The following is a 144,179-nucleotide window of genomic DNA, read 5'->3' as shown; positions in this document are numbered from 1 at the left end:
TGGCAGCAATATCATTGACTCAACAAGTACATACTGCTCAATATGTTGATTCTATGTCCAAAAATGTTTCTTTAACATTGGCAACACAGGAAGCTATAGAGAGAAAATTAGAAATGAGGGTAGACGCCCTAGAGGAAGCAGTAATACATATTGGGACTGAATTGCAGGCTTTAAAGGTGAAAATGGCATTGTCTTGTCATGCTGACTATCGGTGGATATGTGTAACACCCCTGAAAGTAAATGAGACAGATTTTGAATGGGAAAAGATTAAAAACCATATTTCAGGTATCTGGAACAGCTCTGACATTGGTTGAGACGTAGGGAAACTTCACTATCAAATAGCAACCATGGAGCACTCCCGATTAGATTTTACTGCTGCTGGAACAGCAAATGATTTCTTCCATACTTTCCCTAACTACATCTCAGGAAAGAATATTCTGTCTAATGTCTTTAGCTATGCTGCGGTGGCTGCTTTAATTCTGCTTCTCATAATCATTCTTCCTTGTATTGTCAGGATTCTTCGGCAGAGTATTCAGAGGCTCGCGACTGAGCTACATCTGGCTGTTTTAAGAAATAAAAAACGGGGAGATGCCGGGAGCCGGCGAGAGACATTCCACTCGTGACAAAGGTCATGAGGAAGGAGGCTCGGCATACGCAAAGGCGGGATCGAGCCTCGGGAGTGCCCCCGGATATTCTCGAGCATCTACCCCCCAAAAACCAGAGTCTGCCTACTTTATTGCTTTGTGCTCTCACCTCTGACTTTACTGGGGGCTGTCCCCCACCACCATCTCCCTCTCTCTGTCAAAGAGTTAACTTACAGCTCCAATTAATAAAGTTCCTGGGCAATTAGGAGTGTTTAAATCCAAACCCCTCAGATGGCTCTCTAACTCGCCTGACAAGTTTACCCGGACACCTACAGCTATGCATACGATTGTTTACAGTCTCCTAGCCTCGAGAGGCACGGGAAGCTTAAGATATTCAAATAGCTTAGAGCCTCTCAGAGAATTAGAAACTGTCAGAATAAAACTAGTAAAAGATTTCATTGATGAGCCAATGTTTGTTGCCAAGTTTTCACATCCCCTGAATTGTATCCTTGAATGTGCATTAATTAATATAGTTGGTATGTAGAAAAAATAAGTAGTGGCCTTGGTGTTAGTAACTTTAGACCCTTAAGGTAATAAATTCTTTCCTTTGTAAACCCATTACACATCCACCCTATAGGAACGTAATCTTATCTTCGGAAGATGGCGCCAAACCTTAAAATAATTACTCTTAGAGAAAATAAGTCTTTGTTGATAAGTGCTTGTCAAGAGTCATAAAATGTTAATAGGCCTCTGGCCAGAAGATGATGTAAATCACCTAAACCATTTGTATACGATAAATTTGCAGGAAAGAAACCCTGGTTTTTGATAAGCATCAAAGACTGCTGACTTTGCATCCCCTATTATCCTCTATGTGTAACTTAGGGTATAAAAGCCCCTGTTGAAAATAAAGCTATGGGCCTTGCTCACCAACGCTTGGTCTCCCCATGTCATTCTTCCCTTTAACTTCCAGCTGAGTGTCCATCTGGAGCGCGGATATCCTCTGCGACCATTTATTTGCCTGGGCTTCTAAGACCCACTCGAGAAGGTGTCTAAAGTGGGGCACCTTCCACTATTTGAGAGGGCGCCTGCGGCCTCCGTGGTCAGAGCTAACCTGGTGTCACGGGTTATATTGAATTTCCGCGTAAACCAAGCCACTCAGCTTCTTTTCTCCACTGAATTTTCCTACTGAGCTATCCTCATTCTATTACTCTTTATTATCTCTAATTAACATTTGAATAGGTCGCCTAGCCGTCTCTCCTTCGAATACCCTGGATCAGCCGGGGCTGGACCTCGGCAATAATCAATTGTTGTTGTTCAGTCACTAAGTCTGTCCAACTCTGAGACTCATGGACTGGAGGACACCAGGCTCCTCTGTCCTCCACTATCTCCTGAAGTTTGCTCAAATTCATGTCCAGTGAGTCAGCGCTGCTGTCTAACCATCTTATCCTCTGCCACCCACTTCACCTTTGGCCTTCAATCTTTCCCAGCATCAGGGTCTTTTCCAGTGAGCCGCTCTTTGCAGCAAGTGGCCAAAGTATTGGAGCTTCAACTTCAGCATCAGTCCTTCCAAAGAATATTCAGAGCTGATTTCCTTTGGGATTGACTGGTTTGATCTCCTTGCAGTCCAAAGGACTCTCAAAAGTCTTCTCCAGCACCACAAATTGAAAGAATAAACTCTTTGGTGCTTAAAATTCTTTTTGGTTCAAATCTCACATGCCTAAATGACTACTGGAAAAACCATACCTTTGACTATACAGACATTTGTCAGCAAAATGATGTTTCTGATTTTTAATACACTGTGTAGATTTGTCATAGCTTTCCAAGGAGCAAGCATCTTTTAATTTCATGGCTACAGTCACCATCTGCAGTGATTTTGGAGCCCAAGAAAATAATCAATAGATGGATATGAAAGCAGGGGATAGAGAATGAGTTTGATGGGTATGTTGAACAGCAGAATGGTTCAACCCCCCTTGGATTGTTTATTAGTTTCAAGGAGGAAGTTAGTAAGGATATAGTGGAGAAACCAGACAACAAATTGACCAGTGATTGAAATTAACATCACCAAGGGGGGTTTGTGGACATCCTGTGATTCTAGATATGACATTCTAAAAAGAACACAACATCACTTTCTTAGCATTCTGGCCAGGAAGGTGTTACCTGAATATAGGCAAATAAATATTCAGGAATATTCTATGAAATAACTTTGCTATAGCCTTCAAAATATCAATCTCATAGACTAGTGAAATATTTCAGATGATAGAATACAAAGATGTGACAACCTCCTGAAATGTATGAGCCTAGACTAGTCTTGGTCTTGTACTGAAAGCAAAAAGACTATATGAACATTATGAGAAAATTGTCCAAAGTGTAATATAAATTGTTGATTTGATAAAACTGTTATATCAATGCTAAATTTACTGAGTGTGATATTGTAGCAATATAAGCTATTCAAATTTTTCTTATAACTTTTCTATAATTTGGAACTATTTTAAAATAAAAGATTAGAAAAAAGAAAACTATAAGAAATATATTATATTACTCTATTCCAATAGCTCATAGTACTTCATAATAGATTACTTCATGTAGATACATACATGCTATGCTATGCTAAGTCACTTCAGTCGTGTCTGACTCTGTGTGACCCCATAGACGGCAGCCCACCAGGGTCCCCCATCCCTGGGATTCTCCAGGCAAGAATACTGGAGTGGGTTGCCATTTCCTTCTCCAATGCATGAAGCTGAAAAGTGAAAGTGAAGTTGTTCAGTCGTGTCCGACTCTTAGCGACCCCATGGACTGCAGCCTACCAGGCTCCTTCGTCCATGGGATTTTCCAGGCAAGAGTACTGGAGTGGGGTGCCATTGCCTTCTCCGAGATACATACATAGAAGAACACATATTTACACCACATTTACACCAAATTAGAAAACCAAGTTGGTAATATAAATCAGTTAACTTTTTAATATAATTAATAGATTCATTTCCCCCACCGTGATCTAATTTATTTTAGTACGTGCATTGCAACTTTGTTCTGACCCTATCCATCTGCATCCATTCTAATTTCAATTGTTTTAATAACTAGCATTTTAAGTTATGGGCTTCCCGGGTGGTGCAGTGGTAAAGAATCCGCCTGCCAAACTGGAGACCCAGGTTCAGTTCCTAGGTTGAGGGGGCGTCCTAAGATGGCAGAGGAATAGGACGGGGAGACCACTTTCTCCACCACAAATTCATCAAAAGAACGTTTGAACGCTGAGTAAATCCCACAAAACAACTTCTGAATGCCAGCAGAGGACATCAGGCACCCAGAAAAGCAGCCCATTGTCTTTGAAAGATGTTTTATCAATGGTGCTGTATAGATGGAGAAGTCTTGAGGCTACTGTAAAAATAAGACTGAAAACCAGAAGCAGGAGGCTTAAGTCCAAATCCTGAGAACACCAGAGAACTCCTGACTCCAGGGAACATTTATCGACAGGAGCTCATCAAACACCTCCATACCTACACTGAAACCAAGCACCACCCAAGGGCCAACAAGCTCCAGAGCAAGACATACCACGCAAAATCTCCAGCAACACAGGAACATAGCCCTGAGTTTCAATATACAGGCTGCCCAAAGTCACTCCAAACCCATTGACATCTCATAACTCATTACTGGACACTTCATTGCACTCCAGAGAGAAGAAATCCAGCTCCACCCACCAGAACACTGACACAAGCTTCCCTAACCAGTAAACCTTGACAAGCCACCTGTACAACCCCACCCACAGTGAGGAAACTCCACAATAAAGAGAACTCCACAAACTGCCAGAATACAGAAAGGCCACCCCAAATACAGTGATATAAACAAGAGGAAGAGACAGAGGAATACCCAGCAGGTAAAGGATAATGTCCATCAAACCAAACAAAAGAGGAAGAGATATCTACCTGATAAAGAATTCCAAATAATTATAGTGAAAATGATCCAAAATCTTGAAAACAAAATGGAATCACAGATAAATAGCCTGGAGACAAGGATTGAGAAGATGCAATAAAGGTTTAACAAAGACCTAGAAGAAATTAAAAAAAAATTCAATATATAATGAATAATGCAATAAATGAGATAAAAAACACTCTGGAGGGAACAAATAGTAGAATAATGGAGGCAGAAGATAGGATTAGTGAGGTAGAAGATAGAATGGTAGAAATAAATGAATCAGAGAGGAAAAAAGAAAAATGAATGAAAAGAAATGAGGACAATCTCAGAGACCTCAGGGACAATGTTAAACGCCCAAACATTTGAATCATAAGAGTCCCAGAAGAAGAAGACAAAAAGAAAGACCATGAGAAAATACTTGAGGAGATAATAGTTGAAAACTTCCTTAAAATGGGAAAGGAAATAATCACCCAAGTCCAAGAAACTCAGAGAGTGCCAAACAGGATAAACCCAAGGCGAAACACCCCAAGACACATATTAATCAAATTAACAAAGATCAAACACAAAGAACAAATATTAAAAGCAGGAAGGGAAAAACAACAAATAACACACAAGGGGATTCCCATAAGGATAACAGCTGATCTTTCAATAGAAACTCTTCAGGCCAGGGAATGGCAGGACATACTTAAAGTGATGAAAGAAAATAACCTACAGCCCAGATTACTGTACCCAGCAAGGATCTCATTCAAGTATGAAGGAGAAATCAAAAGTTTTACAGACAAGCAAAAGCTGAGAGAATTCAGCACCACCAAACCAGCTCTCCAACAAATGCTAAAGGATCTTCTCTAGACAGGAAACACAAAAAGGGTATATAAACTTGAACCCAAAACAATAAAGTAAATGTCATTGGGATCATACTTATCAATAACTACCTTAAATGTAAATGGGTTGAATGCCCCAACCAAAAGACAAAGACTGGCTGAATGGATACAAAAACAAGACCCCTATATATGTTGTCTACAGGAGACCCACGTCAAAATAAGGGACACATACAGACTGAAAGTGAAGGGCTGGAAAAAAATATTCCATGCAAATAGAGACCAAAAGAAAGCAGGATTAGCAATACTCATATCAGATAAAATAGACCTTAGAACAAAGACTGTGAAACGAGACAAAGAAAGACACTACATAATGATCAAAGGATCAACCCAAGAAGAAGATATAACAATTATAAATATATATGCACCCAACATAGGAGCATCGCAATATGTAAGACAAATGCTAACAAGTATGAAAGGGGAAATTAACGATAACACAATAATAGCCCACTCACACCTATGGATAGATCAACTAAACAGAAAATTAACAAGGAAACACAAACTTTAAACGATACAATAGACCAGTTAGACCTAATTGATATCTATAGGACATTTCACCCCAAAACAATGAATTTCACCTTTTTCTCAAGTGCACACGGAACCTTTTCCAGGATAGATCACATCCTGGGCCATAAATCTAGCCTTGGTAAATTCAAAAAAGTTGAAAGCATTCCAAGCATCTTTTCTGACCACAATGCAGTAAGATTAGATCTCAATTACAGGAGAAAAACTATTAAAAAATCCAACATATGGAGGCTGAACAACATGCTGCTGAATAACCAACAAATCACAGAAGAAATCAAAAAAGAAATCAAAATTTGCATAGAAACGAATGAAAATGAAAACACAACAACCCAAAACCTGTGGGACACGGTAAAAGCAGTCCTAAGGGGAAAGTTCATAGCAATACAGGCACACCTCAAGAAACAAGAAAAAAGTCAAATAAGTAACCTAACTCTACACCTAAAGCAACTAGAAAAGGAAGAAATGAAGAACCCCAGGGTTAGTAGAAGGAAAGAAATCTTAAAAATTAGAGCAGAAATAAATGCAAAAGAAACAAAAGAGACCATAGCAAAAATCAACAAAACCAAAAGCTGGTTCTTTGAAAGGATAAATAAAATTGACAAACCATTAGCCAGACTCATCAAGAAACAAAGGGAGAAAAATCAAATCAATAAAATTAGAAATGAAAATGGAGAGATCACAACAGACAACACAGAAATACAAAGGATCATAAGAGACTACTATCAACAATTATATGCCAATAAAATGGACAACGAGGAAGAAATGGACAAGTTCTTAGAAAAGTACAACTTTCCAAAACTCGATCAGGAAGAAATAGAAAATCTTAACAGACCCATCACAAGCACAGAAATTGAAACTGTAATCAGAAATCTTCCAGCAAACAAAAGCCCAGGTCCAGACGGCTTCACAGCTGAATTCTACCAAAAATTTAGAGAAGAGCTAATACCTATCCTACTCAAACTCTTCCAGAAAATTGCAGAGGAAGGTAAACTTCCAAATTCATTCTATGAGGCTATCATCACCCTAATACCAAAACCTGACAAAGATGCCAAAAAAAAAGAAAACTACAGGCCAATATCACTGATGAACATAGATGCAAAAATGCTTAACAAAATTCTAGCAATCAGAATCCAACAACACATTAAAAAGATCATACAGTATGACCAAGTGGGCTTTATCCCAGGGATGCAAGGATTCTTCAATATCCACAAATCAATCACACCACATTAACAAATTGAAAAATAAAAGCCATATGATTATCTCAACAGATGCAGAGAAAGCCTTTGACAAAATTCAATATCCATTTATGATAAAAACTCTCCAGAAAGCAGGAATAGAAGGAACATACCTCAACATAATAAAAGCTATATATGACAAACCCACAGCAAACATTATCCTGAATGGTGAAAAATTGAAAGCATTTCCCCTAAAGTCAGGAACAAGACAAGGGTGTTCACTTTCACCACTACTATTCAACATAGTTCTGGAAGTTTGGGCCACAGCAATCAGCGCAGAAAAAGAAATAAAAGGAATCCAAATTGGAAAAGAAGAAGTAAAACTCTCACTGTTTGCAGATGACATGATCCTCTACACAGAAAACCCTAAAGACTCCACCAGAAAATTACTAGAGCTAATCAATGAATATAGTAAAGTTGCACGCTATAAAAACAACACACAGAAATCCTTTGCGTTCCTATACACTTATAATAAGAAAAAAAGAGAGAAATTAAGGAAACAATTCTATTCACCATTGCAAAGAAAAGAATAAAATACTTAGGAATATATCTACCTAAAGAAAAAAAAAAGACCTATATATAGAAAACTATAAAACACTGGTGAAAGAAATCAAAGAGGACACTAATAGATGGAGAAATATACCATGTTCATGGATTGGAAGAATCAATATAGTGAAAATGAGTATACTATCCAAAGCAATCTATAGATTCAATGCAATCCCTATGAAGCTACCAACGGTATTTTTCACAGAGCTAGAACAAATAATTTCACAATTTGTATGGAAATACAAAAAACCTCAAATAGACAAAGCAATCTTGAGAAAGAAGAATGGAACTGGAGGAATCAACCTGCCTGACTTCAGGCTCTACTACAAAGCCACAGTCATCAAGACAGTATGGTACTGGCACAAAGACAGAAATATAGATCAATGGAACAAAATAGAAAGCCCAGAGATAAATCCACTCACCTTGGACACCTTATCTTTGACAAAGGAGGCAAGAATATACAATGGAGAAAAGACAATCTCTTTAACAAGTGGTGCTGGGAAAACTGGTCAACCACTTGTAAAAGAATGAAACTAGAACACTTTCTAACACCTTACAGAAAAATAAACTCAAAATGGATTAAAGACCTAAACGTAAAACCATAAACTATAAAACTCCTAGAGGAGAACATAGGTAAAACACTCTCTGACATATATCACAGCAGGATCCTCTATGACCCACCTCCCAGAATATTGGAAATAAAAGCAAAAATAAACAAATGGGACCTAATTAAAATTAAAAGCTTCTGCACAACAAAGGAAACTATAAGTAAGGTGAAAAGACAGCCTTCAGAATGGGAGAAAATAATAGCAAATGAAGCAACTGATGAAGAACTAATCTCAAAAATATACAAGCAACTCCTGCAGCTCAATTCCAGAAAAATAAATGACCCAATCAAAAAACGGGCCAAAGAACTAAACAGACATTTCTCCAAAGAAGACATACAGATGGCTAACAAACACATGAAAAGATGCTCAACACCACTCATTATCAGAGAAATGCAAATCAAAACCACAATGAGGTACCATTTCACTCCAGTCAGAATGGCTACGATCCAAAAGTCTACAAGTAATAAATGCTGGAGAGGATGTGGAGAAAAGGGAACCCACTTACACTGTTGGTGGGAATGCAAACTAGTTCAGCCACTATGGAGAACAGTATGGAGATTCCTAAAAAAACTGGAAATAGAACTGCCATACGACCCAGCAATCCCACTGCTGGGCATACACACCAAGGAAACCAGAATAGAAAGAGACACATGTACCCCAATGTTCATCACAGCACTGTTTATAATAGCCAGGACATGGAAGCAACCTAGATGTCCATCAGCAGATGAATGGATAAGAAAGCTGTGGTACTTATACACAATGGAGTATTACTCAGCCACTAAAAAGAATACATTTGAATCAGTTCCAATGAGGTGGATGAAACTGGAGCCTATTATACAGAGTGAAGTAAGCCAGAAAGAAAAACACCAATACAGTATGCTGCTGCTGCTATGTTGCTTCAGTCATGTCCGACTCTGTGCGACCCCGTAGACGGCAGCCCACCAGGCTCCCCCATCCCTGGGATTTTCCAGGCAAGAATACTGGAGTGGGGTGCCATTCCTTCTCCATTGCATGAAAGTGAAAAGTGAAAGTGAAGTCACTCAGTCGTGTCTGACTCTGGGCAACCCCATGGACTGCACCCTACCAGGGTCCTCCAACCATGGGATTTTCCAGGCAAGAGTACTGGAGTGGGGTGCCATTGCCTTCTCCGACCAATACAGTATACTAACGCATATATATGGAATTTAGAAAGATGGTAACAATAACCCTGTATGCAAGACAGCACAAGAGACACAGATGTATAGAACAGTCTTTTGGACTCTGTGGGAGAGGGCGAGGGTGGGATGATTTGGGAGAATGGCATTGAAACATGTATAATATCATATGTGAAATGAATCGCCAGTCCAGATTTGATGCATGATACAGGATGCTCGGGGCTGGTGCACTGGGATGACCCAGAGGGATGGTATGGGGAGGGAGCTGGGAGAGGGGTTCAGGATGGGGAACACGTGTACACCCGTGGCAGATTCATGTTGATGTATGGCACAACCAATACAATATTGTAATTAGCCTATAATTAAAATAAATTTATATTAAAAAAGTTCCTAGGTTGGGAAGATCACCAGGTCAGGATGATCCCCTGGAGTAGGAAATGATAACCCACCCCTGTATTCTTGCCTGGGATAACACCATGAACAGAGGAGCCTGGCAGGCTATACAGTCTCTGTAGTCGCAAAGAGTTGGACACGATACCACTTAGCAACTAAACAACAACAGAATTCCAAGTTATTTGTGTAACTGCTTCAACTAATTTAAAAATGGATAATACTGGGAAGCTGGACCACACTACTCTTTAAGCCCTCTGGGTTAATTAAACAAGTGTGGTAGAAATACGGTCCTGATTTCCAGTATTATTATCTACAGTGTCTAGTGTATACTCTCACTCTGCTGTGTCCAATTCTTTGCAACCTCATGGGCTTTCCAGGCAAGAATACTGGAATGGGTTGTCATTTCCTCCTCCAGGGGATTTTCCCCACTCAGGGATCAAACCCACGCTCATGGGTCTCCTGAATTGCAGGTAGATTCTTTACTGCTTTGCCGTATGGAAAGCTCTATTATTATCAATAGCAGGAAATAAAGTCTTTTTTTTAAAGCTAATGGCTGCCACTGTATTTTCCTATTCTTTTATTTCCTGACTATTTAGAACAAAGCAAGACCATCTATATTGGTGGAAACTTCTTTTAACTACTTGAAAAGCAGAATAAGAATTGTTCTACAAATGATCTCAGGGTTTTATACATTCTTAGATGTTCCAAACTGAACTCTATGCTATATTTTTAGACTTGTTTAAACATATATATATATATATATATATTTACTATATGCTATATTTATTCTATTTCCTGAGCTAGAAAACCTGGAGTTTCTTTTTCCAATGTTCATCCAGTTAAACCTCTTGATTACGTCTGAGGTTGATTACATCTTTATTCTGCCCACATGAAACTGTTCATCATTTCCCAAATACTTTAGAACTTTGTGCTTTTGTACATGATGTTACTTAGAAGGAAGGATTGTTCTTTCTGTCTGGCCAACTTCTCTCATCCTTTGTGCTCTGTCTCAAATGTCCACAAGCATACTATGCAACACCCTCCCATGTACTCCAACAGCAATTCTATCATTTTTGTGGTATTCTGGTATTTTAATTTATCTATTTCTAGGCATGTCTGACACAGGAGATTGTGAAATTATTCAGAATAGGGAACGTCTCTTAAACATCTTTATATCTCACCCATGGTGTGGAATGTGCTTCATATAAGGCAAGTGTTCAATAACTGTGGAATGAATGAATGCAAGAATGAATAAAAATAAACAGATGGATGAACAACACTAAAATTAAATTAAAAAGCTAACATCTCTGGGGGAATCAGGGATGATGTAAGACTTTAGGAAATAAAGAGCTATAGAAATGTTCAGTTATTTGAAATTTACAGAATATCAATATATGTATGTGTCTGGTCATATGTACATTGCATTTTTTTTTTAATGGAAATTCTCCGGGGTCCAGAAGAAGAGATTGTAGATCACACTTGAGAATGACTCAAGTTATTGGCAGAAAGAAGGCCTGAGAGTTTAGCTATGATGAGGTGAAATGTGTCACTCAGGTCCTGGAAGGAAAGACTTTCTTCTCAACAATGACTCCCTTCTTGCACAGCAGCTCGCTGTGAGCTGTCTTTCAGCCTGTGACTATTCTTACCCTCTGGGATTTTCCTGGTGGCTCAGATGGTAAAGAATCTGCCTGCAATGCAGGAGACCTGGGTTCGATCTCTGGGTCAGGAAGATCCCCTGGAGAAGGGAATGGCTACCCACTCCACTATTCTTGCCTGGAGAATTCCATGGACAGAGGAGCCTGGCGGGCTACAGTCTATGAGATCACAAAGAGTCAGACACGACTGAACAACTGACACTTTCACACTTTACATGTTTCTATGGTGTAGATGATCTTTCTGTCATCATCCTTCTTTGTCCACCACGTTGAGTCCTGTAGCTAAGAATTACATGGCCTTGTTCTGTATAAAACTCTATGATTTCACTTTAGTTCATGGGATAGACTTGTATCACCACCACTGGCCTGGACTCAACTTCCTCCTATCTAAAATAAGAGAGAGGAACTCTAATAGTCCAAATTGTGTGACTCTAATGATAATCATGATATTATCAGGCTATACTTGTTACAGGTTATCTGGTGGGTTGCCATTTGAAAATTACTAGTCTGTCCCATGGATGAAAACTCTGAGGCTGGTAGTGACATCATAGCTCAAGGGGACTTTTTCAGTGGTTGAGCTGAGAGAAATCACCCTTCCAGTGAGCCTCCAGGGCTAGGTAGACAGCCATGTCACTGACAGTGTGCTGAGCTTTACTACAGAAGACTAACCTCTCAGATGTCCTTCAGTCCACGTGGCCAACAGAGCTAAAAATCCTAAATAGCTCCTAGGTCTCCTAGGCTCTGTTTTCACAGGTGTAAAAATAGAAGAACATTGTGGATGAGTTCTTTTATAAACCACAAAAATCAGAAAGACCAAGCACAAGTTTCCACTGGAAAGAAAGGGTAGGAGTTTGTCATCTGCCTGGCCTGAGGGAGGCCACAGGATAATTGATACTCCCGTTGTTTATAGCCAGGTGATGATATCAAGCTGGCCATTTGAGCTGTTTAAGAAAAGAATGTTTTTAATTCCTGAGTAAGTCCTGAATTGTATTTAAACAATATCAAGCATCCAAATGAGAAAAGAAATCTTTGTGTGGTAAATGAATGGAACTATAAAGGAATGCCTATCAGCTTGATGTTATGCAGGCAAAATAGCTTATAATTTAATGGAATGTTACACATCCACACAGATCATGCTTGACATTACACAGATGTAGCCTCAGGCTTTGTCAGAGGTGACCCACTCAGAGAATTAGGAGCTTTGGGAGACAGGGTGGTGAATGAGTTGCCTGTGAACTGGTTGCATTGTTCATACATATGCTATTTCTATGAAGTTTTCATTTAGCAGACCAGCCAGCAGCCAGAAGACTGCAGAGCTTCGTGCCCTTGTCCTGCCAATTAGTCTGTCTGTACATAAGGAGTTCCTGGCTGCATGATGACTCCAAGACACTGGACTCTTAGTCATGGAAATAGCTACAGAATTGCAAAAAATGGGTGATACTCTCTACCTCACATTATAGTTAGTGCTTTATCTGTTTTTATTCAGTCACATTAAAGTGTCCAGAGATTTCCTGGCCCTATAAAATGTGTGTTCTCATCCAAACACAATTTCTGGCTTGTCTCTGTCCTCTTTTCACAAAAGGTATTCTGTGTTCATTTATGGTATTAGTTCTAGTAGAGAAGAGAATATCAAAATCTGTCTAGTCTGCTGAATTAAATTCTAAGGGGAGTGCTATTAGTACATTTAAAAAATAATTTTATTTATTTTTGGCTGTGCTGGATCTTTGCTGCTACACGGGCTTCTGTCTAGTTGCAGCGAGTGGGGGCTATTTCCTAGTTGTGGTGCGTGGGCTTCTCGTTGCAATGGCTTACCTTGTCCTGGAGCACAGGTTCTAGGGCACATAGGCTTCAGTAGTTGCAGCACGTGGGCTCAGGAGTTGTAGCTCCTGGACTCTAGAGCACAGGCTTAATAGTTGTGGTGCACAAGCTTAGTTGCTTCACGGCATGTGAGCTCTTCCTTGACCAAGTATGGAACCCTTATCTCCGTATTGGCAAGTGGATTCTTACCCATTGAACCATCAGGGAAGCCAAGTACATTTTTCTATAATGGAAGTATTAAATAAATTAAGATGTCATATATCTCCTCTTCAACATCTTTAAAAAACTAGCATGTTGAAGTTTGCTTCTTCATTTTTGCTAATTTATGTCACCAATGATATCAAAATGCAACTCTTAAAAATACTGCTTTATAAATTTGCATTTACCTCTTACAGAGAATTACCAGTGAATTGGTAACCTATGAAGCTTGGAGATTCCTTCTTTTTAAAAAAATGCATTGTCCGTTTTTATTTTGCTTTGTGGAAACATACATTCACCAGGGGCTGTGTGATGATGGTAAAATGGAGAATATATCTTCTTGAAGGCTATTTATAATTCAACTCTGCTGCTGCTGCTAAGTCGCTTCAGTCGTGTCCAACTCTGTGCAACCTCATAGATGGCAGCCCAATAGGCTCCCCCGTCCCTGGGGTTCTCCAGGCAAGAATAGTGGAGTGGGTTGCCATTTCCTTCTCCAATGCATGAAAGTGAAAAGTGAAAGTGAAGTCGCTCAGTCGTGTCCGACTCTTAGCGACCCCATGGACTGCAGCCTACCAGGTTCCTCCATCCATGGGATTTTCCAGGCAAGAGTACTGGAGTGGGGTGCCATTGCCTTCTCCGATAACTCAATGCTAAATAGTTTAATTACAGTGGAAATTCTGTACAGTTAAAAGTGTGGCTCTGAACTAGACTGTAAATATGGACCAGATTTGGAAATAAAACACTTTTTTCAAGTAAAAAAAGAAAAATTAATTTAAAAAAAATAAAAGGAAGGAGAAATGAAGAAAGAAAATAAAAGCAAATGAAGGTCAACAAGTTTTCCTGGAGTGAAGTTTCATCATTGCGGTAAACTAACAAAAATACAGGTGAAACCTGGAGATTCCTTTTAACTGAGTTTTTTTAGGTTTTGAAAGAAGCTAAAACCAAAACTAAGATGAAATCTTTTAAGAAAAGCACATGGTTGAAAGAGTATGATTTTAAAACCTAACATCTGTAGTTTGAATTCTAAGTGTGCTTCTTACTAGCTTTGTGCAGTGGGAAGAATTGAATGTCTGTTCCCTCACCTTTGATATAGGAAAACACTTTGCATGGGAAATATCTTTTGAAAATTGAATGTGATAACTTGTCCAGCTCCTAGCACAGAGAGTTACAGACTAGCCACCAGTAAATATTAGTTCCTTGTCTAGTTCCTTGTCTATTCCTCCTTCCTTCTTCATAACCTTAGATTATATATTTACATACATATATGTATATATTATCCCTTTTGTTTTCTACAACCAGTAGAATATTAACTGTTTCTAGACTTCACCCATTATTTTATTCAGTTCCAAAATGCTTCACAGAAGCATTTTATTTTTTTTCTACATTGCTTTTATTTTCTACATCAGTAGAACATTAACTCTTTTTAGACTTTACCCATTATTTTATTCACTTCCAAAATGCTTCACAGAACAAATTGGTTTGAAGCAGATACCAAGCAAGTAAGCCTAGAGAACACTGAGTCACCATTCCGTGGAGAACTTGCTCTGTGTTAGGGATTCTTATACTTGCCCAGTCTTGAAGTGCAGCTGCACAATAAGAAGAATGAGAATGAATTACAGTCTCTCCACTGAGAAAATTCTCAGAGGCATTTCCTTAAATGGTATTGTTATGGTTTCTGGCCCAACAGCTCTGTGAAGCCAGTTTCTTATGATTGAATTGCATAATTGAGAATCTCTTTCAAAAGACATTCATTCAGCCTCCCGTACAATGCATTCTTTATAAAGTTTTGCTGTCAACTTAGCTCTGACCTGGGGAAACTAGACTAGGAAGGGTGTTATTTTACCACACAGATATACTCAGTTCCACAGGGAAAGACCAGTTAGTGACCATTTTGCCAGAGTGTGGAGGTTAACGGTAAGAAGAGAGACTATTACAGCTTCTTCTACTGGTACTACTATTCTTGATGCAAGTCAGAGAGCAAAATAGGCCCAGCTGATGTGCCAATTCATTAAGTCAATTTGGAAGCAGGAGATCTCTTTGGACTTCACCATTAAACACCCAAACTTTCTGATTGTCTCCTGAACAATAGAGGGGAGCTCTAAATCAGCTCAACTAAATTCTCTTTAAAATATATTTCTACCCATTGAATGAGGATAGAAAATAAAATTTTGTAAATCCAAAAATATTGCATATGTGATATAAAATATATATGGAAATATGGCAATTTCAGTTTTCTATCAAATTGTAACTAAGCTGCACCTAAGGAATAGGGCACACTAACAAATCAAGTTAATTATTTATATTTAATTTAATAAGGGTAAAAGGTTGAAAAGATTTCTTGCCTTTGAGTGATGTATCTTGAGATGCTTTTTAACATGTGAGCATTATATGTAAGATGATACTTACTTACTCTCAGGTAAGGAGACTGATGCTGAGTTATACTGACTGGTAGGACAGGATTATAAAGTCTATCTATATAACACTATACATTATTCTGAGAGGAACAGAGAGCCTTTGAAGACCCAACTAAATGACACAGTATGGATATCTGACATGACAGATCTGGTATCTGACTATTTCAGGAAGAAATAATCAGTACTTTAGCCATTCCTAAATTTCTGTCATTTTATATATAATATATAAAATCTGATTAGTCCAAACTAGTTCTTATCTCTGTACTGTAGATGCAAAGAAGTTTGTGGGTGTGAATTTTCTGACATCTACCTTTGGAAAGCAGGAACTCATAGTGTGAGGAATTACAAAAATAAATAGAGGTATTCAAAGGAGTTGGCCAACCACAGATGAATGTCCACTCAATAGCAGATTGGGGGAATAGGTGAAGTGGATTTTCAAGGCAAGATGAAATTTCATCTGGAAATACTACATTTAAATGTTAGGTTGAATAGATAGGAAGACATACTTAATAGACCCTTTGGAACCAAGGTGTGATGTCCAAACTACAGGTATTATTGTCATTGTTTACTCTCTAAGTAAATGGACTCTTTGAGACCCCATGGACTGTAGCCTGCCAGGCCTTTTTTGTCCACGGGATTCCATTTCCTTCTCCAGGGGATCTTTCCAAACCAGGGATTGAACCTATATCTTTTGCCTGGCAGGAGGATTCTTCACTGCTGAGCCACTAGGGAAGCCCTGAAGTACAGATATAGAGTGAGAATATTTGTATATAATCTACAAATGTTGAAGATAAAACGTTGCAGGTAAAGCTGCCTAGAAAATGATGGGAAAAAAAAAAAGGCAGGGGGCAGGGGAAGAGTGGGGTGAAGGTGTGGGGAGCTAATAATGGAGCCTTGTAGAAGAGTTGCTCCCAAAAGAAATTTAGCAATTAGTAAGAACATTTTCACAATGGAGAGAACAGAACTCAACTTCCTTTGGAAGGAATATTAAGAGATAAGGAGTTCTGCAAGGAAGAAGAGAAAAAGTTTTACATTACCCCTGATTGTCTGAGGAGTTTTTCTGGCCCTACACACGATTCAGAGGAAAGGATGTGGGCATTAGCTGAATGGCCACTAGCAGGCCCACTGCGCTATTTAGAATGACAGCACAGGCAAAGATCTTAACAGCAGATTTAAAGAATTCACACCCCAGGTCCACATGGTTTAATACTGTTAACAGACATGAATTGTGTTTTACACAAGGGTTTTGTCTCTATAATTTCTTCTCTTCAAGTGTGTGTGTTGTTGTTGTTGTTGTTTAATGTGAATTACACTCACCTGCAAAAAAGAAAAAATGATTGAATGTATTGAGTTGGTCTAAAGAACACAACTGCTATTGAGGAGGAGACACAATAAACTCTAAAAGCTTGTTCTGCTTCTTCATTAAGAAACAAATGGCATCAGAAATTACAGCCTCAGTTACAAAGCCCTTGAACATGGCTAATTAACAGATCCTTCTTGGGGGCCTAGGAATGAGAGTGCTAGTCATGGAGCCCTTTACATGTATTCAGGCTGCTTCAACTCCTGCTAGTTTACCGGTTTATCTGGCTCTTTGTTGCACGCATTTCTAGTAGTTTTGGAATTTCTGTCACTTTCCCAGCTGGTGCTAGTGTTGAAGAACCCGCCTGTCATTTCAGGAGACATAAGAGACATGGGTTCAGTCCCTGGGTTGGGAAGATCCCCTGGAAGAGGGCATGGCAACCCACTCCAGTATTCTAGCCAGGAGAATCCCATGGACAGAGGAGCCTGGCGGGCTACAGTCCATAGGGTGTCAGAGTCAGAGACGACTGAAGTGACTTAGCACTCAGTCACATGCTTATTACCAGACCCACCTTTCTCTGGGACCAACCCTAACACCAGGAAGTATGGGTTCCTAAGGGCCCTTATCTACTGAAAATGTCATTGGCAACATGCATACATGCATGCTCAGTCACTTTAGTCATGTCTGACTCTTTGCACCCCTGTGGATTGTAGTCTGCCAGGCTTTTCTGTCCATGGAATTCTCCAGGCAAGAATACTGGAGTGAGCTACCATTTCCTCCTTCAGGGAATCTTCCCAACCCAGGGATCGAACCTGAGTCTCTTATGAATCCTGCATTGGCAGGCGGGTTCTTTACCACTAGCGTCACTGGGAAGCCCCTATTGTCAACATAGCCATAGCTATTTGATCCAAGGATGGATTCCACAAACTGGGGTATACTATAAAACCTTATATTTCCTGCCTCCCCTGTTTTTAATGCAAGTGCCTGACTTAAGCTTTGGTTCCTGAGGTATCCACTTCAAAGACACTTTCTAGAATAAACACATTGGCAGCCATAGGACTAGATAAAGAGCCAGGCCACCTCCTCCTCCTAAGATCCCTTTGTTTTAAAGATCTTTGTTGATTTCAATAAATGACTAATTGGACCACTTGTTTTTTTCTCTTCTCAAACTTTAAATTCCAACTCCTATATTTTAAATATTCTGCAATAAAGTGTATATCCCTGAAACCCTAGGCCCCCATCCTTGACCCCAATAAGAGCAGTTCTCCAGGTCCATTCTCTCTCTTTCTCTTCCTCTATCCCACAAAGGACTTCACCATGAGGCCCAGGGGTGCCATGTGCTCTCCAGGAACCATGGATAATAAACCTCCCCCACCCCCCAAACTTTCCTGATGGTTATTGCTGAAGGGCCTCTTACAGTAGTAAGAAGAACCACAGGGCTGGTCCAGCCACATTGGTTATTGGTTTTTGATAGGCTGGGTTCCATACAAAACACCTGGTCAATCAGGAGGAAGACTAGAGAGCCTGAGAGTTTGTTGAGCTGAGTTCATTAAATGGCACAAAATGTGTATAATCTCCTGCTCCTGGGTTTCTGGATCTGCCTCCTTCCTTTTTTTGCATCCTCATTTTTCTTTTGATTTTGTAAGAGATGTCCATCATCTTCCAACAAATTCCCCACTTTTGCTTATGCTAGTCAGAATTGGATCCAGTTGCTCCCAACCAAAAGAATTTAAAGAATGCTCTTAAAATTGAGATGACTTGACGTTAAAGACAGGCACATTTCTTGGAGACTGCATGGTAGCATTTGCAGTCTCTGGTTTTCCTAGGAAGCTTCTGGCAGTGCTTGTGTGCTGCCCCATCAGAGCACCTAACCATACCCTATACTTTGTGTGTTTCACTGTCAGCTTCTCCAAGAGACTGTGAGCCTCACGGAGGTAGTGATTTGCACATCAGTGAATCCCACACAATCAGCTCAGAGCCTGACATTTCATAGTTGTGCAGATATTGAGTGAAAGAGTTAGTAGGTACCTAGGTATCTAGGTACCTCATCATCCTTACCATGGTCCATTTAGCAAAAGTGGGTAATTCATTTTGTATTACCACCAGATAACTGGTAATATTATTCTCTTTTGATATATTGTAGGGCTTCCCATTTATACTGACATACAATTTTCTTCTACTAAATCTTAAACCAACGGCAATTCCATCGTTTTGTCGGGGGAGTTTGCAATTTCCTCAGTTCTGTCTCATCACAACAAAAATTTGAAGCGACAGATGGACCGATGTTACAGCCCCATGTAATTTCCTAGGATGGACCAGTGTTATAGCTCCATGTAACAGCTCAGTTTTATTTAGAAAGCAAAGGAAAATACACCCTCAAGGCGTGAGGGTGGGCTGACCCAAAAGACGCAAAGAGAAGAGAAGCCCCTGGTTCAATTTTGGCTCCTCTTTTTATGTGTTTTTTTTTTTCTCCTCCCCCTGAGCCTGCCCTATATAAACTGTGCTAGCCAGGAGGGCTGTTTGTTTTACTTGAGGTCCTCACTCCGGTCTTCAGATCTTTCTTTGTTCTGTTTTCACGGGCTTTTCCCTTCTTTGTCTTTTAGCCACCACCATTTTGGACTCCTTTTTCCTATTCTAACTACCTAACAGCTTTATAGGGCTAAATTCATCCTGAACTCATGAGCATAAGATCATGACTTCACTTGGAAACTGAGTTTCAAACATGAAAAATGAAGAAACTGAAGTGCTGATTGACAAAAAAATAACAAAAATGTAACTTGCAAGGAACTACTAACCGCTGACCCAACAGATTATTCATTCATGTGAGAAAGAGAAGAGATCCCTTTCCAGCTGAGCCTCTCATTCAGTACAAAGCCAGTAGTCATCTGTTGGTGGACATCTAGTGAAGCAAGTATAATAATCTAATGTTAGTCTTTCAGTTGTGTCTTACTCTTTGTGATCCCAGGGATTGTAGCCCACCAGGCTCCTCTGTCCATGGGATTTTCCAGGCAAGAATACTGGAGTGGGTGGTTGCTAATTTCTTCTCTAGGGGATCTTCCTGACCCAGGGATTGAACCTCGGTCTCCTGCATTGCTGACAGATTCTTTATGTCTGAGCCAGCAGGGAATGCCCAAGTGAAGTGAGAGCAGTTTGCAAAGCATTAGAAGCAGAAACCTCACATCCTGGGCTTAACTCAAAGGACAGAGGGAGGTTAATGTCTGGTGAGTGATCCAAGTCTAGTTTAAAACAGCTACAAGTCGAGTTTTAAACTAGTTTTCAGATCAGATCAGATCAGTCACTCAGTCGTGTCCAACTCTTTGCAACCCCATGAATCGCAGCATGCCAGGCCTTCTTGTCCATCACCAACTCCCGGAGTTCACTGAGACTCACGTCCATCGAGTCAGTGATGCCATCCAGCCATCTCATCCTCTGTCATCCCCTTCTCCTCCTGCCCCCAATCCCTCCCAGCATCAGAGTCTTTCCAATGAGTCAACTCTTCGCATGAGGTGGCCAAAGTACTGGAGTTTCAGCTTTAGCATCATTCCTTCCAAAGAAATCCCAGGGCTGATCTCCTTCAGAATGGACTGGTTGGATCTCCTTGCAGTCCCAGGGACTCTCAAGAGTCTTCTCCAACATCACAGTTCAAAAGCATCAATTCTTCGGCGCTCAGCCTTCTTCACAGTCCAACTGTCACATCCATACATGACCACAGGAAAAACCACAGCCTTGACTAGATGGACCTTTGTTGGCAAAGTAATGTCTCTGCTTTTGAATATGCTATCTAGGTTGGTCATAAGTTTCCTTCCAAGGAGTAAGTGTCTTTTAATTTCATGGCTGCAGTCACCATCTGCAGTGATTTTGGAGCCCCCAAAAATAAAGTCTGACACTGTTTCCACTGTTTCCCCATCTATTTTCCATGAAGTGATGGGACCGGATGCCATGATCTTCGTTTTCTGAATGTTGAACTTTAAGCCAACTTTTTGACTCTCCACTTTCACTTTCATCAAGAGGCTTTTTAGTTCCTCTTCACTTTCTGCCATAAGGGTGGTGTCATCTGCAAAACTAGTTTTAGCCTAGTTTTAAACAGGATCCTGCCTTGCCTGTTCACAAAATTTCCCTTCCTTCCAGGGTGTAGCATGTATTGAAGGGAATATGCTATGCACAGGCCTGTATTATAATTAACGGGGATTCTTTGAAAAATAAGAATGACTTTCTCATCACCCCCAGGTGAAGGGCTGGGAGCAGTAAAAAGTACATCTTGGAAAGACATCTTGAAAACAAGATGTTGGAGTACTGATGTGACTGATGGAAAACCATTAGGGACTGTTAACATAACCAGAGCCTTGAAGGAGCTGCTGAGAAAGGGCATCACTAGCCAAAGGCTAAACAGTCATGAAAGGCTTGAAGGTTTGACATTGAGGACTGTGCATTGTATATCTTTATCCCGATCTGAGATAGTAAAGAACAGATACCTCTAGAGTACGAATAAGGAAGTAGAAGTTAACAATAAAAGGCATGCAAGGATTAGGATCTGGGCTTTTGCCTGTGAATGGCATCAGCCCCCTGATCCCCACTTTATTTCTGGGTCTTCTTTTTCTTTATTCTTCTGTGGCACCGCTCCCTCGGGTTGGTTCGTTGTTGGGCTGGTCCTGATATGTATAAACATCTGACCCAAGAATTGGGGTTCTGAATGTGGGTGCTGGTAATTGCTTTACAACTGGTTTTCTGGGGAAAAGGAACCCATAAAAAACAAACAAACAAATACCCTGGTTGTTGCATTTGCTGATTTCCATGGTGTACATTGTTTCTAACATGCCCAATTTCCAGATACCAGTATGACATCAAGTAGCTCACACAATTCCTGAAAATTTATCAGTTGATAAATTTATCAGCTCTCAGGAGCTGGTACAGGTGAACTCCAACACACCACTGATTCTCTTCCTTGGAGGGTGTATATCACATACCCCTGTCCATTTACTGACACAGGCATACTTATATACATTTACTAAACTAACACCTAAGAAGTAAGTGTCTTGGACTTCTCTGGTAGCCCAGCTGATAAAGAATCTGCCTGCAATGCAAGATGCCCCAGTTCAATTCCTGGGTCGGGAAGTTCCCCTGGAGAAGGGATAGGCTCCCCACTCCAGTATTCTTGGGCTTCCCTGGTGACTCAGATGGTAAAGAATCCGCTTGTAATGTGGGAGACCTGAGTTCGGCCCCTAGGGTTGGGAAGATCCCCTGGAGGTGGGCACGGCAACCCACTCCAGTGTTCTTGCCTGGAGAATCCCCATTGACAGAGAAGCCTGGCGGGCTACAGTCCAGGGGCTCACTCAGAGTCGGACATGACTGAATTACTAAACCAAGCATGTGAAGTGTCTTATGACAGAAATGGGAGGTAAAAAGACTAACTCTACCCTCTAAGGGTGAATAGTCTAACAGAGACAATTTTTAAAAAAAACAAGTACAGGTACTATTAGAGGTACAGTCTAAATGGGCCACAAACAGGAAAGTACTTAAATCTGTATGAGGAGGCAAAGGAATATAATATTAACTATTTAGCCATTTAATGAGTATGCTTTCAGCAATGAATATGTACCAGGAACTGCTAAACATTTGATCACACAGAGGAAATTAGTTACTTCTAGAGAGACCTTCACACGATAACAGGAAAGATAAGGAAGCAAATGATCAGACTCTGGTATAATTACAATAAGTACAATTACAGAAGTGGATACTAGAAAGAAGGATGGCGTATAAAAAGCATAAAATCTACACTACTTAGTGTAGGCCACAAGAACCCAGTCACAAGGCCCATTTATGTTCGTCTATACTCATTTCTGACATATCATGTAATCTATGCTCTAATCTAAGCGTCTTGAAGATGCTCAGATGCCTCTAAAATGCTCATTTCCTGCCATTGAAACTTAGGCTTTCCTCTTCTGGATTCAAATGGTCCTGAGTATTTCCATATAACTTTTTTGAAGGGAAATATACTAGAGCACGGGGGTTTTCCTGGTGTCTCAGGCAGTAAAGAATCCACCTGCAATGAAGGAGACCCAGATTCAAACCCTGGGTCAGGAAGATATCCTGGAGAAAGAAATGGCAACCCAATCCAGTATTCTTGCCTGGAGAATTCCATGGATAGCGAAGCCTGGTGGGTTGCAGTCCATGGGGTCGCAAAGAGTCGGACATAACTAAATGACTAATACACACACACAAACACACACACTTACTAGAACACTGTTTATTGTTTTGTTAGACACCACAGGGAGCAAGGAACCTTCTTTTCACCACCTACCATCCCCACCTATATTTCTACTTGTATCCATCTTTGGAAAATTAGACCCTAAGGGTATGCCTTACCATCTTTTATTTAGTCTTTCTTGAAAAAATATTCTCAAAGATTTCCAAAAGCCGAGGAAAAATTATGCTTTTGTTGTTGTCATTATTATTCCATTTGTAATCTTTTATCTTTCACCATTCCAAAATGTACATATTTTAGAATAAACTAAAATTATTTCTAGATAAAAAGAATTTGTCCAGGGTCTATGATATCCAGATTTGTACAGGGTATCATGAAATTTAATAAAGCAATTAATAAAGTTCAATAAAGATGAAAAGTATACAAAAATAAGCAACCCAAATATAATTCTAGAGGTGAAGATATGTGATATAAGCAAGATAAAGAGGTATGTCTCTGGGCATGAAGTAAAATGTTGATGGGTGAGTTGGCATTAGTCAGATAGTGTAGCATTTTGATTGATAGTGGAAAGGTAGGAGGCTTCTCTCATTGGGAGAATAGGATGAACAGAGAACATGCAGGGGAGAGAGAAGGAGGGTGATCTCTCTGAGAAGTCTGTCAGGGAACAAGGAATCATAGGCCACTGTCAGGTAAGGGGAATGGACAGGGCCACAGCATAGCGGTTAAGAAGTTCGGCTCTAAAGCCACGTAGCTTGAGATAGAGTCTCCAAGGCGTATGAACAGAGGACTTAAACTTCAGGCTGGCACTTCTCAAAGATCATAAAGGATAATATTTCACTTAATTAAATTTCAAAGCAGGTGGTGGTTATATTTTCTGTTCGTCTCTCCGTCTTTTAAAATATAAGTTGCTACATTCACCTAAACAAAAACAGTTGGTGATCAATTTAAAGACATACGGCACAGACATTTTACCCTCCAAGTGTGACTTTTTTCCAATTGTGGTATTTTCTTTCCTGAAATTCAATGTTTAAAGCTCTCAGTGGAAGCATTTCTAAAATATAAATGATGACGGCAGTGGAGAAAAATAAACATACTGATTACTGAGCTTAACTATAAGAGCAAATGAGTTCTGGTGGGGTATGGATTGTGTGACGGCATGCAACCTAGTCGTGAGGTCAAGGGGCCATGATGTCAAAGCCACCCTTACTTGTCTGAAGAGTCACTGGCTGCCTAGGCAATGTTCCTGTAGGGACAACAGAAAAGGTGCCTGTCACTCAAAACAACTCCCCTGTCTATAGACTGACTTCCGATGTCTTTAAAATTTCTCTACAAAGAGGACTTTTAAGTGGAGATACTCTGTGTGATATGGGCTTCCCAGGTGGCACTAGTGGTAAAGAACCTGCCTGCCAATGCAGGAGATATTAAGAGAGGTGGTTTGATCCCTGGGCCAGGAAGATCCCCTGAAGAAGGGCATGGCAACCCACTCCAGTATTCTTGCCTGGAGAATCCCATGGACAGAGGAGCCTGGGAGGCTACAGTCCATGGGATCACAAAGAGTCGGATACAACGGAAGTGACTTAGCACACACATGTGCACTCTGCACAGTATAAGGAGTTGGTTTACATTTACTTGAAGATACAAATGAATGAGGTTGTTTCAGTCATGCCAGTCTCATGAGTGTTCATTTTTTAATTTAATGAGATCATCTGACCACATATCACAGCACTCTTTTTCCAGCGTGAGTTTGCATAGTATGTTTATATACTCTGTATGGTGTGGAATAGCAGGATTCACTCTGGATCACTTATTTACTTATGTAAATAACTTACTGAAGTACATTAGCAAATGCAGCTTCGGTTTTTCCTACCACTCTTCATGATAGAATTTGTGTTTTGAGTAACATTTAAATTGCAACCCCTTCCATGCCTTCTGATAAAAAAATTTTTTTTTAAATTTACAATTCTAAAGAGTATAGTCTGATATTTAATAAGTGCCATTTCTTACATATCAAGGGCTTCGTGCTATTTTAGGAAGAGAAAACATCATACGAGAAAGCATTTAAAATGGAATTACTTTTAGATTCTATATCTATTGCTGTAAAAGATAGTTACAGTTATTATCTAAAAACCACACAGCTTTCAAACAGATTCCATCTGGAACTGTGAGCAATTTCCTCCAGGCAAAAGAAATGAGGGGACAATTTAACAGAAGCAGCAGAAGGAAAACAAGGAAAGTTATTATAACAATAACACATGCATGTCCGTCAATTTGGGCTTTCCAGGTAGCACCAGCAGTAAAGAGCCCATTCGCCAATACAGAAGACTTAAGAGCCACATGTTCGATCTCTGGGTCAGGAGGATGCCTTGGAGGAGGGCATGCAACCCACTTCAGTATTCTCACCTGGAGAATCCCAAGGACAGAGGAGCCTGGAGGGCTCCAGTGCATAGGGTCACAAAGAATTGGACACGACTGAATTGACTTAGCCCACACGCATGTTCATCAGTTTGGCAACTACCTTAGTATCTTGTTACAATGCAAATCTAGTATACATTTTATGAGCAATACCTGTACTTTGAGTATTGCAGGTTGCAAACACAAGTTTCTTTTTTAAAACTGAAGTAAACACACTCAGAAATTACAGAAGTGAGACAAAAATGATCATGTACTGCTGGTGGAAGAGTAAATTGGTCTGAACTTTCTAGAAAACAAACTGGAGTCAAATATCAAATGCCTTTAAAACTTGTTCATGGGACTTCCCTGGCAGTCCAGGGAAGAATCTGCCTTGCAATGTAGGGGATACAGGTTCAATCCCTGGTCAAGGAACTAAGATCCCACATGCCACAGAGCAACTAAGCCCACATTCCAGGACCAGAGAGTCCTTGCACCACAACAAAAGATCCAGATATGATACAATGAAGTTCCTGCATGCCACAACTAAGACCCGAGGCAGCCAAATAACTAAACAAATATGGGGGGGAAAACCACCTTATTCGTAATATTTTAACACTTTCAGCAATCTATCTAAGGAACTTGTCAGTGATCTTTAAGAAAGAGAATATGGATGTTTTGCCCAGTACTCTGCTGAAGAGCAAAATTTAACTCTACAACAGGGAATGGTTAAATAGATTGTTCCATTTCCACATGTAATATTGTGGAGCCCATAACTATGGTTTGAAAACCTAGTCTTATTTTTAAAGGCTTATGAGTTAATGTTAATTTTTTGCAATATGAGTAAAATTTTACATATGTGACCATTAAAGTTTATAAAATAAATAAATAAAATGATGATATTTCAGTTCTTCATATTTTCCACTAGCAGACAACAACAGCTGTAATAATCATTGATGGATCAGTCTTAGTTCCGCTTATTTATGTCACGTAGAACAAATCTATTTCAACTTCTTCACCTTTCAAATATTCGAAACTAGGTAAAGAGAACTGTCAGATAATGTCTACTCATTTCCAGTTCTAATAAAATGTCACAATTTCTCCAAGTTAAACATTCCTGATACCATCAGCCATTCCCTACATGACATTTTCTATTTATTTACTTGATTGTATTTATATGAAATGCTTTCTATCTGCTGCTCACTCTTTTGTGTGCTTTACAAAGGCAAGTTAAAGTACCCTTTATGGTATTTGCTGATGTAGGTTACTAGAGATTTGTGTTTCAAGTTCAGGAATGTAAAGAGAAATGAGACCTTGGGACCATTCTAGGTGGAGAGTTAAACTGAGTCCTGCCCTCCCACCCCTGCATGAAGTTGTGATCTTTGAAGGTCTATGCCTTCTGAAAAATGATAAATGAAGCAAAATCTGTGCAGCAAGAAAATGTGTCTGTCTTAAGATGAGCTATGAGTGAGGAAAGAAATCTCCCTTGAGAACTGGTGAACACAGGCATAAGTCAGGCCATCTTAGGGCTTTACCTTAAACAACTGGGATGGTTAAGTGCCAAATTGAGAAATATACTTGCACTAGCCCTCTTTCAGAGCCCAGGCAACATGCCCTGACAGTATGTCTTGCAAAACATACTCCATAAGGATATAAATTTAATCCAAATTTGTGGATTAAGTCTTGGAGTATCAGAAGCCCAAAAGTTAAGCAGATAAAGTCAGAGTCAGCATGACCTCAAATCTCATAATTACAAAACTCTCAAAGTTAAAAGTGCTTCAAATGCTTGAAGAAATAGTAAGAAACGAAAACTGAGTAATTAACCAGGTATTATGCATATACAAGTCTATATATGCAAAAAAGACAATTTTAAGGATAGCATTCACAATAGCAACAAAACATAAAAAATAGCAAGGAGGAGTAGACCTAATAATATGAATGTATAACTTCAGTGGAGAAAATACGAACACTTTGCTGGAAGATATTGAAGAGATAAATCAAGTACCTGCAGGAAAGATTCCTGCTGAACAGGAATAAACAAAGCTGATTAACAAAGCTGTTCATTATCATAGCTTAATTTTTAAATCTAATGTGAACTCCTTTGAAAATTCCACACAAGTTTGTTATGCAACTTGACAAACTGGTTTGAAAATGCAGATGTATCAGCTAATGGCCATGCACAGCCCAGACAATTCTGAAAATAAAGAACTAGAGGAGGATTTGCCCAGTTATATACCAATGTGATCACTGACCTAGAGCCAGATATCCTGGAATATGAAGTCAAGTGGGCCTTAGAAAGCATCACTACGAACAAAGCTAGTGGAGGTGATGGAATTCCAGTTGAGCTATTCCAAATCCTGAAAGATGATGCTGTGAAAGTGCTGCACTCAATATGCCAGCAAATTTGGAAAACTCAGCAGCGGCCACAAGACTGGAAAAGGTCAGTTTTCATTCCAATCCCAAAGAAAGGCAATGCCAAAGAATGCTCAAACTACCACACAATTGCACTCATCTCACACGCTAGTAAAGTAATGCTCAAAATTCTCCAAGCCAGGCTTCAGCAATATGTGAACCGTGAACTTCCTGATGTTCAAGCTGGTTTTAGAAAAGGCAGAGGAACCAGAGATCAAATTGCCAACATCTGCTGGATCATAGAAAAAGCAAGAGAGTTCCAGAAAAACATCTATTTCTGCTTTCTTGACTATGCCAAACCCTTTGACTGTGTGGATCACAATAAACCGTGGAAAATTCTGAAAGAGATGGGAATACCAGACTACCTGATCTGCCTCTTGAGAAATTTGTATGCAGGTCAGGAAGAACAGTTAGAACTGGACATGGAACAACAGACTGGTTCCAAACAGGAAAAGGAGTTCGTCAAGGCTGTATATTGTCACCCTGTTTATTTAACTTCTATGCAGAGTACATCATGAGAAATGCTGGACTGGAAGAAACACAAGCCAGAATCAAGATTGCCGGGAGAAATCTCAATAACCTCAGATATGCAGATGACACCACCCTTATGGCATAAAGTGAAGAGGAACTCAAAAGCCTCTTGATGAAAGTGAAAGTGGAGAGTGGAAAAGTTGGCTTAAAGCTCAACATTCAGAAAACGAAGATCATGGCATCCGGTCCCATCACTTCATGGAAAATAGATGGGGAAACAGTGGAAACAGTGTCAGACTTTATTTTTCGGGGCTCCAAAATCACTACAGATGGTGACTGCAGCCATGAAATTAAAAGACGCTTACTCCTTGGAAGGAAAATTATGACCAACCTAGATAGCATATTCAAAAGCAGAGACATTACTTTGCCAACAAAGGTTCGTCTAGTCAAGGCTATGGTTTTTCCTGTGGTCATGTATGGATGTGAGAATTGGACTGTGAAGAAGGCTGAGTGCCAAAGAATTGATGCTTTTGAACTGTGGTGTTGGAAAAGACTCTTGAGAGTCCCTGGACTGCAAGGAGATGCAACCAGTCCATTCTAAAGGAGATCAGCCCTGGGATTTCTTTGGAAGGAATGATGCTAAAGCTGAAACTCCAGTGCTTTGGCCACCTGATGCAAAGAGTTGACTCACTGGAAAAGACTCTGATGCTGGGAGGGATTGGGGGCAGGAGGAGAAGGGGATGACAGAGGATGAGATGGCTGGATAGCATCACCAACTGGATGGACGTGAGTCTGAGTGAACTCCTGGAGTTGGTGATGGACAGGGAGGCCTGGCATGCTGCGATTCATGGGGTCGCAAAGAGTTGGACACGACTGAGCGACTGATCTGTCTGATCTGATTACAAAGCAATAATAATTGAGACAATGTTGTGTTGGCTCAGAAGCAAACCCAAAATCAACGGAACAGAATAGTAAGCCTAGAAACTGAACCACACATAAACAAACTTCACACATGACAAGTGGCATTGCTAATCCATAGTGAAAGTAGGGACAATTCAATAAATGGTGCTAAATAATTGGTTACAAACATGGAAGATAAATTATATCTGTATGTCGCACCACACCCAAAACTCAATATCAAATTCTAGTCTTAAATACAAATAAGGAAAAGCATAAGACTTTTGAATGACAAGGGAGTATTGTATGATTTCAGGACAGACAAGAATAAATAAAGAAGTTTAAGACACTTAAGGAGCTAAAAATAAACCGAACAGAGGAGGAAGACATTTGCAGCATAGAGGAGTCTGGCTCCTGGTTGAAACACTGTGTGTGATTTTTCAGGCCTGACCACAGGCTGCATGGAGCTACCTACAGTCCCTCACCAGAGCTGGTGCAAAGCCCTTTCTCTGCAGCTTCTGAAGGGGATTGCGGCCAGTGACTCAGGCTCCCTGGCAGGTGTGCTCTCTACACTTGTGCCTTCATTCCCAAGCCTCTTCAGTCAAGGCTTTGGGTGGGGGTCTTCTTTGGGCACCTCTATTGGGACCTCCTTATCAGGGTGAGGAGGTTTAATTGTCAGTCATTTTATGTTGATAAAATTCACAATGAACTCTGTGTGTGTGTATGTGTTTGTGTGTGTTTATGGAGAAAGCTGTACATACTAAAATATTACCTCAAAATATAAGAAAGCAAAACTATCTTAACTGAAAGGAAAAAATTTTCCCCAAACGTAGTAGTAATAGAAAATATAAACATAGTTTTCAGTCTGTGATAAGGTAGGCAAAAATTATAATGAAGGTAATCTGATAATGTAATTAATAAAATATATTAATTAAATTTTCTAAACCTGTGCCCTACAAACAAGACAACTTATTTCTAAGTGACCATGAAACTTTACAAAAATTAACTATTTATTGGGCCACAAAGGAAAGCTCAAATTACAAAACACATGAATGGCATAGGATACTTTCTCTGAAAAACAATGCAATAAAACCAGTGAAATAGTAAAAGTATAAACAACAACAAAAACCAATCACTTGAAAATTTAAAACTTAAAGGTCACATCACATTTTCATCCAAGAAGAAATCAAACCTGTATTTCATTTAAACTGTAATTTTCTTTAAAATTATAGCAGAAATTTCTTTACAAACATACATTTTTAAACCCCTAAATAAAAATTAAGAAAGTGAATTGTCATGTGCTAAAAGTAATAGATTCCAGTCAAGAAGTACTAAAATGGTTTAGTATTAGAAACTTTATTCATATAATTAATTCAATCAATAAAAGTCAAAAATTTTAAATTAAGAAGTCAAAGCAAAATTTGATAAAATTCAGTGTATATGTCTCCTGAAAGAATAAAATAAAGATATTTTCTGCACGTGTTCATTAATATCTATATGGTGTTCCTGTTTCTGGTATTAGCAAAGTGCTTTATTGTAGACTAGCTCTCTTACTAAGAACAACAAGAAAAGCTGGATAAAAATATAAAATGTTCAGATATGCACTGCAATGATACTGCCAAGTGAGTTGGCTCTGGGGTGCATGGAAAACTGATTGAGTATGCTTCTGAACACTACCTGGATGGATGCTCAGTTCGATGGTCTCAGGGTTTCCTACTCAGACGGGTGGAAATAGAAGGCTTGTACTTCATTGAAATACAGCAAAGCATAGCTCCATTCATGGTTCTTGAGAGAGGGGCAAGAAAAATGTTTCTCCCATTATCCTAGGCCAGTTAAGGATACCAGAATAAACCCAAGCCTGCCACACACACCAGTGGTCAAATCACAAGTCTCAGACAAGGGAAATTAATATTTACCACTGTCAGGAGTTTGTTTCCAAAAAACTGTCACAATATTTCAGATAAAAAGTTGCAAAAGTGTCCTGTGAAGTTTACACTATTTCCAATTTTTTCTTCCTTTTGCACCTTCAGGCTTGGCTACATAAACCTGCCAGTGTTATTAATGCAAGTCACTCTGTTATTCTTCGCTTTACTAAATATGGGAAGATCAGAGAAGCAGGTCCTTAAGAGAAGCAAATGTTATTCCTGTTGTGGAATGAATGAATGGTTCTGCCTTTCCTTTCCCAAATGTTTAGGGTGCTGCAGGCCTCCCACAGTGTGTGAAAAAGAAAATGTAAAAAGACAGAAAGCAAGATCCACTGAATGCTCAAAAATGAGTTATAGAACAAAATTTACTTTTCCCAAATCTTAGAAAATATTTCACCCCAATAAAGAGCCTTCAGAGTATGCATGGACAGTAGGCTGAAATTTTCATACTGTTTAACTAGGAAAATTGTTTTGTCTTCCTAAACCATTTTGTTTACTTCTTCAACAAAGATCTGTCTAGTCAAGGTTATGGTTTTTCCAGTAGTCATGTATGGATGTGAGAGTTGGACTATAAAGAAAGCTGAGTGTTGAAGAATTGATGCTTTTGAACTGTGGTGTTGGAGAAGACTCTTGAGAGTGCCTTGGACTGCAAGAGATCCAACCAGTCCATCCTAAAGGAGATCAGCCCTGAGTGTTCATTGGAAAGACTGATGCTAAAGCAATACTTTGGCCATCTGATGTGAAGAACTGACTCATTGGAAAAGTCCCTGATGCTGGGAAAGATTGAAGGCAGGAGGAGAAGGGGATGACAGAGGATGAGATGTTTGGATGGCATCACCGACTCAACTGACATGAGTCTGGGTAGGCTTCGGGAGTTGGTGATGGACAGGGAGGCCTGGCGTGCTGCAGTCCATGGGGTCGAAAAGATTTGGACATGACTGAGTGACTGAACTGAACTGAACTGAACCCATTTTTTGATACACAGCTTTTAAGTTATTTAGATTTTTCTTCACACCATTTTCTTTCACATCCAAAAGCTACATAAGCTGGAAATGACAAGTGTAGATGGATCCAGAAGCTTTAAAACTATCATCCTCAAGCAGACTCTCTGTCCAGTGGGTGCATCCAAATGCCCAGTGTGCCCCCACTCCATCACACTGTGGGCTGCCTTTACCTCTGCTCAGGTTTCACAGGGCTCTAAGCAAATGGGACCTGTTGCCTCTTTGTTCTCTTATAACAGATAGGCTTTGTTCACTCCTGTGTTTCTATCACCCTGTCAAGAAGCAGCTCCTGAATTTCTTCTCTCTAAAGCAGAGTATCCTTTCCAGATCCTTTACTCTGGCCAATGGGATGTGAGTAAATGTAAGACAGGAACCTTAAATGTGTTTGAGGAGGAAGATTTACCTTCTTGCATTTCCTGGATGGCGCAGTGGTAAAGAATCCACCTGCAATGCAGGAGATGTGGGTTCAATCCCTGTGTAGGGTAGATCTTCTGAAGAAGGAAATGGCAAGCCAATCCAGTATTCTGGCCTGGAGAATCCCCATGGACAGAGCAGCCTGGTGGGCTACACAGTCCATAGGGTTGTAAAGAGCTGGACATGACTGAGTAAACTCTTATTATGGGGAGAGTCTCTCTTGGTCAGCTGCTGCCTCCTTTGCCTGGAACCCAGGATATGGACACAGGAAATGACACTACAGCATTTGATCCATGGATCCAGGAGTAAAGTAAATGTTTGTTGCTTCATGCTATTGAGACACTGCAGTTCATTTTTCTATAGTGTTGTAGCAAAGATTGGCTGACACTAGGGGAACCAACCCATAACACCTCTTTTTTCACCCTAATTTCAGAATCAATGGAAACAGAGAAAGAGGTAAATAGAGATAGAAAAGGAGGCTGAGACAGAAAGAGAGAGTATTACCAGGGTCCAGCCCCGGTTGGATCCAGGGATATCCTCAGGAGGACGGCATTGGCAAAAGGATAGTTAAAAGGAGAAAGAGACAGAGGCTTGATCTGACTGGTTTACATGGGAAACCGATAAAGTTCGTGATACCGAACTTGCTCTGACCATGGAGGCTGCAGGCGTCCTCTCGAATAGCTGAAGGTGCCCCACCTTAGGCACCTTCTCTAGTGGGTCTTAGAAGCCCAGGCAGGTAAGTGGTCTCAGAGAGCCCCCACGCTCCAAATCAGTCATCCTGAAGGAAGAACAGAGAAGAAAAGGAGAGAAAAGGAAGCAAGAACGACACGGGGAGACCAAGCCTGATGAGCAAGGCCTGTAGCTTTATTTTCAAAGGGAGCTTATATACCCTAAGTTGTGCATAGAGGATAATAGGGGGTGTAAAGTCATGCAAAGTCAGCAGTCTTTGATCCTTATCGAGATCAGGCTTTCTTTTCTGCAAACTTATCGTATACAAATGCTTTAGGTGATTTACATCATCTTCTGGCCAGAAGGCCTATTAACATTTTATGACTCTTAGTTCCGATAAAGGTTAGTTAACCAGAAAACTTGTTTTTTCTAAGAGTAATTATTTTAAAGTTTGGTGCCATCCTTCGAAAGTGTTAGATAAAGTTGCATTCCTATAGGGCAAAGGTGCAGTGGGCTTACAACAAGGAAAGAATTTATTACCTTAAGGGTCTAAACTTGTTAGCACCAAGGCCACTATTTATTTTTTCTATATACCAACTATATTAATTAATATACTCCCAAGGACACAATACAGGGGATGTGGAAACTTGGCAGCAAGCATTGGCTCAACAATGAAATCTTCTACTAGTTCTATTCTAACAATTTCTAACTCCCCAAGAGGCTCTATACTATTTGAATATCTTAAGCTTCCCGTGCCTCTCGTGGTTGGGAGGCTGTAAACAATCGTATGCGTAGCTGTAGGAGTCCGGATAAACCTGTCAGGCAAGTTAGAGAGCCATCTGAGGGGTTTGGATTGAAACACTCCTATTATGCCAAGGAGGCTAATTAACTAGAGCTCTAAGTTGATTTTCTTCAAAGAAAAGGTGGTTGAGGATAGCCCCCCGTTAATGTCAGAGGAGTTGGTGAAAGTCGTAAAATAGTAAAACAGACAGATTCTGGTTTTGGGGTAGATGCTTGAGCAGTTCCAGGGGGTCCCTTGAGTCCTGACTCGCCTTTGCATATCAGGCCTCTCCGCATGACCTTTGTCATGGGTGGGAACTCCCATGCTGGCTCCCAGCAGAGTATGAAAATCAGTCAGACGGACTCACTTTGGAGGATGGGGCTTAGAAGTGCTTGAATCCTGGCTTCATAATACCAACCACTGAATCACACAGTGCTCCAGAACCAGCTAAGGCAGATTTGGTACATAGAGCTGTCTTTTCATTGAAACTCTGAAAGAAGGAGGAGGGCAGAAGGGCTGTGTTTGGAGGCAGATCCCTATAGCAGAAGGATAGGAAGGGGTAAGAGATGCAAATTTAGCTTCCACTTATGGGAAATAGCAAGGGGTTGAATACAGAGATGAAGAATAGGGTCAATAATTCAACCCACCACTAAAATTCTCAACAATTGTAATCCAGAAAATAGAGAAATGCAGACAGCTAAGTAGGCCTTGAAATGTATGTTATTATCCCCACTTTGACTACAGAGCCTTACTTCCAGCTCGCTGCATGAACCATACAGTTGCATACTTCCATATCTTTGCACATGCTGTTTACTTCCTGTTCAAAATTCCTTTCTCTCCAACCTTTGAAATCCCTTTCTCTCCAAGCCTAGTAAAATATTACAAAATCTCTCAAGACTTGGGTCACATGACACCCCCAATTTTTAGTTTTCCATGATTTCCTACCTTGGAGTAATTTGTCATTAAAAATCAATTTTCTTTACTACATTTGTAGCTCATAACACTTGGAAAGAAACTCCAATTCACAGGGTATTTTTACAGACTGTATTTCACTGTATCCCTACAAGCACTTTGTGAGAAAGTCCTAAGGTTAAAAGGGTCACGGAAATCTCAGCAACTTTGATTGTGTTGTCATTTAGCTTCATGAACCCACCAGTGTGAATTTATCCTGTAACTTATCCACTTGCATTTATCTGTAAGATACTCACCTTGTAAGTGTGTATACACACACATATGCACACATGCCCACTCTTAAATATACATTCTAACTAAAAAGAACCTGAATTGCCATCATCTATCATGTTCTGGGTATTCAAAAGTTTTTTGATGACTTTATAAGTCAAAACAGTGAAAGTGAAGTCGCTCAGTCATGTCTGACTCTTTACAACCTCGTGGACTGTAGCCAACCAGGCTCCTCCATCCATGGGATTTTCCAGGTATGAATACTGGAGTGGGTTGCCATTTCCTTCTCCAGAGGATTCTTCCTGACCCAGGGATCGAACCTGGGTCTCCTGCATTGTAGGTAGAGGCTTTACAGTCTGAGCCACCAGAGAAGTCCAAAACAGAGCCAGGAGTTATTACATTACTTCAACACTAAATCTGTTCATATTTGTCTGGTTGTTATATTATGGTAAATATGTAGTGGACACTCTCTTTAAAAGACAACTTAAATAACACTGCTGCTGCTACTGCTGCCACTGCTAAGTCGCTTCAGTCGTGTCCGACTCTGTGCGACCCCATAGACGGCAGCCCACCAGGCTCCCCCGTCCCTGGGATTCTCCAGGCAAGAACACTGGAGTGGGTTGCCATTTCCTTCTTCAGTGCATGAAAGTGAAAAGTGAAGTTGCTCAGTCGTGTCCGACTCTTGGAGACCCCATGGATTGCAGCCTACCAGGCTCATCCGTCCATGGGATTTTCCAGGCAAGAGTACTGGAGTGGGGTGCCATTGCAAATAACACTACATAATATTAAATACTTTTTTTGACAGTCCTTCAACTGCCTCATCCCTCCTGTTCTAAAAGGAGCCACATGAGGGCTTTTTGCATGTGCTATGCTATGTGTCTGCTATTCTCTGGGCTATATACAGCTCACCTATTTCAATTTTGTGTGCATATAGGCATACCTTGGAAATACTATAGGGTTGTTTTTGGCCCCCGCAATAAAGTAAATGTCTCAATAAAGTGAGTTACATGAATTTGTGGTTTCCCAGCACATATAAAAGTTATGTTTACACTGTACTTGCAGTCTATTAAGTGTGTAAAAGCATTTCCTGAAAAAAAGTACATACTTTAATTTAAAAATACTTCATTTTCTAAAAATGCTTTTAATGAATTATTTTACAGTGATTACATTAAAAATTTCTTATCATAGAACCCCATAACAAATATAATAATAATAATAATCAATAAGTTGGAAATATTGTGAGAATTAACAAAATGTGATACAGGGACACCAAGTGAGCAAAGGCTATTTGGAAATGGTGCCTATAGACTTGCTTCACACAGGGATGCCACCAACTTTCAATTTGTATAAACACACAGTATTTTCTATGTGTAACAGAGGTGAAGCACAGTAAAAGAAGATGTGTCTGTATTTTAAATTTAGACAACAGCTGGAAGTTTTTTTCCCCCTTACCCTAAATTGAGCATAAGAACATCCCAGAGTAGCATTTTAGATATATTCCTGACATAAGAGAATTTGGATTCCAGAAGGATATTTAATGTTGTGCAGTTTCTTTACACAAAGAGATCATTTTCAGCTCATTGTTTGTTGATGCTCACCAAATGATTTTGGCTTACTCTGTATTGCTTCACTTTCTCCCACTTAATTTTTGTAGGAACGGGCTGCCTTTTTCACAATCGTGGCCAGCAGAAGATTGAGTCCTATCTCCTTTCCTTCTCACACCGTGAGGCCCTCCTGCTCCCCCTGTAACAGTGGAAAAGGGAGGAGAGAGGATCCTCCAAAAATGCTAGGAGCATACGCAGTGAGCTCTGCTGTGATGAAAACAGACTTGAAGAACCCAGAAGCACTGCTCAAATTGTACTTCTGGAGAGACCACACATGACTTTGAACTCTTACAAAGCAACATATCTTTTAAGATTTATGAAATTTCGAAAGAAATTCTTCCTCTCTTTCCTACTAAATTTGGTAAAGGCAATGGCACCCCACTATAGTACTCTTGCCTGGAAAATCCCGTGGATGGAGGAGCCTGGTAGGCTGCAGTCCATGGGGTCGCTAAGAGTCGGACACGACTGAGCGACTTCCCTTTCACTTTTCATTTTCATGCATTGAAGAGGGAGATGGCAACCCACTCCAGTGTTCTTGCCTGGAGAATCTCAGGGATGGGGGATCCTGGTGGGCTTCCGTCTATGGGGTCGCACAGAGTCGGTCACGACTGAAGCGACTTAGCAGCAGCAGCAGCAATATCATTTCCAACTGTTTGAATCACTGGTGTGACTCAATCAAATTCAAATCATTTGACAGGTAAAAATGACAGAAAGAGATAAGTTCCATGGTAAAATAAAACTAGTTCAGTGCTCACTTGGTTTTCCTCAGGTCCTATAAAGCTATATCAGGTTAAGCTTTCTCTCGATCAGCTTCTTGAGTGAGTTTCATAAACTTTTTCTTTTTCCCTTTGATACATTCAAGTAATCCACTCTCATTTTAATTATTTGGGCAGATGTTATTTGATTTTTGAACAAACTGACTTTTCTAGGTGCTGGAAAGATATGAGGACATGCCATCAAGTATAGCTTTGCTTTGTCTGTTAGCAGTTTATCTTATTCTTCCAAGGCAAGAATAAGAAATGAAGAGGTGACTGAGAAACTTTCAGGAGCGAAAAACTACTGCACATCTTATCTATCTGTTCATTCAACAAATAATTATCAAGCACCTCTCATCTGGTGATCACAGCAATGCAGAGCTAAAGGAGACAGCCATGATCTCTGCCCTCAGAGTTTGGCTAAGAAGACATTTATTAAATATAGAATCACAAGCACACTGAACTTTGTCATGGAGTACAAAGTATATTGGGTATGTGTAAAGAGCTAATCAGGAAAACAAAAACCACTTGAGTATTTAAAACAGTGGGAATTTATTGCAGAGGAATGGTGATAAACGTGATGACAAACTGAGAAGCCCAACAGAGAACCATGAGGCTCTCAAGTCAGAGGCTGGAACAATAGGAACCCATTCTTCTCCCACTTCAATCTGAAGGGACATAAAGGCAGAGGTGGCATTATGAGAACACAGGGGCCAAGGCCAAGGCCTCCTGGAAGCTGGAGTCTCATTAGGAAGCACAACTGCCACCGATTATGAAACCATGGGCCAGGAGATGGGGAAACGCCATTGCTCCTACCTTCTTCCCACCCTTTAGTTTGTCTACAGTAATCGTCACTGGCAGTGAACCGTCTCCTGTCATTATGTTTGTGTGTTTGAGTGCTCAGTCGTGTCCGACTCTTTGTGACCCCATGGACTGTAGCCCGCCAGGCTCCTCTGTCCATGAGATTTCCCAGGAAAGAATACTGGAGTGGGTTGCCATTTCCTTCTCAGGCCTGCCATTATATACATCTCTAAATGATGCGTCAGAAAATCTTGCAACTGAGTCTTACAATTTCTCAGTCTCCACAGTTGCGAAACCTGTTTCCACTTCACCTCTGTCACAGTCTTACAGATCTAAATTGCTCCACATTGAAGAGTAAATCCCAAGGCTCCACTTCTATCTAATCTTTCCTTCTTCTCATATTTGTTGCCACTACTCTTCAAGACCTCTGGTTTTCTTTCCCCTTCTGTATTCTTTTAGTACATTAGAGCCCCTTTGACTTCTCTTACTTTTATATTTAGCCTAATTTCATGCAAGCACATTTCAACTCTGCCCTTTTTTCATGCATGCAGATTTTAACTCTGACCTGTTTTTCCCAGTGCTTTTAAATCCTTAAACTCTAACCTTCCATCAACATACAAAATCAGGTCAAAAATCTTGATAACTGCCAGGCTCATACTCTTCTTTCCCTTAGAATGCTTGATGCTCCTGTATGTCAAAGATGATTCTGAATCATATGGATTCTTGCAATTTTCATCTCAGTTCCAGGAGCCTTTTAATTCATTTCTTGTAGACTCAGAATCATATTTCCCAAGGTGACCTTAAAGACCATTTCTTGTCTATGATTTTCTAGCAACCCTCTGTGTGTGTGCGCTAAGTTGCTTTAATTGTGTCCGACGCTTTGCGACCCTATGGACTGTAGCCCACGAGGCTCCTCTGCCCATGGGATTCTGCAGGCAAGGATACTGGAGTGGGTTGCTGTGCCCTTCTCCAGGGGATCTTTGCAACCCAGGGATCGAACCGGTATCTTCTGCATTGGCAGGTGACTCTTTACCACTAGCGCCACCTGGGAAGCCCTATAGCTACTCTGCTGCTGCTGCTGTTGCTAAGTCACTTCACTCTACCTGCACCAAAACATCTAAAAGAGTAGTTTCTAGCCTTTGCTTTCATTTCATTATCATCCTTTGAGTTTTTAATCAGTTGCACTGTTTCTTCCAACCTTTATGAAAACTGGTCTCTCAAAGGTAACCAATTTCAGGACTCCCACTTCTAGGATGGCAGCATGAGTTCTATGGACCCATTCCTCAACCAAATAAGCATAATTAGTAAAAAACTGTTTTTAAAAGACAACCATTTAATGTGTATGGAAATTGGCATAAGGACATGCAACAAATAAAGAAACATTTATTCAAGAAAACTACTAAGTGCAATAAGAACATTGAGAATCTGGGCCATTTGAATCACAACCTATTCCTCTGCCCCTTCCTCTGTTCCAGCTCAGCATGAAAGAAACTTCATTCCAGACAAATGCAGCCAAGAATATATAGTTCCCTCTCATCTTTAGTGCTATGCAAGGGACAGGCTGCCAGTGTTTATCAAACACCCCAGCTACCCTTTGTAGAAGTTAAATTCCCGGTGACTGCAATAGAGGTCACAGGCTGTCTTCTTTCACCTAGCCTCAACTCATAGGTCAGAGGCTCTACTACAAGTGTGGTAGGCTGAAAAGATTAGGACCTTGATTTCTCCCATGCTAGCTCCTGTGGAGGTGAGGGTTCTACTATAGGTGAGGCAAGTCAAGGGGACCAGAGGCTTCTGCATACAACTTGCACCCTCCTCCTAAAGGGGGAGAAGTACATAGAGAAGTCCCCACCCTTTGTTCCATGGCTCAGAGATTTATTTTCTCTTCGGGAGGACAAGTAGGACTTTAGAACAGAAAGTTCTGAAGCTCTACCAAATGAACTAACTTTATATGAATCAGAGTGCAGGCAAAGGTTGAACCTAAGTGTGCACTTAGAAATAGTGGAGCTGTTTGTTGGGAGTGAGAAAGACAAGCTAAAAGATTGACCAACAAGTTTGTTAGAGGGAAACAGGGGAAAAGTTACCTAAGGAAATCAGTCTTGGGGTCAGAGCAATCTTCATACACTGGCTTCATACATTACCCCTGTAATGAGGCCTGGATTTAACTGCTTCTAACTGTGGCGCAACTTATGCCCAAGGGGCATTATAGAAAAATACCGCAGATCAGCCAGAAATTAAAGGAGTCTGACATCTGAGTGTGATCAGGGAAAGAGACAATCAAAGAGAGCCCTGCTAAAACCACTATTATCCCAGGAACTGTTTGCAGTACCGTCTCCAGACAATATTAGAGTCTCCAAACTAAAATAGTAGTACCAGTAGCTAAAGAAATAAACAGGCAAACAATGAAAAGCACCAAATGGGTGGGGGCGAATCATATGCAGAGTTGCTACAGTATATTGTCTAAATGTAAAGTTAGGGACTTCCCTGGCAGTCCAGTGGTTAAGACACTATGCTTCCAATGCAGGGGCACAGGTTTGATCCCTGGTCAGGGAACTAAAGTCCCACATGCCACACCATGCCGCCAAAAATAAATAAATAGAATTTAAGACTAAAATGTAAATTTTAAAATAATGAGACATGCAAAGAAACTGTAAAGTGTGATACATACTTTTTTTTTTAAAGCAGACAATAGAAACTTTATTTGAGGGGGCCCAAATGTTGATCACTGCAAAGACTTCAAAGCGACTATCACAAATACCTTCAAAGAATCAAAGGGCATCATCATGCCTAAGGAATTAAAGGAAGGTACAGTATTATGATACCTCATCAAAGAGAGAATATCTAAAAGGAGAAAGAAATTACAAAAAAGAAAGAGAAATTCTAAAATTGAAAATACAATAACCAAAAGAAAGAAAAATCACTACAGGGCTCAAATGCAGAATTGAACTGGCTGAAGGAAAAAGCAGCAAATAAAAATAAAGGTTGACAGAGATTATGCAATCTGAAAAAACAGAGGGGACAAGAAGAGAAATGCATAACACCACTGAGCTCACCAGCATACATGTAATAGGATTGCCAGAGCATGGAAAGGAGGGAAAGAAGCAAGCAAACAAAACTACAAAAATGTATTCAAAGAGATCATAACAATTTATTATATTTCATTAAAAAATTATTCAAGAGCCTCAACAAACTGCAAGTTGGAAAAACGCAAAGAGAGATTACCCAGAAACATGGCAGTTAAATGTTCAAATATTTTTGTCTAAAGGGAAAAATTTGAAAGCAGCACAATGGAGCTCTAATGAACACAATGTCAGATTAACAAAAACTGAAAAAGATTCATTGGAAGTCCATCCAACTAACACGAAATACTAGAAGAACTTCTTCAGCCTGAAAACAAGTGACCTCAGACAGTAGTTAGAAATCATATAAAAAATAAAAGAAAAGCAAAAGATACTGGTAAGGATAATTAGGTAATGAAAAAAACATTGAATCTGTATTGCTTCTCCTTTCTTCTCCTAGTTGACTTAAAAAGCAATTATGTAAAACAACATGTGTATCAGTTCAGTTCAGTTCAGTTGCTCAGTCGTGTCCGGCTCTTTGTGACCCCATGAATCGCAGAAGGCCAGGCCTCCCTGTCCATCACCAACTCCTGGAGTTCACTCAAACTCATGTCCATCGAGTCGGTGATGCCATCCAGCCATCTCATCCTCTGCCGTCCCCTTCTCCTCTTGCCCCCAATCCCTCCCAGCATCAGAGTCTTTTCCAAGGAGTCAACTCTTCGCATGAGGTGGCCAAAGTACTGGAGTTTCAGCTTTAGCATCATTCCTTCCAAAGAAATCCCAGGGCTGATCTCCTTCAGAATGGACTGGTTGGATCTCCGTGCAGTCCAAGGGACTCTCAAGAGTCTTCTCCAACACCACAGTTCAAAAGCATCAATTCTTCGGTGCTCAGCCTTCTTCACAGTCCAACTTTCACATCCATACATGACTACTGGAAAAACCATAGCCTTGACTAGACGGACCTTTGTTGGCAAAGTAATGTCTCTGCTTTTGAATATGCTATCTAGGTTGGTCATAAGTTTCCTTCCAAGGAGTAAACATCTTTTAATTTCATGGCTGCAATCACCATCTGCAGAGATTTTGGATCCCCCCAAAAATAAAGTCTGACACTTTCCACTGTTTCCCCATCTATTTTCCATGAAATGATGGGACCAGATGCCATGATCTTAGTTTTCTGAATGTTGAGGTTTAAGCCAACTTTTTCACTCTCCTCTTTCACTTTCATCAAGAGGCTTTTTAGTTCCTCTTCACTTTCTGCCATAAGGGTGGTGTCATCTGCATATCTGAGGTTATTGATATTTCTCCTGGCAATCTTGATTCCAGCGTGTGCTTCTTCCAGTCCAGCATTTCTCATGATGTACTCTGCATATAAGTTAAATAAGCAGGGTGACAATATACAGCCTTGACGAACTCCTTTTCCTATTTGGAAGCAGTCTATTGTTCCATGTCCAGTTCTAACTGTTGCTTCCTGACCTGCATATAGGTTTTTCAAGAGGCAGGTCAGGTGGTCTGGTATTCCCATCTCTTTCAGAATTTTCCACAGTTTATTGTAATCCACACAGTCATAAGTAGGTCTATAGCATATAGAAATGTAACATTTGCCAATGACAGCACAGAGGAGATAGGTGGGAGCAAAGCCACACTGGGATAAAGCTCAAATTTTGAAGACAGCCATAAATGATAAACATGGTTTATATAATAAGTGCTATAAGTATATATTTGTTCTTCTCTTGGCTTCTTTAAAAGATATATAACTATGTGAATTAACATTTATAACAACGTACTAGGGGTGTGTAACATTTGTAGATGAAATATGTAATAATTATGGAACCAAAAGGCAGAAAAAGAACTACATAGGAATAGCATTTCTATACATTACTGGAATGAAGTTACTATAAATCTGAAGAAGACTCTGATAAGGTAAGATGCATATGGCAAATCCTAGAACGACCATTAAGAAAATAATCCCCAAATAATGAAAAAATTATAAACGGGAAAAAAATGTGACAAGAGAAAAACATTCATGAATGTAAAACTAAGAAGCGAAGGAAAAATAAAGAAAAAAAAAAGACATGAGACAGAAAACAAAAGGTAAAATGACAAATGTAAATCAAATAAATCAATAATAGCATTAAATGTGAGTAAATGAAACAATCCAATAAAAGGCAGAGATTGTGACACTGATTAAAAAGATCAGATCAGATCAGTCGCTCAGTCGTGTCTGACTCTTTGTGACCCCATGAATCGCAGCACGCCAGGCCTCCCTGTCCATCATCAATTCCCGGAGTTCACTGAGACTCACGTCCATTGAGTTAGTGATGCCATCCAGCCATCTCATCCTCTGTCGTCCCCTTCTCCTCTTGCCCCCAATCCCTCCCAGCATCAGAGTCTTTTCCAATGAGTCAACTCTTCGCATGAGGTGGCCAAAGTACTGGAGTTTCAAGACTAGGAAAGACTAGGGATCTCTTCAAGAAAACCAGAGATACCAAAGGAACATTTCATGCAAAGATGGGCTCGACAAAGGACAGAAATGGTATGGACCTAACAGAAGCAGAAGATATTAAGAAGAGATGGCAAGAATACACAGAAGAACTGTACAAAAAAGATCTTCATGACCCAGATAACCATGATGGTGTGATCACTGACCTAGAGCCAGACATCCTGGAATGTGAAGTCAAGTGGGCCTTAGAAGGCATCACTACGAACAAAGCTAGTGGAGGTGATGGAATTCCAGTTGAGCTATTCCAAATCCTGAAAGATGATGCTGTGAAAGTGCTGCACTCAGTATGCCAGCAAATTTGGAAAACTCAGCAGTGGCCACAGGACTGGAAAAGTCAGTTTTCATTCCAATCCCAAAGAAAGGCAATGCCAAAGAATGCTCAAACTACTGCACAATTGCAGTCATCTCACACGCTAGTAAAGTAATGCTCAAAATTCTCCAAGCCAGGCTTCAGCAATCTGTGAACCGTGAACTTCCAGATGTTTAAGCTGGTTTTAGAAAAGGCAGAGGAACCAGAGATCAAATTGCCAACATCCACTGGATCATGGAAAAAGCAAGAGAGTTCCAGAAAAACATCTATTTCTGCTTTATTGACTATGCCAAAGCCTTTGACTGTGTGGATCACAATAAACCGTGGAAAATTCTGAAAGAGTTGGGAATGCCAGACCACCTGATCTGCCTCTTGAGAAATCTGTATGCAGGTCAGGAAGCAACAGTTAGAACTGGACATGGAACAACAGACTGGTTCCAAATAGGAAAAGGAGTTCGTCAAGGCTGTATATTGTCACCCTGCTTATTTAACTTCTATGCAGAGTACATCATGAGAAACGCTGGACTGGAAGAAACACAAGCTGGAATCAAGATTGCCGGGAGAAATCTCAATAACCTCAGATATGCAGATGACACCACCCTTATGGCAGAAAGTGAAGAGGAACTAAAAAGCCTCTTGATGAAAGTGAAAGTGGAGAGTCAAAAAGTTGGCTTAAAGCTCAACAGTCAGAAAACGAAGATCGTGGCATCCGGTCTCACCACTTCATGGGAAATAGATGGGGAAATAGTGGAAACAGTGTCAGACTTTATTTTTCTGGGCTCCAAAATCACTGCAGATGGTGACTGCAGCCATGAAATTAAAAGACGCTTACTCCTTGGAAGGAAACTTATGACCAACCTAGATAGTATATTCAAAAGCAGAGACATTACTTTGCCAAGAAAGGTCTGTCTAGTCAAGGCTATGGTTTTTCCTGTGGTCATGTATGGATGTGAGAGTTGGACTGTGAAGAAGGCTGAGTGCCGAAGAATTGATGCTTTTGAACTGTGGTGTTGGAGAAGACTCTTAAGAGTCCCTTGGGTTGCATGGAGATCCAACCAGTCCATTCTGAAGGAGATCAGCCCTGGGATTTCTTTGGAAGGAATGATGCTAAAGCTGAAACTCCAGTACTTTGGCCGCTGATTAAAAAAGCAACAACCATATATATGCTGTTAAAACAGACAAATTTAGACTTCCAGGTACAAATAAGTTGAAGGTAAAAAGATGGAAAATATGTATCATGTAAACAATAACAAGAAACCTGGACTGCTTATTCTAATATAAGGCAAATTGGACTTTCAGAAAGAATATTACAAGAGACAAAGACGGATTTTTAAAAATGATAACAGTGTCATTGTTAGATAAAACATTTGTAACCATGTTTATCTAAAATTAGAGCCAAAATTGCAGAAAAAATTCACAAAACTGAAGGGTGAAATAGACTTAGAAAAACAAATTCAACAGTAATAATTCAGTATTACCCCACTTCCTTCTATCTCTCCAGATTTGTGGAAGTATATTGACAAATAAAATTCTATATACTTAAAGTACATAATGTGATGTTTTGATATATGTATACATTGTGATATGATTACCACAGTCAAGCTAATTAACTTGTCTATCACTTCATTCAGGTATGACTTAAATCAAATCCTTTATGATTATACAATGGAAGTGACAAAGAGATTCAAGGGATTAGATCTGATAGAGTGCCTGAAGAACTATGGAAGGAGGTTTGTGACCTTGTACAGGAGGCAGGGATCAAGACCATCTCCAAGAAAAAGAAATGCGAAAAGCGAAAATGGTTGTCTAAAGGCCTTACAAATAGCTGAGAAAAAAAGAGAAGCAAAAGGCAAAGGAGAAAAGGAAAGATATACCCATTTGAATGCAGAGTTCCAAAGAATAGCACGGACAGAGAAAAACGCCTTCCTCAATGATCAGTGCAAAGAAATAGAGGAAAACAATAGAATGGGAAAGACTAGAGATCGCTTCAAGAAAATTAGAGATAGCAAGAAAACAAAACATTCATGCAAAGATGGGCTCGATAAAGGACAGAAATGGTATGGACCTAACAGAAGCAGAAGATATTAAGAAGAGGTGGCAAGAATACACAGAAGAACTATACAAAAAAGATCTTAATGATCCAGATAACCATGATGGTGTGATTACTCACCTAGAGGCAGACATCCTGGAATGTGAAGTCAAATGAGCCTTAGGAAGCATCACTACAAAAAAGCTAGCGGAGGTGATAGAATTCCAGTTGAGCTATTTTAAATCCTTAAAGATGATGCTGTGAAAGTGCTGCACCCAATAAGCCAGCAAATTTGGAAAACTCAGCAGTGGCCACGGGACTGAAAAAGGTCAGTTTTCATTCCAATCCCAAAGAAAGGCAATGCCAAAGAATGCTCAAACTGCCGCACAATTGCACTTAACTCACATGCTAGTAAAGTAATGCTCAAAATTCTCCAAGCCAGGCTTCAACAGTATGTGAACTGTGTACTTCCAGATGTTCAAGCTGGATTTAGAAAAGGCAGAGGAACCAGAGATCAGATTGCCAACATCCTTTGGATCATCAGAAAAGCAAAAGAGTTCCAGAAAAACAAAAATCTACTTCTGCTTTATTGACTATGCCAAAGCCTTTGACTGTGTGGATCACAACAAACTGTGGAAAATTCTGAAAGATATGGGAATACCAGACCACCTGACCTCCCTCCTGAGAAATCTGTAAGCAGGTCAAGAAGTAACAGTTAGGACTGGACATGGAACAAACAATAGACTGTTTCCAAATTGGGAAAGGAGTTGTCAAAGTTGCATATTGTAACCCTGCTTATTTAACTTATATGCAGAGTATATCATGAGAAATGCTGGGCTGGATGAAGCACAAGCTGGAATCAAGATTGCCAGGAGGAATATCAATAACCTCAGGTATGCAGATGACACCACACTTACGGCAGAAAGTGAAGAAGAACTAAAGAGCCTCTTGATGAAAGTAAAAGAAGAGAGTGAAAAAGTTGGCTTAAAACTCAACATTCAGAAAATGAAGATCATGGCATCCAGTCCCATCACTTCATGGGAAATAGATGGGGAAACAATGGAAACAGTGATGGACTTAATTTTGGGGGGCTCCAAAATCACTGCAGTTGGTGACTGCAGCCATGAAATTAAAAGACACTTGCTCCTTGGAAGAAAAGCTATGATTAACCTAGACAGCATATTTAAAAACACAGACATTACTTTGCCAGCAAAGGTCTGTCAAAGCTATGTTTTTCCCAGTAGTCATGAATGGATGTGAAGAGTTGGACCATAAAGAAAGCTGAGCACTGAAGAATTGATGCTTTTGAACTGTGGTGTTGGAGAAGACTCTTGAGAGTTCCTGGAACTGCAAGGAGATCCAACCAGTCCATCCTAAAGGAGATCAGTCCTGAATATTCATTGGAAGGACTGATCCTGAAGCTGAAACTCCACTTTGGCCATTTGATGCAAAGAACTGACTCACTGATGCTGAGAAAGATTGAAGGCAGGAGGAAAAGGGGATGACAGAGGATGAGATGGTTAGATGGCATCACTGACTGGAGGAACATGAGTTTGAGCAAGCCTAGGGAGTTGGTGATGGACAGGGACAACTGGTGTGCTACAGTCCATGGGGTCTCAGAGAGTCAGACACAACTGAACGACTGAACAGAACAGTTCTATATCACTTCAGTTACCTTGTGTGTGTGTGTGTTTGTGTGTGTGGTGAGAACACATAATATCTACTCTTTTAGCAAGTTTCAATTATGCAGCACAGTCATCATGCTATATGTTAGATCTCCAGGATTTAGTCATCCTATGTTATTTAAATTTTGTGTCTTTTGACCAATACCTTCTCATTTTCCCCATCCCCCAACCCCTGGTAACCACCTTTCTAGTATCAGTTTCCATGAGTTTGACTTTTTTATATTTTACAAATAAGTGATTTTATGCAGTATTTATCTTTTTTGTATAACATTTCACTTACTGTATCCTTCAAGATCCATCCATATTGTAGCAAATTGAATGACTCCTTTCATTCCTATGGCTGAAAAATATTCTTTTATACATCTGTATGTGTGTGTGTGTGTGTATATATATATATATATATATATATATATATATATATCCATCAGGTATAGATGTTGCTATCTATAGAATATATTAATTTATATTTTTAGAATATGCTCATACATTAGCAATTTTCACTGTGTGATGTGACTAGGGAATGTTTTTGTTGCTTTTTAAAATTTGTCCTATGTGCACAGTAACATTTTATTTTATTTTTTTGTGTAATGAAGTTTTATTAAAGTATAAAGGAGATAGAGAAAGCTTCTGACATAGGCATCAGAAGGGGGCAGAAAGAGTACCCGCTTGCTAGTGTTAACAATGAAGTTATATAATCCAAAGAATATCTTGAAGTTGTAAAGACCTCATCAGACCTACTCCCATAATTTACATCTTAAGATAATACTGTCCTCAGGCAAAATACATCCTTGTAAAGACCAGGTCTACTCCCATAATTAACATTTTAAGATAACAGAAGGTTGAATCCAAAGATTGTCCTTAGGCAGGATACATTATTGTTATATAATCCTAAGGAATGTGGAGAAAGAAAAAAGTTTGTCCTTTCTTCCTCCTTGAGAATTCCAGACCCCTCTCTCCTTGGGGACCCCTAGACTCCTTATCAACCTGCCTAGGAAATGACTCTCTCATTCCCCTCTTTTCTTTCAGGAGAATTATGTTGCCTAGGGAAAAGGGGCGTAAATGTTGTTGAATCACACGAATACACCGGGATTCTTGGCCCCCAGAGGAGAAGAATTCAATCCGGGGTCAGACACAACGCTTGATCGCTCAGAGCTTTTGTGTAATAAAGTTTTATTAAAGTATAAAGGAGATAGAGAAAGCTTCTGACATAGGCATCAGAAGGGGGCAAAAAGAGTATCCCAACATTTTATTTCTAAGCAGAAAAAATAGTTACTATTTTTTTTTCTAAAGCCAGCAGAGAATTACACTGTTAAAAATAGATGGGAGGATACAAGGGAATATCTCTTGCTATCTTGGGAGTGATGAAGTGTCCGAATGAGAGAGAGGGAGAGGGAAAAGCATGGACAAGAAAGAGGAGAGCAGAAAATGGCAAAGTAACAGAAGTTATAACCAATTGATACCCCTCATATTTGATAAAAATATCTACATTTATTTCTCAATTGGGCTTCTCTTGGACATTCAGACTCGTTAGAAAGTGATGAATGGTGACTATTAAGATATAAAATTGGGTCAAAATGCTTTTTAAGGTTTCAAAAAGTCTTCTGGGATTGTTGTAAACACACACACAGAAAGTAATTAAGCGTGACATAGAAAAGACAATTTTATGTGCCTCAAGAGTGAAAGCTATTTTGAGCGAATCTCTCAGAAGAGTAGACACTCAAAAGTCTTGACTGCGGAACATGAGATGGAGTAAAAGGAAGAAAGGCAGTTTAACAGCAAGTCAAGTGAAGAGGGATAAGAATAACTGGATAGGTATTTTATGAAAACTCAAACGACGGGGATCCTGATGGGCTGCTGTCTATGGGGTCGCAGAGTCGGACACGACTGAAGTGACTTAGCAGCAGCAGCAGCAGCAGGAAACAATTAAAGAAATAACAAACTAATATTTGCAGATTGAGCCAGCAGTTAAACGTGGACTAGGCACTGACTTTGGCCACCTGATGTGAAGAACTGACTCATTGGAAAAGACCCTGATTCTGGGAAAGATTGAAGGCAGGAGGAGAAGGGGAAGGCAGGAAGAGAAGGGGATGACAGGATGAGATGGTTGAATGGCATCACTGACTCGATGGACACAAGTTTGAGCAAGCTCAAGGAGTCGGTGATGGACAGGGAAGCCTGGCGTGCTGCAGTCCATGAGGTCACAAAGAGTTGGACACGGCTGAGCAACTGAACTGAACTGAGGCACTGACATGGTAATATTACAGAGCATTAGTTTTTCAGTCTGTGGTTTGGAACAAAGGTTATTGTTATAAAAGGTATATTTACAACTAAGTTGTATGTAAAGATACACTGAAACGGTATACATACAGATGAGCAAACAGAACACTACTGGAAAACAAAAGAATGAGAAAGACTAGGTCTTGGAATAGAAAGCTTTATCCTACAGGATATGAGAAGCAAGTATCAGATATCCTGGTGTCAGCCTTCCCAGCTCCCACCTTCCTGTCCTTTCAGGACACTTAAATTCTTTTCTGTGGTTTAGACTCAAAGTAGATCCTAATTTATCAAGGCTAATTAACTGGTGGCTTAGTTGGTAACAAATCTCCCTGCAATACAGAACACCCAGGTTCAATCCCTGAGTGTCACTGCATCACACCACTGACATGTCACTGCAGATTCTCATCTTTTCCAATTACATGCTTATATCTGTGGGTGAAGAGGAACTTCTGTGTGTGAAGCATAATAAGAGAAAAGAAATGCTGGTTAATCTCTTAGCATATTAGTTACAGAACTGAAATGCTTGTGTCATCTGTGCTACTTCCCATGATCTTGTTGCCAGCACAACTGGCCAAACTCCTAAGTGCTTTGGACCCCTTTTGATTATGTGTATAATTTTATAACCATATATATTAATACGTGTATGAAACTTTACATATTTTATCTCCTCAATTTGACGCTAAATTCTTTGAGAACTGGCAAGTAACCAAATACTCACAGAAAAGATAAGACATCGGATAGACTCATCCTTAAATGAGATGCTTTAAGAAAGAAAGATGCTATCAGGGATCTACACAAGCTGCTGAAGCTGCCAACCTTGGAAAAATGCAATATCCTGTATCAATACACAAAGCTGGTGCAATACCGCATGTCCTATACAAATTCATGACAAAAACCAGACATCTAGTTACTCCCATTCATTATGCAAACTAGTTAGTGCTCCTGAATCACCTTTAAATCAAGTGAATATTTCGTTAGACAGCGTGTAATGGCCCAAGTTGCCCATTTCATATTTACAAGCGTGTGCTCAGTCATGTCTCTTTGTGAGCCCCATGGACTGTAGTCCACCAGGTTCCTCTGTCCATGGGATTTTCCAGGCAAGAATATTGAAGTGGGTTGTCATTTCCTCCTTCAGGAGCGCTTCCCAACCCAGGGATCAAACACATGCCTCCTGCATCTCCTGCATTGTAGGCAGATTCTTTTACTGCTGAACCACTGGGGAAGGCCCCCCCACCCCCCCCGTTTCATATTGCTAGATAGGAATTTACTCATGAGCAAGGAGAGGTGGCCTAGCGGAAAGGGATACAAGCAGACCTTTAAATTCCATCCAGGTACTCCCAGGAGAGCTCACAGATATGCTACAAAAATAATCACAGAGACTTTTCCAACTCCTGCACAGGCACCCTAAGCACACAGAGGATACAAACTAACCACAGGGGCTTCCTCAAGGAACCATAGGCAGCCAGGAGCCAATTAAGGGCTCATAAATAATCTATACATATACACATCTGATTAGAACAGTCTAAATTATGGGAAGACATACACAACTGAGCCTGTTGTTATATAACTTGAAATTGTCAATTGGCCTTGAATATATGCCCATCTGCATCTCCTTTCTTGACTGATGGTGGATATAAGCTCTATTTTGCATAGGGCACAACCAAAAGGAGGCTACGGGAAGTATGAAAAGGAGGGTGCCAAGAGGGAGTACAAAGACTATGACTCCTTCAGAGTTGGCCTGCTCTGCTCATGTCTTAGGAAAGGTCTGAGGAAAGATCAGTCTGTTTGAGTTGAACTGTACTGTGACATGTTTATTGCTTCAAACTCTTTAGCCTGTCATTCCAAATCTCTGTTGTGATAAGAACCAAGGAAGAGACATGAAATGATCCAATCATATTAAATAGAAATGAAATACTTTCAATGAGAACTTCTTCCTATTGGTTCAATCTTGTTTGCCACTTCCTCCTTATTGTACACATCTAGTTTATCAACCCTGTATTTACTGAGATCCACCTTCAGTTCCTCCTCTTTGACAGTTCAGTTGCTTAGTCATGCCGGACTCTTTGTGACCCCATGAACTGCAGCACACTAGGCTTCCCTGTCCATCACCAACTCCCAGAGCTTACTCAAAATCATGTCCATCTAATCTGCAATGCCATCCAACTATCTTATCCTATGTCTTCCTCTTCTCCTCCTGCCTTCAATCTTTCCCAGCATCAGGGTCTTTTCCAATGAGTCAGTTCTTCACATCAGGTGACCAAAGTATTGGAGTTTCAGCTTCAACATCAGTCCTTCCAATGAATATTCAGGACTGATCTCCTTTAGGATGGACTGGTTGGATCTCCTTGCAGTCCAAGGGACTCTCAAGAGTCTTATCCAACACCACAGTTCAAAAGCATCAATTCTTCAGCACTCAGCTTTCTTTTATAGTCCAAGTCTCACATCCATACATGACATGACATCCATCCATCTTATTTGACAAAACAATCCCAAATCCCATTCCTGGAGAAACATAAGCCTCCTTTCAGCCACCTTTCAAAGCATCTCTGATTGGCAAGTAACTGTAAGCTTGTTGAGCAGTATACAAACTGCCAACAGCTGTTGGATCATCAAAAAAAGCAAGAGAGTTCCAGAAAAGCATCTACTTCTGCCTTATTGACTATGCCAAAGCCTTTGACTGTGTGGATCACCACAAACTGTGGAAAATTCTGAAAGAGATGGGAATACCAGACCACCTGACCTGCTTCCTGAGAAATCTGTATGCAGGTCAGGAAGCAACAGTTAGAACTGGACATGGAACAACAGACTGGTTCCAAATTGGGAAAGGAGTTTGTCAAGGTTGTATATTATCACCCTCCTTATTTAACTTATATGCAGAGTACATCTTGAAAAATGCTGGGCTGGATGAAGCACAAGCTGGAATCAAGATTGCCAGGAGGAATATCAATAACCTCAGATATGCAGATGACACCACACCCATGGCAGAAAGCGAAGAAGAACTAAAGAGCCTCTTGATGAAAGTAAAAGAGGAGAGTGAAAAAGTTGGCTTAAAACTCAACATCCAGAAAACTAAGATCATGGCATCCCATCACTTCATGGCAAATAGATGGGGAAACTGTGGAAACAGTGGCAGTCTATTTTTGGGGGCTCCAAAATCACTGCAGATGGTGACTGGAGCCATGGAATTAAAAGACGCTTACTTCTTGGAAGAAAAGCTATGACCACCCTAGACAGCATATTTAAAAGCAGAGACTTTATTTTGTCAACAAAGGTCCGTCTAGTCAAAGCTATGGTTTTTCTAGTAGTCATGTATGGATATGACAGTTGCATTATAAAGAAGGCTGAGTGCTGAAGAATTGATGCTTTTGAACTGTGGTGTTGGAAAAGACTCTTGAGAGTCCCTTGGATAGCAAGGAGATCCAACTAGTCCATCCTAAAAGAAATCAGTACTGAATATTCATTGTTAGGACTGATGCTGAAGCTGAAACTCCAATACTTTGGCTACTTGGTGCAAAGAACTCATTGGTAAAGACCCTGATGCTGGGAAAGGTTGAAGGCAGGAAGAGAAGGAGAGGAAAGAGGATGAGATGGTTGAATGACATCACCGACTCAATGGACATGAGTTTGAGTAAGATCTGGGAGTTGGTGATGGATAGGGAGGCCTGGCATGTTGCAATCCATGGGGTTGCCAAGAGTCAGAGAGGACTGAGTGACTGAACTGAACTGAGCAGTATAATGAAGCTTCCTGGTGGCTCAGACGATAAAGAATCTTCCTTCAATGCAGGAGACTCAGGTTTGATCCCCTGGGTCCAGAAGATGCCCTGAAGGGAATGGCAATGGATTCCAGTATTTTTTTTTTTTTAACTTTACATAATTGTATTAGAGAATTAGATGGACAGAGGAGCCTGGCGGGCTACAGTCCACGGGGTCGCAAAGTCAGACATGACTGTCTAGTACAGACACACAGACAGACAGACACACACACAATGTCCTTATCACATGTGGTATATACGCTGTCTTTAACAAATCAACGACAAAAAACCTCTCTCTGCTCAAGAACGCAGAAAAGATGTTTAAGAAGGTACACTAGTACAGCCACTATGGAGAACAGTGTGGAGATTCCTTAAAAAACTGGAAATAGAACTGCCTTATGACCCAGCAGTCCCACTGCTGGGCATACACACCGAGGAAACCAGAACTGAAAGAGACACGTGTACCCCAATGTTCATTGCAGCACTGTTTATAATAGCCAGGACATGGAAGCAACCTAGATGTCCATCAGCAAATGAATGGATAAGAAAGCTGTGGTACATATACACAATAAAGAATACATTTGAATCAGTTCTAATGAGGTGGATGAAACTGGAGCCTATTACACAGAGTGAAGTAAGCCAGAAAGGAAAACACTAATTACAGTATATATGGAATTTAGAAAGATGGTAACGATAACCCTGTATGTGAGACAGCAAAAGAGGCACAGATGTATAGAACAGTCTTTTAGACTCTGTGGGAGAGGGAAAGGGTGGGATGATTTGGGAGAATGGCACTGAAACATGTATAATATCATATAAGAAATGAATCTCCAGTCCAGGTTCAATGCAGGTTACAAGATGCTTGGGGCTGGTGCACTGGGATGACCCAGAGGGATGGTACCGGGAGGGAGGTGGGAGGGGGGTTCAGGATGGGGAACACGTGTACCCCCGTGGTGGAGTCATGTTGATGTATGGTAAAACCAATACAATATTATAAAGTAATTAGCCTCCAATTAAAATAAATAAATTTAAGCTAAAAAAAGAAAAGGTACAGCCTTGGTAACTTCTCTCCCCTCCCCTTTGGAAATTCTCCTGAACTGTCTTTCTTCTCCTCCACGTTTACATGGAAGCCTGAAAAAAAGCAGGACTGCAGGATTTCAGAGCTTAGGGGCCCCAGCCCTGCGTAGCGAAGCTCGGGCCCAGAGACCCGCTTTCCGAGCTCACTTACTACACGAGCACCTGCGGGCACCTGGCAGAGAGTGGGGCGCTCCGCGTCGGGGCGGGGCTCCTGGGTCTGGGGTGCCCGCCAAGGAGCGTAAAACCCAGAGGCCAGAGAAGGAGCAGACATTTAACACAGGAACCCGGAAGCAGCGGACCAGAAAGAGGGCGGCCAGCGCGTCCGCGGCGGGGTGGAAAAGCGGAAGGGAAGCCGGACGGACCGGAAGAGGGGCGCAGAGGGGCGGAAGGGAATGTTGTCGCCAGTGGGGTCTTCAGGTCCCTGTTGCTGCGGGAGCTACACTTTAAGGAGCATGTCTTGGCGAACCCTAGCAGTCACTGTGTAATGGACTTTAGCGCTTCTTCACTAGAATTCCAGACGGCGACCCGCGGGGCTTCGGCGGCACTGTCCGTGTGAGGCCCTGCCGCAGGCCCACTGCCCTGTGCTGGGCGCAGGTACGCTGTTCAGAGCGACGCAGAGCCTTTTGCCCGGTGAGGGAAGGTGATGGAAAAAGGTCAGTGGAACTTTCCTGTGAAGGTGAAGAAATAGCTGATGTTGACGTTTTCAAAAGGATAGAGACGCGTAATTTCAGTGCTGAATTTATTTAAATTTCATTTAAATGCTGAATACTTTCTTATTCCTGTACTCAGTTGTTGTTCAGTGGCCAAGTCGTGTCGGACTCTCTGGGACCCCGTGAGCTGCAGCACACCAGGCTTCCCGGTCCTTGAGTATCTTCCTGAGTTTGCACAATCTCAAGTCCATTGAGTTTGTGATGCCATCCAACCATCTCATCCTCTGTCCGCGGCCTTCTCCTCTTGCCCTCAATCTTTCTCAGTAGTGTTAAAAAAAAATAAAAGACGAAAGAAGATAATTTAGGTGATACATTTAAGTTCACACTGCCATGAAGTGGGCAGCCTCCTTTTGGAGAAATGCAGAATCAAGTGGAAGGCATGAAGCTTTCAAGATAAAAATAAAACATCCAGTTCTTTTACCAGTAAAATGGGCTTATTTGGGTGTAGCCAAGGAATTGGAGTTGGGACCAGCGAACTATAGCAAAAGCCATGGATAAGTTCAACAAAGGAGAAGCCCATTATGTTAAAGAGAAGAAGGAGGAAGTTGAAAGGAGTTGTTTTGAAGAAAGTCCCTGGGTTGAGGTGAGAGTTCAGGTAGTGATGGTTTCTCATAGGCTAAGTAGCTAGGTACACAGGAAATGTTCCCTTCTAGTGGGTCTGTGAGTGATGCTCTCTTGTTGGAGTATGTAATTAACAAGGAGTAATTGATGCCTCCCTTGGCCGTGTGTCCTTCCAGCTATTTTAAACGATTTTTTTTTTTTTTAATTCAGTTTGACGTTTTCTACTTTTCTCTGAAAGCATCGCTGATGAAGAGGCAGGTTTTCTAGTTTCAGTGGCCTTTGTCATTCGGTGCCAAGAAGGACTTCTTGCTGGGTGTTGGGCCCCACCTTGGTGGGAAAGTGCACCGATTGGAAACCTATTGAGAAAACCTAACAAGGAGGAGTAGGAGGGAGAAATTGCGATCTTAAGATCTTAAATCGTTTGAGATCGTTCTGATCATTTTGAAATGTGGAGCAAGCCTCACCTTGTTGAACAAACTGGTTATACAAAGATTTGACAGGCAACAAAATACAGAACTTAAAATAGTTATACAGAGTTAGAAGTTTAGAACCAAATTGTGTGATGGTTCTAAACAAGGACCTTAAGCCTGAGAGTAGCCGATAGAAGAAATCATGTTGGGAAAGGGGGAGTGTCAGGTGACCCTGTTGGAAGTGGTCTTTCTCTCTGATTCTTCTATGCAATTGAGTTTCTGCTTCTCTAATCATGTTTTCTTTGACATTTACTCAGACCCAAGGGAAAAAAGGCTCTTCCTACTGAGCCAAACCTGGAGTCAGGTATGCTTCCTGGAAGTTCCCACTCAAGGTGAATATGTATGCATACATACTAATTCGTTTGAGTTGTCTCTGACTCTTTGTGACCCTATGGACTGTAGCCTGCCAGGTTCTTCTGTCTATATGATTGTCCTGACAAGAATAGTGGAGTGGGTTGCCATGCCCTCCTCCAGGGGATCCTCATGACCCAGGGATCTAACCCACATTTCTTACATCTCCTTCACTGGCAGGTTCTTTATTACTAACACCACCTGGGAAGGCCATTAAAATAGTATTGTTATTTCAAAAGAACTGTTTAGAACCAAATGTATTACCCAATAATACAGGCCGTAAGGTTGCAAATTCAGAAACCATGAATCTAGGTAAGAGTCCAGAATAGTTAATAGTCCAGACAAAGAAAAACTTAAGTGAATTCTGGAACTTCTAACTCTTAAAAAAAGAAAAACAAACAAAAAAAACTGGCAAGTGAAAAGATTAATTTGTCATGGAGATTCTGAAAGGCCATAATCAAAAGAAGAGGTTGTCCCCTCTCACTATAATTTGAGAAATACCAGTAGGTATGTTGGGTGTTGTCTTTCCGTGAAAGAGAAAAGCAACAGTGACAAAATGGGTATACAAGCCTGGTCAGGTCATCTTTGGAAAGCTAGCTGCTTATTTTCCTAGTGAGTTTGATTTAGGCGTTTCCAGTGTTTGTACTGGAGAAGGCAATGGCACCCCACTCCAGTACTCCTGCCTGGAAAATCCCGTGGATGGAGGAGCCTGGTAGGCTGCAGTCCATGGGGTCTCTGAGGGTCGGGCACGACTTGAGTGACTTCACTTTCACTTTTCACTTTCATGCATTGGAGAAGGAAATGGCAGCCCACTCCGGTGTTATTGCCTGGAGAATCCCAGGGACGGGGGAGCCTGGTGGGCTGCCATCTATGGGGTCACACAGAGTCGGACACGACTGCAGTGACTTAGCAGCAGCAGCAGCAGCAGCAGCAGCAGCAGCAGTGTTTGTACAGGACCAGCTGTCAGGTGCAGTCTTCTTTAGCTGTGAGATGTGTACTCATGTTTCAAGTCCTTGAAGTTTGGTTACCTTCCAGGTCGTGAGGAGGACCTGGTATAGACTGTTCTAAGGAAATTCAAGAGCAGTCTTTTTTTCCTACTGATTTCAAACCAGAAAAGTGGAAGAAAATTGAAAACATTAGTTTGAAGAGGAGTAGCCAGACATGTAAGGATAGGAAAAATATTTGACCAAAGAGTTACTTTGGGTACCTGCTGCCAAGAGCTGGCTCATTGGGAAAGACCCTGATTCTAGGAAAGACTGAGGACAGGATGAGAATGGGGCGACAGAAGTTGAGATGGTTGGGTTGAATCACTGACTCAATGGACATGAGTTTAAGCAAACTCTGGGAGGTAGTGAAGGATGGAGAAGCCTGGCGTGCTGCAGTACATGGGGGTCACAAAGAGTCAGACATGGCTGAACAACAACAGCAGAAGAATTTGGAATCCAGTCCAGCATATAGGTATGTAACAAAACCTTGAAGATCATTGGTAGGACTAGAACTTAATATCTGTGTAAGTGAAAACATGATTTCTTTCTCCCATGTTTATCCTTTTATTAAAGACACTCATAGTAAAATTATCTTGTTGGTATTGAACTTGGTTTGATTATTCACATAAATGCCATGAAAATAGTGACTGACCATATAAGCTCTTTTTCAAGTTTGTTTTGCTTGAACCTTGTAAACAAGGTATCCGGCCAGTTTATTTATTTATTTTTCTTGAGTAGGTCCTTAAAGCTGTCTGGTCACATCTGAGTCTATGTACACCTTTCCTGAGTATGATAATACAGCCAAAGCTATGGTAATATAGCCAGTATTTCCAGTGGTGTCTTGTTACGAGGAGAACAGATTCCCAGTGAATTTCTGCAAATATACATATTGTTATGAAAAAAAAAAAATACTTAGGTTTTCAAATTCTGGAGGAACCAGGAAGGGAGGAAAAAAAAATAAATGTTTTAACCCTTGTTGTAAGATACATTTTCTTAAAGGAGAGGAAAAAAAGGGTCCTTTAAGTCCAGTTCTGTACAATATCTTAAATTTATCTAATACTTTCATCCTAGAGTATTTGTCAGAATCTTTTCCATGAATTTCTTTGAAGATAAATACATTTGCAAAAGCCTCAGTGTATAAACAATAATTGTGTATAAATGACAAAAGACTTAAAAATAGTAATAATTAAAGATGAAGGTTCAATTTAATGTAATCGACAAATTTGTTTGGTCATTTCTGTGACCACATCTTTAAAACCATGGCTGTATATCATCAGCCTGTTTATTTAACTTATGTGTAGAGTACGTCATGAGAAATGCTGGGCTGGATGAAGCACAAGCTAGAATCAAGATTGCTGGGAGAAATATAAATAACCTCAGTTATGCAGATGACACCACCCTTATGGCAGAAAGTGAAGAAGAACTAAAGAGCCTCTTGATGAAAGTGAAAGAGGAGAGTGAAAAAGTTGGCTTAAAATTCAGCATTCAGAAAACTAAGATCATGGCTTCTGGTCCCATCACTTCATGGCAAATAGATGGGCAAACAGTGGAAACAGTGACAGACTTTATTTTTGGGGGCTCCAAAATCACTGCAGATGGAGGCTGCAGCCTTGAAATTAAAATCACTTGCTCCTTGAAAGAAAAGGTATGACAAACCTAGACAGTATATTTAAAAGCAGAGACATTACTTTGCCAACAAAGGTCCATCGAGTCAAAGCTATGGTTTTTCCAGTAGTCATGTATGAAGGTAAGAGTTGCATTATTAGAGAAAGCTGAGTGCTGAAGAATTGATGCTTTTGAACTGTGGTGTTGGAAAAGACTCTTGGGAGTCCCTTGGACTGCAAGGAGATCCAACCAGTCCATCCTAAAGGAGATCAGTCCTGAATATTCATTGTTAGGACTGATGTTGAAGCTGAAACGCCAATACTTTGGCCACTTGATGCGAAGAACTGACTCATTGGAAAAGACCCTAATGCTGGGAATGGTTGAAGGTGGGAGGAGAAGGGGACGACAGAGGATGAGATGGTTGGATGGCATCACTGACTTGATGGACATGAGTTTGAGAAAGCTCTGGGAGTTGGTGATGGACAGGGAGGCCTGGCGTGCTGCAGTCCATGGGGGTCTCAAAGAGTTGGACATGACTGAGTGACTGAACTGAACTGATAACATTATACTAGAACACATGAGAATTGTCAGAATTTGCATACAATATCTAAAATTTCATACAATATCTAGATATTTCATACAATATCTAGATATCTACAATATCTAATATTTAAATAGCATTCATGTATACAAGATAACCTAAGAAAGTTTATTATAATTTCTTTGACAAAGCTTCCCATAAAATTTGACATACCAAATAAACCTAATTACCATCTCCTTTTATAAGAAGAGAGAACGTGTTCTTTAAGAAGTTCTAGGGGCCCCTCTGGACATTCCTAAAGTTATTTTCAGGTCAAAAAAACTTAATTTAGAGTTTGAATTTTGGGGGGAAGTTTTCAAAAATATCAAAAGGTTTTGGAAAATTCAACAAATAGGATTACAGAAGATTACAAAACACTAAGTATCTGTTTAATCAAAATGACAAAAAGATTTCAGAAGATAAATAGAGAAGGTTACATAGCTGCAAAACAAAAAAGCCAAACCAAACCCTTAGCTCTTCTTTATAAAAGAGGCTATTTTTACCTTAAAGCACCTGAAATAAATGTGATTAATGTTTTGCCAAAATTTTCACTTTTGTCTCAGGTTCAAAGGGTTTGTTAACCTAATAAGCCACTCATTGTATACAAACTAAATAATACCAATATTTATTAGAGAATTTTCTAGCTTACTTTCAATATACAGTAACATTGAAGAGAGAAATAGAAATAGCAGAGGATACATCATCAAATTGGGTTTTAACCAACATCCAGACTCAAACAGCGCTGGGAAGTCCCATGACACAGCACATCTGGAGTCCTAATTGGGAAAAGGTCCTAGGTAGCGCATCCACTCTGGAAGAGACTTCAAAGACTGCACTTCAGGGTTCCCGCTTATAATCCTAGGACACAAACTGATATCATCAACCTGTGAGCAAATTGCAGCTCTGAGTTCCTGTTTGTCCTTTAAACTTGGAATGTTGTTAAGCCCAGGGCTTGACTGGCCACCCTGTCTTGAGGGGCTCAACAGTCTCAAGATTCGTCCCCTGTCTTACCTATGGTGCTGCAATTCTTACAGTACATCATGAGAAATGCTGGGCTAGAAGAAGCACACACTGGAGTCAAGATTGCTGGGAGAAATCTCAATAACCTCAGATATACAGATGACACCACCCTTATGGCAGAAAGTGAAGAGGAACTAAAAAACCTCTAGATGAAAGTGAAAGAGGAGAGTGAAAAAGTTGGCTTAAAGCTCAACATTCAGAAAACTAAGATCATGGCATCTGGTCCCAACACTTCATGGAAAATAGATGGGGAAACAGTGTCAGACTTTATTTTGGGGGGTTCCAAAATCACTGCAGATGGTGACTGCAGCCATGAAAGTAAAAGACGCTTACTCCTTGGAAGGAAAGTTATGACCAACCTAGATAGCATATTGAAAAGCAGAGACATTACTTTGCCAAGAAAGGTCTGTCTAGTCAAGGCTATGGTTTTTCCTGTGGTCATGTATGGATGGGAGAGTTGGACTGTGAAGAAGGCTGAGTGCCGAAGAATTGATGCTTTTGAACTGTAGTGTTGGAGAAGACTCGTGAGAGTCCCTTGGACTGCAAGGAGATCCAACCAGTCCATTCTGAAGGAGATCAGCCCTGGGATTTCTTTGGAAGGAATGATGCTAAAGCTGAAACTGCAGTACTTTGGCCACCTCATGCGAAGAGTTGAGTCATTGGAAAAGACTCTGATGCTGGGAGGGATTGGGGGCAAGAGGAGAAGGGGACGACAGAGGACGAGATGGCTGGATGGCATCACCGACTGGATGGACGTGAGTCTGAGTGAACTCCGGGAGTTGGTGATGGACAGGGAGGCCTGGTGTGCTGCAATTCATAGGGTCGCAAAGAGTCAGACACGACTGAGCGGCTGAACTGACTGAACTGTGGTCCTAGTGTGATTAGATTGAATAGTTTTCTGTGATTATGGTTTCAGTGTGTCTGCCCTCTGATGCCCTCTTGCAACACCTACCATCTTACTTGGGTTTCTTTTACCTTGAACGTGGGGTATCTCTTCACGGCTGCTCCAGCAAAGAGCAAAATGGTGAAGGACAAGGAAGCCTGGCTTGCTGCAGTCCATGGGGTCACAAAGAGTTGGACATGACTGAGTGACTGAACAGCAACAACAGAGTCCCTGAAAGGGGAAAATTCCTAAACAAATTGCAGGTCATAGCCCAGCACAGTTCCAGTGGGAACAGCTTAATTTCAAAGGAGTTGGGCCAAATGCTAAGTGCGTGAGTGCTCACAGGAAGGATAAAGCCTTTAATACAGAAAGTTATCTACTGGAGGTTGTGTCAGTTTGGATTTGCTGAGGAGGCAGCCCTGGCAGCAGTAGCTGTATTTTGTGCCTAGAAATTGATTCCAACCGTCAGTAGTGTTCTCTGGGAATGCTATAATTGTTCTTCTCACTGCCCATATTAAGTTATCTTAAGTAAAATTTGCATCATTGATTTCATGCAGCCAGCTTTTCAACAATAAAAATGAAAAACTCATTTTTGGTAAATGTTCTTTCATTCTAGTATTCTTTTTGAGCCTCAAAAATTCTTTTAATACTGCACACACACATGTAATTGTGAAATCAGCTGGGGGAGGGAGGAGCATAGTAATAAAACAGCTGATCTTTTCTTGATAGTTTATTAGTCTGACCTGAAAGATGAGTAGATCTTAGTTAGCTGGTGAGTTGGCAGTGATAAGCATTCCAAGAAGAGAGACTAGCTTGCATAGAAGAGTGGAACTGAAACAAGGTAAGTGGTGGGATTAATGAACAGGGTAGGTGGAATTGACTTGTGGAGAGATTCTTTAGCCTGTCTTGTGTTGTGGATTCTCAAGCCTTGTGTGCCGAATTGTTATTGGCAAATATTATTTGTCAAGTATTGTACCAGGCATTCGGAGAAGGCAGTGGCACCCCACTCCAGTACTCTTGCCTGGAAAATCCCATCGACAGAGGAGCCTGGTAGGCTGCAGTCCATGCTAAGGGTCGGACACGACTGAGCGACTTCACTTTCACTTTTCACTTTCATGCATTGGAGAAGGAAATGGCAACCCACTCCAGTGTTCTTGCCTGGAGAATCCCAGGGATGGGGGAGCCTGGTGGGCTGCCGTCTGTGGGGTCGCACAGAGTCGGACACGACTGAAGTGACTTAGCAGCAGCAGCAGCAGTACCAGGCATTGCAAATGTCCTCTTGCAGCTAAATCTAGCGGGAAGATTTGGTTAAAGGAGTAGTTACAGCAAAGTGTGAGTGAAGGTTAATGAAGGATCTAAACATTGTGAGAGCAGACAGAGTATTTTGTGTAGTTGAGGGTATTAGAGGAGTTGATTTGGAGTTGCTTTGAGGAAGAAAAAAGTGTAATGGGGAATCACATACTCAGAGGGTTGGAATGAATAGAACAACTGAAGGATATGAACAACTGAAAGAAGTTCATTTTGGCTGGCAGGAAAAAAGGTATGTGTGGCATACTCAGTACATGCACAGTATAGTGTATGACTCAAGTAGTGAAACTTGAAGGTTAATTAAGAAAGAAAGAAAGTGAAGTTGCTCAGTCTTGTCTGACTGTTTGTGACCTCATGGACTGTAGCTTACCATGCTCCTCCATCCATGGGATTTTCCAGGCAAGAGTACTGGAGTGGGTTGCCATTTCCTTCTCCAGAAGATCTTCCCAACCCAGGGGTCGAACCCGGGTCTCCTGCATTGTAGGCAGATGCTTTACCGTCTGAGCCACCAGGGAAGTGAAGTGTTAATTAATGACAGCCTAAAACCAAATTCAAATGCCAAAAATGGGTCATATGCTGACAGTCTGAAATGGAATAGTTGTGATTTTTTGTTTACTCCCTGCCTTATGCTTATTTTTTTCTTGCTCAGTATGTGTTTGTGTTTACTTTCTGGATATTTCCAGCACCTGATGAAACAGGTTACAGCTTCTGAGAGAACAGAGAGCTTAGTCTCTGTGTAGGGAAGGGAGCTTCCTTGTTTGCCTTTGAAAAAGTTAGAAAACATGGAGAGAGTGAAACCTTTGATCTCGGATCTCTTCTCTTTCCCCTTTCTGATGGCATGGTTATGAGCTTGTTCAGCTGGGCTGAGTCTGGTTGTGGTAGGACAGCAAAGCAACCAGCAGGATGGATTAGCAACCCTGACAGGCTACAGTCCATGGGGTCACAAAGAGTCAGACATGACTAAGCAACTGAACTGAACTGATCCATGTGATTTGTGGTAAGTTGCTCAATCGTGTCCAACTCTCTGCAGCCCCAAGGACTGTAGCCTGTCAGGCTCCTCTGTCCGTGGGGATTCTCCAGGCAAGATACTGGAGTGGGTTGCCGTGCCATTCTCCAGAAAGTATTCATAATAGGCTCTTATCCAGTGTCAAGGATTGGACCCCTAATCTTGGAATCGGCAAACTTGAGAGGCTTAGCATTGTACTTGAGTTTCTCAGGTACTACTCTTTGCCACCAACAAGGGGATCTGAGGAGAGAAAAGAAGGGAGAGTTAGTGGAAGGAGGACAGGAGTTTGAGGGGGCAAAAAAAAAAAAAAAAAATGGAATCAATAGAGGAAAGGATCCATGAGGTTTTTATTATGAGGTTTCCATGGAAAAATGAGTATATCAAAGATGTCCAATGAAGCAAAAATATTAGTGACATAATGTTTAAATTTGGTAATGATTTAAGTGTAAAAAGGTACATCTGATGATGTCTATACTGATTGCCCTTGTTTTGGATATTGGGGTGGGGTGCCATGCTAAGTCACTTCAGTCGTGTCTGACTCTTTGCAACCCTATGGACTGTAGCCCCAGCAGGCTCCTCTGTCCGTGGATTCTCCAGACAAGAATACTGGAATGGATTGCCGTTTCCTTCTCCAAGGAATCTTCCCGACCTCGCATCTCTTAGATCTCCTGCATTGGCAGGTGGATTCCTTTACCACTAGCGCCACCTGGGAAGCTTCATTGGAAGTGGTGGTGGGGGGAGATGTATGTGAAGACAGAACAGGCAGACTCCTTACAATTAGAAAAGATATGTTGTTTATTGATTCTATTATCCCTTCATAATAATTAAAAATGCTAATGATTTTACAAGTCTTACTCCTTCTTATTTTCTAGTTTAACTCTTTTTTTATTTTCCCTAAACAGAATACTATGGAAAACATAGGCAACATTTTTCTTTTTTTAAATAGCCATCTAAGTTCTCATCAAGTTTCTTTGGCACAGTTCTCTTACATTAAAGTCATGGTCAACGTGGAAAAGACCTCACCCCCAAATGAATTTTACATTTAATAGTCTCTTCTATATATGACTATATATAACTTATCACTCGGGGCAAAACGTGCAGAGAGCATATTCTAGGCAAAAGCCAGCTTGGTCATGTTGTGTTTGGCTCTCTCTGTGTAGGCCCCTCAGTTTTGTGAACTGATCTGGCCAGTGACCTTGAGAGCTTATTTTTCCTAGACTAGAAGCAGGCCTAAGAAACCATGAGCCCTACAGCTTTAATCTTCTTCAAATGCCTTCCCAAGATAAAGGCAGCCCCTGGTTCCATGTCCCACACAAGCTGAGAGGCAGAGAGGGGAGCATGAGAGACAAGGCAGTAGAGATGAAAAGGACGAAAGAAGGGAAATCAGAACAAAGAAAATCCAAAGCGGCAGTAGTACCAGTGGAAATAGTTTCACTCTGTTGCCTTCTACGGAAAGCTGTAGTGCTGTGACTGAATTACTTATCTTGGCTCAAAACCAATAGTTTTGTTCTTTGGAAGAACGACCGGGGAAAGTAGATCAAGTCATGAGTTCTCCACTTAAGTTTTCCGCTAACAGTTACTAGGTCTTAGGCTCAGTACTTCCTGGGTAAAATGCCTCTGATTCTGAGAAAGTCAGAGAACGTAACTGCCTCGCTCTAACCCTTGTGAGAGAAATCGTTATATAGTTAAAATATGAAGTACACTACTAACCAAATCCTTGTAAAATGTGAATCACTAACCACAGACATTATAAGTAGGTAATGTCTTATTATCTGTAACTTAACTTCATTTCTTAAAAAGTGTCTATTTTTATTAATGATGTGGTAAAGATTGTGTTGTATGCCAACCTGATTTGTATACCTGAAAAAAAAAAAAAAAATCAGACCCACAGCTCTTACCCTTCTTGTGAAGAGGGGTAGGGACTCCTAAGCTGGGGATGATAGTGGAGTGGTGGTTCTGCATCAAACTGACCAGGGGCCAATGAAAGGGAGACCTTCTTCTCTGGCTGACTCTAATACCCTTAAGCACTTAGAGCTACATATTCTGGACTTGGAATTCCTAAAATCCCCACAATGAAATAAACTTTTTCTGTCTGGTAGACAGAGATCTTTTATTTAGTTTGGGAAATGATGGTTAGGTATACAGTAATCACTGGGCTTCCTGGGTGGCGCTAGGGGTAAAGAATCCCCTGCCAGTGCAGGAAATGCTGGAGATGCTGGTTTGGTCCCTGGGTGGGCAAGACTCCCTGAAGGAGGAAGTGGCAACCTACTCCAGTATTCTTGCCTGGAAAATTCCTTGAACAGAGGAGCCTGGAGGGCTAACAGTCCGTGGGTCACAAAGAGTTGGACACGACTGAGCATACAACAATAACAACTATAGTAATCCCTATACAGTAATAACCACATTAGGTGTCATTTAGTACCACAAATGTTAAATGTAAAAACTCTGTGTGCTAAAACCATGAATAAGATGTGGCCCCTGCCAATAGGGAGTTTTTAAATTTACTGGAGGCAGGAGCATCATTATGAGTCATCATAATTTACTGGAGGCAGGAGTGTCTCTAATTCTTTCTTAACTGGTTTCTGGTCATACATCAAGTTTTAAGAAATATTATTACCTTTAATGAGGACACTTCTTAGTTTTCAGAACTGCAAGAGACTACAGATACCTATGTGGCCACCTATAGCAATATGTATGTTCTTTATTAAATATCTTCTATGCAAAAAACAGAATACTTAGAAAAATTAGTTTTGAAATTAGTGTTTTAGAAGATTGGGAGAGATTATTGGTAAAGGCAGAGACACCTCTCCATTCCAAATTTGAAATGGTATCCTTTAATAAAAAAAGTTTAATGAGAAATGTAGCATACTTGCACATAGTTTAAAAAGCATAAGAAGAGTTTAAAGAACAGCAACAACAAAAATAAATACCTGTTTATCCATTGTCTAGGTTAGGAAATACAACACACTCATTCTGAAACCTAACTTTTTCAAAAGTATGTTAGGTTAGCTTTCTTTATGTCTACGTTTATTTTCATTCTAGCCACTGTACTGAAACCTGATTTCAAATTTAAGACAACAGTCTTTTATAGAAGTAATTTAGGAATAATAATATCACAGTTTCATAACAAATATTTTTATTTCATCAGATACATATTTTATGTAAAATATATTCTTACCTGTTCAAAAGATTTGTGATTCTGGGCAGCTGTTTAGTTACTTGAAGTGATGCCTCAAGTTTTAAAGCTTTTTAATAAATTAATATTATGCTATAAAAATATATGTATTTATTTAGAGAAAAAGAGTAAGAACTTTGAGGTCTTTCCTATTGCTTCAGAATTTGACAGTAAGTAGGTGACTCCCTAGAGGAAAGCTTCACATATAGGTAAGCTTTCATTACTTATGAAATGGAAATGTGGGCCTTGTTTCTTGTTTTCTTAGATTTGTTTTGGAAGGGGAGTGAGGCTGTATCATTTTCATTCTAATTGATTAGTGCTAATTTGGCTGTGTGGATCACAGTAAACTGTAAACTGTGGAAAATTCTCAAAGAGATGGGAATACCAGACCACCTGACCTGCCTCTTGAGAAACCTATATGCAGGTCAGGAAGCAACAGTTAGAACTGGACATGGAACAACAGACTGGTTCCAAACAGGAAAAGGAGTTCGTCAAGGCTGTATATTGTCACCCTGCTTATTTAACTTCTATGCAGAGTACATTATGAGAAACACTGGGCTGGAAGAAGCACAACTGGAATCAAGATTGCCGGGAGAAATATCAATAACCTCAGATATGCAGATGACACCACCCTTATGGCAGAAATTGAAGAGGAACTAAAAAGCCTCTTGATGAAAGTGAAAGAGGAGAGTGAAAAAGTTGGCTTAAAGCTCAACAGTCAGAAAACGAAGATCATGACATCTGGTCCCATCACTTCATGGGAAATAGATGGAGAAAGAGTGGAAACAGTGTCAGACTTTAATTTTTTGGGCTGCAAAATCACTGCAGATGGTGATTACAGCCATGAAAGTAAAAGACGCTTACTCCTTGGAAGGAAAGTTATGTCCAACCTAGATAGCATATTCAAAAGCAGAGACATTAGTTTGCCAACAGAGGTTCATCTAATCAAGACTATGGTTTTCCCAGTGGTCATGTATGGATGTGCGAGTTGGACTGTGAAGAAAGCTGAGCGCCAAAGAATTGATGTTTTTGAACTGTGGTGTTGGAGAAGACTCCTGAGAGTCCCTTGGACTGCAAGGAGATCCAACCAGTCCATCCTAAAGGAGACCAGGCCTGGGTGTTCATTGGAAGGACTGATGCTGAAGCTGAAACTCCAGTACTTTGGCCACCTCATGCGAAGAGTTGACTCACTGGAAAAGACCCTGATGCTGGGAAGGATTGGGGGCAGGAGGAGAAGGGGATGACAGAGGATGAGATGGCTGGATGGCATCACTGACTCAATGGACATGAGTTTGGGTAAACTCTGGGAGTTGGTGATGGACAAGGAGGACTGTATATAGTTAGGTGAAGAACTGATACTCTGAAAGTATATAAGATGAGAGTTTCTTAAAGTAGCCCCCTCTGCCAATATTTTGGCCACAAGACACTATAGAGAAAAGCTAATCTGAGTTTACTTTTTCCTTTCGTTACTCCCCAGCAAATTAGGATGGTGCTTAATTTTTGTTCTACTTCTGCCTAAAATGTTAAAACTCAGAAAGAACGAAGGGAAGTAAAATATCATAATCCTATGCACTGATTTAGTATCTTCAGGTCCCTTTCTGCCTATAGAAAATTCTTAGACTTCATGATAAAATTTAACTGGTGAAGAGAGGGGAAAAAATCACGTCTCTAATAAAGCTTAATAAAAGGAGGAATTTTGTTCTATTTTCAATTAGAGAATTGAGTTATTTTTGCTTAGTAAATACTTCATTTCTTTGATAAAACTGAAAATTTGTTGAGGGTAAATTTTTTTTTAATAGAGGGGAGATGACTAATAAGAACTCAGTTAATTTCCATTGAACTGTTACCAATTATATCTTACCAAATATATCTTATCACATGCACATGTGTTTATATAGGATCCCAGTCCTATGAATTTCTTGACTATAAAAACCTACATGTAGTGTGTCATTTACTTACTGGGTCTTAAGCACAGAAACTCTTCAACCCACTTTTTATTCTTAGAATGAAACTATTGTCTATTTTAAATAATCCAATAAAGAATCCTGACCTGTTTTAAAAGATGTATCTTAATTGCTAATCTAGTCATAATGTATGTTTCTCAGATTTTATCTTCAAAAAGCAAAAAGGCTTCCAAACTCATTTTGAAATGACGTACAGTAATATGATCTATTTCTTTATTTTTCCCACAAATATTGATCACTGAACTTGAATCTGGGGATAGTGAAAGGGGAGATGAAAAAGAGAACAGTGTTTGAGGTCGAGATGGATTTTTTATGCACATGGCTGGAGTTGTGAGCTTATGTATGTTGCAGGAAAGGGTCTGCAGGAAGGGAGATGCCGTCCAGGGTCCAAGAGTAGGCTCTTGTCTAACATTTAGAAATGAATTGTTCCAGATGATAAATGTGTTGACAAAGCAAGAGACTTCATTGGGAAGTGGCTCCCAGGTGAAGAGCAGCAAGGTAAGGGAACCCAGAGCTGCTCTGCCACGTGGCTTGCAGTGTTGGTTTTATGATAATGGAGTTAGTTTCTGGGTTGTCTCTGGCTAATCATTCTGACTCAGGTTCCTTCCGGTGGCCTGCGCATTGCTCAGCCAAGATGGATTCCAGCGAGAGGGATTCTGGGAGGTTGGCAGGACATATGAATTGGCGTCTCACTCCTTTTGACTTTTCCCAAGTTCTTCCAGTTGGTGGTAGCTTCCGTGTTCCCTACCAAGGTCTCCTGTTGTAAGATAACTCATGCAAGTGGTTACTGTCGACCCTGGCCAGGGTAGGTGGTTTTGGGCAGTGGTTCCCCTATGTATATAGGCATGAGTATATAAGTTTTGTTTGCTAATTTAATTTGTTTCTAGCTCCATTGCTTGTCATTTCTCAACAACTCCTGAAATTTTTAGTGTAGATTTCCTCTGCTAGCTAAGAGAATCTTGAGAAAACTTGATGTTTACATTTAGCAAATAATTTAGAAAGCCTCTAAAATCCTCTATTTTTTCATAGCTATTTCATATTTTAATTAGTAAAAATACTATATTTTTGAACTTCACCTTCCATTTCCCATAGACCTAAGTTTATCAACCTTTATCATTTTATTTCTTCTTTGTGTTCATTTAGGTTCATGCTCAAGACCTGAGAAGTCACCCTATTTTAAATCTTTTCAGTTTCTTTGAAAATGTATTTGTAGATTTGTGCTTTTAGTAGCATACAGTATAAAGATAGCTCTGATTTTAAGGAGTAGTGTGAAACTAATGGTGACCATTGTATTCATCCAGAGACATAGGTTTGAACTTTGTTGTAGGGGAAATAAAGGATTGGAAAAATAAAAAGGTAGGTTGTACATGAGATATGAAGGAGGGGAAGGAGATTGGGAGATTGGGTTTTCTACTCTGGCTTTCTGTGTGGTTGATACTACAGATAATTAAGGGAAGGAATAAAGTAGTTACAGGTTTTAGTAGGTTTAAACTGATTTTGAGAAGCCTGTGGTGAGGTGAGGCATATGGAAGTAGATTTTTGTTTGATTTAGGAGTACACAGGCATAACATTTCCAATGGAGATGGAAATGCAGGATTTATTGTCATAAGAATTTTAATAAAAAGCTATAGGCAAATGAATAAAAGAATTTCTACAAGGTAGTAGTAAAAGGTTAAGTTCAGTTCAGTGCAGTGCAGTCGCTCAGTCATGTCCAACTCTGCAACCCCATGAGCTGCAGCACGCCAGCCCTCCCTGTCCAACACCATCTCCTGAAGTCCACCCAAACTCATATCCATTGAGTCGGTGATGCCATCCAGCCATCTCATCCTCTGTTGTCCCCTTCTCCTCCTGCCCTCAATCCCTCCCAGCATCAGTCTTTTCCAATGAGTCAACTCTTTGCATGAGGTGGCCAAAGTACTGGAGTTGCAGCTTTAGCATCAGTCCTTCCAAAGAACACCCAGGACTGATCTCCTTTAGAATGGACCGGTTGAATCTCCTTGCAGTCCAAAAGATTATCAAGAGTCTTCTCCAACACCACAGTTTAAAAGCATCAATTCTTCGGCACTCAGCTTTCTTCACAGTCCAACCTCTCACATCCATACGTGACCACTGGAAAAACCATAGCCTTGACTAGATGGACCTTTGTTGGCAAAGTAATGTCTCTGCTTTTGAATATGCTATCTAGGTTGGTCATAAGTTTCCTTCCAAGGAGTAAGCGTCTTTTAATTTCATGGCTGCAGTCACCATCTGCAGTGATTTTGGGGCCCCCCCAAAATAAAGTCTGACACTGTTTCCAGTCTTTCCCCATCTATTTGCCATGAAGCGATGGGACTGGATGCCATGATCTTCGTTTTCTGAATGTTGAGCTTTAAGCCAACTTTTTCACTCACTTTCATCAAGAGGCTTTTTAGTTCCTCTTCACTTTTTGCCGTAGGGTGGTGTCATCTGCATATGTGAGGTTATTGATATTTCTCCCGGCCATCTTGATTCCAGCTTGTGCTGGAATAAAAGGTAAATAAATAGAAAAAATAGGTAAAAAAAACTTGGAAGAGGCACTTTACAATAGATGATATACAAATAACAAGTTAGCATATGAAAATGGAGTTTCACTTCATTAGACGTCATAGAAATGCAAAGTGATACCACAATGACTGTATCACTATCTAGAATACCTAAAATGGAAAGAAAGGAAATAAAAAGACATTAGCAAATGATTAATAAGATCATGGAGCAACTGGAATGTTCACTGTCTGTAGATATGAAAACTCTTATTAGCCAATATCTCTTAAAGTGGAACAAATGAACAGGTATGATCATTATGACCAGCCCTTAGAAAATGGCAAATGGCAGTGTGTGTGTGATGTGTGTGAGTGTGAGAAGGAGAGAGAGATTGATACGTAGAGTTTGCTAATACTTTTCACCATGAGTAATTTCTGTGGGAAATAAAGCCCACTGGCCCAGACTGAAAGAAGGAACTTGGAGACACTAGGTGCAGTTAGAAGAGAGGCTTTAATGACGGTCTTGCAAGATCTGGTGTCTGGTGGGCAGGCATACCCAGTGTCATTAAAACAAGCAGTTTTATCCCCTGGCATGCAAGCCCTTCCCCCACTTCCTTCTTGGCTGAGTACTGTGTGATGAACAGTCTTCCTGGATGTTGCCTAGGTTTGTTCCTTCTCTCTATATGGGCTTGCCCCTCCCTTACATCTTGTTTCTTCCTTTCCTGTGCACCCATTCCTGTTTTCTGTTTTGAATTCACTAGTAGAATGAGCCTCCATGAAAATCCTAGACATTCCACCCTCCCTTTGTTTGCCCTGACTTTCCAGTTTTATAACCCTTATGGTTACTGTGTCACTAAGCTGTTAGGCCACTTTGGCTGGTAGTAATTTTTCCACCCAAAGCCAGCACCCTTGAAAATGGACCATTTTAAGTTTTTTTATTTCTTATAATTTCAAGCTACCAGTGGTTTAAAAAAAACAACTTGCAAAATTCTTCACTGTTTAACAATCAGTTTTAGCCAGCTGCTGCCTGATCCACTACTTCTATTTTTAGATATAGCCAACAGAAGTGCATATGTGTTGACCCAAAGACAGATACTAAAATGTTCACAGCAGCTCTACTTGTAATGCCGAAACCCAGAAACAACCCTAATGTCTATTTACATTGGAATTGATGAATAGTGGTATATTCATATAATGAAATACAACAATGAAAAGAATGGACTATTTAGAATTTCATTACACATAATAATAGTAATAGGTGTCACAAACATAGTTGAAACCAGACAAAAGAAGATATACCATATTTTTCAATTTATATAATGTTCACTAGCAGGCCAACTAATCTTCAGTGTTAGAAGTCAAGATAGTTGTTATCCTTATTTGGAGTCATGACCAAAAAGTGGCACAATGAATGGTGGACCTTATTAGGTTCATGTTCTGTTTCTTGATCTGAGTGCTATTTACTTGAATGTATTTGCCTTGTGAAAATTCATTGAACTGTAACTTATGATTTGTATCATTTCTGAGTGTATTTTTTATGTCAGCAAAAATACTTACAAAAAAGCATTTGAACAAATAGGCGATTACCCGGAGATGAGATATATAAAATGAGAAGAGTTGACAGAACTTTGGGGGATGCAGAAACCTTACATATGTGTTCCTATTTCTTTCCCTATTTTCCTTGGGACTCCTTCTGTTTCTGTGAGAGCATTACATAAGATAAGGATAATACCAAGAATACTGCTCTGTTGCATTTCTGCCTAGAGGTTGTTTCCAAAGGGACTTTTGGCCTGAATTTTTTCTTAGATTTAGAGTTTGAAGAACTGCCATCATGAAGAAGACTCCCTGAAGGCAGGAGATGGTGCAAACTACAGAAGAGCAACAGTTTTCTAAACCCTCTTGTGTGTTGGATCTCAGTAAATGTCCTGTAACCATGTCATCATCTCCTAGTCATGTACTGAAATAGTGTACTTTGTGAATTGTTTGGTTTGAGAAGCTGGGAAAAGGGAAGTAATCTGGTACTTAGAGTGCTTTGAGAAGTAGGGAAGTCCTTTCAGTAAACAAAAAGGTTCCTTGCTAAAGCCTATTAATGTATTATATTAGAAAAGTGTCTGTTTAGCTAGACTACTGCCTACTTCTCTCTTTTTTCCAGAAATGGCAAGTCTTTTGAAGACGTCGCCTAACGCTGTAAAGAAAAAATTCCTGCATCAGATAGGATTGTCACTTTATAATACTTCTCATGGCTTCCATGAAGAAGAAGTGAAAAAAAAACTTGAACAGTTGCCTGGTGGATCCATTGACCTTCAGAAGGAAGACAATGGCATTGGCATTCTTACTCTGAACAATCCAAGCAAAATGAATGCCTTCTCAGGTATCGAGATCTTTCTTATGTTAAAGAATGATACCAAATCTAACCTGCTATCTTGTGATTTTTATTCTTAAACTCTGTAGACAGAATTCTTGAAAGTCATGGTACTCTTTGTAGAACATGTAAAAATGAAAAGTTGTCACATGAGCCAGGAATATTTTTAAAATTTATTTATTTTTAATTGGAGGATAACTATGTTGTAATATTGTTTTGGTTTCTGCCATACATCAGTCAGCCATAGGTATACATATGGCCCCTTCCTCCTGAACCCCCACTTCCACCTCCCACCTGATCCCTTCTATGTTGCCACAAAGCACTGGTTTGAGCTCCCTGCATCATACAGAAAATTCCTGCTGGCTATCTGTTTTACATATGGTAGTGTATCTGTTTCCATGCTCCTCTCTAAATTTCCCCCAGCTTCTCCTTCCCTCACCGTGTCCACAAGTCTGTTCTCTATGTCTGTGTCTCCATTGTTGTCCTGCAAATAGGTTCATCAGTACCATTATTCTAGATTCCATGTATATGTGTTAATATATGATACTTGTTTTTCTCCTTCTGACATAACTTCACTCTGTATATTAGGCTCTAGGTTCATCCACCTCATTAGAACTGAACTGACTCAAATGCATTCCTTTTTATGACTGAGTAATATTTCATCGTATATATGTACCACATCTTCTTTATCCATTCACTTATTGATGGACATCTAGGTTGCTTCCATGTCCTAGGTCTTGTAAATAGTGCTGCAGTGGACATTGGGGTACATGTGTCTCTTTCAGATTTGGTTTTCTCAGGGTGTATGCCCAGTAGTACAATTGCTGGGTCATATGGTAGTTTTATTCCTAGTTTTTTAAGGAATCTCCATACTGTGCCCCATAGTGGCTGTACCAGTTTACATTCCCACCAACAGTGCTAGAGGCTTTCCTTTTCTCCACACCCTCTCTTAACATTTATTTTTTGTAGTTTTTTGATGATGGCCATTCTGACCTGTGTGAGGTGATACCTTGTGGTTTTGATTTGCATTTCTCTAATAATGAGCTGTCGACATTGAGCATCTTTTCATATGTTTATTAGCTATCTGTATTCTTTGGAGAAATGTCTGTTTAGATCTTCTGCTCATTGTTTGATTGAGTTGTTTGTTTTTCTGGTATTGAGCTGCATGAACTGCGTATCTATTTTGGAGATTAATCCTTTGTTAGTTGTTTCATTAGCTGTTATTTTCTCCCATTCTGAGGGTTGTCTTTTGTTGTCTTTATACCTTGTTTATAGTTTCCTTTGCTATGCAAAAACTTTAAGTTTTAAGGTTCCCTTTGTTTGTTTTTATTTCCCTTAATCTAGAAGGTGGGTCATAGAGGATCTTGCTATGATTTATGCCGAAGAGTATTCTGCCTATGTTTTCCTCTTAAGAGTTCTATAGTTTCTCATCTTATATTTAGTTCTTTAATCCATTGTGAGTTTATCTTTGTGTATGGTGTTAGGAAGTGTTCTAATTTCATTCTTTCATATGTGACTGTCCAGTTTTCGCACCACCACTTATTGAAGAAACTGTCTTTTCTTCATTGTATATTCTTGCCTCCTTTGTCAAAGATAAGGTGCCCATAGGTATGAGGGTTTATCTCTGAACTTTCTATCTTGCTCCATTGGTCTGTATTTCTGTTTTTGTGGCAGTACCATACTGTCTTAATGACTATAGCTTTGTAGTATAGTCTGAAATCAAGAAGGTTGATTCCTCCAGCTCTATACTTTCTCAAGACTGTTTTGGCTACTCAGGGTCTTTTGTGTTTCCATACAAATTGTGAGATTTTTTTTTGTTCTAGTTCTGTGAAAAACGCCATTGGTATTTTGATAGGGATGCATTGAATCTGTAGATTGCTTTGGGTAGTATAGTCATTTTCACAGTATTGACTCTTCCAATCCAAAAACATGGTATATCTCTCCATCTGTTTATGTTGTCTTTGATTTTTTTCATCAGTGTCTTACAGTTTTCTGTATACAGCTGTTTTGTCCCCCTTAGGTAGATTTATTCCTAGGTATTTTATTGTTGCAGTGGTAAATAGGATTGATTCCTTAATTTCTCTTTCTGATTTTTCATTGTTAGTATATAGGAATGCAAATAATTTCTGTGTATAGATTGATTTTGTATCCTGTGACTTTACTAAATTCACTGATTGATTCTAGTAATTTTCTGATAATATCTTTGGGATTTTCTATGTATAGTATCATGTCGTCTGTAAGCAGTAAGAGTTTTACTACTTCTTTTCCAATCTGGATCCCTTTTATTTCTTTTTCTTCTCTGATTGCTGTGACAAGTACTTCTGGAACTCTGTTGAATAATAGTGGTGAGAGTGGGCACCATTGTCTTGTTTGAACTAGGAACATTTTTTACTAATTGTGTATGTTTTAATTTTTTTTAAATATATGAATACAGATATTGATAAAATTAATCAAATTGAGCTTGATTATTTTTTCCATGGAAATTTTAAGTGCTTAATAACTTCATTTGTGTTCAACTGTCACTAGGAGACAAAGGGAAGGATATTTCAAAGATTAAAAACTAAAGAGAAAAGCCTAAAATGAAAAAAAAAAGTTAGTTTAATTTTTTTGTGAACTAAAATAAGACTGTCATTTTAACCATGTAATTCTAATAATCAGTGAAAGCACTGCACTTGCCTATTTGCTGCCCCTTTTCTAACTCTGAGAAACAGGTAAATACCTTCTATTGCTAGGCAACACTCTTGGCATATAAGAATTTTACATTTAAGAGACCTCAACGTCCAGGACCTGGATAATTTGTAATTTTTTGCCAAAGCTCAAATTTGGGTTATTCTACCATGATGTAATACAGAAGCCAATGAATAACCTTGCTGACTACCCAGCACTCATGTTTCAAGGTGATTTTGGCAGTCTCTGTTTATCAGTTATATGCTTCATGGAGAGAGGGGGTTGTGAATTATATTTTGTAGTAGCATTTGAAATATTGGGTCAAAAATATCCCAATAAAGTTTTATGTGTCTTTACATAATCATAACTATAGACGTAATTCGATAGACTGTAAACTTTGTAAATTATCAATGATGTCTTTCAACACAAGATGACTTTTCTTTACACTCAGCAGAATTCAGAGATATCTCTTGCTATTAATGTTAACGAATAGAAATATAATGCAGGATACAAGTGTCAGCTATATATATCATTTAAAATTTTCTGGTAGCCCTATTTTTAAAAGGAAAAAGAAGGGTTAATTTTAATAACATTGTGTTTAATCAGTGTGTTCAGAATATTGCAACTTGTGATTGATATTAAAAGTATCAATGAGGTATTTTCCTCTTTTTTTCATACCAAGTCTTTGAAATCTGCTATGTATTTTATACTACTGTTAGTGAATTGAGTCTGGCTGCTTGCTACTCAAAAATCAGCATTCAAAACAAGTGTTATTAGGAAAGAAAGTTGCTTTTAGTCAGAATGCTGGCAATCTGGGGAGATGGTGAACTCAGTGTCCCACAAAAACCACCTCTGAAGATTCTGCTCAGCCATGAAAGTTTTAAAGGAAAAAGGGGACATAATCTCAGTCACCGGGATAAGGTGTCTGAGTCATTGCCATTCCCCACTGTGTGCTGGCTTGTTGACTTCTTGTGATTTTTCTTTAGATGCTCTCGTTCACACAGTTTGCACGGATTTGTTCTTGAGACTTCTGAAGAAGCAGCTAGGGAAGAGATCTAGTCCTCTGTTACTTATTCTTCATCTCTACTTATCCGATCTATGGAAAGAACCAACATGTTAGGCAATGTATTGTATCATCCAGAGATCTGATAGTTGTGCCTAAGGCCAGAGATGAGTAGAGGATGGGGTTGCCTGGCCTAAGGTTAGTGACAAGACGGAAGGGGCTTCCTGTCGAGAGCTCTTTCCTGCCAAAAACTGTTTACACTACTGCACATCTCAGTTTAGACTAGCCATATTTCAGGTGCTCAGTGATTTCATGTGGGTGGTGGCTACTTCATTGGACAGTGCAGCTCCATACCTTCAGTTGGTTCAGAGAATAAAAGGCAACTTTTATATGAGCCTAGAAAAAAATAAAATTAGAAAGGTAAGACTGTTCTAGAGATTTTAGACTAGCTAGCTACTAATTTTAACTAACTACTGAATAGCTATACTTTATGATTTATATCAGTAAAGCTTTTTATTCAAATGGAAACAAGTATTAATTTGATGCCTAGTGTTTAAAACTAATACAAGCAGAGCTACTTTGATTAGAGTGATGGGGTTGGTTTGGGTTGAGAGATGATGAATGAGCCCTACACTCAGAACTCTCAGGGCCTTGCCTGAAGATCACCCAAGCAGATACTCTTCATGGTCCATTTCATCTCATGTTTATTTCACAGAGTCAATAATAGTAGTTTAACTACTGGTATAGGTTTCTCATACTCAGCACTAGCTTTTTTTTCCTACCTAACCACATATTTATGTGGTTTCTTAATTAAGGGGGAAAGAAAGAGAGATCACTAACAAATTGTAAATTTTTAAAGCACAGAGACTGTCATGCCTATCTTCTTTGTATATACTCAGTACCAACATTATAGGCATTTGATAGACATTCAGTATTTGTAAAATTTGTGATCTAAGAGTCTTGTTTGACACCTTTCAGTTACTAAATTATTTCTATTTGTCCAATATTTTATGTGTATGTGATTCCCCCTCCCCTCTCCGGCAGGTGTTATGATGCTACAACTTCTGGAAAAAGTGATTGAATTGGAAAATTGGACAGAGGGGAAAGGCCTCATTGTCCGTGGGGCAAAAAATACTTTTTCCTCAGGATCTGATCTGAATGCTGTGAAAGCACTAGGAACTCCAGAGGCAAGTATTGTATGAATTATGCAGTAGATTCTACACGTTTGTCAGCCATCTATGGCTAAGATATTTATATTCTACTTATATGGTTATTATGATGACAGCTATTCTCTAATAGCTTTCCAAAGATCAGAGCTTTTGTTTTTGCATCTTAAAGATTAGCTTGTAATAGTGTGAAGTGATGGGGAAAAATGAAGGACAGGAAGGTTAGCAATAAAACATCCACTATTAAAACCAGCAAGGATGTGAAGCCCTATAGCATCTCATGATATGGAGTTTTGCATGAGGTACATATATAAAATACCTAGCATGGCTTTGGCACTTGATAGGCTCCAACAAATGCTGGGAGTTGAAACATTTGCTTTTGAATTATGGTGACAGAAAAGCAGTCTGAATCATCTCTCAGTATTTGTCCTCCACGGAAGCTGTTTTTCTTGAATTCACCCCTCCACTAACATCCCCTAGGCAGGAAAAAAAAAAAAAAAAAAAGCAGACGAGAGAGAGAGAGGAAAAAGGGAGAAAAACGTGTCTGTTACCATTTAATGATAGATGTGAACTGTATGTAGGTAATAATGGTTTAATGTTATTGGACAGCTCTTGCACCACTCTATGTAGTATAAGGATTTTAATTTGCATAATATCTATGAGGAAAGATCTCTCTTTTTGTAATTTTGATAGATTTGTATTTGAAAGTTGGTTTCAGCATTTTCTGGCAGTAAATGGTGCCAGCCTAAGAACCGAGTGGGCTACAGTTTTATAATCTAAGGAAAAGTGAAGACAGGGAGAAGACCACTGTCTTCCTTATAGTTCCTCCTCCATGTTGGGTGGGGGATTTTTCTTGTCCCTATGTGGTCAAACTGGCACTGTCATGGTGCAATGGAAATGAACAAAAAGGTGCTAACATATGCTAAAATATGGTAAATCGTCTCAGGTTTCAGGTAATACCACCTTTTCCATATATTTTTGCTTTTACTGTGTATAGAGAACCACATCATAGAAATCATTAACTTACTGAGCTTACTGGGCAGGATGTGGGTCTCATTCCACCATTATTTTATTATTTGGGGGCACGTCTTTTGTGTCTGTTGCATGGTTTTGCTGCTAAGGAAGCCTGATTGGTTTTGTGGTGAAGCAAAACTGCTGTCTTAAATGATCATTAACTAACTGGCTCTCCCACACTTTGGTTTTATTTACAATCCCCTCCTGGGATTAATTATTTAACCACTTGCTTTATCCCTTTACTCTATCCCTATCAAGAATACTAAGCCGGTAATCTGAATATATGGATTCTTAACCAGGCTTTACTAGTAATTTTACTATGGGGCCTGCAGGTCATTTGATTATAATTTTTCACCTCTAGAATGATTCTGCGGAGAAGGCAATGGTACCCCACTCCAGTACTCTTGCCTGGAAAATCCCATGGGCGGAGGAGCCTGGTGGGCTGCAATCCATGTGGTCGCTAAGAGTCAGACACGACTGAGCGACTTCACTTTCACTTTTCACTTTCATGCATTAGAAAAGGAAATGGCAACCCACTCCAGTGTTCTTGCCTGGAGAATCCCAGGGACGGGGGAGCCTGGTGGGCTGCCATCTATGGGGTCGCACAGAGTTGGACACGACTGAAGTGACTTAGCAGCAGCAGCAGCAGAATGATTCTGTTGCTACACATCTTATTCTGTTCACGAAAGACACTATAAAGATAGAATGAGATAGTAATGATAGATTATTGTGGGTCTGGTATAAGTCAGTGTTGGGCTGTACTTTCAGGCCTGGAAAGCCTACACTTGCCCAGCTGCAAGACCAAAGAGCCCGGAGTCAGTGACAGCTGTCAGTGGGCCAGTGGAAAGGGGGAGCTTACATGTCTGAAGCAAAGTCCTGAAGCAGCACCCCACCAGCTGTGGCAGACAGGGCAGGACAGTCTTTGCTTCATGGAAAAGGGGAGCTACTTATACGGGGAATTAGATTCATGTTGGCTCATTGGTTACCAGGGAAACTAGCAGCATGCCCCTCACCACACCTTTGAGGACAGTGACTTGCAAGGATGTAGGAAGGCCAGCCATGTGAGTAGGGTATAAGTGAAGCAGGCAGTGGTCAAGGAAGGGATGCACAGAGAGCCAGAGAAGAGCCACCTGGAGTGGCCTGACCTTTCAGTCAGATAGGAAATCATCCCTAAAAATGCGACAGGTTATTTTTATTTCTTCTAGTTAGAAGGTTGTTTCTGTTTCTTTAGATCATGTGGCCAGCATTTTTTTTTCTGCTATATATGTAAAAACTACAAGTGGAAACATGCTAATTGTTTCACATATATATAGTGGGTCTGATGTAAATCAGGTAGGAAAATATCAGACTTCAGATAAGATATCACTTAATGAAGTTTATTCTTTCCAGTGAGGACCTTCTCCAGATAACTTGTTGAATGTTTGCAGTAGAGTGAGTGTGGATTTTGATCTACAGCTGAGAACTCGGGTGATGTGACCTCAGTGCTTAAATAGCACTGGGGTGCTATTTAAGGGATGCAGGTGTCCATCCCTTGTAGTCACGCACATCTGCCAATATCGATAAAAAAAAAACCACCTGGAATTGTGATTCTGCTTTACAGTGTGTTATTTTTCAGGCCCAGATTGGCTTTAAAATACCTTATTTCAAAATATTGTCTTGTGTAGGTGAATCCTTTATTGTACTTCTATGAAATACCTTTAGTCATGGTTATAGGAAATATATAGCATAGATATAAATAATTTGAATAAATTCTCTTTATTGATAATATTGGGCATGGTAGTAGAGAATCCACCTGCCGATGCAGGAGATGCAGGAGACATGGGTTCGATCCTTGAGTTAGAAAGATCCCCTGGAATAGGAAGGGGCAACCCACTGCAGTATTCTTGCCTGAAAAATTCCATAGACAGAGGAGCCTGGCAGACTACAGTCCATGGGGTCGTAAAAGAGTCAGACATGACTTAGCACCACACACGTGTAATGTACATGCATGCATGGTGTATTGGTCACATGATGACTTTAAAATTAAGAAGAACTAGAAACAGTTTAAATAAAATTCCTGGTAACTGTTTCCATTTCTCATATAGAGCTTATTCCTATATGCCTGAAAAGTAACTATAAATGTGTAAAACTGAACTTTTAAATGGCTTTGGGATTTTTGAGGCTCATACATGTTTATGAATTGCAATTGCACATATGAACACTCCTGTCCCTCACAACTAAGAGATTCTCAGATGCTTAACATGACTTAAAGTTATACACAGCCTTTCTCTGAACAAAGCTCTTTTTATCTCACATACTTACTCTTTGTTCTCAGAGATGTGTCACTGCATCTGCTTGTTTGGTGAATTCATTCTTCTGAGGATGGATAAGTAAAATAGATGATGATTTTAGTAATTGGATTTCTTTTCTTTCAGATTATTAATAAGGTACTTGAAAGTGATTATTAAATGCCTTTTTTTGAAAAAGATAATTATGTTGATGTTTTTGCCACTGTGTTTTTTCAAAGCTTTGAAAAATATTTTGCTAATGAAAATTACCAAATACTAAAAAAAGTAGACTTGTTGACTGAAAGAAGATGGGCAACCTAGAAGTTGCGAGTTAACGTTTTATTCTGCGGGCATTCTTAGGACTTCAAACCTGAGGGGAGACAGTGTCTCATAACCCTGAGAAATCGCTCTGAGGCTGTGAAGGGGAGCCAAGATATATGGGTGTGTTTGCAACAAGGGCAAGTAGTCAGGAAATTATTGTTAATTAAAGAAAGCCAGACGTTGAAGTTAAGGAATTCAGCACTTTTCTTTGTATGGGTAGATTCAAGAATCTGGGCTCACTGAAATTGTTTCCTTTGGTATGTACCTCAGCTGTAGGGGCCAGTATCCTGTTTTCTCATCCTGAGTTCCCTCAAGCTGCACTGTTGGGAGTGGCTACAGTCTAATGACTGCTCGATGGGGGTGCATTCCTTGTTTCAGTTCTAAGCTCCCTTAGGGTTCACCATCAGGGTTGACTGTGATCGCTGATGACTGCTTCATCCTTTGTTTACCTATAGGATAGGCAGTATTTTATTTTTCAGACTAATATGTTGAAACCCTCCTGCACTCAGAATCAACAATCATCAGCATTGTATTTGCTTATCTATCGGTAGTTTTTTTCTTTTTTTCTTTAGGACCTGGTCTCAAGAGGTTGGTTTCATTTTGATACCCTTTTTTTAATGAGCAGGGAAAAAAGCTCTCATTGTTCCTAGTGAAAGAAAGTGAAAGTCACTCACTCGTGTCCGACTCTTTGCCACCCCTATGGACTATACAGTCCATGGAATTCTCCAGGTCAGAATACTGGAGTGGGTAGCTGTCCCCTTCTCCAGTGGGTCTTCCCAACCCAGGGATCGGACCCAGGTCTCTCGCATTGCGGGTGGATTCTTTACCATCTGGGCTACCAGGGAAGTCCCTAATTGTTCCTATTAGACAGTTAATCCTTCATTAAGATGGTCCAAGCAGAGAGATGAATTAGCCCTGAAAAACATTAGCCCTGAAAAGTTATGGAACAGAAAAAAAGAATAAAAGAGGAAAAAAATCTAGTGCAATATTAACCCATTTCTAAGATGTGACTTGATGCTGCAGATGTTCTGCAGACTCTGAGAAGTCTTTTTTCAGAGGACAGATATAATAAGAGTCCAGTTGAAGCTTTAAGATGGGAAATAAAAACCTTCTTACTCTGCAGTGAATGGGTTTGATGCCTCGAGGAAAAGTTTGGCCTTTTAGAAACCTGTATATTTCTCTATGTTCCTTGAAGATGGTATCCTCCTTTGTTCAGTGACTTCCCTTGTTAAGTTTCTGGCCAGTCTGTTGCCCCCTATTTCTCTGTGGCCTAAATTTTTGCAGTTCTTGTCAAAGAGCCTCAAAGTTCTTGTCTAACTTCTTTGCTTTTGCTGTGCTTATTGTACAGTTCCATTGTAGCCTTATTGATTTGTAGACAAGCTGTTATAAATTTCTCAAAACCCTTCTGTGTATTTTGAGGAAATTAGTAAATTCATACAACAGGCACTTAGGGAAAAAAAGGAAGGCCCATTTATGGTTCTCTTACTGGAAGAGGGACCGCTTCCAGGGCCCAAGAGTGGGCTCCTGTCTAACACTCGGAAATGAATTGTCCAGGGAGACACATACTGACAAAGCAAAATGCTTTATTGGGAAGGGATGCCCAGGCAGAGAACAACAGGGTAAAGGAACCCAGGAGAACTGCTCTGCCACATGGCTCTTGGTCTCAGGTTTTATTGTAACTGGGAGTTAGCTTTCCAGGTTATCTCCGGCCAGTCATCTTGCTTATATCCATATTTGGTCCGATTCCTGGCAGCACATACATCTCTCAGTCTCGATGGTGTCCAGCAAAAGGATTTCTGGGAGGTTGGCAGAATATATTATGGGCTGGCATCTCCTCCCTCCTTTTGGCCCTTCCCAAATTCTCCCCAGCTGTATCATACTGGTTTTTACTACTCATTGATTGCCTTTGTTTTGTGAAACAACGTAGTTCTCCATCTCAAATTCATCTGAGTCAGTTAACTTCAACAAGCACATACTATATGCAGAACGTTGATTACACTGCTGGCTTCTGAGGATAAAGAGTGCGTTTTGTCAGCCTCAAATTGTCTAGCAAATGCTGTCTCCTCTTCTCCTCTGTAAAGCCTCCTCAACTACTCCAACCCAGTGAATTGTTTCTTATTTGCCACTATTCTCAGCTTGTTTAAGCATTTCTCAGAATACTTAATGTGTACCTTGATGCATGATGCATTTCTTTTTTCTCACAAGACTTTTGAAGACTGGGAACCAGGGCCACATTCTACTGATCATGTTCCCTATCTTTATCTTGTATAGATGGTGTGACTAATAATAAATCTAAACACAATGTATATACAATCTATAAATTCTCTAGTTAAGTTAGAAAAAGGAAAATACTACAGAAACACAAAAGGAAAAAGTTGTTACTCTGGGATTTAGAAAATCTTGTTGAAAAAATGTTTGATTCAGGCATTCCTTGAAATAGGTAGAGACAAGGACCAGCTGTTCCAAATAGTGGGAATGACATGAGCCAAGACATAGAACAACAATAAATGTAAGGTGTTAAAGGAATGGCAAATAGCTTGTTGCAGAAGAAGTTAGGATGCTTTACTGAAGGGTACAGTAGTCAATAAAGTTGGTAAAACAGTTTGGGATCAATCCTTCCCAAGGAATTCTGACCTTATTTTATTGGTGATATGAAATTATCCTGTAAGAAGGTTTTTCAGGCAGGATGCAAGATACATTACAGAGGAAAGAGAAATTAAATACAGAGAGGCCAGTTAGGAAACAAGGCTGTTACAATAATCTAACCATGAGTAACACAAGTTCAAACTTGTGAAAATAGAAGACAAAGGGATTTAAATTAGAAATATTTCAAAAGAAGGATTGAGGGGACATGCTTGGTAACTCAGCAAACACAGGAAAACTGAAATGGAGGAGTTAAAGATAATGCCAAGAATTCTGAACCTCTTGGACTAGAGAAACCGTTCCTGTTAATTCAGAACTCTGTGATCTATTACAAAGCATCTAGGTACATTTTCATCTTTCTAACCATTCTTTAAATCAAATGGAACAAGTCTTTAAAATTTTTCGTTCCTTATTGTGTAAGAAAACTGAAGTTCATTGTTATGACTTGCTCAAGTTTATGTTTTTATTATGTGGTGATACTTGTGTTAAAAATAAGCTTTTTCATAACTAGTTGGTTTTGCCATGCCAAATTTGAAATGTTGGCAGAATGTGAAATTTCTTAGCAGGTTTTGGGACTCTAAAGGAAACACTAGTTGAAGCAATGGGAATGGATGAGACTTCCAAGGAAGAAATTATAGATAAGGTAGAGAAAGAGAATCATGGATTGGATTTTTGGTAACATGTATTTAGCTGAATAAAAAAGAGACAAAGAAGAAAACTAGAATATAGTAATCAAAGAAATAGGAAGAGGATTGGGAGTTGAAGTGTCGCTAGAAACAGAGACTATCAAAATGAAAAAATTGATCAAAGGAAGATGCTATATATGTTATAGGGATACAGAAGGAGATGAGAATAAGGAAAAGCTATTTAATTTAACAAATAGGAGATTGTTAGAAACCTTTGAGGAAAGTCTTTTGAGAGAAGGCTGAAGACCACATTATACTTGGTTTAAGAAAGTATATGAGGGTAAAAAGAAGAGGCAATGAGTTTATACTACTATTAAGAAATCTGTTTTGTATATGTTTATATTCTTAGGGGATCAGAGTTTGGGCTAATAGGTGGGTATGTCTTATGCCTTGTCCTTCCAAATTACCCTGAGTAGAACTCTACACTTCTCTGAGACCTGACTCTTACACCTAAGTCCATGGTAATACCTCATACAAAGCTGAATTCAAAAAACCCTTGAAGATCAACACAATAAATACAATATCATTTGCATTTCAGACAGCTTCAAAGAGTTTTTAAATGAAAACCTCATTTTAAAAATTTCATTATTTTTGGCTCTATTACTTTCTAAATCCTAAAAGTGTTTTTATTTTTTAATTTCTTATGTAAAACATTTACATTGTATCTTTGTGTTTATTCTTATTTAAAGGATGGAATGGCCGTATGCATGTTCATGCAAAACACCTTAACACGATTTATGAGGTAATGTATCTTTGTTTTTAAAACATGATTTCTATGCTTTCTTCTCTGTAACCACCCTCCGTGTTTTTTCAGTCTTCTAACTTAATTGAGGCTTTCCATGGCTAAGTCAAAGATCTCTCTTGGTAAATGTCACATGGTACTTGAAAATACATGGATTATTTTCAAATATCTTTTGATACTGATTTTTAGCATCATTCCACAGTGGTAAGAGAACAGACTCTGATTTCGATACCTTTAGACCATGAAATTTTTGCATCTTGTTTTATGTCCCTGGATATGTTCCAGGGCCTCCTAGTTTATAGTCTATGAGAACTTGAATAGAATTTGTATCCTCCTGTTGTATGAAAATTGTATAAATCTTAATTATGTTGAATTGGTTCACGGTACCTTTCAGGTCTACTGTATCTTTCTACTTTTTTGTATGTTCAGTCCATTAATTTTTGAGAGTTTGATATTGAAACTCCAACTAAAAATCTTTATTAAAAAATAATTGTAATATATAGTGGAACTGTATGTAACTTTGTTCTGTATTTTCCAAGTCTCCTATAAATGTGTTATATTTTCATAATTTAAAAAATAAAAAAGGCAATAATTAAAAAAAGAACACAATTTCTAAAAAAACCCCAAATAACTCTTTATTAGTCTGTGCTTTGCACGAGTTAAAAAATAGTCACTGATAGTCTATTCATATTTAGAATATATGAATCCAATATTCATATATTCTGGTTCATATTTATTCTAATGATGAACTGTTTATTTTTGCCATTAAGGACAGTCATATAATTAGGTGTTAGTGAAGTACATACAAATATTTAAAAAATAAGAGCCTTGAGAGGTAAAAAGAATTTAAGACTTAGCTCTTTTCCCTAAAGAGTTTGTATTTAGTTATAAGCTGGCTATATTTAAGTATAATTAAATGCTGATACTAGAGCAGAAAAGATGCATAAAGATAACCTAATATTCAAAATTAGTAGAATGTGTAGGAGAAGGCAATGGCACCCCACTCCAGTACTCCTGCCTGGAAGATCCCATGGACGGAGGAGCCTGTTAGGCTGCAGCCCATGGGATCGCGAAGAGTCCTACCCGACTGCGCGACTTCACTTTCACTTTTCACTTTCATGCATTGGAGAAGGAAATGGCAACCCACTCCAGTGTTCTTGCCTGGAGAGTCCCAGGGATGGGGGGGCCTGGTGGGCTGCCATCTATGGGGTCGCGCAGAGTCGGACATGACTGAAGCGACTTAGCAGCAGCATAGTGAAGTGATCTGTATCCATAAGGAGAGAGAAAAAGAGTTACCAGTTGGAGAAAGCTTTTACATATTTCTGAGAAAGATGGATTCACTTTGCACCTAGAAGAGGAAGAAAAGGGAAAAAATTTGGGTCCTGTCATTATGCATTTGGGGTTACAAACTATGACATGATTGGGGTGATTAGCTTTCTACTTCCATATTCTGAATGTAAAAAAAGTTAAAATTCGGGGAAACTCAGGAAATTCATACTTGTTTAGCACACTTATTTATTGGACATGAATGTATTTTTGTTACTCTTTATATATGAGAGTCTAGAAAGAGTGATCTTCATTGTATTAGTTCCTATTCACCACATTTGACCTTTTCTTAAGTAAATCTTAGAAGTTTTTTTCTTTAGATAATCCTTTTTATTTGGAAGCAGTGTGTGTTAAGAAATGTGTAATTTCTTAAGACCTGTATCTTTTCATTTTGGTTAGACCTACAAAAAATTTTATATTTTTGAAACATTTTAAATTCACCTTTTAATACACAGTTCTGCAAAATGGGTCTTTGCAAACATGAAAGGTGAAGACTATTTTTACTTCAGAACCATTCTTTTATGTAGGATCAGTCTCTGGGTCATTTCAATGAGGAATGAAAAGATTTTTGGTAGGAACCTTCCATACCACATTTCTTCCTTTTTGATACAGCCTTAATTTTCCCCTCTATAATTTGATATCAACAAAAATGGACTAAGACTATAGCACACCAAATAATTCCCAGTTGTCAGGTGCTTAGAAATTCCAGGAGCTCTCTACAAGCTTGTTAGTCACTCAGTCATGTCCAAGTCTTTGGACCTCATGCACTGTAGCCCACCAGGCTTCTCTGTCCATGGAATTCTCCAGGCAAGAATACTGGAGTGGGTTGCCATTCCTTCTCCAGAGGATTGTCCCGACGCAGGGATCAAACCTGGGTCTGCTGCATTGCAGGCACATTCTTTACCATGTGAGCCACCAGGGAAGCCTGTATACAGGCTTACCTCGGAGATATTGCAGGTTGGGTACCACACCACCACAACAAAATGGTATCAAAATAAAGCAAGTCACAGAATTTTTTGGTTTCCCAGTGCATATGAAAGTTATATTTATACTCTACTGTAGTCTGTTAAGTATGTGATAGCATTATGTCTTTAAAAATGTACGTATTAATTTAGAAACACTTTATTGCTGAAAAATGCCAATCATCATCTGAACCTTCAGTGAATCTTAATCTCTTTGTTGGTGCAGGGTCAGTATTGATGGCTGCTAACTGATCAAGGTGGTAGTTGCTGAAGGTTGGGGTAGCTGTGGAAATTTCTTGAAATAAGACAACAGTGAAGTTTTCAGCTTCAGTTGACTCTTTCTTTCATGAACAATTTCTCTGTAACATCCAGTGCTGTTTGACAGCATTTTTACCCACAGAGGAACTTCTTTCAAAATTGGAGTCAATCCTCTCAAACCCTGTGGCAGCTTTATCAAATACGTTTATTTAATATTTAAAATCTTTTGTTGTCATTTCAATAGTCGTCACGACATCTTCACCAGGAATAGATTCCATCTCAAGAAACCACTCTCTTTGCTCATCCATGAGAAGCAACTCTTCATCTGTTAAAGTTTATCATGAGATTGCAGCAAAATCAGTCACATTTTCAAGCTCCACTTCTTGTTCTCTTGCTGTTTCCACCACATCTGCAGTTACTTTCTCTAATGATGTCTTGAACCCCTCAAAGTCATCCAAGAGGTTTGGAATCAGCTTCTTCCAAACTCCTGTTAATGATGATGTTTTGAGTTCTTCCCATTCATCACAGATGTTTTTAATAGTGTCACCAGGCTCCTCTGCCCATGGAATTTTGCAGGCAAGAATACTGATGTTGGTTGCCATTTCTTCCTCCAGGGGGACCTTCCCGACCCAGGGATCGAACTCCAGTCTCCTGGGTCTCCTGCATCACAGGCAGATTCTTTATCTGCTAAGCCATTGGAGAAGCCCCAACAGCATCTCAAATGGTGAATCCTTTCCAGAAGGTTTTCAATTTACTTTGCCCAGATCCATCAGAAGAATCACTCTCTGTGGAAGCTAAAGACTAATGAATTATATTTCTTAAATAATGAGACTTGAAAGTTAAAATTACTGCTTGATCCACAGGCTGCAGAATGGATGTTGTATTAGCAGGCATGAAAAACAGCTTTTATTTCACTGTACACCTTCATTGGAGCTCTTGGGTGATCAGGTGCATTTCATTGTCAATGGGCAGTAATAGTTTGCAAGAAATCTATTCTTTCTGAGCAGTAAATCAGCAGTGGACTTAAAATATTCAGAAACTATGTTGTAAACCGATGTGCTCACCCAGCCTTTGTTGTTCTGTTTACATAACACTGAGTAGATTGAGCATAATTCTTAAGAGCCCTAGGATTTTCAGAGTGGTAAATGAGCATTTAGTTTCAACTAGTAACAGGCTGCCCCTAAAACGAGAGTTAGCCTGCCCTTTGAAGCTTTGAAGCCAGGCATTGACGTCTCTAGCTGTGAATGTCCTAGATGGCATCTTCTTCTAATATAAGGTTGTTTTGTCTGCATCCTCACCTTCATGAATTATCTTAGATCTTCAGGATAACTTGCTGCAGCTGGCATCTGATCTGCATCAACACTTGCTGCCTCACCTAGCACATTATGTTATGGAGACAACTTCTTTCCTGAATCCTCATAAACCAACCTCTGCTAGCTTCACACTTTTCTTCTATGTCTTCCACATCTCTGTCAGCCTTCATAGAACTGAAGAGAGTTAGGACCTTGCTCTGGATTAGGCTTTGGCTTAAGGAAATGTGGGTAATTTGATCTAATATCTGGACCAATAAGACTTTCTTCATATTAGCAATAAAGTTGTTTTGCTTTCTTATCTTTCATGTGTTTACTGGAGGAGCACTTTTCATTTCTTTCAAGAACTTTTACTTTGCATTCACAACTTGGCTAACTGTTAGCCAAAGCTTAATCCAGCACAATAAGTGAAAGTGAAAGTTGCTCAGTCGTGTCCAACTCTTTGCAACCTCATGGACTATATGCAGTCCATGGATTTCTCCAGGCCAGAATACTGGAGAGGGTAGCCTTTTCCTTCTCCAGGAGATCTTCCCAACCCAGGTTTCGCACATTGCTGGTGGATTCTTTACCAGCTGAGCCACCAGGGAAGCCCAATAAAATGAAGCACAAAAAAATGAGGTGTGCTTGCATTATACAGAAACAACTGTTTATTTGGAAGAAAGTTAATATGCCTATAGTTTAAATAATGATTTGGGGAGGTATGTTGATCAGTTTGGGGCTTCCCTGGTGGTTCAGAACAGTAAAGATGGCAATGCAGGAGACCCAGGTTCGATCCCTGGGTCAGGAAGGTCCCCTGAAGAAGGGAATGGCTACCCAGTCCAGCATTCTTGCCTGGAGAATTCCATGGACAGAAGAAGCTGGCAGGCTATATTCCATGGGGTGGCACAGAGTCAGATACGACTTAGCTATTAACACCTTCACTTTGATAAGTTTGCATAACATTTAGTATGAATTATTATATCTTCATTATTATACTGTTTTGCTTCTCATGATTTACAGGCTAATGAGTCTACTGTACCTTGAGGTGTGCTTGTTTTTTAAACATAGATCAATAATTTTGTTTCTACTGTATTTTCAAGTTTTTAAAATATTTGTAGATTAATATCAGAATTTAAAATATTAACATCCATTTTTCCTTCTTCCTTCAATATACAGACTTCCTTTAATAAGTGTTGCACTGGTTCAAGGTCGGGCATTGGGTGGAGGAGCAGAAGTTACTACAGCATGTGATTTCAGGTAGGGTAAAAATTGTATTACTCCTCGCACAAATATAATTAACGTGTGAAATTTATTTCTTTGCCTGAATTATAAGTATTTAATATATTTTAAAATAGGATGATTATGAGGAAATATTTTCTTTCTGCCAATCATATCATTAAAGTAGATAATCAGTCTAATATAACTCCATAATTACTTCATTGCTGTGCATTTCAAAAAGTTAAAATGATTTTGAAAAAAATCCATATTAACAAAGTCCCCAGGGAATGAAGCCAAGGAAATACAAGCCAAGAGTCACAAGAATTATATAAGAAAAGAATAAATACAAGCCAAGGAAATACAAGCCAAGGGTCATAAGAATTATACAAGAAAAGAATTAAAAAAAAAAAAAACCCAAAGAAATAGAATGGGGAAAGGGTCTGCTTGGGTCTTCCTCTTACTAATGACAAGAGGTTTTCTGAGACCCTGTCTCTACTGTGATTTGTAGAAACTTTGTGGGGATTTTGAGCTGATTAGAGAATTCATTTAGAGAAAATTATTTGGTATCAATTAACCCTTTAATCCAGAGAAGGCAATGGCACCCCACTCCTGTACTCTTGCCTGGAAAATCCCATGGGCAGAGGAGCCTGGTAGGCTGCAGACCATGGGGTCGCTAAGAGTCGGAAATGACTGAGCGACTTCACTTTCACTTTTCACTTTCATGCATTGGAGAACGAAATGGCAACCCACTCCAGTGTTCTTGCCTGGAGAATCCCAGGGACTGCGGAGCCTGGTGGGCGGCCGTCTATGGGGTCGCACAGAGTCAGACATGACTGAAGCGACTTAGCAGCAGCAGCAACCCTTTAATCCTAGAATTCTCTTTAGTATTGGATAGCTGTACTTTTGGAGAAGGGAATGGCAGTCCACTCCAGTGTTCTTGCCTGGAGAATTCCAGGGATGGAGAAGCCTGGCGGGCTACAGTTTGTGGGGTCACAAAGAGTCAGACACGACTGAGTGACTAACACATGCAGCTGTACTTTATAGGAATGATGCAGTTTTTGTAAGGCTCTCTATATTTTGGTTTTGTGTGTATAAAACATAAATGTCAGTTTAATGACTTGCTACAAAATAGGAAGCTATGTAACCATCTTATAGGTCAAGAATTGAAACATTATCAGCATTCCTGAACTCCCTAAGTCATAACCCCTTCATTTCCATCTGTAAGAGTATTACCCGAAATTTTATAATTACTTTGTCATTATCCTTTATAGTTTTATAAGTTAACCATTCTATAACCAATATATTCTATTTATTTTCCTTTTGAACTAAATATAAATAGCATACTAATAGAAATACTATGAGGAAAGACTCAGTTAGCTAATTCATGCAAAAGAGGTAACGTTTTAAAATTTATGACTCAGGTTTCAGTTTATAAGTTGAAATATGTCACTTTGTATTCAAATAAATTGAGATTTTAAAATAGTTTGGGTGTATAAGACAAATTACAAAGATCCTAGTCTCTTTGAAAACTGTGTTAAAGTTGCTTCAGTTGTGTCTGACTCTCTGTGACCCTATGGACTGTAGCCTGCCAGGCTCCTCTGTCCGTGGGATTCTCCAGGCAAGAATACTGAAGTGGATCGCTATGCTCTACTCCAGGGGATCTTCCCGACCCTGGGATTGAACCTGTGGCTCCTACATCACACGCAGATTCTTTACCTTTGAGCCACCGCCACCTGGGGAAGCCCCTTTGAAGACTACTGCTGCTGCTAAGTCGCTTCAGTCATGTCCGACTCTGTGCGACCCCATAGATGGCAGCCTACCAGGCTTCCCTGTCCCTGGGATTCTCCAGGCAAGAACACTGGATGGGTTGCCATTTCCTTCTCCAATGCATGAAAGTGAAAAGTGGAAGTGAAATCGCTCAGTCGTGTCCGACTCCTCGCAACCCCATGGACTGCAGCCTACCAGGCTCCTCCGTCCATGGGATTTTCCAGGCAAGAGTACTGGAGTGGGGTGCCATTGCCTTTTACTTGCTAATTGGGGAGCATTCTTGTATACAACAAAAACTGGCCATTTCACATGACAGTGCCCTCTGCTGTCATCAGTGCAGATTGCATTCAGTTCAGTCGCTCAGTTGTGCTCGACTCTTTGAGACCCCATGGACTGCATGCAGCACACCATGCCTTCCTGTCCATCACCAACTCCCGGAGCTTACTCAAACTCATGTCCATTGAGTCGGTGATGCCATCCAACCATCTCATCTTCTGTCGTCCTCTTCTCCTCCTGTCTTCAGTCTTTCCCAGCATCAGAGTCTTTTCCAAGGAGTCAGTTCTTCGCATCAGGTGGCCAAAGTATTGGAGTTTCAGCTTCAGCATCAGTCCTTCCCATGAATATTCAGGACTGATTTCCTTTAGGATGGATTGGTTTGATCTCCTTGCAGTCCAAGGGACTCACAAGTGTCTTCTCCAACACCACAGATCAAAAGCATGAATTCTTCAATGCTCAGCTTTCTTTATGGTCCAACACCACAGGTCAAAAGCATGAATTCTTCAATGCTCAGCTTTCTTTATGGTCCAACTCTCACATTCATACATTACTACCGGAAAAACCATAGCTTTGACTATATAGACCTAATTGCAGATTCTATCAGGAAGCTACATTTTCATTCTATGAGGAGGAAGCAGTTATATTGGCTTTATGGACGATATGAGACTAAATAGAAAATGTGTGTGAAAGGATTAAATGGTTTTCTCACTTTACCCTGAAATAAAGGTACTTATGAAATATATCATTTAAACATATAATTATGTATAACTATAAAGTATATATTTAGATATAATGTAATATATCTAAAGAATCCTAAGCTATATGTAAGTATACATTATTACACTTAAAAATCCTCTACATAAAAGTAAGTGAAAATTAAAGCTTTATAGATATACTCTGGACAAAATGTACCCTCTAACACAGAATCATGTGCTCATCTTTAAGCGTTTATTAGACTTTTGCTTCATCTTTAATACTCATTCCTGATCTGTGTTTGGGTGGAGTTAGGGTTTAGGACAAAAGGTAAAATCACAGAAAAAATAATTAAAGATTACTTAGTCCTTTAATACTACTAATTTACCTTTCTATGTTTTTCTATAAATGAAGTGTCATATGTCCTAAAACCTCATAAAATACTGAGTTTTTTTGATTATGAGAAGTCTCAGGGTACTACCCTCATGAGATATATTCAGTATCATAAACGGATACAGTCACTTTTCCGTGAAGACATATTCATTTGTGGATCAATGACTTGGCTTGTATAGATCCTCATATTAAGCTGCATTCAGTAGAGTCATTCATTAAACATATATTTAGCACACATTTATGCTAGCTCGGGAAGCAACAGTTAGAACTAGACATGAAACAACAGACTGGTTCCAAATAGGAAAAGGAGTACGTCAAGGCTGTATATTGTCACCCTGCTTATTGAACTTATATGCAGAGTATATCATGAGAAACGCTGGGCTGGAAGAAGCACAAGCTGGAATCAAGATTTCTGGGAGAAATATCAATAACCTCAGATGTGCAGATAAGACCACCCTTACGGCAGAAAGTGAAGAGGAACTAAAAAGCCTCTTGATGAAAGTGAAAGAGGAGAGTGAAAAAGTTGGCCTAAAGTTCAACATTCAGAAAATGAAGATCATGGCATCTGGTCCAATCACTTCATGGGAAATAGATGGGGAAACAGTGGAAACAGTGTCAGACTTTATTTTTTTGGGCTCCAAAATCACTGCAGATGGTGATTGCAGCCAAGAAATTAAAAGACGCTTACTCTTGGAAAGGAAAGTTACGACGAACCTAGATAGCCTATTCAAAAGCAGAGACATTCCTTTGCCAACAAAGGTCCATCTAGTCAAGGCTATGGTTTTTCCAGTAGTCATGTATGGATGTGAGAGTTGGACTGTGAAAAAAGCTGAGCACCGAAGAATTGATGCTTTTGAACTGTAGTGTTGGAGAAGACTCTTGAGAGTCCCTTGGACTGCAAGGAGATCCAACCAGTCCACTCTAAAGGAAATCAGTCCTGGGTGTTCTTTGGAAGGACTGATGCAAAGAACTTTGCAGTACTTTGGCCACCTCATGCGAAGAGTTGACTCATTGGAAAAGACTCTGATGCTGGGAGGGATTGGGGGCAGGAGGAGAAGGGGACGACAGAGGATGCGATGGCTGGATGGCATCACCGACTCAATGGACATGAGTTTGAGTGAACTCCGGGAGTTGGTGATGGACAGGGAGGCCTGGTGTGCTGCAATTCATGGGGTCGCAAAGAGTCAGACATGACTGAGTGACTGAACCGAACTGAACTGACTGATGCTAGCTCGGCATTGCCATTCAAGAAAGTTGTGTGTCTTGGTTTTTTATTTAGTATTTTTAGTAATACAGTTTTATTACGTTTTATAAAATTCTTGGTTCACAACTTATAAGAAGTTTTAAAAACATAGAAACTGATCCTTCACAGTAGAAGTGTGAAAAACACTCTCCTAGACTATTCAGCTCTTTTAAATGTACACACTCAACACAAGAGTTCTTAAAGGTAAAGCCTAATAGAAAGGCTTGTATAACTGAAGTACATTACTAACCACTAGTTATAAGGTAGTGATAAACCAATACAAATTACTCTAGCTGATCTTCCACCTAACTTTACCATTGTTCTGTCGGTTATTTTCTATAACAAACTGGAAACTATTTCTGGAGATGAGAGAGCCTTTTTTTGAGAAATATTTTTAATATGAATATTCGTAATAAGTGAGTGCATTACCCCACTCCCTGCCCTGAAACCCTTTAAGCACCAGCTGATAATACATGTAATGAATTAATATGTCAGAAACACTCAGGTCTACATAACATATATAGACTCTCATACTGAATTGCCTTCAGTTGAGTCATCATTTTCATGTTAAAACTTGCTTAGAGAAAATGGCTTTTAAAAAACATTTTCTAAAGCTGGAAACTTAAAAATTGTCATTCCACAGTGCTCAAAAACTAGTCATTGAAACATTATGTTTCTCTTTAGTGACAAAATTGATGAGGAAATAAAAAGGTAGAACCATGATAAAATCATCTGCTTCTAACTTTTAAATTTGTCTTGATTAAATGAAACACAAATTAAGAAAATATGTATTTGAATATTAGTTTTCTATTGCAGCCATAACAAATCACCACAAATTTATTGGCTTATAACAGCACGTGTTCATCTCACAGATATATAGGTTGGAAGTCTGGCTGGGCTGAACTGGGTTCTCTAAACCTGGTCACGCAAGGCCCAAGTCAGTAGGTTGACCGGACTGAGCTCTAAGGACTCGGGGGAGCGTGCACTTCCAGGCTCACCCTGGTTACAGCTGGCAGAATCCAGTCCCATGCACTTGTAAGACTGAGGTCTCTGTTCTTCCATCAGCATGCCAGCCAGGGGTTAGTCTTCGCTCTTGGAAGACGCCTGTATTCCTTCTCATGTTTTCCATTGACCCCCTTCAGCAGCGGTGGGTTAAGTTCCTTTCATACTTTAAATCTTTCTCACTTTTCCCTCTGCTGCATCTCTCTGACTCCAGCTGGAGAAAGTTTTCTGCTTTTAAGAGCTCACTGGTTAGAATGAGCCCACTCAGATAATCTGGAATAATGCCTCTATTTTGAGATACACACACACACACACACACACACACACATACACACATACACACACACACACAACCTTAATTAGATCTGCACAGTCCCTTTTATCATGTAAAGTAACATATGCACAGCTTCCTGGGATTAGGGCCTAGATGTCTTTGTGGGACCATTCTACCTCCATCACAAGGGCTTGTCATAGAGAATATAGTTGCCAGCTTTTTTTTTTTTTTGCTAACTTTTATATTCCTATTTGATCACCAATTAAAATTGGTAACTTTGTTACTCTAAGTTACCTTTGTGAACTGCATCTTTTTAAACTTGTTTAGATATACCAAATTGGTAAAGGTTCATTGATACAAAAATTACTTAATGTGTTGTTATATTATAGTTTCTTAGATTGGTTTCAAGCTCAAGATTCTAGAGTGTGCTTTAGGGGGTACTTAGAACACGCATTCCTTGATTCCCCTTGTCTTATGCCCTATCATTCAACAAAAGGAAGGGGGTGTGAGAGGGAAGGGGAAAGGAAGGAAAAATCTCTCAGAAATATCCTAGAAAATAGAAAATTACAAACTCAAACTGCTTGAGTTTTCAGCATCAACTTTTGGCAGTCAGAAACATGTCAACAGTTTAATTCAGTTTTTGCTACTTAATTTGGTATAAGAGAGAAATTGGAATTGTGCTTTTGGTTTGAATTTACAGTCAGCTCTCTGTATCTGTGCGTTCCAAATTCAAGATTTCAACCAAGGATTGAAAATACTCTGGAAAAAAATTCCAGAAAATTTCAAAAAGCAAAACTTGAATTTGCCATGTGCTTGCAACTACTGATGTTCCTTTTACACTGAATTAGGTATAAGTAATCTGAAAGAAAAGTGAAAGTGAAGTCGCTCAGTTGTGTCCGACTCTTTCTGACCCCGTGGACGGTAGCCTACCAGGCTCTGCCGTCTATGGGATTTTCCAGGCAAGAATACTGGAGTGGGCTGCCATTTCCTTCTCCAGGGGCTCTTCCCAAACCAGGGATCAAACCTGGGTCTCCTGCATTGCAGACAGACGCTTTACTGTCTGAGCCACCAGGGAAGACCTCTAGAGGGATTTAAACTATATGGGAGGATGTGTACAGGTTATATAAAAATACTACACCAATTTATATAAGGAAATTAAGCATCTGAGGATTTTGGTATCTGTGAGGGATCCTGGAACCAGTTGTGGAATGGACAAAGGCTCCCTGCACCATATTCTAATGTAACTTCACCAATTTTTAACATTTTGCTGTTCTGTTTTTCACCTCTTACGTGTGTGTGTATATGTATGTTTTATATATATACACACACATATATGTAAAATAATTTTTTATGAGAAATTTGAGAATAAGTTGCAAACATCTTACCCTTTTACTCCTTTATACACACACACACACACACACACACACATAAATATATATTCTTTTTTTAAGAACTAGTTGTTCAGTTGCTCAGTTGTGTCTGACTCTTTGCGACCCCATGGATTGCAGCATGCCAGGCTTCCCTGTCCATCACCAGCTCCCGGAGTTTGCTCAAACTCATGTCCATTGAGTTAGTGATGCCATTCAACCATCTCATCCTCTGTCCTCCCCTTCTCCTCCTGCCCTCAGTCTTTCCCAGCATCAGAGTCTTTTCCAATGAGTCGGCTCTTCACATCAGGTGGCCAAAGGATTGGAGCTTCAGCTTCAGCATCAGTCCTTCCGATGAATATTCACGGCTGATTTCCTTTAGGGCTGACTGGTTGTCTCCTTGCAGTCCAAAGGACTCTCAAGAGTCTTCTCCAGCACCATAGTTCAAAAGCATCAATTCTTCAGCACTCAGCCTTTTTTATGGTCCAACTCTCACATCCATACATGACCACTGGAAAAACCATAGCTTTGACCAGATGGACCTTTGTCAGCAAGAGTCCATATAGTAACTGACTATACTCTAATGAAGAACTAGAGTGTTCTTTATATAACCACAGCACACAGTTGTCAAATGCAAGAAATTTAACACCGATGCCATACTTTTATCTACTATACTATCCATATTCTAATTGTGTCAGTTTGGCAGTGATGTCCTTTATAGCGCTCCTGGACATTTCCTCTACTGCAGGATCATACACTGCACTTAGTTGTCAGAACTCTTTATGTTCAGAACTGAGATAATGTTTTTTAAGCCACTAAGTTTGTGTGATAACATCAATAGAAAGCAATACAGATAATGATACTTTAAAAATGTTTATTGTGCTTTCTATTGTAAAAGGATATTGTGTGCATTCTGGTAAATATGAATCACCTGAGGATTTTGTTGAAATGCAGTTCTGATTTCATCTCAGGGGTGAAGCCTGAGTTGATGCTGATATTACTGGTTCACAGACCACTCACTGAATAGCAACGTTCTAGATTACTTTGTCTTGGTCATTCAGTCATGTCCAGCTCTTTGTGATCCCATGGACTGCAGCCCGCCAGGCTCCTCTGTCCATGGGATTCTCCAGGCAAGAATGCTGGAGTGGGTAGCCATTCCCTTCTCCAGGAGATGTTTCCAACCCAGGGATCAAACCTGGGTCTCCCACACTGCAGGCATATTCTTTACCATATGAGCCACCAGGGAAGATTGTTACTTTGAACATATTGTAAATATTATAATAATAAAATATACCTTACTGTATATTAAATTTTAAGAATATAGAGTTAGCTATAGCATAAAAATTAAAGTTGCGGCCAAAGGTAATTAGCATTAGCACTGCAGTGTGCTTTCTTCATATCTTTTTAAAATAGACATATAATTTTCTATTTTTTAAAAATTAGGATCATATGACCTATATTTTATATTTAACGACAGTGTTCCCATATCACTTGTGTACTTGAAAAATATGAATTTAAAATTTTTTAAAATATCCCATCAGTTTGGATGTACTAAAATATCCTCTTTTGGCTGTTTCTAATTTTCCTCTATCATGATTAATGCTGTGATAACTGCCTTATATGTAAGGCTTTGTCATTTTGGATTATTTTCTTTGATTTATTCTATAAATCCTAACACTTACTAAGTACTTCAGGTACTTAGTCAAATAATGTGAACATGTTTAAAAGTTTGGATATATAGTGCCAAGTTACCCTCCAAGAAAGATTCTGCTAGTTTATGCTACGACCAGCAGTATATGAGTGTCTATTTGAGAGCATCCTTTTTACAATAAGTATTACTCTTTTAAAAGCTCTCTTCTAACTTTGATAATCAAAAATTAAATTTTATTTTGTGTTTTTTAAAGTTTTGGTGAGGCATAAATTTTCATATATTCATTGATGTGTATCTGTGTGAATTGTGTGCATTTTCTTTTTGTTTTTCTTTGGAGTATCTTAAGATTTTGCTGTTTATACACTGGATGAAAAACACATTTTTATTCCGTCATCTCCCTAGAGGAATAAAATTCTCAATTATGCAATTTAGAGCCTGCTATTTAATTTGTTTTCAATCTTGAACATTGATTTTATGAATATAAATAACTCTAAGCCAAAGATATTAGCATTTCCAGCTGCTACCTATTAGTTCAAAGTATATTACAAAGAAAGGGAGCTGTAAACAGGCTTGTCCCAAGGGAGCTACTGTACATAGCCCTTTTCTTAAAATACTTACCTAATAAGTCAAACATGAAATACAACATAATATTCATACTTGCACAAATGTGCATACAAACACTCACACACACCCCAACCAACACATCCCAGAGTCATTAAAAAGCAAATTCCATTTTTGCTGTGGCAGTGCCTGTACTCTGAATATGAGATGTCCAGCTCAGGAAGCAGTCACATTTCCTGTGCATGTTGCTTTTTCTGTAGTTATCACTGTATTATGTGAAAAGTCTTACTTCAGAGCCTGTGATATCAAGAACATCCCCTTCTCTGAGCATGCTAGGATTACAACTGAATACTAAAATCAGACTTTATATTCCCCAAACATTCTCCTGTCTGTTTCTCTCTCACTGTACCACCACCATCACACACAAATGCGCACATACACAAATAGAAAAAAACTTCATTCAACCGCATACTTTCTTACTCAAGCAGTCTCTTTACATAAAGTACATGGAGCCTCATGAGACCAATCAGCTAAGAGCAGGAAATCAGAAAGGTGAGATAAGGGGAGGATCTTTGAGATCTTTCCCTCTATTTTCTGTAATTTGCCTTGTGATGTGATAGACAACAGGAGGAAGAAAATGCCAGGAAGGTACACACACAAATCAATAAGCGTCTGTGTTCAAGGCATGATTCTAAAAAGTATTGTTTGTGGTCAAAGATGTTGCTGCTTATGTACCGTATTTCTCCATGTCACTACAGTTTGCTTTGTTGTATTTGGTTTGTTCTTAATGTCATGTAAACGACCAGCAATTTCTGACCCTAAAAGTTTATTTAAATCAATGATTCCAGACTTTAAATTTATGATATCATGTGATTTAATTTTATAACAGGACTGCTGTCCTTAAATATTTATGCTTTTACTTATATTGCACAATATTCCTTAAGTTAGTCTTAGGTATATGTCTATGTCTATGTTTTTAAAAAAAAAATCAACTTGGAATCTTCCACTTCAGTCATATCTATAACGGAACACAGTATTATTTCTACCTTTATTTGGAAATTAAGAATTGTATATATTTTGTAGTCTCCATTAACAGATATTGAGGAAAGATAGTGTATCATTCGGAGAAGGCAATGGCACCCTACTCCAGTACTCTTGCCTGGAAAATCCCATGGATGGAGGAGCCTGGTGGGCTGCAGTCCATGGGGTCACAAAGAGTGGGATACGACTGAGCAACTTCACTTTCACTTTTCACTTTCATGCATTGGAGAAGGAAATGGCAACCCACTCCAGTGTTCTTGCCTGGAGAATCCCAGGGACGGGGGAGCCTGGTGGACTGCCGTCTATGGGGTCGCACAGAGTCGGACACGACTGAAGTGACTTAGCAGCAGCAGCAGCAGTGTATCATTATTTGCTGGGCTTCCAGTGCAAGTATAGCTCTTTTACATTTCAATACTTTAGGGATTGAATGACTTTAGTCCAGCAAAAAACTTTATAATGCCATTCTAGCAGAAACACTGCTATTATTTGTAGTGACTTACCTGTTAAGGCAACCAACTTGATAATAAGGAAAGCTAGTACACAGAGAATGTAATACGTGTACTGTGAGGCTATAAAATACCTAGTTTTTATATACCAAATAAAAGTATAAATAATACTGTGTTCTATAGATGTGGCAGAGGCAGAAAATTTCACACTTTTTTTTTTTTTGATGTGGACCATTTTTAAAGTCTTTATTGAATTGGTTACAATATTGCTTTTGTTTTATATTTTGATTTCTTGGCCAGGGGGCATGTTAGAATCTTAGCTCCCTAATCAGGGATCAAAGCCACATACCCTGCACTGAAAGGTGAAGTCTTAACCACTGAACTGCCAGGGAAGTCCCATACTGATTTTTTTTAAAAAATATATATAAGCAAGTTCCTCTAGGATTAACAGAATTGTGGCATATATATGTCCTAAGTAACTTGCATATATTAACTCATTTATTGTAGTACTCATAGAAATTCTAAGGCATAAATACTATCTTTATATCTATTTGCTGGATAAGCATACAGAGGCCCAGGGATGTTAAATAATCTACCCTTCCTCCTCTTTATACCATTGAGTCTTTGGTCTCTGCTGTGTTTTACAAGGTGTAAAATGCAGCCGGTCTAGTGGTCAGGCCTGGTAGTCTGGCTTAAGCTATATTCTTCCCCAGTGCAATTATCTATTTGTTTCTCATTTCTTTGCCATTTAGTTTATGAAAAGTACCTTTCTTTAATAATAAACAATTTTTAACACTTAAAAAAAATAACTTTTACGAAAAAGTTTCCTATTTTAGTACAGTTTGGTAATTGTTTTTCTTGAATAAGTTTGTTCAAAGTCCTGAAACTTATAGCTCAACTCATCAGAAATTAGTAGCACAATGAACAGTCTTTTCAGGTATCAACATTGACTTTGCAACACCTGTCAGAAGATACTCTTTTCCAAGTTATGGTTAGTTTTTCCTGATGTATCCATACCACAACACCAGGTATATCCAAGTTAGATTAATTTCCTCATCACCCCTCTCAGTGGGTGTCACAGGAAATTTTCAACCTTGCCAATGATAATGACACTAACAGTCAGAGGATACTTACAATTCTACTTGTCAGAATTCTAAGAGAGTTAATATGGTTTAATGAGTCTGCTATAAGGCTTCAGAATCTTAAGATTTGGGTCTTCCAGTTTTCTACATAGATTAATAGATTATCACTTGCAGTAAACTACATTATAGGTGGTACCAGATAACTGCATCTAAACTAGCAGGAATTAGTGTATAATCCTGTAAGGGCTCTTAGGAAGAAGTTTCTAATTTTGGATATATCTTGTTGATAGGACATTTTCTTCATAAATTCTGATTATCACCATTGAAAATTTTATATTTAAACTTGAACTTTTAGATTAATAAAGAGTCTTTTGAAGGGTTATCATCTAAATGTCCCATATTTCTCTCATTGTTAAACTACTTTGTGTTCGTCACTAATAAAATTTTTGGTCCTATTTTCTAATGTAATATGCACTTCAGTTCACAAGTACACCCTAGGCATGATGTATAAAGAATGGATGTCAGAGTTTGATGACAACAGGTATTTATACAAGGACAGCCTCAGGATTTGTTAGCGTCCTTTACAAGTGATACCTCACCTTATAAAACGTGGCAAAAGGAAAACAACCAGTATAAAGATGATGTTATTTTTAGGAGAAGTGAAGTCGCTCAGTTGTGTCCGACTCTTTGCGACCATGGACTATAGCCTAACCAAGCTCCTCTGTCCATGGGATTTTCCAGGCAAGAGTACTGGAGTGTATTGCCATTTCCTTCTCCAGGGGATCTTCCCGACCCAGGGATCAAACCCGGGTCTCCCACATTGTGGGCAGACGCTTAACCGTCTGAGCCACCAGGGAAGTGGCTTTAGAAGGAATTCTTTAGAAGCAATTCCAAATATATATGTTTTATACATAATAACTTTTGTTGTCATAAGTTCATCTGCATTAGCCCAACATCTAGGGCTTTAACCAGCTTTTATGTTCAGATGATTTTAAGTGAATTTTTTCCTGACATAGTCCTTCTTTGTATTGTAGACATAGCTCTGAGCCATCAATGTCAGTTCCAGGGTATAATTAGGAACTGTGACAGTTTTATCTGTGAAAAGCTTTATAGGATTTTCAATATTATTATTTCCAAGTTATTAGACATTACTGTAATTTCTACTTTCTTTTGACCTTGATTTCTGTTTAACAAAGCTGTTCTTCCCTCACAATTTGGGGCTAGTTCAGATTCTTAAGACGCTTGGTTCCTTCTTCCTCCCATTTGAAAATTATTTATTGAAAACTACTACTTTCATGGCTGTTTGCTTCTAAAAACAGTGGTCCATAATTGAGGCGGATTTTCCCTCATAGGAATTCACAGCTGCCAAGGAGAACGTCCTCTTTCCCAGTGGGTTAGTAAATAGGCTTTTGTGAGAATTCTCTATTGGAATATTTCTCTTGATCAAAGGGTCAAAGACTGAGAGTCTGTTGTTCTTGGTGCTAAAAGAACCAACCACCTGCAGCTGGGCATTGAACACTTGGGAAATACAGAACTTACTTAGTCTTCATTTTTGTCATGAGTAGCTTGAAAGCAGTAATTTTTCTTAAAAAATTAAAATTCAGACATGACCTTTAGACCAAATTAGATTTTAATAGTGAATGCATTGAGGCATGCAGTCAAAATACTGATAGGCTGCATTCCCCAAACACTGTGGCTTTATGCAGCCTGTTAATAACAGCATACACATATTTAACTGGTAAATATGATTGCTCTGCCTACTAATCTCCTTGTTTATTCCCTTTTTTTGTTCCACTTGATTAATCACCCTGTACATAAAAGTCCCAATATTTGGGGAAAATGAATCCCTGCTGTAGGAAATCATCCCTCTCAAGTCCAACCCAAGCCACTGTCAGCTTTCTTACTGGCATCCCCGCTTCCACTCTTCCCTAGTTACCTATTGTATGTAGTGGGACGTTTAGAGCATGCGTGGGGAAGCTAACTTGCTTGGATTTAAAATTCTGTCCCTGCTGTAGCTGCATGGCCTTGGGTGTGCTGTTTATTTAATCTGTTGCCTCTGTTTCCGTCTGCAAAATGAGCATATTACTATACCTTCAGGGTTGTTCTGAGGATGTTAACATAAAATTCCTTAAATAGTTGGTGTGCTGTTAAATGCTAAATAGGCAACTCTCACAAAATAAATCAGATACTACTCCTTTGGACAGCCTCCTCCTTAAGAGCCTCACACTTAAAAAATAAAATCTGACCCCTTATCCAAGTGCCTGTAAGCTCGCTCTGATCTCATCCCCCATTTCTGTTGGCTTTATTCCTGCTACATAAGCCTGGTCCCGAGAGATACTAAGCAGTTCTGCTTCAAGGCCTTTGCACGTGTAATTCTCTCTTCCTGGAATTCCCTTCCAGAATTTTGCATTGCTCACTCACTTGGGTAGTTGCTCAAAAATTCAGAGGCCTTTTCCATATAAGATGGCACACACCCAACACATGTATCCTCATACTGTAGTCCCTTGCCCCGTTTTCTTTGTAGCATGTATCACCACTGACATTATATTGTTGTTCAGTGTCTTCCTCTCCTAACATGAATGTAAACTGAGCAGAGATTTTATTTTGGTTATTCCTGTAGTCCTGCATCTAGACCACCTGGTATTGATAGAGCTTAGTAAATACTTGTGGGAAGAGTGGAGCTAAAAAACAAATCCCAAGTTAGAAAACAGTATTTTTACCCTAAGGACTAATGACTTTATTATAATTCTTTTTTTATAGTATGCACCTAACATTTCCCACTCCCATATATTCACTTTAATCCAGGTTTTCTCATTAGGCTACCACTCACTTTAGATTGGGTTTTCAGAATAAACGTGAAGATTAGATTCATATATGCAAAGTAAAAGATAACACAAGATTGGTGACCTTGTTTTCAGACAGGAGCACTAAATGCCATGTAGTAAATTGAATTCTATACTTAGCTAGGTTTTTTGAACATTATTTTTAATGACACGGCTACCTATAAAGACCTATGAGATTTCAGGTCAGATTATGAATAGGTAGTACTTTGTGACTAAAGCATACATACTTTCAATTAGTTTTTTTCTTTTTTTTGCAGGTTAATGACTACAAAGAGTGAGATCAGATTTGTCCACAAGGAGATGGGCATAATACCAAGCTGGGGCGGTGCCACCCGGCTGGTTGAGATCATCGGCAGTAGACAAGCTCTCAAAGTATTAAGTGGGGCCCTTAAGCTGGATTCAGAAAAAGCATTACATATAGGAATGGTGGACGACATCTTGCCATCTTCAGATGAAACCGAATGTCTCAAAGAAGCACAAGAGTGGCTACAGCAGTTTATCAAAGGGCCACCAGAAGTAATCAGAGCTTTGAAAAAATCTGTTTCTTCATGCAAAGAGCTTTGTTTAGAGGAGGCATTACAGAGTGAGAGAGATCTTCTAGGAACAGTTTGGGGTGGACCAGCAAATTTAGAGGCTGTTGCTAGGAAGGGAAAGTTTAATAAATAATTTTTAAAAATACACCAGATCAGATCAGTTGCTCAGTCCTGACTGACTGACTGTGAGACCCCATGAATCGCAGCACGCCAGGCCTCCCTGTCCATCACCAACTCCCGGAGTTCACTGAGACTCAACGCCCATTGAGTCAGTGATGCCGTCCAGCCATCTCATCCTCTGTCGTCCCCTTCTCCTCCTGCCCCCAATCCCTCCCAGCATCAGAGTCTTTTCCAATGAGTCAACGCGCAAGTTAAAACCCCAATGATTAATATGGATAAAAGTTGAATGATACCAAATATGAATGTCAAAACTACTTAGAAGGTAGTATTAGTAATTTGCAGTATAACAACTGTTTGACTACTTGAACTCAGTTGGCCTAGTTTCAGTTTATTCAGGTAGTTGCTAAGTAATTCTGAACCTCTAACTAAAATACACAACACTTTGGGCTTAAACATAATCATTAATTCCCCGATTCCCATGATAGTTATTAGGCTATAACCAAAGACTAGTTTTTGAAAGGAAAAACTACACAAAACCTATTCCTGGTGTTCTTTCTCACAAAGTCTTTGTCTTGTCTTAACCTGGAAATAATTTACAAAAATAATGTAATGAAGCTAAGAGAACAAAATTGGAAAGGGGTCAGGGGACAGGAAGATATCCAAAGTTATGATTTGTCCTTTTCTTCCCCTCCATGCAGCTGCATTAAAGAAGTCATGGACTGGCCCTTCTTTTAAGGATGCTCCTCACCCCACCCTTCTACATACTTGGACCTTATTTGATGTTTCAAATAATTACTTTCTATTTTTGGTTATCTATGAAACAATGATGGCCACCATACAAAAAGTCTGTTGATTCTACAAAACTGGCCAGTTCATTTGTATGCACCAGAATTTCCAAGCTAGCAATTACTACAGTTTATGTAGTCTAATTTTCTTTGATCAGAGACTCATGAAGCATTGTTACACATGAATCAGATTTCTATTTTTTTTCCTAAGTAGCCATCTTCTTTTATAACTAGCTGTATTTAAAAGTAAATTTAATAATGGATGACAAACTTTTATGATCTTAGTAATACAGACTTAAAAAAAAATCTAAGTCAATTAAGTCCTAATCTTACCACAAGAGGTAAAAGGTGATTTTATTAATGACAGTTTATATCTGCCATTGTAACATTCAATTCACATGTGATAAATTGTATTAAAGACAACTTGCATATGCTTCATCAACATGATCCTGCTGTTTTGATTTAGGAAAATATAGAAGATAAACTCATGTTACTTTTTTGCAGAATCAAATTCTGGATTACCAAGTTAACCCAACATTTCCAACCTTGCTGTAGATTCTACATTTTGTGTTGAGTGAGTTTGTGTCTACTAATGCTGTTTAGAAATAAACCTATCATTGAATTCATGTAAGTGCTAGCCATTAATGAAGACTGGCAAGGAAACCCCAGTATATACATAGCCTCTACTATCAAGTTATTTAAGACAGGCTTTAGGTTTATTTCCACACATATTTATTCCATGAAAATTCCCTGGAGACTGTTTAAATTTCTCTAAGAAGAAATCAAACTTTTCTGAGCAAGTGGCCATGTAAGCTGAATATACCACCAATTTAAATCACCACCTTTTTAGTGATCTTTGGCCACAAAATGTTTCCATTCCCTTCCAGATTCAAACAAGAGACAGATTAATTTTGATAAATTCTAATATTTATTAAATTATAAAGTCTGTAATCAAAAAAAAACGTGGATCAAGAAAAACCTCTTAACTACAAGGACTAGACAGCAAAGCCTATGAGAATGCCATGAAGTGTGTTACAAACAAGATTCTGAAACATAAGTTATAAGCTGTTTCCTTTACATTTCCATTTCAGTAACTTTACTGTTAAGTAGTTGTTATTCTAAAACCCCAAATTCACATTTGTTCTCACGTTATTTAAGCTTTCTGTTCATACTGATACCAGACATCTCGTAGGTGCCAAATTTTGGTAATGGTTTTATGTCAATCCATGCAGAAAAATATGAGCCAATGCAGTAGTCAGATGAGGACCATTAATGCACAAGTACACACACGCTGGCCAAAAGAACTGAAGGTATTTTAAAAAACTATAAAATAAACAGACCTCAAGAAAACTGCGTTATTACTGGACAGCTCTCAACTATTAACACCCAAGTTCTTTATATTAAATAAATTTCTCAACAGAGATGTGTTAGACATTTTAATTACAGGTCTATCCTTCCCATACCCCTTCCCACCCCAACTCCCAAAATGCACTACTAGGGATGAGTATAATGTTACGTGGGCAGAAGTTTACAGATAACCATTTTCATCTTGCGCATGGATCTGAAAACTTTTATTTAAACTTCTGTTACTGTGCACTGTCCATCAGGCCTTCGAGATCTGACACTCACTGTTCCACCTGCTGCCACTGATTGATCAGTTCCTGATCGATCAGATACTGTCTGACTTGGATTAGGAACCAAAAGTCTCTGTTGGGTCAAGGAGTGTTGTGCAACAAGCGCAGATACATCCTCACTATCACTACTGGCATCGGATTCGGTTTCTTCAATCGAAGTGTCTGGTGCTGGTACCCTGCCTGAAGATGGCGATTCATGCTCTTCTTCTCCTTCCCCTCTATGACTCCTTTCCGCTATGCTGTCTCCACCAAGTTGTAAATGTGCAAAAGAGTCTTCCAGAGAAGTGCCTGCATCAGGGGATGGTGTGGCGGGGCTTGTTAGCTGACCGTCTACTGACGTCAGGGGCCTCACAGAAGACGACTGAACAGAAGCTCCGCTCTGAGCTGGTACACTGTCCGCTCCGTCAGCAGAGCTCTCTCTCGCCAGGTTTACGGTATTAGCATCACAGTCCAGCCTAAGTCCAGCTACTCCCTTCTTTGGTATATCTATTATATCCCGCTTGATCTTCCTGCGACGTCCATGTTCGTTTCTCCTATACTGTACCATATTTTCAAGATCGGCAACATACAGAAACCCGGCAATTAACATTTCAGTGCTCTTTTTACCTTTGGAAAAAGCATCTTCCAGCTCTCTGCTAGTGCGCTCGTCATACTGCCACCACCCATTTCTTCCTTCATAATACCAGGCATATTCACCGTTTCCTCTACTTGCTGCCTTGAGTTCTTCTGGTGACAACAAGGTTGGCTTATCAAGGAAATCTTCGGGAATTTCTTGTCGACAGAGAGCACATCGCTTTCCAAGCCATGAAGCTCCCTTCACACACAGATAGCAGAAAACATGCTTACAAGGCAGACTGACTGGGTGAACACATGTCTGCAGACAAATGGCACATTCAGGGACAGTTAGAGAAGGTGCAGTATTAGAACAGGATTCATTTGCTTTCCTGTTCGTAGGAAGCATGTTTATAGAGTGATCAATTTCTCCACAGCCAGCCATCCTGAGAAAATGAGAGAAAATACATGTAATATTAAAATCTTGTTTTAACTCTTCCAAAATCTTAATTCAACATTCAGAAAACACTTACTAAGCACCAATTATATGCAAGTCAAGACAATGGAGACACAAAATTGAAAGCAGAGAAAAAACTTATGTAGAACAATATTTTTGATTTGAATTTATTCTTATTTGTGGGGGGAAATGAGGCACAAATAAAAAGGTACAACCAAAGTATAGATTTGAAATAAATATACCATTTCTATTCACAGAATAGAACTAAATGCTAAGATTTTAAAATGTACAATCCATCTAGACTTTTATAATCAGTCTGGACAGTAGAGAAAAACAAAAAATGGTTAAAAATAATTCAGATTACAATCACAGAAAGTAACAAATTTTATAGCCTTTTAGGATACCACTAAGTGCAATTCTGCAATACTTCCATGTATTAATGTACTTCTGGTACTTGACAAGTAGACCATGTAAAATGACTAGAGCTGAAATCCTAGAAACTCCGTTTCTCTGCTGTATAATCTTAAAAACACTGGTTAAACCAGTCATCTCATTCCCCCTCTGTGAAACAACTTTTCTTTTAATGGACTTTTTATTGTTGCGGCTTGTTCTAAACCACACAAACGTTCCTCTTGCTGTACTCTTTCAAGATGATCTCATCTACGTTCATGGCTTCAATTGTTACCACTTCCTAAAATGATAATCACCAGCCCGGGTTTTTCGTTTTAGCCCTAGAACTATCTTTTAATTACCTACTTTAGCTCTCTTCTTGGCTAAAAAACTGAATTTATGATCTGTTTCCTCATTTACTTATTCCCTAAATGCCCCTCTGGAGACACCTATTCATTTGCTTTTCAAGCCAGAAATCCATCACTGAAGCTGTCCTTCTCAGTTCAGTTCAGTCACTTAGTCATGTCCAACTCTTTGCGACCCCATGAATCGCAGCACGCCAGGCCTCCCTGTCCATCACCAACTCCCGGAGTTCACTCAAGACTCACGTCCATCGAGTCAGTGATGCCATCCAGCCATCTCATCCTCTGTTGTCTCCTTCTCCGCCTGCCCCCAATCCCTCCCAGCATCAGAGTCTTTTCCAATGAGTCAACTCTTCGCATGAGGTGGCCAAAGTACTGGAGTTTCAACTTCAGCATCATTCCTTCCAAAGAAATCCCAGGGCTGATCTCCTTCAGAATGGACTGGTTGGATCTCCTTGCAGTCCAAGGGACTCTCAAGAGTCTTCTCCAACACCACAGTTCAAAAGCATCAATTCTTCGGCGCTCAGCCTTCTTCACTGTCCAACTCGCACATCTATGCATGACCACAGAAAAAACCATAGCCTTGACCAGACGGACCTTTGTTGGCAAAGTAATGTCTCTGCTTTTGAATATGCTATCTAGGTTGGTCATAAGTTTCCTTCCAAGGAGTAAGCGTCTTTTAATTTCATGGCTGCAGTCACCATCTGCAGTGATTTTGGAGTCCCAAAAAATAAAGTCTGACACTGTTTCCACTGTTTCCCCATCTATTTCCCATGAAGTGATGGAACCAGATGCCATGATCTTCGTTTTCTGAATGTTGAGCTTTAAGCCAACTTTTCCACTCTCCACTTTCACCTTCATCAAGAGGCTTTTTAGTTCCTCTTCACTTTCTGCCATAAGGGTGGTGTCATCTGCATATCTGAGGTTATTGATATTTCTCCCGGCAATCTTGATTCCAGCTTGTGTTTCTTCCAGTCCAGCATTTCTCATGATGTACTCTGCATATAAGTTAAATAAACAGGGTGACAATATACAGCCTTGACATACTCCTTTTCCTATTTGGAACCAGTCTGTTGTTCCATGTCCAGTTCTAACTGTTGCTTCCTGACCTGCATATAGGTTTCTTAAGAGGCAGGTCAGGTGGTCTGGTATTCCCATCTCTTTCAGAATTTTCCACAGTTTATTGTGATCCACACAGTCAAAGGCTTTGGCATAGTCAATAAAGCAGAAATAGATGTTTTTCTGGAACTCTCTTGCTTTTTCCATGATCCAGCAGATGTTGGCAATTTGATCTCTGGTTCCTCTGCCTTTTCGAAAACCAGCTTGAACATCTGGAAGTGCACGGTTCACATATTGCTGAAGCCTGGCTTGGAGAATTTTGAGTATTACTTTACTAGCATGTGAGTTTAGTGTAATTGTGCGGTAGTTTGAGCATTCTTTGGTATTGCCTTTCTTTGGGATTGGAATGAAAACTGACCTTTTCCAGTCTTGTGGCCACTGCTGAGTTTTCCAAATTTGCTGGCATATTGAGTGCAGCACTTTCACAGCATCATCTTTCAGGATTTGAAATAGCTCAACTAGAATTCCATCACCTCCACTAGCTTTGTTCGTAGTGATGCTTTCTAAGGCCCACTTGACTTCACATTCCAGGATGTCTGGCCTAGGTCAGTGATCACACCATCGTGATTATCTGGGTCATGAAGATCTTTTTTGTACAGTTCTTCTGTGTATTCTTGCCACCTCTTCTTGATATCTTCTGCTTCTGTTAGGTCCATACCATTTCTGTCCTTTATCGAGCCCATCTTTGCATGAAATGTTCCCTTGGTATCTCTAATTTTCTTGAAGAGAATTCTAGTCTTTCCCATTCTGTTGTTTTCCTCTATTTCTTTGCATTGATCGCTGAGGAAGGCTTTCTTATCTCTTCTTGCTATTCTTTGGAACTCTGCATTGAGATGCTTATATCTTTCTTTCCTTTTCTCCTTTGCTTTTCGCTTCTCTTCTTTTCACAGCTATTTTGTAAGGCGTCCTCAGACAGCCATTTTGCTTTTTTGCATTTCTTTTCCATGGGGATGGTCTTGATCCCTGTCTCCTGTACAATGTCACGAACCTCATTCCATAGTTCATCAGGCACTCTATCTATCAGAAATAGTCCCTTAAATCTATTTCTCACTTCCACTGTATAATCACAAGGGATTTGATTTAGGTCATACCTGAATGGTCTAGTGGTTTTCCCTACTTTCTTCAATTTCAGTCTGAATTTGGTAACTTTAAGGAGTTCATGATCTGAGCCACAGTCACCTCCTGGTCTTGTTTTTGTTGACTGTATACAGCTTCTCCATCTTTGGCTTCTCCTAACCCCTTCCCATTCAAAACATTAGCAAGTCCTACATTTTATCTCCTAAATATCCCCTAAATCCAACTACAGTCCCCTAAATCCAACTATAGTCCATCTCTGCCCTTCCCAAGTCATCAAGTAAACAATATTTATTAAATTACTGCATATGCCTTTTAATGGGTCCAGCCTTATGTCTTGTTAAAAACTTGGTTTCAGGTTAGAGACCAGGATCTATATGCCCTGCATAGTCTGTCTGGACGCCAGCTCTCATGCCAGCTTCATCTCACAGCATGTTTCTTGGACTTCAGTTTTCTTATCAGTAAAATGGGGAAAATTCATGTTTTGACTCAATTCCCTTTTCTAAGATATCTAATACACACTACATAATAAATACTTGATAAACTGAATTTAGCTCCTCTCTTTTCTGTTTATTGGCAAAAGCAGATTGATTATATTCTTTGCAGCCAAAGATGGAGAAGCTCTATACAGTCAGCAAAAACAAGACCAGGAGCTGACTGTGGCTCAGACCATGAACTCCTTATTGCCAAATTCAGACTGAAATTGAAGAAACAAGGGAAAACCACTAGACCATTCAGGTATGACCTAAATCAAATCCCTTGTGATTATACAGTGGAAGTGAGAAATAGATTTAAGGGACTAGATCTGATAGATAGAGTGCCTGATGAACTATGGAATGAGGTTCGTGACACTGTACAGGAGACAGGGATCAAGACCATCCCCATGGAAAAGAAATGCAAAAAAGCAAAATGGCTGTCTGGGGAGGCCTTACAAATAGCTATGAAAAGAAGAGAAGACAAAAGCAAAGGAGAAAAGGAAAGATATAAGCATCTCAATGCAGAGTTCCAAAGAATAGCAAGAAGAAAACCTTCTTCAGCGATCAATGCAAAGAAATAGAGGAAAACAACAGAATGGGAAAGACTAGAATTCTCTTCAAGAAAATCAGAGACCAAAGGAACATTTCATGCAAAGATGGGCTTGATAAAGGCCAGAAATGGTATGGGACCTAAAAGAAACAGAAGATATTAAGAGATGGCAAGAATACACAGAAGAACTGTACAAAAAAGATCTTCATGACCCAGATAATCACAATGGTGTGATCACTGACCTAGAGCCAGACATCCTGGAATGTGAAGTCAAGTGGGCCTTAGAAAGCATCACTACGAACAAAGCTAGTGGAGGTGATAGAATTCCAGTTGAGCTATTCCAAATCCTGAAAGATGATGCTGTGAAAGTGCTGCACTCAATATGCCAGCAAATTTAGAAAACTCAGCAGTGGCCACAAGACTGGAAAAGGTCAGTTTTCATTCCAATCCCAAAGAAAGGCAATGCCAAAGAATGCTCAAACTACCGCACAATTGCACTCATCTCACACACTAGTAAAGTAATGCTTAAAATTCTCCAAGCCAGGCTTCAGCAATATGTGAACCATGAACTTCCTGATGTTCAAGCTGGTTTTCGAAAAGGCAGAGGAACCAGAGATCAAATTGCCAACATCTGCTGGATCATGGAAAAAGCAAGAGAGTTCCAGAAAAACATCTATTTCTGCTTTATTGACTATGCCAAAGCCTTTGACTGTGTGGATCACAATAAACTGTGGAAAATTCTGAAAGAGATGGGAATACCAGACCACCTGACCTGCCTCTTAAGAAACCTATATGCAGGTCAGGAAGCAACAGTTAGAACTGGACATGGAACAACAGACTGGTTCCAAATAGGAAAAGGAGTATGTCAAGGCTGTATATTGTCACCCTGTTTATTTAACTTATATGCAGAGTACATCATGAGAAATGCTGGGCTGGAAGAAACACAAACTGGAATCAAGATTGCCAGGAGAAATATCAATAACCTCAGATATGCAGATGACACCACCCTTATGGCAGAAAGTGAAGAGGAACTAAAAAGTCTCTTGATGAAGGTGAAAGTGGAGAGTGGAAAAGTTGGCTTAAAGCTCAACATTCAGAAAACGAAGATCATGGCATCGGTCCCATCACTTCATGGGAAACAGATGGAGAAACAGTGGAAACAGTGTCAGACTTTATTTTTCGGGGCTCCAAAATCACTGCAGATGGTGACTGCAGCCATGAAATTAAAAAACGCTTACTCCTTGGAAGGAAACTTATGACCAACCTAGATAGCATATTCAAAAGCAGAGACATTACTTTGCCAACAAAGGTCTGTCTAGTCAAGGCTATGGTTTTTTCTGTGGTCATGTATGGATGTGAGAGTTGGACTGTGAAGAAGGCTGAGCGCCGAAGAATTGATGCTTTTGAACTGTGGTGTTGGAGAAGACTCTTGAGAGTCCCTTGGACTGCAAGGAGATCCAACCAGTCCATTCTGAAGGAGATCAGCCCTGGGATTTCTTTGGAAGGAATGATGCTGAAGTTGAAACTCCAGTACTTTGGCCACCTCATGCGAAGAGTTGACTCATTGGAAAAGACTCTGATGCTGGCAGGGATTGGGGGCAAGAGGAGAAGGGGACGAGAGAGGATGAGATGGCTGGATGGCATCACTGACTCGATGGACATGAGTCTGAGTAAACGCCAGGAGTTGGTGATGGACAGGGAGGCCTGGTGTGTTGCAGTTCATGGGGTCGCAAAGAGTCAGACAGGACTGAGTGACTGATCTGATCTGATATATATACTGTTCTCAGGAAAAAACAACTGAAAACAGTTGTAAGGCACTGACTAACTAGGTTTCATTCATCAGGTCCTATTGCTACATTTAAATCATAGAATAACTTAAAACATTGTACTAACAAAAAGAACTAAAATTAGCTAAAATTAGCTAAAGAAAGAGTGAACAATATATTCTTTTGTCCCTTTCAATTAAAAAAAATTCAGTCAATGAAATTCTGAAAAAAATTTTTTTTAATTTCCACATTTAAGGCCCAATTAAAAACAAGGAAGTCCTTCATCCACAAGTAATAATTTAACTGAGTAAGAGAGAGATTTGATTCTATTTGTAAGACAAAATGTTTAAATGAGCTACTGCTCATCACTACTTTGGAAAAACAATAGCAACATCTCATATACACCTAAATGATCTAGGTGCCTTCTGGACAAAAGAAAGGCCAATAAATTTAAACATTTTAAAAAGAAAAATAGAAGTCTACTAAACTGTAAATTAAGTATCTAACAGTGCAACTTGGATGAATGCCATACTTTTAAAAGATACACAGTCTCAGACCCTGTTGTATTATAAATAAAATTAACCCCAAATATCAATTTTCCATTCGATGCAGTTACCTTATCTATGAAAAAGAAAGTTTTCAACCTAAAAGCATTCCTCTCCATCCTGACCAATACTTTATATGAATCTTACTCTTGCATGCATAAATAAATGTAAACATATAATTAACAAATTAAAAAAAAATGATAGACATCCCAGGGGAAGACATGAACTGTGAAAGTAACATACTAGGGAAGGCAAAACAATTCTTTTCGGGCAGCTATTCTGGTTCCCTCATTAGAATGAGATAAAACTGGATAAACATCATCAGAAAACAGAAGATAGTTAAAGCTTCATTATTTCACCTAAAGAACTTTCAACGTTCAGTTCAGTTGCTCAGTCATGTCTGACTCTTTGCGACCCCATGAATTGCAGCACGCCAGGCCTCCCTGTCCATCACCAACTCCCGGAGTCCACCCAGACCCATGTCCGTAAGTTGGTGATGCCATCCAACCATCTTATCCTCTGTTGTTCCCTTTTCCTCCTGCCTTCAATCTTTCCCAGCATCAGGGTCTTTTCAAATGAGTCAGCTCTCCGCATCAGGTAGCCAAAGTATTGGAGTTTCAGCTTCAACATCAGTCCCTCCAATGAACAACCAGGACTTATTTCCTTTAGGATGGACTGGATGGATCTCCTTGCAGTCCAAGGGACTCTCAAGAGTCTTCTCCAACACCACAGTTCAAAAGCATCAATTCTTCGGCACTCAGCTTTCTTTATAGTCCAACTTTCACATCCATGCATGACCACTGGAAAAACCAAAGCCTTGACTAGATGGACCTTTGTTGGCAAAGTAATGTCTCTGCTTTTTAGTATGCTCTCTAGGTTGGTCTGGAGAAGGCAATGGCAACCCACTCCAGTACTCTTGCTGGGAAAATCCCTTGCGGGGAGAAGCCTGGTAGGGTGCATCCCATGGGGTTGCGAAGAGTCAGACACGACTGAGTGGCTTCACTTTCACTTTCATGCACTGGAGAAGGAAATGGCAACCCACTCCAGTGTTCTCACCTGGAGAATCCCAGGGATGGGGGAGCCTGGTGGGCTGCCATCTATGGGCTCACACAGAGTCAACTTCGCACGACTGAAGTGACTTAGCAGCAGCAGCAGCAACAGCTAGGTTGGTCATAACTTTGCTACCAAGGAGCAAACGTCTTTTAATTTCATGGCTGCAATCACCATCTGCAGTGATTCTGGAGCCCAAAAAAATAGTCAGCCACTGTTTCCACTGTTTCCCCATCTATTTGCCATGAAGTGATGGGACCAGATGCCATGATCTTAGTTTTCTGAATCTTGAGCTTTAAGCCAACTTTTTCACTCTCAGTTTCATCAAGAGGCTCTTTAGTTCTTCTTCACTTTCTGCCATAAGGGTGGTGTCATCTGCATATCTGAGGTTATTGATATTTCTCCTGGCAATCTTGATTCCAGCTTGTGCTTCCTCCAGCCGAGCATTTCTCATGATGTACTCTGCATAGAAGTTAAATAAGCAGGGTGACAATATACAGCCTTGATGTACTCCTTTTCCTATTTGGAACCAGTCTGTTGTTCCATGTCCAGTTCTAACTGTTGCTTCCTAACCTGTATATAGGTTTCTCAAGAGGCAGGTCAGGTGGTCTGGTATACCCATCTCTCTCAGAATTTTCCACAGTTTGTTGTGATCCACACAGTCAAAGGCTTTGGCATAGTCAATAAAGCAGAAATAGATGTTTTTCTGGAACTCTCTTGCTTTTTCCATGATCCAGCGGGTGTTGGCGATTTGATCTCTGGTTCCTCTGCCTTTTCTAAAACCAGCTTGAACATCTGGAAGTTCACAGTTCATATACCGCTGAAGCCTGGGTTGGAAGAATTTTGAGCATTACTTGACTAGTGTGTGAGATGAGTGCAACTGTGCGGTAGTTTGAGCATTCTTTGGCATTGCCTTTCTTTGGGATCAGAATGAAAACTGACCTTTTCCAGTCTTGTGGCCACTGCTGAGTTTTCCAAATTTGCTGACATATTGAGTGCAGCACTTTCACAGAATCGTCTTTTAGGATTTGAAACAGCTCAACTGGAATTCCATCACCTCCACTACCTTTGTTCGAAGTGATGCTTCCTAAGGCCCACCTGACTTCACATTCCAGCATGTCCAGCTCTAGGTGAGTGTGAGTGATCAGAACTTAGTCATTATCTGGGTCGTGAAGATCTTTTTTGTACAGTTCTTCTGTGTATTCTTGCCACCTGTTCTTAATATCTTCTGCTTCTGTTAGGTCCATATCATTTCTGTCCTTTATCAAGCCGATCTTTGCATGAAATGTTCCCTTGGTAACTCTAATTTTCTTGTAGAGATCTCTAGTCTTTCCCATTCTATTGTTTTCCTCTATTTCTTTGCAATGATTGCTGAAGAAGGCTTTATCTCTCCTTGCTATTCTTTGGAACTCTGCATTCAGATGCTTATACCTTTCCTTTTCTCCTTTGCTTTTGGCTTCTCTTCTTTTCACAGCTATTTTTAAGGCCAACTATCAAGATCTCTTCAAAAAGTTGAAGATATCAAGGGAACATTTCATGCAAGGACAACCATGAAGGGCAGAAACACTAAGGACCTAAGAGAACAGATCAAAAAGAGGTGGCAAGAATACACAGAACTAGAGAAAAAAAAGCCTTAATGACCTGGATAACCACAATGGTGTGGTCACTCACCTAGAGCCGGACAACCTGGAGTGTGAAATCAAGTGGGTCATACATAGGAAGCATTACTACGAACAAAGCTAGTGGAGGTGGTGGAATTCCAGCTGAGGTATTTCAAATCCTAAAGCTGATGCTGTTAAAAGTGCTGCACTCAGTATGTCAGCAAATTTGGAAGACTCAGCAATGGCCACAGGACTGGAAGAGGTCAGTTTTCATTCCAATCCCAAAGAAGGGAAATGCCAAAGACTGTTCAAACTGCCATACAATTCTGCTCATTTCATATGCGAGCAAAATTTTGCTCAAAATCCTTCAAGCTAGACTTTAATAGTAAGTGAACCGAGAACTTCCAGATGTACAAGCTGGGTTTCGAAGAGGCAGTGGAACCAGAGATCAAATTGCCAGTATGTGCTGGATCATGGAGAAAGCAACAGAATTCCAGAAAAAAATCTACTTCTGCTTCACAGACTACGCTAAAGCCTTGGCTGTGTGGATCACAACAAATTGTGGAAATTCATAAAGAGATGGGAATTCCAGATCATCTTACCTGTCTCCCGGGAAACCTGTATCCAGGTTAGACCTGGACATGGAATAACAGATTGGTTCAAAATTGGGAAAGCATTACGTCAAGGCTATATATTGTCATGTTGCTTATTTAATTCTGTGCAGAGTACATCACATGAAATGCCGGGCTGGATGAATCACAAGATGGAATCAAGATTGCCAAGAGAAAGATCAATAACCTCAGATATGCAGATGATACTGATCTAAAGGCAGAAAGTGAAGAGGAACTAAAGAGCCTCTTGATGAGGGTGAAAGAAGACAATAAAAAAGCTGGCTTGAAAGTCTACATTCAAGAAAAGAGATCATGGCATCCAGTCCCATCACTTCGTGGCAAATAGAAGGGGAAACAATGGAAACAGTGACAGATTTTATTTTCTTGGGACTCCAAAAATCACTGTGGATGGTGACTGCAGCCATGAAATTAAAAGACGCTTGCTTGGAAGGAAAGCTATAACAAACCCAGACAGTGTATTAAAAAGCTGAGACATCATTTTGTCAACAACGTCTGTGTAGTTAAAGCTACGGTTTTTCCAGCAGTCATGTACGGATATGAGTGTTGGACCATGAAGAAGGCTGAGCACTAAAGAATTGATGCTTTCAAATTGTGGTGCTGGGGAAGACTTGAGAGTCCCTTGGACAGCAAGGAGATCAAACCAGTCAATCTTAAAGGATATCAACACTGAATACTCTTTGAAAGGACTGTTGCTGGGTAAGATGAAGGCAAAAGGAGAAAGGAGCAGAGGATGAGATGGTTAGATAGCATCACCGACTCAATGGACACGAATTTGAGCAAACTCTGGGAGCGAGTAGAGGACAGGAAAGCCTGGTGTGCTGTAGTCCATGGGGTCACAAAGAGTCAGATATGACTTAGGGACTGAACAACAACAACTTTCAACTATCAATTTGCCATAGCAAATACCAAATTATGATTCTGTGTAGCTCACCAAGTATACTCCTAGTGTATCCCAAGCAAGACATGAGGAAGAAAAACTTTTAAGTACTTTTTACATAATTCTGTATTAAGTACATGCAGTAGACAAGATACCATTAAGATATGTAAGAAGATAAAGACATAGCAACCAAACCACTAGCCTGCCCATCTGTAAGACATTCCATGCACGTGTGCTGTTGCTTCAGTTGTGTCCAACTCTGTGACACTATGGACTGTAGCTTGTGAGCCTCCTCTGTCCGTGGGATTTTCTAGGCAAGAATACTGGAGTGGATTGCCACGCCCTCCTCCAGGGGATCTTCCCGATCCAGGGATCAAACCTGCATCACTTAGGTCACCTGCATTGGCGCGCAGGTTCTTTACCACTAGAGCCACCTGGGAAGCCTTCGATGATCTTCAAATAGGCTGAAGGCTAAATTTGTGCAGAGGATCCTACGAATATGTAAGTAAGAAATGCTTTTTTTTCTTTCCCTTTTGTAGAGCAAGGATTTGACAAAGAGAGTGCTAATTAAAGAGAAATATTCCCTAAGTAATAAATTTCTTAGGAAACTTTAGAGATCATTTTAAAAAAGGAAATTTATTTCCTGGTTACTAAATTAATATGTAGAAATTTGGAAGGAAGTTAGTCCAACTCTACTGAAGAACACAAATGTATCAGTCACTTCCCAAGACATTTTTTTTTAACCAACTGAACCCTTAATGGGCTATTATTACTTTTACGCATAAATTCCATTCTTCTAAACGATGTAAAATATTTCTGGAAGATGAAAAAATGTCTATTAATGCTAATTAAGACTTCTCTGCAACAAGATCAAATACAGAGGGATATAGGCAGATTCACTGGAAATCTGTAAGTATTCAGATTTTGTCTAATCTTCTTCAAGACATCTAATCAAAGGAAAGGTAAAATTACTATAAATGAGAAAGATTTTTAGCTTACATAGTATTGAGGAACTTTCTGACACCAATAAAAACTACAAATACTGAAAAACCGATTTTTTTAAAGTATGGGCTCAGAACCCAATTAAAAACATGAAAGAGAACAAAGAATAAAGTACTACAAGCTCTTTTGTGGAGACCTATCAAAAAAGAATGTCATCTTCCTTCCCAAAATTTTTTTTTTTTTAAATTCCTCAAATCTTTACTTCTGTTGGAATATAAAGAGTTTGAACTTTAATACAAGTTAAAAATTTAACATTAAAATTTTCACAATGACCATTCCTAAGTCCTCAAGACAAAATTCTTAACTTTTCCTATTGCACAGTGTCTTGTAATTGGTGGTGATGGTGGTTTAGTTGCTAAGTCGTGTCTGACTTTTGCAACCCCATGGACTGTAGCCTGCCAGCCTCCTCTGTTCATGGGATTCTCTAGGCAAGAATACCGGAGTGGGTTGCCATTTCCTTCTCCAGGTGATCTTCCTGACCCAGGAATCGAACCCGGGTCTCCTGCACTGCAGGCAGATTCTTTACCAACTGAGCTACAAGGGAAGTCATTTCATTTCTGTTGGATGCCTATTGATGTATGTTTTATTATAGTAAACTATTTAACAACTAGCAATTACTGATTGCATAATATGTGGCAGATATTTTGTGAAATACTTTAATCCTCCTATCACCCTACAAACTGGGTCTGTTATTTTCCTTTTTACAGATGAGGAAACTGAGGTACAAAAAGCTCAGATGATATACCCAAAGTCATAGTTCATTAAGTGATTGAGCCAGCCTCAAATCTAGGTTCCATAACCCAGATGATCTGACTTCAGAGTCTTTACTCTTAACTGCTACATATTGTTTCTAAAACAACCATGTCTATCCAAATATAAGAACCACCATCAGTAATTTTAGGAAAGATAAGGCTTCAGGAAGTTACAAGAAATTTCACAGACTGATAGAAGAATGACATTTTATCACCTGCTGCCAAGAGCTGTCATGTATTTCTCCTTATTCCTTTTCAACTTTGAACAGAGAACATGTGTGAGCATCTACCATGCCCATGGCACTAGGAAAGGAAATGCATAATAAAGTCTGCCATCAAAGTTAAAGAACACTGCATTACCTAATGATTTTTTGATAAGTATAACAGATACCAGGGAGTACAAAGGAAGAAATGGTAACTAGCAAGGAGGGAATAGATACATTTGAATAGATGAAAAGTACTGTGCAAAGAAGCACAGCAGAGACCTTCTATATTATGGAATCTTAATAAAGTTTAAACATTTTAAATGCAAACGGTTCGTAAACACTTCTGGTCACAGCCTTATTAAAAATTTAGGGAAATCTTACATATAATTTAAGGAGTTCAAGGATCTCTATGAAGTTGGTCCTTATACTAACTCCTAAGGAGTCAAGAGGAATTCACTGAAAGGTTATGTTAGGAAGTGACAAGTTGGTTTACTAGTTTATCAAGACCAGTTGGACAGAAGTTTGGAGGAAGACTTGGCAGGATGAGGCCAAAAGGAAACTAGAATTTATAATAATCCAGGTAAAAAAGATAATGGGAAGGAAGGGACAGATGTAAGGTTCTAACAGTAGAACATAAGAAATACTAAGGAAACAGAAATGAAAGCACTTAGTTACTGATGGATGATCAAGATTCAGAATCTGAGGTGAGTTCTGACATTGTAACTTTGAGATATTTATAAAGTCTTCAAATGAAGACAGGCATATGACAGTTGAGTTAACTGGACAGGTACGCTCAAGAAATCTAAGCAGAAAGAAGTGTCTTGAGCCACCAACACATACACGATTACTGACACATGAAAATGGATGGATGCCCAAATTAAATCTGCACAGACAGCACACAAAAGGGCTAATCACAGAACCTTGGATTACTCCAACATTTGTAAGTGAGGCAGTGGACAAGAAGAATGGCAGAGAAGGATGGGGAATAAAGTAAGACTACTCCCTCAAAAGCCACAAGGGCAGACATTTGCAAAAAAAAAAAAAAAAAGGATCAAGCAAGGAGCAAAGTTACAAAAATTACTCAACTTATGAAAATTTCCACAATTGTAGTGAAATACATGGTGCAAAATATGTGAACACCATACACTGATTAGCTATTTTGAGTTCCCAGAACCCATTGTGCCTGGTATCAATTACTTTTTACTTAACCAAGACACCTTTCTTTCCTTATTGTCCCAAAGACTATTATAAAAGTTTCCCAACCTCTTAGTTAAGAGATATCCTGAACCCTCAAATTAAGAAATTAGGTATGAATGACTCCTCAAAATTTATCTTTATCTTCATTCTATCTTATTCCTCTTGGCTCAGGATGGAGTACTGGTAGCTTTCCAAGCTAAACCATCCCAATTCCTCCAAGATTTCAATTAATATTCTATTCCTAAATTTCAAAATCAACTAACATGCTAAGTCTAATGATCTCTTTCAGTCTTATCTATTTGATTCCATTGCATTAAATGATATTAACCACAGACTCTATCTAAAAATTTATATTATTCATTTCCATGACGGTACTCTCTCCCAGTTATCATTTCCCCCTCTCCCCGCCCCCACCCCCCCCACCTTCTTTAGTTTCCCTGAAATACCAGGATTCCTCACAGAGACTCTGAGTGACAAAATTTTCAATATTACATTTTATGCCTAGACAATCTACAGGATATTCCAAATTTATATGTATGAATGTAAATCTCATATCCCCAAAATGTAGTATCTGGAACTGTTCCGGATTCCTAAGAGCTATATTTCCAATTCTGTATTCAAAAGGTCTACCTCAATATTCTCCAGTCACCTGAAATCAAACATGACTAAAATAAAAATTAACTCCTTTAAACCCACATCCTCTTCTTTTGGTCTCTATCTTGGATAAAACTTAGGAGTCATCCTCAGCACTCCCCTATTCCTTGGCTACTTTGCTTTTCTGCAACAAAAACCTTTATAGAATGTGTCCCCTTTGTTACTAAAGCCTGTGACCTTAATTTTGGCCTCCTGGGCACACTCTTATACAAAATACTGACCTCTCAAGTGGCCTTCCTGACCTCTCAGTCTTTCTTCCTCTCATCTTTCCTCAGTTTAATTATCTAATTAGTCTTTCCTCCACTCAGTCTTCAGTAGTTTTCTATTGCCTACATAATGGAGAAGGCAATGGCACCCCACTCCAGTACTCTTGCCTGGAAAATCCCATGGATGGAGGAGCCTGGTAGGCTGCAGTCCATGGGGTCGCTACGAGTCGGACACGACTGAGCGACTTCACTTTCACTTTTCACTTTCCTGCATTGGAGAAGGAAATGGCAACCCACTCCAGTGTTCTTGCCTGGAGAATCCCAGGGACGGGGGAGACTGGTGGGCTGTCATCTCTGGGGTCGCACAGAGTCGGACACGACTGAAGTGACTTAGCAGGAGCAGCAGCACTGCCTACATAATGTTATCAAAATTGCTAAGCACTAACTTTCAAGTACACTGACACAAACTTCAGAGTAAAGCAAGACTTAGTTAAAAATCCATCATTTATTCTTACTATGTTGACCTAGAACAGTGTTTCCCAAACTTCTCCAAAGATAAGAATTAGCTGATGTGCTATCTCTTGGAAATTTGGACTCATCTGCATTAAGAGTCTAAAAATCTGTTTTCAGTAAGTGCCCTAGCAGATAATTCTGAGAAATCTGGTAAACAATGACCCAGGGAAAATGAGTTTTATCTGTTTCTTCATTAGTAAATAAGGCTACTACAATCTTAAGACTGAGTTCAATAATCCAAGTAAAACATCCAGTAAGCACCAGGCAACAAGTAGGTACAAATAAACACACTCATTCCCTTTACTAACTGTGAAGTCTCTATTTCCCATTGACCTTCACACACAGGATTGCTCCCTGACTCCCCTAAGATGCCTGGATATTTAGGCAGCTGTGCCCTTCCCCATTCCCTTGGCTTGAAAAATAATTCCTAATTTTCTGATTGTTAAAATTCTATTCATTCTTTAAGACCAAACCAAAAGTTCCCCTGTTCACTCTAAACTCTTCAGATGGAATACATTCTCTCAGTTCTGAAAGTGTTTTACTGGTGTCTCAATATAGTATTTCTTCCACTGTATTAATTATGTATGTGTCTTACTTACTAAACTACAGTCTAATTCCTTGATGGCAGGGATAGTCTGATGGTCAGACTATCTGACCTACAGGATTAAAAAATATACAGAAGTATATAAACAGATAACATGTAAACAGGATTAAATTAAAACTATATTTGCCCCAATTTTAAAGAAAAATGCTTACTGGTTTCATTTGTCTTTTATTAAAATTCTCAACACTAAAAATGATATGGTAATACTTTTAATGGGAGTATATAATCAAAGCATCACACTAGAAAAGTAGATAACAACAGTTACATGTCAAACGGGGAGAACATATGAAGTAGTATCTATAAGGGTTACTCTTTGGTCAAGTATTTTAACTACTGTAATCACCAAAAACTGTCAACTTGGAAGATGGAAATATGATGTTCATTGTGTAAAAAAGTTTCATCAATAACAGACTAAAGTTCAATATAGCCAAGACAGAGGTAGTGTTAACATTTTAAAGCATATTTCACAAAGAGAAACTGACAGGAAAATAGAACTAGTAAAACTGGGGACTAGAGTGACTCCAATAAGAATTAAAATGCAATAATGTACTTAAAAAAAAAAAAATTAACTTTGTTTATTTAAATAAATTACTATGTAAAGAATAAGTAGAACCTAAAAGACCTGGAGATCTTTCCAGTTTTTTAGCCTTCTATGTGCAAATTTCTCTATCTTCAGTTTCACTTTTATAGGGATTATTCCCTATGAAGAGACTTTTTTTTTGGAAGCCTATATTAATAGTAATTAAATGTGAAGAAACTTGTCAATTCAATTAAAGATCTAAAAGTCAATATAAAACATTCATTTTGTTTGATTAAAACTGATACTCGATTTATTACATTTTATACCAGTCATTTAACTTGTTGCAGCTTTGTAAAAACCATGATGCCATACTTACATTTCTATTACAGACCCCACAGATGCGTGCCACAAAAATAAAATCTCATCTTCATGAGTAATCAGCCAGTTTGCAGAATTTTCTCCTCCATTGCTGGATCATCCTGTGCTGCAAAAGAAAAATTTCAACATCAACTTCTCAACAAAATTAGTCAATTATGTATGATTCTTTGATTTAATAAAATTCAGCGGCAAATTTTATCTCGAAGAGGAAAAATTTCAAGACAAGGATGCCAGCTTTCCCCACTGCTATTCAACACTTCACTGGAAGTTTTAGCCAGAGCAATCAGATCAGAAGAAGATATGAAAGGCATACAAATTGGTAAAGAAAAAGTAAAACCAGATCTATTTGCAGAGATAGTAAAATTTTCTCTGTTCTCTATACAGAAAATTCCAGAGAATCCCGAAGAAAGCTGCTAAACCTAAAACAAATTTAGCATAGGTGTACTTTATAAGTTCAATGCACAAAAAGTCAGTTCTGTTTCTATATCAACAATTCAAACAAGGAATCAAGAAAGCATTCCCACTTATAATAGCATCTGAAGGAAGGAAATACCTTGACCAAGGAGGTGAAAGACTTACACACTGAAAAACTACAAGGCACTGCTTAAAGAGATTCAGAGCAAAATAATGGAAACACAACTTGTGTTCATAGACTGGAAAACTATGAGGACGACAGAACTATCCAAAGTGATCTACAGATTCAACATAATTCTTATCAAAATCCCAATAGTTTTTTTTCTTTTTTTCAGAAATGAAGAAACTCATCCTCCAATTCATATGGAATTGAAAGGGGCCCCAAATAGCCAACACAATTTTGAAAAGGAACAAAGATGGTGAATTCACACTTAAAGATTTCAAAACTTATTACAAAGCTACCATAATATACATGTGGTTTTGGTGTAAGAATAGACAAATACACCAACAAAAGAGAGAGTGCAGAAATAAACCCATCTCTATGGCCAACTGATTATATTTTACAAGAAAAAAGAATTGTTTTTTAAGTGAAACAAGTTCTATATGGACATGATATGTATTTCACAGCCTCTGCCTTCCTACAGGAGGTAATGCACGGGAAGGCAAGGTCATCACATTAACTAGGATCTCCTGGTACCTATATGAATGCCCCAGTTGACAACCATTAAGATGGTTCCTGGACAGCAGGCATCTTGAGGCACCAACCAAAACATCATCTCAGTCATTAGTCCTCTTTCTTCACAGTTAGTGTTACCTCCATCCACTTCATGCCCACTACAGGGGGCTCATTTACTGCAAAGAACATACATGATGAAGAGAGAGGCAGGCTCTACAGTAACAAGACAGAAGAGACAGCTATTCTTTCAGTTCCATGCACCTCTTACAGTGTGGGAATCTATCTCCCTAAAAAACCTGGAATTTTATTTAGTGTTTAAGATTTTTTAGATAAATGCCCTTTTAAGATAAGCCAGCATATCTCACCAAATGTTTAACAGAACAGACCAAACAATATGTAATCTATCTCAAAATTGAAGACCTTTCAAAGTAACTGACTAAAAGTGTTTATAAACAACTTGACTTTTTATTTTACTCTGACTTTAGAACCTAGTCTTTCCATGACAAGGACTCCAGTGTCCTGACTTCCCTCCACAACCCTTTCACTTTACTAAGTGCCTACAACTTCAGTGGCACCAAAGAGGACTCCATCATTCACTTCCCTCCTAGAGTCTACTCAAAATATTAGAAACCACGCACTTTCATACACAGGACAATAGGAAACATTCTACTATTCTAATATCATTACTCTTAAACACAAAACAAACAAACCCCCACTTATTCTTCAAAGTCTCTAACCATTGGCTGTAATCCCCTAAAGCTATTCTCTTAACCCTTAAAATACTGACAATCTATCTACTCACTACTGGTCATCCAATTCATTATAATTCCTGACACCTGACTATGAATTTATTAAATATCCTTGAGAATAAACCATTCAACACCTAACTCAGAGGTTCTTGAACTTCTCCAGAGACACACATCCTCAGACTCTAACTCGAGATACTGTAGGCCAGTAGACATGGGTTTCAGCCCAAGAATCGCACCTCAAGTGATGCTGATGCAGGTAGTCCCATCAAATACAATTTGAGAAACACTGTCCTTATTTTTCAATTCCTAAATTCAACAAACTTCACCCTCTGCCCCAACAAAATATAATGGCCACGCTTGGAACTAGATGCCACCTAAAACTGCTGTCTCTCTAAAATCTTAAACTCACTCTCAGACCACAAGGTCTGGTTCTTCCAGCTCACTTACTCATTCTTACACCCGCTCTTTAATTCCAAGTGCCTCTCCAGTCTCTTGCCCACCTCCTTTCCTTTCTCCAATACCTGATTCCATTTCTTTTTCTGCCCAATCTGGAGTCCAACGATTTTAACTTCTTGAGAGAATGCTTGGCTCTCTCACATCTCTGTCTCTCATCTACACATACTCTACACACCCCTATCTCCGCATGTATCTTACAACATGACATCTCGGCTTCTGTGCCTTAACCAATGAGTGCCAATGGAGAAATACAAAATTATTTTTCTCACTGCCCTTTCAACATGTTACATCAAATTGTCAACTTTTAGCCCTAACACTTTTGGAATCTATCCTCCACTTGCCATTGCTAGTGCCCTAGTTCAGACTTTTACCATCATTGGACTACTGCTCCATCTGATTCTTTTGCTTCAGTATCACCCCTTAAATTAAGTCTCCGAATGTGATACACTTAAAAAGAAAAATGAATCCTCCATACGTGAAGCCCTATATGGGCTCTCCAGCCTACACAATAAAGTAAAGCTCCTCAGACAATATTCAACAGCCTTAAAGACCTGAAACCTAAATAACTCTCTCCCACAACCACTCCCATAGATTAATACTCTAGTTACACCAAATTACTCAGTTCTCCAAATTTCTTTTTGTAATTCTGTATTTCCTCCTACCTGTATAGTCTTTCTTTTAAGGTTTATGAATGCTACTACCTTTCTCTGATTGCCTCTGGAAAAGCTGTTCCTTCCCCTATATTTTGTAATTTTTCTATTATTGAATTTACCACATGCATTGCAATTATCTGTTTGCTTCTGACTCTTTCAGTAAACCATGGGACCCCTGAGATAAGGATTACTTATATCTCTAAGTGGCTAGTCAACTGCCAATCAGTTGTTGCTGTCTTGAGCTGGTATTCCTTGGATGAATGAAAAACTAAATTCATTTAATCACCTAAAACAATATTTACATTCTAATTGTGAACAGGCACCTAGCCACAAAAGCTATAAAGGTATACAACTTTCAATCCTTTCTTTAAACAACTTAAAATCCAACAGAGGGAGTTACCACATTTACAAATTATAAAACTGATGCCATCTTTATATCTTTTGACAAGTATATAATTTACCCAGCTATTCTTCACTGGCAGTGAATTCTCCAGAATGCAGATTAAAATCCAGGAATAAAACAGACTTTAGTAAATCTTGTCAGCTACAGGGACCTTTCCAATCACTATCTCCTGTGGCTAAAATTTCAAAGCTGGCTGTAAATGGATAATAGCTGAGGGGAGGAAAATGAACTAAAACCTATATAGTAATCTAGACTTCCAGATATGACAACTCTGGTCCTCAACCAGCAGTATCAGTATTACCGGAAAGTTCTTTACAAACAAATATCCAAAGCCCCACTCTCTGCCAGGAGAATCAGATCTCCAGGTATTTCATATGCATATTGAAGGTCACTAAGTAGATGCATTATATCACTGAATCCTCAGAATGACTCTGTGAGAAATTTTATAAATGAGGAAACCCAAGCCCACAAGGATTTAGTCCCAATTCACAAAGCTATCAATACTGGGAGATGAGATTCAAACTCAAGTATATCCTTAAAAAAATATTTTCCTCCATGTGCTGTATCTCAAAGAATATCATCATCTAACAGAAATACCATGCAAGCCACATAGGTAACTTAACATTTTCTATTAATGACAATAATAAGAAACAATCAAATTTAGAGAGTATACTTCATTTAACCCAATATATTCAAACCGTTACCATTTCCACATGTACTTTATATAAATTATTAATGTGGTATTTTATACTCATGTGTGTGTACGTGTATGTACACTCCATGAAATCTGATACATGTTTTACTTTATAGCACAACTCAGTTCAGACTAGCCACACAGCTTGCTCAATAGCTCCATGTGGCAAGTGGCTAGCATGCTCATGATGCAGGTTTAGAATGTCTTGCATACCAACAGTCTTAAAAAAAAAAAAAAAAGAACCTGCAATTTAGTGCAAGAATTGTTGAATAAAGAAAACGAACTCCATGTTCCTTTACTCACACCTCTGCTTGCATAGATTAAAAAAAAATCGTATATTCTACTGTGATCAAAACTGACTGGTTTAGGCATCCCAATTCTATCAATTAGATCCATCAACCCTAGCCTCTGACAATTGTAATGCCAACTGGGCACAACATATGGTGTGGCGTGAAATATTCAGAATAGTCATGTGTAATATTCAGAATAGTTGAGTGGCTCTCAGAAAACTTATACATTTGAAATCAAAGAATTTTTTTAAGGGAGGGAGGGGGAGTCTTTTACTTTTAACCAAAGATAAAAGAATAGTGTAATTCTAACTGCAGACCACAAATAATTTGGCAAACATAAATAACTCATACATAATTCATTCTGCAATGAATGATTTGTAAATTATCACCAAACTAAATACAATTTATGAATTATTCAGTAAAATTTACCATTATATTTTGGCATGCATCTATCAACTAGTTAATGGGTTAAGTTTCCTTCTTAAGGTGCAAATTATAATATACCGAAACAAACTATTAGGAAGGTAACATAAAAAGGGAAAGATCTGAAACTAAATCAGTTATTTCTGCACCTTAATTCTAAAGGGAAAAAGTGGCAGACTATTTTTTAAAATATATAAAAGTTCAGAGATTATCATTTACCCATTCAACCAATCAAGTTTAACTGAAAATGAATATTGTATTATTTGTAATTGTGTGACCACTCAACAAATTCATGAGCCTATTATTTACTGCACCATTATTTTCTCTGAAAATATTTAGGATTAATTATGATTCTACTTTTCAAATCAGTCATGGACTAAGTTTTTTTTAGATAATAGATTCAAATAAATGATTATCTTTTAAAAAAAAATCAAAGAAAAGATAAGCATGTTGACAGTTAAAATATCAAATTATAAAGATCTGAAGATTTCCTGTATTTTTCCAATTATTAACAGCCAATGTTTAATGAAAGTTATTACTCTTTATTCAAAATACACATAATGTTCTACATAAAATGTTCTACATAAAAGAGATCAGTGACAGAAAAGAAAAATATTACACATCTTACAACTTTTGTTATAGTCAAAAAAGAAAAAGGAAAAAAAAAATTAAGGACCAGTAAAAGGAACAGAGATAGAGTGGGTGTAATTTAGCAGACACATCTTAATACTTAAGAGAGAGTCCCAAATTGAGAGATGTAACTAAATGCCCTAACGTTTTTCCATTTTTAGCTTTCCATCTCCTCTCCTGTTAAAACAGCTTACAGAAAGCACAAGTCATACTAGGAAACAAAAGTCTTCAGTCAAAACTCGCTTCTACTAAATGGGGTCCAATATTTTACACTACTCTGTATTAAAGAATTATTTCCACCACTTCATTTAATATTTCCCATAAAAAAAAGTTACTGTATGACAATCTCTGGGCTTCACAATCTTCATATCCAAGCATTAAACCTTTACTTTACACTTCTCACCCAAAAATGTGGGCTTTGCATTTTAACATTAAATGTGAACAGGTAAACATTTGCAGAATTATTTTCATTTAGCTCACAATTTACATTACAATTTACATTGGCCCATTTGAAACAAAATTCTAAATCAAAGACTGAGCTTAACAAAAGCTCCAATTTAAGATGTACAAGCAAAAGCAAACACATCCAAAATCTATTTTTAGAGTGGGTTTTCACTCTTCCGGTTTGCTCTTTAAAATTAGATTTACTGGACATATTTTCATGTTTTGTTAGCGCACTCCACAGACTCCCAGACACTCAACACAAACAATATTTGCTGGTCACAAAAACAGCAAAGCCAACATCATAAATCCCGTTACTTGAGCAGGTGATTTTCTTCCTGTGTCCTATATGTCAGGTCTTTTAAAAGTATGAATATAGAATCACTTTTTAAAAAACAAAATAGCCTTAAGTCTTCCAATTTCTGGAAACGTATATTGCTTTCAATGACGTATTTTCAAACCCTATTTTAAAAGGACACACATTGTAAGCACTTCCACTTACCACATCACTGCTTGACCACCCAAATTGTATATAATTATTTTATAGTTAAGTTAGTCATGTTCCCATTATGGCCTGCAATTGTAATTATCTTTTATCTTGCCATTGATTGTGAAAACTGATAACATCTTTCACTATTGTGATTATATAACTATTACTCACTTATTATTATTTATCATGATTGATCAACAGAAAAATAATAGAACTCAGTATCACCAAAACTATGATTTAATAGAAAAACCTGTATCACTTTTTAATATCCAGATGCATATCCGAATTATCTTGAAATTTCTTGAAAAACATAAATGCCCAGGTATTGCTTTTCTCCAGAGTTCCAGATATGTTTCTAATGAGCAGTCATGTTTAAAAACAACTGGACTATATGACGATCTTTTACTTTTATCTAGTTTGTTTCACTTTTTCTATTTCATATTCAGTGCTCCCATTTCATTTATATTTTCCAGTTCTCCATCTTTTCTTTTTGATGTTCTCAAATCTTTATCAAGCACAGTAGAAAAGCTTTGTATACATATATACAATATGCACATTTTAGAAAACTTGTGACTTTTTGACTAAAAAATTTAGGACATTTTGATTCCACTTGCTTGACTCACTATGCATAGAATGCGGATTTCTAATTTAAAAAAATAAATACACAACAAGCAACAAAAACTTACTATATAGCACAGGAAACTACAATCAATATCTTGTAATAACCTATAAAGGGAAATAACTTCAAAAATAATGTATGTATAACTGAATCACCTTCCTGTGCACCTGAAACAGCGTAAGTCAACTATACTTCAATAAAATACATATGTTAAGTGAAAAAAAAAAGTATATAATCAAAAAAGAAAAGTACACACATTGGAGGGGCACCTGAAAATATCAATCACAAAGACAACGCGTTTTTCTACTCTTTCTTGGCTTTCTTCTCTCAATTCCAGTTTCACTATTACTTAACAAACAAAATGTACCTACTTTAGAAACTTGAGAAATAAGTGCTCAGTAAAATGGCACTTAGGGAACAGAAAGAAAGCCATACTAAATCTGATATCAAGAGAAAAAGATCTAGTTGCCAGAAGTGTGTATAAACTCAAAACAATTTTTCTGCCTTTCTCTAGGTGCCCACAGAAAACAAAAAATAGCGGCCACAATGGAACATCCATTTACCCTTTCAGACGGGATGCGGGGGGAGGTGGAGGGGTGGTAGGGAGAGAACTCCGCACCCAGCAACCAGAAGAACAAAGCAACAGCCTCGTCTTTCAAGATGCACTGAGGTTTTGGAGACTCAGCGGGTACGGAGACACCTCTCAGTGGTTCTGATGCTTTAACAACAGTGCTGCGCTTTAACCCGGACAAGACGAGGGACTGGACTGCTCGTCGGATTAGGCAAGACCCAGGAACTGAGCAGGAGGAGGAGGGAGAGGGGAGAAAAAGATGCCAAAGACACTCCGGAAAAACAAAATGCAGGAACTGTTACGTCCGGACCCAAGGCCCGAGTGGACGCCTCCGCACGGGATGCTGGGGGCGGGGGGATTACCCCTCCAACCATCGCCGCCCCTACATCTTGAGGCCCATAAAGTCCCCGAGTAGAGGCCTGACACCAGCGCTGAGGGGACAGGAAAGGGACCTGGCTGCCACCGAAGGCAGCTACGAGAACCCCGGCGGAAGAGGCTGCGCAGTAATGGCCGCTGCTCCGCCTCTCGCACCCCGACCGTGACCAGCTCCGGGCTCTCGCCCAGGGCAGCAGCTGCGGCGGCCACGGGCAACGCGGCGTCCGTCACAGTCTTCCTGCCTCTGACAGCAACCAAGCTAGGGGCGGCGGAAACGGCTGAGCTGTGCCACGCCGGCTCGGCTCCACTGCCGCGGCCGCGCCGGCCCAAGGGCGTCCACCCGCGTCCCAGCCCCTGACCCCGCCGCCGCCCCTCTCAGGCCCGGAGAACAGGGCCGACCCGGGGTGTGCCGCGCTTGGAGGTGACGCCGCGGGCCATCACTCCTCTCCCCGAGTAGGACCCTGAAGTGGCTTGACTTTCACCCTGCCCCTCGAGTGGGCTTCGCCCCGACTCCCACCTCTGTGGCCACAGCCGAAGCCGCCTCGCCGTCTTTTCTCTTCGGCCTACGAGCCTGCAGCGGCCGGGAACGCGCGCGCGGGCGCGCGGCCGTCACGTGACGGCCGATCGCGTCGCGGGGCCGGGGCCGCGAGAGGCGGAAGCAGCGCCGCTCCAAGGTAGCTCGCGCCGGCCCCGCCCCCGCCTTATTTCCCCACGCCCCGTCCCTGAAGCCCGAGTGGCTGATCTTCTCGGATCTCTGGGGATGTGCAGTTTCGCGGCTTGGGTCTTTCTAACTACATTATATTTTGCTGTGCTTGTAATTACGTGCCGAAGAATTCTGAAAGACTGCAAGTCCACCAGAGCGAGATTGGGGGCCGAGGAAGTAGGACGCGTGTAGGGCCAGCAGGTGGTGCTGCTCAGAAACCCAGCTTCCATACCCAGGAGAACCTTTTGGGCACCTAGCTGGGTTTGAGGTTGAAGAGTCTGTGGCAACACTGCGCGTTCTCGTTCAAAAAAAGTCCAGTTTATCCCTATTTTGAACCATTGAGCAATTAATTTAATCGGCAAAAAAAGAATTACTTTCCTTTTGGGCCCCTTTTTCTTAGACTGGCTCACATGTGTGAAAGTCGCTCAGTCGTGTCCGACTCTTTGCGACCCAATGGACTGTAGCCCGCCAGGCTCCTCTGTCCCTGAAATTCTCCAGGCAAGAATACTGGAGTGGGTTGAGAGTTCTTCTTCCAGGGGATCTTCCAAACCCAAGGATCCGACCCAGGTGTCCCGCGTTGCAGGGGGATTCTTTACCGCCTGAGCCACCAGAGAAATGCAGAAGCTGGAAAAAGATTAATCAGTATACAAATCTAAAAACTAAAGAAATGGCTTAATTTGTTGGACATATGTGGTTTTAAACATCAAACTCTTGGCTGTATCCTCCATTTCATTTGAGCCTGTACGTTGTCTTTTTTGAAACTGTACTTTCTTAATTCTTAGTAAAATGAAGGTGGAAGAGCATGGTTTCTTACCTTTAAAAGAGCAGTATATATTTCAACATTCTTTGCCAGTATCTTCTTACTTGCAATCCTGTCGAATTTCCAACTCTCATTAACTGTTTAGTCAAGGTTCAAAATTTTTCATTTCTTATATGTAGAGAAATAAGTGCATTTTATTTTATTCTGTTTATCTGTCTGCTGATTTATCCATCTGCACGCAGAAATGGAATTCGTCTACAGGAATCTCACTAAAATGCCCTTATGGGCTTCAGGCTCTGTCTCAGTTGCACTTGAAGTGTTAGTCATTTCAGTGAATAGCTCTATCTTTCCTTGTTCAAGCTGAGGCAGGTTGTAGCTGCCCGACGGCTGCTAAGGTAAAGGGATTGGTGAGTCATTCCCTGTGGTTGAAACTCCAAGAGGAGAATTTTGTTGTTTTTCAGTCCCTCAGTCATGTCTGACTCTTTGTGACCCCATGGACTGCAGCATGCCAGGCAAGCTTCCCTGTCCTTCACCCATCTCCAGGAGCTTGCTCAAGGTCACATCCATTGAGTTGGTGTTGCCATCCATCTCGTCATCCTCTCTTGTCCCCTTCTCCTCCTGCCTTCAATCCTTCCCAGCAGCAGGGTCTTTTCCAATGAGTCAGCTCTTCCCATCAGGTGGCCAAAGTATTGGAGCTTTACCTTCAGGATCAGTCCTGCTAATGAATATTCAGGGTTGATTTCCTGAGAAATTACTTTGGCCAAGATGAGAATAGCAGGACAACTGAGAGAGGAGGCTGGGGCCTGCCCAGACACCGTATTAATAATGCTCATTCTTTAAGTCAGGAGACCTCCCTGACCACAGGCAGAAAGGCTCCTTGAAGGTCAAAGGGCCATGATGGGAAGAGATGCTATACCCAGAGGCCTCTTTAGTAGAATCCTTTTTAGCGAAGAGATTCGAGTGCACACAAGGGAGGAGCCCGAGATATGACAAATATGGACTCTGAACCAGGCAAGTCAAAATGACTGACCAAAGGAAAATCAGAAGAAATGACTCATAAAAGTAATTCAGATTGCCATGAAGGTTCGACTCAGAAACTCTGAGTCTGCCCATGTGTCTATCCACACGTGCTATACTCTTTTTCCTCCCAATAAATACTGGCTTCACTACATTCCATCTTTGTGGGAATTCTTTTCTGCAAAGCCAAAAAGCCAGGGCCCTTGTCACTGACCACTGGTCCAGTGGTTAGGATTTGCTGCTCTCACTGCCACGACCCATCCTCTATCTCTACTTGGGAAGCCAAGCCACTCTTCAAATCATTGCAGGCTGAGGTCATCTGAGATCAAAACCTATCTTTAATTTCTCTCTTTCTCTTATGCTCATATCCACTTTGCAAATAATCTGTTGGCTCTTCCTTCAAAACACATTCAGAATCGGACTCCTGACCTCCTCTGCTACAACCTACCTTATCTCTTTTAAATGGTTTACTGAAAGAGATTAAATCAGAGTCCAAGAGATTCAAGATATTTTTGTAATAATGTTATTATCATTGGCATTCTATTTTGCTTCATTGAATCAGAGAGAAAGGAGTGGCAACAGAATGCTAGGATCTGCTCACTATTCATAACTCTTTCCCCCAAGAATATGAAATGTGTTCATAAATACCACATATCTCAGGCACCCCTTCTTCCCCATACTATCCCCCCAACATATAAAAATGTTTGATGTTGTTGGTTTAGTGATCAAAATATTCTGTTTGGTTAATTCTGAAGACATCCATGAAAATGTGCTTGAGAAAATTATATGTGTTTCAGTGGAAAATGTGTTGAAAACCATTGCTGTAACTAGTTTAGGGCAGTGGTTTTCAGAGTGTTTCCTAGTGTTCCCTGGGGGTTGTTCAGATCCTATCAGAGAGTCCTAGAGGTAAAAAATTATCTGGATAATAATACATACAAAAACTCTACCTGCCTTGTTTCTCTTTCTCTCTCTTTCTCCCACCCCTCTCCTTTAACTTTACCACGGTGGAGTTCTCCAGAGGTCACATGATTTGTGACCATCTGTGTGGCCAACAGATTGAATGTAGAAGCAGATTCTAGAATTTACCTATATTAATTAGGCCAGGCACTAAATAAATTTGTAAAACTTAAGATAATACTGTTCTTTCTCACTGTTAACTTTGCTTTGAAAAATATAGTTATTTTTCAGGAAATATTTATGTACTTACTTTAACATTAATGGATTTTTATTTTAAATGACTTAATTTTAATTGATGAATTTTAATGAATGTAAAGTATTCATAAATAATTTAAACTGTTCTCAGTTTTAGTTTTGTAACTATTGATAGATTAACATATATAAAACAGTTCTTTTGAGGCTTCTATAATTTTTAGGACTATTAGAAGTTCCCAAGACCAAGAACTTAGAGAACTCTAGTTCTAGAATAGTCTGGGACCGTTTTGTGCACCAGCCCTGAGCTAGATTTCTTCCCACATGCCAGCAATCATCTGATAACTGTGGACACAACTTTCTCATGTGTTTGGAACCAGAACAAACCAGATTCAGGAATGCACCCAGTCATTATAGCTAGCAGATGAATAGAAATAAAGCCAAGAGGAAGTTTTGGAAAGCAAACTTTTCCATTTCCAGTTGAAGATTTTGCTTCAAGAGCTGATATATAGCTTGATCTCTGTCCTACCATTTGACATGTTGTTCAGTAATCAAAAATATCTACTCTTTGAGTAGAATTCCTTTGTAAATAGTAGCAGACTGGACAGTTTTGCTTGTGCTCATCCTTTACCTAACATGATAACCAGTGCTCTTCCTTTGGCTCATTCTTAGTGTTTCTACAGCAGCCCTGGAAGCTACAGCTGAGTTCTGACAATTTTATGCTTGGGAAATAGCCCAACACGAAACAGTCCCTGAGTAAGATGTTATAGTTTGACTGTAAAGGCAAGCACACCTTTCCTAACCTTGACTGTATGTGTACATTATATACGTATTAGTTTTCAGATGTCTTATATTGACAACATTAGCTATTATCTCCAAAGTTTGTATTTGCTTCATTGGACATGACCTCATTGAGCATTACGTTGAATAACTACTCTATTTTATTTATTGGCAGAATTGCTTATTATTTTAAAGCTAGATCATTATTTTAATAGAACTGACACAGTGTACTCTATTGCATAAAGGAAATAGCTTACAGTCATAAGGGAAGCAAATATGTTTTGCAATGCCACATTTTCCTCCAAATGGTTAGGATTTAGGAAAGCAATGTCAAATAGTTTTATAATTATGCATATTTGAATTTTTATTTATTTATTTAGGAATTATATACATATCAATGATCAGTTTAATGCAATTATAACCTAGAAGCTTGAAATATTTTTCCCAGTGGTATATCCGTTAGGGTCCTGTTTGAAAAACTGACACCACTGTAAGTATTTAGAACAAAGGGACTTTAATGCAGTGAATTGGCTGCAATATATTATGAAACTGGAGGACCCAGAGAAGGAAGATGAGGATACCCTGAAATCACTAACTGCGGACACTCACAAGCTCTCCTAAGGATGGAGGAGCAAAATTTTCATTGATGTTTCCAAGAGCCTATTCATATTCTCCCACAGGCTGTTCAAGCACCTCTGTATGAACTGCTGTAGGAGGAAGTCAGGACTCATAAGCTCACTAAGCCTACAGGAACTCATGGTGATTAGCAGTCGCCTACCCCACCACTGCCAGAGCCAGGAACAAGAAAAGAATCACATTCTTCCTCCCCCTCCTTCTATTTCATATAAGTTCCTTGCATTACTAGAACCACACAGGAAACCAGTGGTCAGTGGCTTCTGGGAAATAACTTTTCCAGATCCCTTTGATATAAAACAGAATATGCAAGTGCCAGTGAGAGGCTGGGCATCAGCAGACAAGGAATTTGCTGCTACTCTGACTAGAATTGAGTTCCCCCTTTTGTCCCCTGATAGCCATATCGGCCCATGAGATTCTGGGTAATATGACTTCATTCTTGTAAATGGAGAATGTAAACTAGATGAAGTCATTGAGGACACACGAACCCGTGGCTAATGACTGTAAGATGTGGACATTTGACCCAAGATGGTGCTATCATCTGAAATTTGAGGACATTTACAGAGAGTTTGAGGATAGGGAGCCTCTGCTTCTTCAGAGGGCATCAAGTGCACGTGTGACACCTGACCTGCCTCATCCATGTTGATATCCTGGGGGAAACCAGCCCGAAGGGGAAACTAATAGAGGACAGAAGGGCTCGCAGAACGGCAAAGGCCTCACCGAAGCATGCAGAAAAGCTGTCCTTTCTCCGAACTTCTCAATTTTCAGAGTTCATATATAGCCCTTATGTTGTTTATCAATTTGAATTTGTTTTTCATGTAGTATTTGCAACAAAAAAACAATAAAATACATGATTCAGTTCCTGAATCTAGCAAAAAATGGTCGCATACTTGAGCTATAAACTTTTATATTTCTGGCTCTCGCACTTGCATAATCCTTCTAAACTGTTAGAAGTGTAAGACAAGTGTGGGGAAAAAAAACTGTTTTGCACAACTGATTCATCTTTCAACCTTCCACAAAGTACACAGGAAAAAAGAAGATAATGATAAGGAGAAATTGCATGATCATTTAAGTCTGAATCAATGGATATATAATAAACTTTATATCTATGAGAAGATATACTTTATATTCAGATGGCCATGTAATAATTACTAAACAGAGAAAGAAGAAAAAAACTCATAAACTCATTTACATATATTTCAATAAATTTCTCAATGCTTTATTGGGCTATATTTTTTCTGATTAGCAATGTAGTTAAACTTGATATTAATAAGAAACTATTAAATGGGAAAAAATCCAGTATCATTTCAAAATTCCAAGTCTCTAAATCTTGGACCAATAATAAAATTAGTATTGTAATCTGAGACAATCTTAAAACAAGAATAACAAGAACATAATGTATTAGCACTTTTTGAACATGGGCAAAACTAAACTCAGAGAAAATTTCATAGACTTAAAATGTTTTATTGCTAAAAATAAAGAATAAAACTAGGAATTTTTAAAAGGACACAAGAATAGAGAAACAAAATTGTAGGTATAAAAATCAAAGAAGGATCAATAATCCAAAAGTTTTCTTTGATTTAGAAATAAATGCACAATATAACAGATAAATTTAGACAAATTTTATTAAGAAGAGATATAAAGTACAAATAAGCATTATTATTCAGAATAAGAAAAAGAGCCACATATAATGGGAGAAGTTAGCATCATTAGACAACAGTATACTAATAAATCTAAAACTTCCAGTGACTTGAGTAACTTGGAACATACCAATCTCTGTGTGCACAGAAATTTTTCCTACATTTTGAACTAACTGTGTCTTCTACATAAAATCTTGCTATGGTCTGAATATTTATGCATAGCCAAAATTCAGACTGAAATCCTAAATTCACAAAGACAATGATATTAGTAGGTGGGGCCTTTGAGGTCTTGAGGATAGAGCTCCCTTGAATGGGATTAGCACTCTTATAAGAGACCTTGCAGAGCTCCCTAGAGCCAGACATGCTGGAGTGCAAAGTTAAGTGGGCCTTAGAAAGCATCACGACTAACAAAGCTAGTGGAAGTTATGGAATTCCAGCTGAGCTATTTCAAATCCTAAAACACAATGCTGTTAAAGTGCTGCACTCAATCTGCCATCAAATTTGGAAAACTCAGCAGTGGCCACAGGACTGGAAAAGGTGAGTTTTCATTCCAATTCCAAAGAAAGGCAATGCCAAAGAATGTTCAAACTACCGCACAATTGCACTCACTTTACATGCTAGCGTTCAAGCTGGTTTTAGAAAAGGCAGAGGAACTTGAGATCAATTTGCCAACATCTGCTGGATCATCAAAAAAGCAAAAGAGTTCCAGAAAAACATCTATTTCTGCTTTATTGACTATGCCAATAAAGCCTTTGAGTGGATCACAATAAACTGTGGAAAATTCTGAAAGAGATGGGAATATCAGACCACCTGAACTGCCTCTTGAGAAATCTGTATGCAGGTCAGGAAGCAACAGTTAGACCTGGACATGGAACAACAGACTGGTTCCAAATAGGAAAAGGAGCACATCAAGACTGTATATTATCACCCTGCTTATTTAACTTATATACAGAGTACATCATAAGAAATTCTGGGCTGGATGAAGCACAAGCTGGAATCAACATTGCCGGGAGAAATATCAATAACCTCAGACATACAGGTGACACCACCCTTATGGCAGAAAGCAAAGAGCAACAAAAAAGCCTCTTGATGAAGATGAAGGAGAAAAGTGAAAAAGCTGACTTAAAACTCAGCATTCAAAAAACGAAGATCATGGCATCTAGTCCCATCACTTCCCATCTATAGCATCTAGTCCCATCTGTAGCAAATAGATGGGAAAGCAATGAAAATAGTGAAAGACTTAATTTTCTTGGGCTCCAAAATCACTGCAGATGGTGATTGCAGCCATGAAATTAAAAGACGCTTGCTCCTTGGAAGAAAAGCTATGACCAACCTAGACAGCATATTAAAAAGCAGAGACATTACTTAGCTGACAAATGTCCACGTAGTCAAAACTATTGTTTTTCCAGTAGTCATGTATGGATGTGAGAGTTGGACCATAAGGAAAGTTGAGCACTAATGAATTGGTGCTTTTGAACTGTGGTGTTGGAGAAGACTCTTGAGAGTCCCTTGGACCGCAAGGAGATCAAATTAGTCAATCCTAAAGGAAATCAGTCCTGAATATTCATTGGAAGAACAGATACTGAAGCTGAAACTCCAACACTGGCTACCCGATGTGAAGAAGTAACTCACTGGAAAAGACCCTGATGCTGGGAAAGATTGAAGGCAGAAGGAGAAGTGGATGACAGAGGAGGAGATGGTTAGATGCATTACCAACTCAACGGACATGAGTTTGAGCAAGTTTCTGGAGATGGTGAAGGACAGGGAAGCCTGGTGTGCTGCAGTCCATGAGGCTGCAAAGACTCGGACATGACTGAGCGACTGAACAACAACAGAGGTCCTTAGCCCTTCCACCTGGGGGGATACAAGGGAGAGGTTTACAGCCTGTTAGAAGGCTCTCACCCAGTCAGGCTGGCACCCTAATCTTGGACTTACAGCCTCCAGAACTGTGGGCGTAGGTTTCTGTTGTTTATAAG

At 39.5% G+C, this 144,179-nt stretch overlaps 2 protein-coding genes across 6 annotated transcripts; one reads left to right on the top strand and one right to left on the bottom strand.

Moving 5' to 3' along the window:
• Positions 1-55,736: 55,736 nt before the first annotated feature.
• On the top strand, positions 55,737-108,962 carry ECHDC1 (ethylmalonyl-CoA decarboxylase 1). Of its 4 annotated transcripts, none has more exons than XM_006046698.3 (6): positions 55,737-55,996; positions 74,672-74,890; positions 79,596-79,738; positions 87,338-87,390; positions 92,402-92,482; positions 107,340-108,962. In XM_006046698.3, the coding sequence occupies exons 2-6, from the start codon at positions 74,674-74,676 to the stop codon at positions 107,746-107,748; spliced, it is 903 nt and encodes a 300-aa protein (XP_006046760.1). In that variant the 5' UTR covers positions 55,737-55,996; positions 74,672-74,673; the 3' UTR covers positions 107,749-108,962. The 4 variants fall into 4 exon arrangements, with proteins under 4 accessions (XP_006046760.1, XP_006046759.1, XP_006046758.1 ...); XM_006046697.3 differs by having other exon boundaries at positions 55,738-56,055; XM_006046696.3 differs by lacking the exon at positions 55,737-55,996 and adding an exon at positions 58,827-58,952.
• Positions 108,963-109,425: 463 nt separating this feature from the next.
• Positions 109,426-136,194, bottom strand: RNF146 (ring finger protein 146). Of its 2 annotated transcripts, none has more exons than XM_006046700.3 (3): positions 136,039-136,194; positions 127,636-127,743; positions 109,426-111,152 (listed from the first exon to the last, which is right to left on the bottom strand). In XM_006046700.3, coding segments are annotated over exons 2-3 (1,059 nt in total). In that variant the 5' UTR covers positions 127,638-127,743; positions 136,039-136,194; the 3' UTR covers positions 109,426-110,095. The 2 variants fall into 2 exon arrangements, with proteins under 2 accessions (XP_006046762.1, XP_006046763.1); XM_006046701.3 differs by having other exon boundaries at positions 127,636-127,738; positions 136,039-136,186.
• Positions 136,195-144,179: the final 7,985 nt, after the last annotated feature.

This window comes from Bubalus bubalis, chromosome 10, assembly GCF_019923935.1.
Source record: "Bubalus bubalis isolate 160015118507 breed Murrah chromosome 10, NDDB_SH_1, whole genome shotgun sequence".
NCBI lineage: Eukaryota > Metazoa > Chordata > Mammalia > Artiodactyla > Bovidae > Bubalus > Bubalus bubalis.
The sequence above is the reverse complement of the archived record's forward strand: the minus strand, read 5'-3'. Positions and strand labels throughout refer to the sequence as shown.

Bases quoted from the DNA above. Each gene is read 5' to 3' on its own strand.
- ECHDC1 (XM_006046696.3), top strand. From the start codon at position 58,853: ATGGAGAAGCCTGGCGTGCTGCAGTACATGGGGGTCACAAAGAGTCAG. The intron at 58,953-74,671 runs GTATGTAACAAA...TCTTTTTTCCAG, and splicing joins GAATCCAGTCCAGCATATAG to AAATGGCAAGTCTTTTGAAG. The intron at 79,739-87,337 runs GCAAGTATTGTA...TCTTATTTAAAG, and splicing joins AAGCACTAGGAACTCCAGAG to GATGGAATGGCCGTATGCAT.